This window comes from Dryobates pubescens, chromosome 17, assembly GCF_014839835.1.
Source record: "Dryobates pubescens isolate bDryPub1 chromosome 17, bDryPub1.pri, whole genome shotgun sequence".
NCBI lineage: Eukaryota > Metazoa > Chordata > Aves > Piciformes > Picidae > Dryobates > Dryobates pubescens.
Genome location: NC_071628.1, coordinates 18,651,598 through 18,789,409, shown reverse-complemented (window position 1 = coordinate 18,789,409; position 137,812 = coordinate 18,651,598). Strand labels below are relative to the sequence as shown.

Genomic DNA, 137,812 nt, shown 5'->3' with positions numbered 1-137,812 from the left:
AGCTCATTTTCAGTCACACTAATGCAAATACCAAGCCAGTCACATGCAGCAATTTAATTAAGCCTGAATAGGAGGAGAAACTTGATAACTACAACCTAAAAAAACCCCAACCCTAATCATCCCTCTTTGAGTGGTCATTGCTGGAATAAAAAAAAAACCTGCAGCATTTCTGGGAAAAACCTTAGCAAAGCTCATTCAGGAGCTTGCAGAAAAAATTCTTGTGATTTGTTTTTGACTAGCTTTAACAGATTTTACATAAGAATAAAAGGAACAACTAGATCTCCCATTACATAAAATCTGTTGCCTTTAATTTCAGTGAATATACTGTAATAAATATGAACTTTACAATTATTACTCCAGCACTCTAGAAAAGTATTCTGTGAAAAAAAACAAACCAAACCAAACCCAACAACAACAAAACCCCCAAAACCCCCAACCAAGCAACCTCCAAAAAAGCCACCTCACCCTGAAATCCAAACCCACCCTTTCAGAAAGCCAGTGAAATTGCCTGGCTGTGGAAGATTTACTCTCTAAATAGCTATAGTTATCATGTCATTTGACACAGAGCTGCCGGAAGGAAGTCTTAGGCCCAAAGGGATGAACAGACTGAATGTTTTTTCAGTCAGGTGTAACTACAGCAACCACCAGGCACAGCTATTAGCTCTCTACAGAAAGAGAGAAGTAAAGCTAAGTCGTGCTCCAGCTTGATTAAATATTTGTGAAGCTGATTTAACATCCTTGCACTAAGCAAATGTATAATGCTCCAAACAGCTGTGTAAAAATAACCTAGGAAAACAGATGCTTTTTATAACTTTTCTTACAAAATGGCTCCAGAGCAGAGGTGCCCAAACCAGTAGGCAGCTGGTTAGAGTTGTAGTTTATAACACTTGTTTTCAGAGTTGTATCTCGGTCATTTGTGGATTTGTCAAATTATAAGTGTTTCGTCTTGTTTTCTAGCCTGAATGGTAACTTTCCCTAAGGATAGAGTTTAGGAGCAAGGTCTTGTTTTTTAATTCTTGCCTCCAAAGGCTTGGAAAAACTATTCAAATACAGCATTGGTGTGGCTCTTGAGCAGGGATAGACCTCTTCATGACCTCATGCAAGCTTGAAAGCTTTGATGAATTGTATTTTGCACGAGCTTCATGCAGACTTATATCTCAGTAGGTAAAACCTCAGAAAGTCTTATCTGTTTTGTGCATGCTTGATAAAATTAATTTTTTTTTTGTTTCTATTCAAGCTCTATGTGCATGAGCTCTAAAGAGTAATTGAGACTGACTCAGCCCATGCGTGTAATTAGAGTCAGATCTTCCCCATCAAAGCTGCTCTGGCCCCAGCACAGAGCTTGTCTTTTTTATGCTTTCATTGATCCTCCTGCTAGAACTTAATGGATGTATGAGGAGTGAAGGCCAAAGGGGAGGTAGGTGTGTCACCTCAGGGAGCTGGCAGGACATGGTAGGCCTCTGCAGGAGAGTAGTCAGGCTAGGACAAGAGGCAAAGCAATGGAATATGGGAGGCACTGTAGCTGCACTGGTCAAGGTAAGGAAACAAACCATAGCAGCAGTTTCTCAAGCAGCAAAACCAGTTTATTGGTTTTGCAGAAAAAATATCTGAGATCAATAAACTTTATTTACTTATTTAATGCATTTTTATTTACTTATTTAATGTATTTTCTGAAAGTTAGGTTCTAAACCAAGCTGTCCTGAAAGAATAATATTAAACATAGCATAACTGCTATCATATCAGGAAGCACTCATATCTTTCCCAGAGCAGAAGTTTCCCAAATTATTTCTGAAGGATACTGGGAGAGGGAAACAGTTGGTCAAAATGCTGTGAGTGGGTGGGCAAAGCAGCCTAGGCATCTTAGAGTCCGAGATAACCTGATGAACACTGCTTGTTACCCATGAATGCCTGCAAGTGACATGCATTCATTTAAGAAATTCTCAGAACAAAATTATGGAAGAAAGTGAAGGAAAAATGATTGCATTCTCACTGCCAGTATTGCTCGAATTTTACCCTCTACTATGTTAAACAAATGATGCATTTTTGTTGGTGCCTTGTTTTCAGCTTTCTCATTTTAAAGTTATGGGCATTTCCTCATGCCATGAAAAGGGAAAATTAATTTACTAAGAGATTATAGAGTAGACAGTTTCTGTTGGCTTAGGCAATGATTCAGATTTTTTTCTGATATTAAAGACCAAGCTCTACCTCCTTTTGGCTTGTGGATGAACGTTTTTTGTGTGACAAACTTGCCACAGCCACACAAGTAAACGGAGGAGCCTTACATATAAAAGAAGCAAGTAGGAGTGCTAACCTTTAAAAGATTGTGTCATGCTTCTAAACAGCAGGTATCAGTCTAACCCTATGACTGCTGAGTGTTGGTAGGATTCCTGTGCTGTGCTTCTGTGTCCTGTGCTGCCAGATATAAAGATAAGGTGTCTTCCTGGCAGTGGCCTTAATAAACTGGTACATCATAAAGCTTTATAGTCAGATAGAAATAGATGTTAATGTTGATCAGATGCTTGTTTGGGTTTGTGTTGGTGGGTGGGTTGTTTTTTTTTGATTGTGGTTTTGTTCTTTTGTTTTACCCCTCAACATTTGGTGCAAGTGAACAGATTTTGCTTTTTCCATCTAGTGGCGGTCTGTCTGCACACAATAAAGCAACAGCAGCTTTTTGCCTTGCTCTTTATGTAGAGTATGAACCATCATTCAGAGAAAGACATCTCATTAAGCAGCTTCCCCATGATGTTTTTGGCATACTGAAGACAACCTCTTTCTTCTCTATGTCCTTTGGCTTTGGCAGCTCAGTGCTGCAAGCAGGATATACACACCTTCAAGGTACAAGCAATTATTTGTTGCCTTATGCACACAGCTGATAGGTAGGACTAACAAGTTCCCAGCCTAAGGAGAGCTGGCAGGGGCCTGGCAGTGAGAGGAGGGATGACCATGCATTTATCTTATGCATTACATCATGTTGCTATGCACTTGAACAGTTCAGGAAATATTCCCTTTCTTTTATGAAAGCCTTTGATCTGCCTCCTGGGAAAAGAAAGAGTTTTTAATCTTTCCTGTTTACAGAGCAAGACTTCATTGATTTGTAATTCAAGTTAATAAAAAAGCATGGAAATTTACCTGGTATTTCCAGGAAAATTTGTGTCTGTAAAAACTGGAAATCAGATTACTGGGTGCACAACACAGACACAATTAATAGAGGAAAAATACATTGCTGAAAAGAAACTTCTTCAGAAGAAATGTAAAACTTTGGAACTGTGTTGTTGAACACTCTCATTTTTGCAGTTTCTAGGTTGTCCTGTTAGACAGTGTGTTCAGATCCTCACTCTCTGGATGAGTATGCTCCATATCTTCAGCGGGGGTCAATCTCTGCAGCACTGGCCTCACTAGCTCTTCTCCCACTGTAACTTTTGTGACAGCTATGAAGAAAAGCTATATCCCTGTCATCCCTCAGTTTGCTAGGCTAACCAATCCAAGCCCTACTCTTCTTCTGTAAAATATGCATGCTAGTGGACCCATTTTAATTAATATTTCTTGACAAGAAGTGACCTACTTTAATAAGAGCTTTTGTTTTTAAAAGCTTTAACTTTTATTGCACGAGAGATGCACAAAGGGCTATTAAATATGAAAACATAATATGCTGCATGCTTTTTCTTATTATTTTAAATGAGAAAGGTCAATATTAACATCACATAAGATCACTTACTGTAAACTTAAAATGAACAATTTTATAGTCAACCCAAAATGACAGTTGAGATTAGACCATGTGTTACTGATGCTATTGGCTTAGTTCACCAGTTTATGAAGTCATAAAGGTAGTGCAGTGTGTAATAAAAGTGTGTGCCCAACAAAGAAGAATCGTTATTTGTTAATTTTGCATCAGGTGATTAAAAGAGGAGTTGTTTCCTTTTGGTAAAGGCCTACCTGTAATACAGGACTTCAGCAATCTGGGGAATGCCAGTGCCAGGGTTTAATCAACAAAGGACGTTGCCTGGAAGAGAAGATAAAGACTGTGTAGTTAGTCTTAAGGAAATGCAGTGATCTAAGCAGGCCGTTTGCAGTTTTCTGCTTCAGCTCTTCCTCCTGAGAATTTCATTGCAGTAGAGTAGTTATTACTTGCCTTTATCCGTATCAGCATAAACTTTGTCAAGGATTTTCCAATAAGGTTAGTTTCTGAACCAGTTTTAGGATTAACAACAGTAGGCCAAAGTGTGTTTTTGATTACAATATAACTAACAGGGTTATGAGCTGGAGTTAGCTTTTCAGCTGATTATGGAGCTTGTCTACAAAACCAGTACTACCCGATCTTCCGTGCTGGTGTACAGGTTAGTTGTGAGCTTTGGACACCAGGGGTGTGGCCCAGACCTCTTCAAGTGGGAAATCTTTAAACTTAAGTCCTGCTCAGAGCTGATCTTTATCACTCTATGCTACTGAAGAAAATCTCAGAAAGGATCCATCTATCTTTTTTTAGGTTAGGTACTGACAATTGTACAGCTGGAAACATGCTATGCTTTTTTTTTTTTTTAATTTTTAATCTGATAACCTAAACCAAGGTAATTCTTCTGTGTCTACTGCAGCTTCCCAATTTCAGACCATCTGACCACTCATTTTCTTTAATAAACTAATAATTCTAAAAATAAATCCTACGATGTTGGAAGTGCATCTTTCCAAGTTGCCATCTCTCTCCTTTACAGCAGGTAGATGGGTTGTACTTTGGAGTTTGATCTATTTTTAGACCCTGGTCTAATATTGCATGGTTATATATTATTAGTGCTTCTTGAATATTCAGTAAAAAGTGTTTTCTAAAACACTTTGTAAGTTAAAAAAGGTCTTAGTGCTTAACAGCACGAACTACAAAACATAAAAATTGGAAAAATATTATTTTTCCAGTCATTGCATGAAAAACTGATTTTATGATTGATGTTACTGATGGCATTATTAATTACAATATGCTTTTATCCTTTCCTGACTACACTAATTCCCAGAAATACTGTAAGTGGTGCTTCTGCACACAGTTTAACTCCCAAGTAAACATATCCATCTGCTCAGTGTTTTCCTTCCTGCATAACTTTTACCTCAGTGGTAAAAGCAGCTGACTGAGGGCATTAGGCAAGAAATACATCTGTTCCTACAGACTGTCTTGCAATAATGAAATAGGAAATCAGGTGATGTTACTTTTATCACACAATACCTATGTTGACAAGTGCCAGCTAGATTTCAGGGATCTGGGTGACGGGAAGCTGCAGTGCCTACTGCCTGAAGTACCTAAGTGCCAAGAAACATGTTTGTTTACTTGTGGATAGCTCTGCTTCGCAAGGTGTTTCAGTTTCAAACAGTTTTTATATGTTCTCAAAGTAGGCAATATTTGATCTGGTTATGGGCCAAATTGTCATTAAGCTGTTATGATTCCACTGGTAGGAAATAATTTTTGTGTTCTCAGAAGTACTATCATCTTCAAATGTGACCATTTTAATGGTAGAGATATAGCTAGAGTGTTCATATGAAGTTTAGGATAGTAAATGGACCTTTCCAAACTCTGTCAGAGCTTGGATGTAGGTTCCCTTTCATACTGGTGACAAGTTTCAGAAATAGGATGTTAGCAAAATTCAGTTCATCTAACCTGTGTTTATGCACAAGCTCAGTACAACAAAATCTCAACCTGGCAGTTTTACACCTGAGAATTTTCTCAAAGCAACTATCAGTCTTACAAGTGCCACAGCCTCTACAGGGAAGAAATCTCATTGCAGATCAGGCAGTTTCAACACCACGGTCATGGTTTGTGTGTTATACTGAAATACTGAATGCAGAACCTGGGATGCTAGTTTCTGTAATGGCAAGTATTTGTTAGGTTCATATCAGATTTCTTCTCATAAAGTGAAAACAGACAAGCTACAGAGAATGTGTGTTATGTGGGCAGTTGTACCCTACTTACATGTGCTCAGCTGACTTGGTCTTCACTGGAGAACACTCTCACCAGCGTTAGCCAGCTCCCAATTAGAATTTTGTTTGGAGGCTGTATGTCTCCTTGCCAACTACAGCTTCTCACACAGAGACAAGAGATTTTTCTTCAGTTCAGAGTAGCAGGAGATACAGTTAAAAGTGAGGACTGACTTTTCTAATGTTGCTAAATCCTTCCCATTTAATGGGGAATCTGCTTTCGAAACAAATGAGTGTTTAATTTAAACCCAGGGGAAAACTTCTCCTGTGCATTCTAGAGGAGACAGAAAAAACCCCACACCCCACCACGAAACTAACCAAATGCATAAAAAACCCAATGAACAAAAACCCCCAAAGAACAACCCTCCCCCCCAAAAAAAAGGAAAAAAGAAAAAAGACAAGGACTGCCTCCTTCTCAGAGTCGCAGGAGAAAGATTAATGTTGGAATGTTGGGACAGGCCACTTAGGTAGGTATCTAACCAGCACAGAATTTGTTATTTCATAAAGGTGAATGAGTTAAATGAGGGCAGCATGGGCAGGAGGCAGGCTACAAGATGCACTGGAGATTACCATTTGGAGACTTCATAGAATCACAGAATTGTCAGGGTTGGAAGGGACCCCAAGGATCATCTACTTCCAATGCTCCTGCAATGGCCAGGGACACCCTCCATTAGATCAGGTTGCCCAAAGTCACATCCAGCCTGGCCTTAAAAACATCCAGGGATGGGGCTTCCACCACTTCGATGGGCAACCTGTTCCAGTGTCTCACCACCCTTATGGTGAAAAGCTTCTTCCTAACATCTAATCTAAGTGCCCTCCTCTAGCTTGGATCTGTTACCCCTGGTCCTATAACTACATGATACCCTAAAAAAGTCGTCCCTCACCAGCTTTCTTGTAGGCCCCCTTCAGAAATTGGAAGGCCACAATAAGGTCTCCTTGGAGCCTTCTCTTCTCCAAACTGAACAACCCCAACTCTTTAAATCTCTCAGACTCTCCTCATAGGAGAGGTGCTCCAGCCTTCTGATCATTCTTGTGGCCCTTCTCTGGACATGTTCCAGCACATCCATATCTTTCTTGTAATAGTGGTTCTAGAACTGGACATAGTACGTTTAGTTTAATATTTTAACCTGTTTTTAAACCAAAATAAGATAAAGAAATGTCTGAACAGTAGTGGGTTTTGACCAAGCAGCAGAATTCAGATGGATCTGTGTGCCCATGCAGTTAACACATAGTTATCATTGGGTTTTGGTATCATGTGTAAGGTTACGTGGTTCTTGATGTGTTTGTAGCTCAGGACTGCTACTTTGAATTCTTAAAATGCATAAACCAAGAGTTTTGTCATTCAAATAGCCTGATTTGCACAGATTCCTACAGCACAGCATGTAAGTGCTCAATTTGTGTCCGTGTTTAATATTTAACAGGGTGCTGCTTTGCTATAGTAACAACAGGAAAAAAGTACATATGGTTCACTGCTGTCAAAAAAGACGTAGAAGTGTGGTAAGCAGAGGCTCTTAATTTCTTTCTCATCTGCCAGATATAACCTTTCACCTAAAAAACCCAATCACCTGTAAAAGGTAGTTGCTATGCTATTATTTTTATTAGGTATTATTAAATAGCTTTTACTTCCTTCTGATAAGGGACAGCTTACAAGGTATACAACAGCTTAAAATACAATTTGTATCCATAAGCTTCAACCTTCCAAGTCACATATGCTGACTGCTCAGGAGGTTAATATTTCATGAGAAAAAAGCGCTTATGAAATGAGGCAAAATCTAGAAATAGTTTTATTATTGAATTCTGGTGTTTAGGGTTGTGGAATATGCTGAAAATGAAGGCTTTGTGTCTCCCAGTATTTTCTACAACTAATTAACTAATTGTGTAGTCTAGGCCAGATTGCCTTTACTGCATCCTAAGCATGATGCAAGAGGCTGTGGGCACAGTTCTTTTTTTTAACCTAGAGGTCAGGAAAACTTGCTGCTTTAGCTACCCTACCATTACTCTCCTGCACATCCTTACCTTTTAAGAAAACTGCAGTGAAACTTTCCTTTGGAGTTTAGCCTATATTAACACTGCCCAATGTTCTCCCTACATCTGGTTGTCCACTTTGCCAGCCCATGTCCTATTTGTAAATCATGTCAGCTCTTGAAATTTTTAGCTACTGCAGTTAGTGCCTGACAATTCTTGCACAGCAAAGTGTTTTCGATGTTGGTGCCACGGCAAGGAAACAGTGTTTCTGTATTAGCTACATTGCAATGGCCTGTCAAGCTTGGTCATGCTGCAGCTACAGTTTCCTAGGTGTGATCATCATTCTGCGGAAGGTATTCGATGTGTGCAGCATACTCCACAAGCTTTTGGGGAGCAAATGACAAAGAAAAGCTAGTTTGTTTTATCTGGCATATGCCAACTACATGTCCTGGAAATGAAGTTGTTTTTCTCTTCTTGACCTTTCCTGACTTTTTATAAGCAGGACTGTCTCACAAAGGCTGTGGACTTGGATCTGTCTTCAAATTCTTGGAGCTGTTTACAATTTTCATATTCTGTCAACACCTACAAATTTGCTGACCATATAGCCCCAGCAGTCAGAAAAAAAATTAATAAAATAATCTAGGTTTATTTGGCTTCAGTTGCATGTCTTCAGATGCCAAAAAGAGGCCAGAGCTTCAGTATGTGTTAGCTCAGTACTTTCCAAAGATAGCAAGCATTCAAAAGCATTTTACGAATTTTCCTGTGGAATTCAATGATGTTACTGATATGTGCACCTGCAGGACAAAATTACATCATATCCCTGTCACAACAGAACCACAGAATTTTTAGGGTTGGAAGGGACCTCAAAGATCATCTAGTTCCAACCCCCTTACCATGGGCAGGTACACCTCACACTAGATCAGGTTGCTCACAGCCACATCCAGCCTGGCCTTAAAAACCCCCAGGGCTTCTACCACCTCCTTGGGCAACCTGTTCCAGAGTCTCACCGCCCTCATGGTTAAGAATTTCTTCCTAACATCAAATCCGAATCTACCCATTTCATAATTAGAGGTAAAGGAGAAAAAGAAGAAGAAGATATTTGTATTAAGAAGTATGGATTTGCAATAACAGAAGAAAACACAGAAATAAGCCTGTAACATACACTTTTGGTAGGAATAGTATTGTTATTTATTATAAGATTCCTCCTGTGTTGCACCTGTGCCTCAACTTGTGGAAATGGCTGATGTAACAAGTTGCTGAAATTTATATTGAAGTTGGCAATTTCTGTAGCCTTCTAACTGTATCTTTCTTGCTTTTTACAGTCAAATGATTTTTCCTTCAATGTAAATCTTTTTTCCCCCCTCTACTCTGACCCTTCTCTCTTACTTGCCTGTTGTTCCTTCCCTCTTGTTAGAACTAGATCATCATGCAGAAGTATGGGAGATCAACTCATATCCTTCCCCTTTCTGTGTAGAATGACCTAAATGAAAATGTATTGTGCTGTGTAACTAGCATTGATTTTGAGTATGTGTGTGTGTAATTTTGTTGCTGATGACTTCTATTTGTGGGCTTTTGAAGATATATTGATGAAATTGTGCCCCTTTATAGAATGAGAAATATCAAATGCCGAGACTTCTTGGTATGTCTAAATTCCCTCTGTCTCCAAGAACAGAGAAGTTTTCTGGTAAATATTCCCCTTTTAAAAGTGTGGCAATGTCTAGGCTTAGTATATTTTCATCAACAAGTCATCATGGGCTATATTTTCTAATTTTGGGGAAACTTACAACAAACACATACCTGAGCCTAAATTTCTATTTGATTATTTAACATAATTAACTAATAGGGTTAAATAAATTAACTGCCTTGTGGTAAATGGGAATACAATCAATGTATTAAGTCCAAAATCCTCCAGTAATCTGTTTCATTTAACAGTCTAGGAGTCTAACACTCTAGCAGTCTGACTATCAACCCATATTATCACATCTGACTTTTTATTATTGCTTTAAATGTTTAATACCTGTTCTTTCTTTATGGTAACTATAATGTTAGGTACTTATATATCATTGCTCTATTCCAGCAGGGAAAAGAGCTGCCTTTAGCAAATTCACCTTGCTAGGACTGTACAGATATCATGTCAGCACACTCCTATGATGAAGGGAGAAAAAGCCTGGGACAGAGGGAAATTACCTGTTACCATACCTAATTATGAGTAATGACTAAAGGTGCAGAAGGAAGTGGAGGTCAGCACTGCATAACTGAGACATAGAATGTTAGGGTTGGAAGGGACCTCTGGAGATTTTTAAGTCCAACCTCCCTGCCAGAGCAGAACCATATAATCTAGCACAGGTCACACAGGAATGCATCCAGATGGGTCTTGAGAGTCTCCAGAAAACGAGACTCCACAACCTCAACTCCATGTTTGAGACTTACAGTTAGTAAATTTTAACAGGATAGTAAATAAATAAAATCTCAACTTACACAGTATCTAACTAGTGAAATTAATGATGGATGGAATGGAGTGAAGTTTCAAGAGGACACAAGAAGAACTTTAGCAGTGAGGGTGGCACTACGCAGTCTCTGACCTTGGAGATTTTTGAAACTGAACTCAACAGGGTCTTAAGAAACCGTATTTCACTTCAAAGTCTTTGAAGATGGTATGGGACTGAGCAGGAAGTAAGACTAGATGTCTCCAGAGATTCTTTCCAACCTATTCTGTGTTTGGTTTTGTCCTGACTCATCGATCACAATAGATGTGTTTGTTTATCCTGCAGGTTTTGGCAAACATCAGGAGGCCTGAGCCACAAATTGCCGAGAAGATACCGTGACACACAAAATGCTGGGAATAACTTTTAACACATGCTGACTTCTTATATTGTACCTATATTGATGCTAACAGAGCTACTACAGTTTTAAACTTAGAAAAGAGACAGAAGAATCATGCATGATGTTTGTTTTGTTATGTAATATATTTTAATTGCCATGAAAGATAAATATTGCCAAGAAGAAACATTTGAAGACAACAACTCTTTGGAATAATACTGGCTGTGTAAGACTTGGTTTTGGAAGCAGTTAAGCCCATCTTTATTCAGAGATTTTTTTTTTTTTTTTTAGAGTTTTTTCCTGTGACTTAAGCAGTGCTAGGTGTCCTCTTGGCTGACTGTGCAGTTGCTGCAATGCATTAGCAAATAGCTTAACCTATATTAATGTATTCAGGCTCTACTAAATGTTGTAGGGCATCTTATAAATAACTACTGTAAAAAGTAAGTGACCACAAGTGTTTGGTATTTCCTGATCCGTAAAATTATTTTTCTTCTGTTGGAAAAGAAAAACAACCAACAACAAAACCCAAAACTCTTACATTTAATTTTTCTGAGTTCATGTTAAGTGGGACACTTTGAATTTTTCTTCACTGTATTATTTAAAGACTGGGAATTCACTTCCACATCTGGGAATTTTCTAACTCTGTAAGTAAACAGAAACTGTGCAACATCCTATGTGTCCTTCTCTGGACACATTCAAGTATCTCAATGTCCTTCTTAAATTGAGGATCTCAGAACTAGATACAGTACTCAAGGTGTGGTCTAACCAGTGCTGGCCACACTATTTCTGATACAGACCAGGATGCCATTTGCCTTCTTGGTCACCTGGGCACACTACTGGCTCTTGTTGAGCTGCTGTCAACCAGCACCCCCAGGTCCCTCTGTGCCTGGCTGCTCTCCAGCCACTCTGACCCCAGCCTGTAGCACTGCATGGGGTTGTTGTGGCCAAAGTGCAGAACCCCGTCAGTACTTTTCCAGAAAAGACACTAAAAAAATTTATCCCAAACAATTCTATCATTTATAACTCAGTGGATTTCGCTGGAGGACTGTTCCAATGTCCAAGTTAATGTGCAGATGACTGAAATTTTTTAGCAAGTGAAAGATCTGGGCTTTGCATTAGTAGATATTTACATGTGCTTTTGCAATGAAAAAGTTCAAGTTCTTCAAATGAATAAAATTACACTTACAATTTAAAAGCAAATATGTTTGGTCCAGACTAGACTATTATTGCTTCTACCCCCACTCAAAGGTAACATATTCATTAAAACAAGTGCATTTTATTTCAATCAATTTTCTTATATAGCTACTGGCTTTTTCATCTTCATAGCACATTAGTGAAGAAAACAGTTGTGATTCTCAGCTCTTATGGAAAATGAAGTTACATTCTTCTTATGATATTACTTATCTGTCTCAGGATAAAATATAGTAATGTAATTTATATTTCAAATCTCAGCTTATGTGCATGGGATCAATACTGATCAAATAGACTAAGTCTCTTGGCTTAGAAATTTCGTGCAGAAATGCCAATTCTAATTACTAAGTCTCTTACGTGCAGATAAAGGAAATGATTCTTCAAAGCCCCTTGAAAACCACCTGTCATAGTCAGATATCTATGGAGCTAACTTTATTTGGTGATATGGCATTCTTTCTTACCAAGTGGCGTCTGCGCTATGCTGTTCTTGGTTTTTGAATACACACAAGCTATGAAAAGCTTTGAGTCTTGGCTTTTAATAAAGAACAGTCAGTGGGAATGCCATTTTTCATCTAGATTTCTCTGAAAACTTGTTCACAGTAGCCAGTGAAGATATATTCTATTGGAGAAGCGTGAAAAAGGGTGCATATTTCTTTCTTTGGAAACAGAGGTGGCATATTTATATAGAGGAAAAAAATAATCATGATTGAATTTAGATAACATACCTAAATTAAAATTACCCTAAGAAACAAAACTGGGGGTTCTCTAGATGATTGAAGTTATTTTTCACAAATACAAATCAACTTTGTCCCCTTGTCAGAAATGCCTGTGCCCTGGTGTTACTAGCTGAAGTTAACACTGGCTTCATATACCCACGTGCTTCCATTTTTGTTTTAAAAACATTGCAGAAATTTTTAGGAGTGATCTTATTATTGAGCAGCTCTCTACCTACTAAGTAATAGCAGTTATTCTAACAATTTTGCTGTTCTAGTTCTTGTAATTTGGGTGTTTATTTTAGTATTCGACATAATCACTTTATTTTCCCTTATCTTCTGCAAATGCACTCAGCATTAATGAAATCTCCGGTGCACTACTATAAAGAAGTTGAAAAACAATGCAAAATGAATTTACCCTACAAATTTAAAATCAAGCAAGTAAATAAAACCAATAGAAAATGCTATTATTTCTGCAGAGTATTTCTGTCCTTTAGAAAAGGCAATATGGCAAAACCATTAATACTGCCCCCTCCCTCTGTTAAGTACAAAAATATGTGCCTTAAACATGTAGTTCCTCCTGAGACTGAAACAACCAAAAATTGCGCCAAGGGAAATTCTCAATAGCTAAAGCAAAAACCTCCCCCCTCATAATCAGAGTGGATAAGGAACCTGTTGCTCAGAGAAGCTGTGGCATAACCAGTTTTCAAAACTTGTCCAAAGGTGGCTCTTGGCAACCTGAGCTAACTCATCACAAAGTCCCCTCCTCTCTGTAGGCTTTGTACTGAGAATTGAAGCCACATTATCTGGCTGATTTCCCAACTGCTAATAGGCATACACTCTGTTTGGTGAGGTACAGTGGATAAAATTTGCCATCTGTTCACTTGCCAACAGTCAGATGGCAGGAGTTGGATATTTTGTAATATTAATGCAATAAAACAGGAGAAGAAAGCTTGGTTATTGAGCTATCAATCCACGTACCCCCCTCAGATTAGCATTAGAATTGCTATAACTATTATTTATTTATGCATGCAAGACTGTGTAACAGGCAACACTAAACAAGTATTTGTTGTTCCAATGTGTATATCTGTTCATAAACCTGAAGCTTTAACTGATACTTTCAATGCACACTTCCTGGGTTTTCTAGGCTTAATTTTTTTTGTAAGGGCTTCCCTAAAAGGTTTGAGCAAATCTTGACGCATAAATACCAAACCCAAAAAGTTAAGTGTAACAGTGTTGTATTTATATTTCCTTTTTAGTAATTATGAAGTGATGGAATCATCAAATCCTCCTCTTCATTGAAGTGCTACAATAATACACAAGGAGCCTCTATACATCAACCAGATGATGTTGTTTTTCATGAATTTCAGCAAGTGAAGCTGTCAGTTCCATTAATATTTATCAAACCATGTCTATTCAATGATGGTATTCAGAAAAAAAGGGGCAGAATGCATGGTCTTTTCCCTGAAGCAAATGAACATTATCTGTGTATTCAATGAAAGGTAAACAAATACCAACATTTTTGTTTGTCCTTTCTCTGTTCTAGCTACAGAACTCACATGTCATTTAACCATATTTGAGGTTTAGTTGTTTGGCTCCCCCCCCATTTTGGGCTGTTCACCTTTTTCACTGTGCACACACAAGGAATGGGACCTACCAACAGACAGAGCTGCAGTGTAATTTTTGAGTGGCATCTTACTGCCAACGGAAGCTCAGGAAGACTAACAGGATTGTTTGGTAACAGAGGTGCAAAAAAGGATATCTTTGTTTTTCAGTAGTGTATCAATACTTCAAGTAATCACACACAGGGTTGATAAAATTTCTGTTAAAACTGCTGCCTTCGTGGTTTTTACATTCTTATTTCCCTTCAATGTCCTATTATTTTTCAAAATCTCTGCAGGTTTTGATGACACAGGATATATAACACAGATGTGGCTTGCTGGGATTCTTTCCAGGTAAAATCACATTACCTCAGGAGCAATTTTTTGATCTGCTAAGTCACATATTGATGTTTGTCAGCAAAGCATGTTTGTAAGCAGCAGTAGAAATTTAATTTACTCAAATATATGTTGTAACAAGGTGATTTTAAAGTTCAGAGTGCTTCAGATTCTTTAAGTAAACACTTTGGTCAGTTAGAAAATTATTTAACCATATACAAACTATCTTGGTTTTGAACACCCTTTATAGTAACAATTAATTTCTCTTGTTTGTTTGTTCATTATGATTATTATGATAAGCAAAGCAGAAAACATTGTCTTGGGCATATTGTGTAATTGTTACAGAGAACTTTTTAACAACATTGATTTGCACAATTGTTCTTATATTTACATACACTAAGAACATGAGCTGCCACTGTTTAGCCAGGACTTTTGATCAAGCCTTAGTTATTCAGTTGTGGTTTGTATGTACAAAAGCAGAGTAAGTTAAAGCATGTTAAAACTTTATCCAAAAAAAGTCACAAATGAAAATTTGTTACCTAACAGAGCAGCAGCAGTTGACAATTTTCTGTTTTCTTGCATCTTCCCCATGACAGCAATGGCTTTGAAGAGCCAACACTGCATAAAATAAGTAAAAATAATAATAATTTTTTAAAAAATCATAAATGGCAATTTTCTGTATTTTTGATCGTTTACCTAATCAGCAATTTGTCTTCCTATCTGAAGCTAAACAGGTCATAAAGTGAGAATTCAGTAATTATTGACTAAAATTCTCTCCTCTTCTTCAAGCACTAGCATATGCAGAAATCAGGTGGTGAAGATCTTTTAAGGCATTATGGAAGCTGTATTCACATTCCACCTAAGGTTAAAAAACCATAAGGAATTTGACTTTGAAAACCAAAACTAAACAAGGCATGAAATCAATCAAATTAATGCTATGCTGTATAAGTCTTGCAGGAAATGCTTTAGTCAGTGTTGCTTTATTCTGCGGTCAGTGCAGCCTCTTCTTGTAATGGAAAAGAAACAAACCTTCCAACATTATTGCTAAGTCACTGCCTAGAATATGCTAAGGCTACAGCTAGATACATAGAGAGCTTAGCGACCTCTGCAGTCACGGAGAGGTCGTGTGTGTTGCTATTCCACAAGTGGTTAGAGTCTCTTATCATGGGGAAAAAAGCGCTAGATAATAAATCATTTGTTGCATGGATGCTCTGGGTGGACTCTGTGTTCTACCACATATTTAGCAAGTTGCAAATGTGTCTGACATCATTAGTTGCAAGAGGTCTTATGTGTGTGTTCACTATTCAACAGATCTGAGCAGAGCTCTTTGCATTTACCTCAGTGACAGCAATATAGGCTGTAATAGAGGGGCAACAGTCACTGATGGACTTTTCCTTGCTTAATTAAACTATTTGTGGTTTTGTAACGTTCTCTAGGCTGCAACAGAATCAGAGGGGTAACAGTTGCTGATGGACCTTTCCTTAATTTTATTTTCCTTAAACTGTTTGTGATTTTGTAACATTGTCTTGCACCGAGTTCTGCAATGTATTTGTATGATGCTTAAAGCAGTATGTCTCACCCTGTTCAGCCTGATCATCTTCACTGGTAATATTTCCTTTCTCTGTTACGCATTTTTAGACTGAATGTGTAATTTTGAGCTCCAAGGTGCTGGTTTTCCATGAAGAACGTTATGAGATAGTCCTCTGGAGATTTAGAACTTGTGTTAACATTGCTACCTGCAGTTTCACTGCTCTTGCAGTACTAGTAACTCTAAATAATCTTAATTTTACCATCGATATTCTTGTGTTCCTTTCCTCTTTCAGTTTTCATGTCACTCGAATAGGTAGATTAAGATAAATGAGTTTTCTTATGAACGTTAAACACAAGCCAACTTCCGTCTAATCCCAGCTGAAGCGGCGCAGGTGTCCACCCTGGAGGCGACATTCGTCATGCGCACGTATGCTAGCTGACCAGGGCCGCCGGCACTGCCGCAGCGAGGCCCAGCGCCTGCACACAAGGCGCTAGGCCGTGCCTCAGGCGCTTCCCGCCGAAAGCTGCACGGGGCACTGGGGTACCACGGAACTACACTGCCACACCGCCAGGGAGCGCCGCCTGCCTAAGCGCCTTTCCCTTCCCGCCGCCGCCACGCGCGCGTTCACCACCGCGGCTGTGAGGCGCCTCCAGCTCGCCCAGCCCGGGCTTTCCTAGCCCAGCTCCCCTGCCTGGGCTCTGGCCTCGGGAAACGCGCCCATGGGGCAGTTGATGCTTGGGGTATACACCACAGACTCCTCAAACCCTCAGCGAACGCGCCAACACCTCCCTTCCCCGCCGCCTCGCCAGCCTGGCAGGCGCTGGGCCGCGCCACGCCCCCACCCCCGTCACCTGACTGCTGGAGCCGCTCCCGGCGCTGGTTTACGCCGCGCCCCGCCGCCCCTTGCTCTGCTCCGTACTCCCCTCCCTTGCTGGTGGGCCGCGGCGGGCGTGCGGTGGGGTACGCCTCCGCCATGGTGCTGGAGTCGGTCGTGGCGGATCTGCTGAACCGCTTCCTGGGCGACTATGTGGAGAACCTGAACAAGTCTCAGCTCAAGCTGGGCATTTGGGGGGGTAAGGAGCCCCTTCCCTATTTCGCCGCAGCGCTACGGGGCTGTCGCCGGGCGCTTCCTCGTATCGTGTCGGGGAGTCTCTCTGTCTGTGGTTCTCCCGTGAGGGATTGGTGGGCTGTGAAGCCGCGGTCTCCTCTGAGGGGCGGTCGGTCTGTGGGTTTGAGGTTCTCTGTGAGGAGAGGACGAGCTGCGGAGCTGTGGCCCTCCGTGACATACCGTCGGTCAGTCTGTGGTCGCGGCCCTACCTCCTCTTCCCCTTTCCCACCGTGAGGAGCCGTCGGTCCCTTGAGAGAGACGGTTGGTCACTCTGTGGCCGTGACTCCCCGTGACGGACTGTCGGTCGCTGTGCCCGTGGCCCATGGCCCCTCTCCCCCTGTTCCTCCCTTCTTCCCTCCCTCCTAGGGAGGGTCGGGCAGTCGGGTCGGTCTGTGAGTCTGCGGCTCCCCGAGGTGGCGGCCGGAGGCTTGGGCTGTGAGCGGCTGTGAGGGTCGGGGTCATCCTGTGGAGAAGGTGGGTGAGAGTCATATGCAGTTACAGGACACCGAGTTGCGTGGGGAGAAAGCAACGTTAGGGACTCCGTCTGGGCTTGGGTACTTGAGTAGCTTCCCAGCTGGGGCAGCTGTGCCAAGAGGCTGAGGTACAGCGTGAGCACACGTCCCTCGCCTCTGAGTGCTCTGAGGCAGGCAACCATCGGCAAGCAGAAAACCACACCATTTTCTTTCTTCTCTTTCTTGGGAATATACTGTGTGGAAGCGTGAATGTGCTCTTGGGTCTGTCAGCCGCACACTGGAGTGTGGGGTGGCTCATGCATGGCGGCCCCAGGAAGAGAGGAGGGAGCTCACCTTCACCCTTTCACTTGCTCTCAGTGAATAGAATCAAACATGCAGTTAGGCATGCAAAACACCCATCTGAAGTATTATCTAGAGAAGGCTGGCCTTTTTAGGTGCCCTCCATATATATGAAATGAGGCTTTTCTCATCATCTTACTTTCCTTCCAGCCATGGTAGTATTTTAAAATCTATGAATTATTAAAAAGAGCATATAGCTCTGAGAATTCTAGCATTAAATCATAAAGAGGTATCTTACTTGTGCTTTTCTCAGGTGTAATTCTGTGTGCCAGTGTTCCTTCTGGAAATCTTATGTTGCTTGTGTCAGGAAAAATTAATGCACTTGTGAAGACAAGCATGCATTTTTGTGGCTCTGTGGTTCATGATTTTTCTGCTATGTAAAACTCATCAAAACAAGGTACAATTTGCCTAGTCTACCCTACTTTGAAAGAGGTGTAATTATCATTCATAACAAATAATAAGAAAGATTTCTTCTTACTGTAAGTACATTTAGGAGAGTAGAAACATGCAGACATCTAAATTGGTGATATTTCTGTCATTTCTTCCACCATGAATTTTTGAATAACCAATATTTAATGACTCTTAAAAACAACCCCACATTTATTATACTATTCTGTAACTGGAGTAAGGTTTTCAGATTTTAACCGTGTGTGCTTGGGAGGGTTGTAGGAGTGTTCCTTGTTCTCATTTACATAATAGTTCAAGTCCCTTATTCTGTACTTCCTTTTCTTCTGAATAGGTAATGTGGCACTTGACAATTTGCAGATAAAGGAGAATGCATTAGTGAGTATTCTAATAGTTTTGAACTTGTTATGTATCTAAAAATTGTCATAGGATAATGTATTACTGTAGTCTCACGTTGCACAGTAAATCACCTCGATTGGTTATCAGAAACAAATCCTTGGTTAACTGCTTCTGATTCTGCTTGTGTTATGGGAACAGGGTAAAAAAAAAAGAGTCTGTTGTTGGAAAGGTAAGTGTGTTCCTTCAGAAGGGAAAAATAATGTCCAAGTTGTCAACAGAGATTTTAAAGTAAATTTCCCAGTGTTTTATTCATGCATACCTATAGGGCTGTTCTGGTATTTGAAGCTCGAAATGATAAAACTTTAGACAAGTTATTTCTGTGTTTCTGTTACGATTTTGGCCATCCAGTAGAACATAAAGGATTTAATTTCTACTGTGAGTGCTACTGTATAATCATAATTCTATTAAGTTGTGGAATTTTTTCTTTACTTGTATATCCACTCACATGTTTGTATGTTTCTGAATGGTTTAGTAGATCTAATAGGTTTGCATAGGCTTGTGTGTTCCACCACCCCACCCCCACCCCCAGCTTTGATTGAATAGGTGGATTTTCAAGGCCTGAGTTCTGCAGATTGATTGATCTAATTGAAGTCTTATGAAAGACACTGGTTCCTTTCTCAGTTTCTGGTGTGGGGATGAAGGGAGAAAAGTTCATGCTTCTACATTAACTGATAAGATTGAAGCTTTCTATGTAAATTGATGCTTATTAAAATTGTCAGACATTAAGATGTGTACACCCAGAAAGTAAATATAGTTATCCAAATGATCCAATCTGCTCCTTCTAAAATACTAATGACAGAGTGAATGAAACCCAAGAAAGTACCCATATTCTTGTCTGGAAAAGAGTCTCGAACTCTCTTCTGTGAGTTGAAAACATGCTTGATTTTTATGGCTGGTTTATCTTCATTATTCTGAAGTTTCATATTTACCCGTCCGTTCCATTCATTCCTGATAACTCTACTTTAAAACTCTTGATACAGGTATCTTTTTAATCTAGTAGTTACAAAGGAAGGAAGAAGGTCTTATCTGTTTTTTCAAAGTCATGTCTTTCATGATGACAGCAAGGTTGACTACATTTCTAGCAGTTCAGACTTAAAAAAATCCACAGTCACATATGTGGCTGACAGAGCTGACAGAGGGAGATAAGACAAATTCAAGGGTGCTTCTGCCTACTTTACAGTTCCAATATTTAACTATTTGCTTACTGAGAACATTTTATTTTTTCTTGCTCACAGTAAAAGAGCATTTCATTACAATGGAAGTTTTTTTAGACCTCAGCTAAAACTTAGGCTTCATCATGTGCAAGGTCAACTTCAGAAGACTAATGTAAGATTTCTAAAGTAAAATTAGCTCATAATTATTTGCAAAGTAATTCTTTGTCTCCCTGAGAAAATAAACATTTTTTCCTCCCAAAATATATTAGAGACCAATACATGCTTTCACCTTTTGAGATTTTGTTTTGTGTGACTTCAGCTATAAAAATATGGGATTACAATGGGGCAGTTCCTATTAATGAGCCTTTATTACTTTGTTAAAAACTTGTATTAAAAAAATTCTAATTAATTTATTGAGGGATTTCTCTTTTATTCTGGATTCTCTTTGTCAATCATAATAAAAAAATAATTGTGACTAATTGGCCTAAGATTTTTAGCAACTTGTAATGTTTCTCATATTACCAGTTGTTGCCATCAAAAGGCTTGCACTCTGAGCTTCTTGCTAAGAGTTGTGACCAACTGGATACAAATTGACATCTTCAAACCTAGTACTGCCTGTTTCTTCTAAGTTAGAATCTGGAAGTGTTTTAAGTAAACAATTTTCACTTTAATATCAAACTGCAGTACTCTCATGGCTTTTAATTTGTGTTAATCTGTTGTCTTTATTCAACATCTTTAAAACATTTCTAGTGTCTCCTTCTCCTGAAAACTAAATTTTCAAGCTCAGACTCATGGTTTTGTCCTTTCAGCAGGCCACACAGAGCTAGTCCACTGCAGAATTCAGTTGGGGGTCATAAATGCAGCATTAAATGAGGCGTGTTTAGTTGCTGGTATTCTACATGACTGCTCTTAGCAGACACTTCTGCTCTTCATGGAGCCAAAAACTGAAATAAACATACTACTGAAACTATGAAACATAAAAACAGAAGAGAGAAGTGGTTAATATCCATCTCATTTGGGAAGATTGATTTGCTTTTTGTAATCTTTGAGAGTAAGACTTCAGGTCTTTGAATTCTGCTTAAATTATTTGAAAAGAATACTGAAATGGAGCAGTTTTGGAATCTTGCTGTTTTAACTTATTTTTTAACTTCTCCTCTTAATTTTTTCCTTCTCCTCTTTACTTATATAAACATGGACTATCTTTAGTATTCCTGTGGTTATATTCCTGGGTTTGCTGTACATTATCTAGGAGAGATACTCTGTGAAGTTTTAGTTGATGGTAATAATTGTTCCCTTGTAACTTGTTACTCATCTTTATGAATCTTGTTCTTGATGTTTGTCAGGCATTTTGCAGAGAATTTTTCAGCATCATTAGTGAGACTTTTTGTATGTTTGTAAATACTTATTGTTATTATCAAAAAGAAAGGATCTATGTAGCAAATGAATAAAAATGTAAAATTAATTCTTGTATAAAGTATTATGTTTTAGTAACCATTGGAGTGAGGCATTTTTCTACTTAAAGGGGAGAATTGCCAAAGGTATGCAAATACTTTGTTTTAAGGCTTTCTACAAGCCTAACTGTATTTATGGATTCCTGAGTTTGTGTGAATATTGTGAATTAATGAAACCTCTGTCATATGAAGAACTATTTCTGTTCTAGAAGTTCAGTTTTGGAAAAAGAGTTTTAACATAAGTCAAGATAATAATTTTGCTCTATACCACAGCTTATCTTTAAAATACATGGATCTGTTTAATACTTTTTTTCTTTACAGAGTGAACTGGATGTACCTTTTAGGATAAAAGTTGGTCAGATAGGTAAGGTGTTTTGTGTGTGGCATGTGTTTTTGCTGGTTTTGTGTCACTGTGAGTGTTAAAATCCCTTAAGGCCAGTCATGCATTTGAATTTCTTTTATCAAGCTTTCTAAAATGATCCCCTATGATTGCATTTGCTGTTGAGACTGCCACAGAAGTCTAATGTGACTGCAGTGGATAAATCATAAAATGTTTTCTGGCAAGTCCTGTTTGTGTAACTTCACAGGCTGCTATGAAGAACGTGTCTGAGAGGTTCTTCCCAGATACATGCATGATCAAGGGAGCTGTTTGATATAGGCAGAATATGCATGGCTCTCTAAAGGATAGATAGAGATACAAAGAATTTAAATAGGACTCCTGAAACTGACAAAGATGCCAAGGGTTCAGCAACTATGTACCTTTTTTTTTTTTTAAGAATTCCTTTCCTTAGTGGCCAGCATTGCTTTTTTTCACATGAAACAATTGTTGGAGACAAGTGTGTTTTCTTCTTCTCTGCTTCCCAGAGAAAATCATGTTCATCCCAGTGAGCTGAACTACACTCCTGATCTCAGGTTTTGATCTGAAGCCTTCTGACTCAAACTGCATCTTCTTCCTTAAATATATTTTCTCTGCATGTATTTTATCATTTCAAGGGCTTTGTAAAATGTTAGTCTCATATGCTTTATCCTTACCTTCTAAGGTGTTTAGACATCAAGGTTTAGGGCTAATACTCTGATGCTGGAGATGTTTGAAGTAAGCACAGTGTAGACTTTTGTCTTAATCTGCTTTGTCTAGATAAACTCACTCTGAAGATTCCTTGGAAGAATCTCTATGGAGAGGCAGTTGTTGCAACTCTGGAAGGCTTGTATCTTCTAATAGTTCCTGGAGCAAGTATGTAAACTTATCAACAACTCAGTTAAATATGGGAAAAGAAGAATGTCTAAGGGTACCATGTAAATGAAGAGCTAATAGCAAGTAGTAAGCTGCCATTTTTACATTTTGTCCCTCAGGGAAATTTCTGGACAAATGCTACCAAGTTAGTGGAAGAATGGTAGGAGAAAACCACACCTGTTGGTTTTATGGAAATCTTTGGCTCTGTCCATTTCAAGTTCAACTCAACAGTCAGATTTCCTCTGAAGTGTTCTTATCCTGAGTCTGCTTTTCTGGCATGGTTTAGATCTTTTAGCAGCTGCATGGTGCAGTTCATCTGTTTTTAACTTGTGTCAATCAAAAGTAGTAATTCCATTGGAACTGTGGTTTCCCCCTTTCAGAAATCAGAACCTCTGATACAGTAAGAAAACTTGGAAGTTTCTAGAGTGTCAAATATATGTGCAGCTTAGAACTCTGCATTATACCACACAGACCGTGCTTAATGGTCCAAATGGAAAGATTCTTCTGTCAAGTAATACCTAAATGTTGGAATGGTCCTTCTGTGTCTTACTGTGTAAAAATAGCCATTTCAGAGGCTGGTTGCAGCTTTCAGCAATTAAACCTGGAACAACCTTTATGTCAAGCAAGGTGTTTTGCAGCATAATGCTTAATATGGTGTGCATTGCTTGATTATACATATATGCAACTTGACATTCAGGATTAAAACTGTCCCAACTTGGTTTACAGGCATTAAATATGATGCAGAGAAGGAAGAAAAATACTTGCAGGATAATAAACAAAAGGAACTGGCAAGAATTGAGGAAGCCTTGCAGAAAGCAGCAGAAAAAGGTACTGAATTAATATTATACCTCCACTGGAATTTGAGAGTTTGACTGTGCTATGAAAAAACAAGTCAGTCACAAAATAGGGCCTAATGCATTTTGGCGGGTTTTTTTTAAGTGTCTGACTGACTGTACTGGAGTATTTTCCTCTAAAGCTTGAAAGATATGTTGCTTGTTTTGTTTAGCATTTGATTATCCATTCAGGTTCAACTGGAAATGAGAATTTGATAATCTGGTATGTCTTTGTCTTTTTTGGTTTTTATTTTTCCTCTTAAAGCTTTAGGGTAACAGGACCAAAGGAAAATGGTGTTGCACGAGGCAAATGTTACCTTGCTTTAGAGCTTCAGTAATAGATATTCAACAGTGGTTTAGAGGTGTGCATGACAGGTAGTCCTTTGATTAAAGGAAGCTTTAAGGAGAGTGGTAAGGTTTGTAAACTTTAACTTCAATACTAGTGGTTCCTTCTCAGTTTCTGCTGTCCTTTCATGATGTACTGCGTTTTTACTGGTTTGAGAAATGAAACTCTCCTGATCAGGAAATAATGCATGACACAAGGAAGCAATTGAACTTGAGCATAGGAGACTTTATTTATGCTTTTGATCATTGAAAGTGTTTAAGCTTTTGATTCAAGGTTAAAATAATTGGTCATTTCAGTCCAGTTAACTTGATTTAGGCTTTGTGGGTTTTTGTTCGGTATTTTTATTCCCCATAAAAAATACTTTCAGTAAAACTATGCTATAGATTAGGCTTGTTTGTGCAGAAGTCAAGTTCAGAACCAAGTGTCCATGGTAGGGAAAAAAGCTATTAACTGAAGTTTTTGACTGAAGTGAGACCTGTTTGTTGAGTGGTATAATGGTGAAGATGCTTCTCTAGGACACCTGTAAATGCTGCATGTCATTTACCTTGGAAAAGTTACTGAAAATGAAATGATGCTTAGGCTTGGAAAAAGGTGCTTTTATTGTAGACTCGTTGCTTGCTTAACTGTCCCCATAGAGAACTCTCTACTGCCTTGTTGCTATTTTGCTTGTTTCAGATGTACTCTTGCCATTTCCTTGAAATGGCAATCAGGCAATCCATTTCCTAGAATCATAGAATCCACCAGGCTGGAAGAGACCTCCAAGATCATCCAGTCTGACCTATCACCCAGCCCTATCCACTCAACTGGACCATGGCACTAAGTGCCTCATCCAGTCTTTTCTTGAAGATCTCCAGGGACGGCGACTCCACCATCTCCCTGCGCAGCCCATTCCAATGGCAGATCACTCTCTCTGTGAAGAACTTCTAATATCCAGCCTGGACCTCCCCTGGCACAGCTTGAGACTGTGTCCCCTTTTTCCATTGCTGGTTGCCTGGGAGAACAGACCGACCCCCACCTGGCTACAACCACCCTTCAGGTAGTTGTAGAGAGCAATAATGTCTCCCCTGAGCCTCCTCTTCTCCAGGCTAAACCACCCCAGCTCCCTCAGCCTCTCCTCATAGGGCTTGTATTCCAGGCCCCTCACCAGTTTCATCACCCTTCTCTGGACATGTTCCAGTACCTCAGCATCTCTCTTGAATTGAGGGGTCCAGAACCGGACATAGTACTCAAGGTGTGGCCTGACAAATGCTGAGTACAGGGGAAGAATAACCTCCCTTGTCCTCCTGGCCACACTATTCCTGATACAGGTCAGGATGGCATTGGCTCTCCTGGCCTCCTGGGCACACTGCTGGCTCATGTTCAGCCTACTATCTACCAGCACCCTCTACTCTTTCTGCCTGGCTGCTCTCCAGCCACTCTGTCCCCAGCCTATATCACTACTTGGGGTTGTTGTGGCCAAGGTGTAGAACCCAGCATTTAGCCTTGTTAAATCTCATCCCATTGGTCTCTGCCCACCTGTCCAGCCTGTCAAGGTCCTTCTGCCCTCCTGCCCTCCAACAGATTGACTCCTGCTCCTAACTTGGTGTCATCTGCAAACTTACTGATGATGGACTCAATCCCCTCATCCAAATCATCAATAAAGATATTGAACAGGATCATAATGGCCCATAACTAATTCCCTGAGGTTCACCACTAGTGCCTGGCTGCCAACTGGATGTGGCACCATTCACCACCACTCTCTGGGCTCGGCCCTCCAGCCGGTTCTTGACCCATTTCAGAGTGAATCTGTCCAAGCCATGAGCTGCCAGCCTTGCCGAGTTTGTTGTGGCAGACAGTGTCAAAGACCTTGGTGACATCCAGGTAGACTACATCCACAGCCTTCCCACCATTCACCAGGTGGGTCACCTGATCACAGAAGGAGATCAGGTTGGTCAGGCAGAACCTGCCCTCCTAAATCCACGCTGGCTGTGCCTGATCTCTTGGCCATCCTGTAAGTGCTGTGCGATTGCACTGAAGATGACCTGTTCCATAACCTTGCCTGGCACTGAGGTCAGGCTGACAGGTCTGTAATTTCCTGGTTCCTTCTTCCAGCCTTTCTTGTGGATGAGCATCACATTGGCCAGCTTCTAGTCATCAGGGACCTCTCCAGTGAGCCAGGACTGTTGATAAATGATGGAGAGTGGCTTGGCGAGCTTATCTGCCAGCTCTCTCAGCACCCTAGGATGGATCCCATCTGGTCTCATGGACTTGTGGGGTGCAAGTGTCTCAGCAGGTCCCTTCCTGCTTCCTCCTGGATTACAAGGCAACTATAGTGGTCCCTGGCTCCATCTGCCAGTTCAGGAAGCCACTTTTTGTGAAGACAACCTGTCCCACTATTGAAGATTGAGACAAAGAAGGTGTTAAGTACCTTTGCCTTTTCCTCATCTTTTGTTACTGTATTCCCCCCTACATCCAATAAAGAGTGGAGATTGTCCTTGCCTCTTCTTTTGCCATTAATATATATATAGAAACATTTTTTATTCTCCTTTACAGCAGTGGCCAGTGTAAGCTCTAAATAGGCTTTTGCCTCTCTAATTTTTTTCTGCATGACCTAGTAACATCCTTAAACTCTTCCTGGGATATCTCCCCTTTTTTCCAAAGGTGAAGGAAGAAGCCTCGCTTCATTTCTTGCCTTCAGTATGCCAAAAACTGTTACAAGAACTAAGACAACCAATGTGAATGAATTTTATGGCCATTAATAAATACTGGGGCAAAGGAATATTCTTAGAGGTTTAAGTACAAAGGTTATGTAGGGCTTGGTTGTAAACCAGCAGTATTTGAGGCTTTGTTCTTTGTACCACTAGCAGTGGGATGAAGTGATATTATACCAAGAAGAATTTAATGTGATGGACACTGCTTGAGAAATTTCAGTTCTGGAACTTCATAGAATTAAGAGTGAGTCTGCACACCTGAGACAGCTGTGGGGTGGTTGGTTGGTGGTTTGTGTGTTTGTTTTTTTTTCCTCCAAAGAAACTTACTGCATCTCCAGCATTTGTAAGGCTTTTGGAAAGAAAAAAAGAAAAAGCATATAAATATGTGGCTCAATGTCTTGTATGAAGAACTACAATAACTAGAATGATATGTATGTTACGCAGTTTTAAACTCTCAGACTTGTTAAGGGAAAGCTAGAGGAACATTCAAAATGGATTGTTTTAAACTTTATCTTGTCAGTCATACTGCACCGTGGTCCTTCTGGATGTTTCCCAACTTGACATACTGTGATTCTGTGATCATAGCTCAGTGGTAGTTATTTGTGTTTCTGATCTTGTACTAGAGTATCATACTTGGGAGGACCTGTATCATTCTTGTACAAAGAGATTTCTGTTTTTTTTTCTGGGTACATAAGTCTTAGGGCCTATGGTGCTTTACTGCACCATAAACTTCTATGGAATTCTGTTCTTTCTGTAGGCTTTTAAGAGCACAAGTGACCTGGTAAAAATCTAGGCAGTATATTGAATAGAAAGTTAACAGGGTTCCAGAATTCTCAGTCATATTTACTTTTAATACCTCTCTTGATTTCATACGTTCTTTTAAGAGTCTTTTAGCATAAGCTGTTCTAGCAATATTTTGTTTTAGACATCATATTCTAATATTGAGCAAAATAGTGATGTCACTGTGTGGTTAGCATAGAGTGATGTGCAAGTAATGACAAGCTGAAAAAACAAGTCCTTTTAGTGATAAGACTAAGGGATAATAATTTTAAACTAAAAGAGAGTAGATTCAGACTAGATACAAGGGAAAAGTGTTTTACAATGAGGGTGGTGAAATGCTGGCACAGGTTGCCTGGATAGATGATAGATAATGGAAACATTTAAGGTCAGGTTGAATGAGGCTTGGAGCAAGCTGATCCAATTAAAGATGTCCCTGCTAGCTGCAGGGTGGGCTTGGACTGGGTAAACTTTAAAGGTTCTTTTAAACCCCAGATATTCCACAATTCTGTTTCTTTTCTGTTTTCTAAACTATTAAAATCTGTCAGTATGTGGAGACCAAAGTTTGCAGCTCTCTTATTTTGCTGGTTGTAAGTAAATCAAAGTTGCATAATTTCCCTAGATCACTCTGGCTGTCAGATATTTAATGGGAATAGTATTGTCATATGAGTTTTCTACACTTGAAATTAAATCAGGAGCTGATTTTCTTCTTCTAAACAAAATGTATTATTTTTGGTTATTTGCTGCCATGTGGACCAAGGCACTCATTCACAGGATTCCTTGTATGGGTTGGAGAGTCTGATTTACAAGGACCCCAAGCCTGGTGGGTATGCATGGTTAGTTCCATTTTGCATGTGTTTGATGGGCATGCAGCTTACATTTTAAAAAACACTTCCCACAGCTGCCAAATGATGAACAACACTTGTTTGGTAAGCATCCACGTATTGGTGGTTCTAGAAATATTATTTGAATGATTCAAGTGGAAACTTGAAATGACTAGGCCTTTTCTTAATTGAATAGCTGTTCAGCCCATTTGGAAAGGTTTCCCTCAGCCATGTTGAGCTCAAATGTTACAAAATGCTGATAACGTTCTTCTGTAGTTTTAACACATCGTCTTTTGGTGTCTTTATTTGGACTGCTGTCAGGTTAGGCAAGGACACAGTTTCCACTGAAGGTCAAAGGAACTGTTACTATGTTGTACTTGCTGTACTTTTTTCTCTCTATAAACCAGATTGTCAGAAATTTCGTCCTTAGCCAAAATTACTTAGTGGGCATTTATCTGAGTGCAGGTTTAAAATGAGCTTAAAGTTATACATTTAGTCTCTCCATAGTAAAGCATGTGGGTAATCTAAAGGAAAATCATATTGCCATAGTTATGTCATACATGGGAGTGGAAGCCTGGGAATTGCAAACTCAATACTAAGTAAAGGAAGCAGTCTTTTAAAAATCTTTTATAGAAGGTGACTTCTACTGTTAAAAGGAATTATAAAAAAGGAAGCTTTGTTAGCATAGTTTTGCCTTTTTGTTATTTGATGGTGGGGTGATCACCTTACCTGCAAGACAGGTTGAAATCCTGGCAGGTCCTTTCTCTGCCTTTGTTTGAACAGGCCCGCAAGTTACATAAAAATAAAGTTGTTCCCCATAGTTAAGCACACTGTTGCATTTCTCTCCTCCTTGCTGTAATGAGGTAGACCCCTCTTATGCTACAACCTCTTAAACTTATGTACAGGCAACCCTACTGCTAAGTTCTTTTACTCTGTCTGTCCAGAGAACGGAAAGAAACAATGCAACTCAGCAAATTGGTGTTCCTGAGAAATGTGGAATTTTAATTCATGAAATGGTTGTGATTGTGTGGGTCATAATTTGTGTGTAGATAGTAGAACTTAATGTCATACGAAGCTTTTAAAGAGTCATGGTTTTTGTATGCCCCTTCTGCAGATACTTCTATTGATCTTTCACATCACCTTCTTACCGTACTGTTGATTAGCACAAGAATCTTATTTCAAAGTGCTTTTGGGGGTTTCCATGTACACCTCAAAGATCTTAACCTGCAAGTTACGACCTTGTATGATAGAAGCTTCTTCTGGATTTAAACATCTATGGGTTTTTTTATTTCTTCCCCCTGCCACCCCCATACGTATATTAACTGTTCGGTTGTGGCAATTACGTCTTTGAAGTAACTAACTAAAAACAAAAAAAACAATCAAACAACAACAACAAAAAAAACAAACAGGAAAAAACCCAAACACCTGGATTACAGAAAAAAATTGCTTACCACAGTTTCTGATAAGCAGTTGTGGCTCTGTTTTTAGCTCTCTTGTGTATCACTGATCTGGAATTAGGTTATGCAGTGCACTCATGAAGACATCTGAGTATATGCTTGCTGAGAAACCTGGTGATTATTTGCAATTCCTCAAATTCTAGAGATGTTACATAAGAAATATATTGAACTGAAGGTAGTTGTAGTATATGCCTTAACCTAACAGTTGGTGGGACAATTAATCCCACAGAAATTTGGATACTTTGTCAAATGTTTTACTGTCTGCTTAGTCTACTTGGGCCTTGAGCTTCAATGACATCTGAAAAAACCAAACCCTTCAAGCCCACCAAAACAAAAAAACCCACAATGAAAAAGAGGCAAGGCTTCAGTTGCTTCATTGAAAGTGAGTTTAGATATATGTAAATTATGAAAAATAAGATTCTGTGCTATGAGAAGTAGCTGCTTCCTTAACAGATCTGAAATACTTTAAAAGCTTTTAGTGAGATCTTACTAATCTGTTCTGCTTTAAAACCAACTAAACTTTCTGCTGTCTTCTATGTCTTCTTCTGCTTTCTAACATTTCTGCTTTGCTAACAGGAATTTTATCCTTTTCCCCAAAAAAAGCTTTCACTGAAAAAGGACGTAAGCGTAAAAAGTATAAAAAGCATTTTAAGAGACCCTTTAAAAGTCATGATCACTCAAAAGGTGGGTAAAAGAGATAGCTTTTAACTTCTATAAATACTTGTTTTGGTTTATGTTTCAGTTAGTTTTTCTTAGTCTTAGATGGGCATCCACAGATACTTTTTTTTCTTACATCCCCTCTTTCCAACAGGAGGAAAGTTTCAGGAGGCTCTTTTGTTATATATTCATTCTCTGAAGAGAGTTCTTATTTCTCTCTATTTAGGTAGTGCAAGTTGAAGAAACAAGCAGTTATCTGTAGCATTTCCAACCAAAACGTATACATTCGGTAGGCTGATGAGTGGCACCTAACTGTGGCTGTTGGAAAAACTGCATGGGGAAGAGATGTCTGTTTGTCTAATTTATATAATGTTCCAGTAACAGCCATGTAAAGTAAATCTGATACTGTACAGATGATATAGCAGTGAACAGTCTTTTTAAGCATGTTTTAGCTTCTGTTCTAAATAACTGGCATAGTGTTTTGACTGATACTTTAAAGCAATGATATAGATGTTTTTCCCCAGGAGGATAATCTTTGTCCATAAGTACTAAACTGTGCAGGACTTTGGTATGAGCATGTGATTAAGAACAGGTTGCCAGATCCCATGTAGTTGTATTGTTGCATGTTTGATCTTGGCAGCCCAGACATAGAGTAAAAACTTTGTGGGGACCCTAGATAAGCTTTGTTAGAATAGAATAAAATAAACCAGGTTGGAAGAGACCTTCAAGATCATCGTGTCCAACCTATCATCCACCACCACCTAATCAACTAAACCATGCAACCAAGCACCCTACTTCTATGGCTGCTGCTAGCTGCATCTGGCTGGAAAAATGTTAAGGAGTTGTCTGTGTGTTCTTGAAGGTCATGAAACTTTGATAAGCACTTCTGCCTTTTTTATTTTCTTTTTTTTTTTTAATCAGTATTTTGTTGGTTTCTGTTAACGGGGAGTGGGAGTTGTGAGAAAATGATTAATAGGAGGAAATGTGAGTTACATGTAAAGTGGTATAATGGTTTTGTTATGAGTTTCTAACTCTCTGCTTGAAATCAAATGCTAAAATAGTGTTACATCACGTTTAGTACCAAAGTCCTTTCATTTTTAAGGAGTTGCCTGAGTCTCTCTTAGAGCTTAAAAAAAACCTAAGAATTCCTTATCTTTATAGCAAGATGTACAAAGTTGTATCTGTGATGTTCAGCACGCACTGCATATAGAAAAAGTTACAAATGGTTAAAGTAAGCTGAGAAGTCAAACTTGGAGTGCAACTCTAAGTTCAGTCAAAACCTGTAGCCCTTATTTCTATTTGGATAGCCATGACTGTTTCTTCAGTGTGAGCCGTCTGTAGAATTTCCAATGAAAACGTAGGAGCTTGGTAGGCTGATTAGTGGCGTACACTGGGATAGCCACTCTGTAAGGTGGATGCTGGGCAAAACAAGGTAGCCTGTATTGAGAGAGCTACAGGTCAAGCATCTCATCTAGCCATATTTCAGTCTGAGATAATATTTTTAGAGTTATGTCATTGAAGAATGAGGGATTGTAAATATTACACTTGTACATTCATCTTGTGTGGGATGCTGAAATTCTCTAGATATGCAGCTTCTACTACTCTATCTTGTTCAGCCTAAGTTCATGAATCACTACATGGCATAGCAAAGTGTCCAATACTGACCTAGCTTTAGTAGTCACAGTGTAAATCTGGTATAGAAGAAATGGAGTATTTCAGAGTAACTATTTGTTTTCACTGATGGTGTGACTGCTTTTTAACTTTCTCAGGGAGTGTTGTATGAAAGGCTGTAATGGACTGGTCTCTTCCTGTGCAAGCATCATGTTCACCTGGTTCTTGAAGAGTATTTGGTGCTAAATTACACAGTCCTATCAATTTGCGTGTTGAAACCCCTAGTTAATTCTCTCTTGAAGAGAGAAGCTTTTATCTTGGGATGAGAGGGGAGAAGTATATTAATCAAGAACTTGCTGTAAGCTAGGCTGTTTTGACTGAAACTTAGCCATACGTTTTCTCATGGTGTGTTGTGCGCATATAGCTGAGTCATGAATATAAAGAAAAGGGAGAAATGCACATTTGTAATCTAAATAATGGAACACTTAAGTATTAAATGTTAGAGCAAACAATAAATGTATGTTGGTATAGGTGAAGATGCTTCCACTGAATGCTGACTTATTAAAATTATCGTTTTAGACAAACCGAAGGAAGAGAAGAAAGATACTTTCTTAGAAAAGCTTGCGACTCAAGTTATAAAAAATGTGCAAGTCAAAATCACAGGGATTCATATTAAATATGAAGATGATGTAAGTATCTGGAACATACTGTCTTCATTTTAGATTGAACTCCACTGTTGTTGTGACTGTCTAGTCCATAGAAAGAAACCATTACTTGTCACCTTGAAAAGGTTGCTGTCATTTCTTCTGCATCTCTTCAAACAAAATATCTCAGCTAGGACTGAAAACCCGAAATATTTTGCTCACTGAATGTGAGTGGTGGCAGTTTGTCATATATTAGTGTGTGCAGTTGATGTACAGAGTTTTTCAGTGTCCTGGATACACTCCGCTGATGGAGTTATGAATGAATTGGAAAGCAGATAGTTGAAAACACTGAACTGCTAAATGAGAAGGTTTATGTGAATGAAACTAGTATTACTCTAGCCTGTTTCCATCTTCCTTTAGGGAAACGATAAATTTATAAATAATAATAATTAGGTATAATGGAATGTAAAAGGAAAACATTGGATATAGAGAGAGTATTTCTCAAACCTATTTTGGGACTATTTTCAGAGACATTGTATTAAAAAAGGTGGGAGGAATGAAAGCTATAAAATGATACAGTTTACTGAGGTGTACTGTCATTCTTAACTTCTGAAGTCTCCACACAGGAAAGAATTAAAAAGGAAGTTTTCAGCTCAGGTCCCAGGTCTTTACACTACAGACATATTAGTTAGTCCCAACTTGGGAGGTTCCAAGAATGCTTCAGCTAGAATGATTCATCAGAGAGAGATCCTCAAAACAAGTCAGGATTTCAGTCAACTTCAATTCAATAATACACCTCTTGTTTGCAGCAAGAGCAGTACATAGCTGTTATTTTTCTGTTTTTGTAGATCACAGATCCACAGTGCCCGATTTCCTTGGGAATGACATTGGGAGAGCTCAGTTTACTGGTAATGTCTGTGTGCATATGTGTTCCTAAGTTTTTGATTTACCATTCTTTGATTTATTGTTCTTTGGAGTAGAGATAATGAAATCATGCATACAGCTGAAAGCAAATTCATGCAAATTCTATTTGAAGTTTGTGCAAGCAGAAGGGGAGGTGATTGAGCAACTTTACAACTGAGTATGTTTACTTCCATAGGGCAGGTTATTTCCAGGTGTCAGAAATAAATTAGGACTAACATCCTGATGATAAAGAATGTGATATATTGAGAAAAGGGGGAAGAAAATTTGGCTAAACCCTGTTTTCCTTACATAAGGATTTTATGGGTAGGACACGCATTGAAAATCAAAACAAACTGACAGATTTTGTGTGGAGTTTTGACTTTGGTATATGCAGTCTAGAGACTTGTGCTACTGTAATCAAGTAGCACAAGTATAGGATAAAACTAGAAATGTGTTCAATAGGATACACAGAATGACTTCTATAATTTTGAATTTTTAGACCACAAATGAAAACTGGAAACCTTCTATTCTGAATGAAGCTGCAAAAATAATATATAAGGTAATGTGCTGCTTGTTTGTGGGTGTGGTTTTCTTTTTTCTTTGTGGTTTTTTTTTTTTTTTTTTTTTTTTTCCAGCCCGAGTCAAGAGAACAACTGATCTTGGAGAGAAGTTATCTGGGTTTTTAAACAAAATTTGCAAAAAATAGTTTGCATTGCAAATTTTCCATGTTCTCCTGAATTTTGCAGTGTGTTGAAACAGAAATAGAGCACAAATAATGGTCTTTATCTAAGGCATAACTTTCAGCTCTGTGGTTTAAAGAATTTCTCTTAACTGTAGACTCTGATGCCTTCATTAAATGCTTTACACAGCAAGTCTGCCTGGTAACCATAATTTCAAATAGAGTGTCAATTTTCTGTTTCCTACTCTAGCTTCTATACCAAATGTAAATAGATTTCTGGTACCTAAACAGTCTCTTCTCTCTGCCCTCCAACCCCATGCTGAAAGGATTATCTGAAGATCCTACAAATAACCATATAAGGAGGGTTTATTAGGCTGGCTTCTTTATTAGGCCAAATGTTGGATTTTATGCACCCTTGCCCCTGCAATCCAGAGTCATGTTTAACAGATGTGCATGATCTGTGCTTTAACTCTTTTGAGCAACTTAGTTTTCACTTCAAAAATAGTATTGTAAGATTAAATACAGCTCAGTGATAATGGTGGGCTTGCTATCTAGCAAATGGAAATTCAAGCTCATAGAATGAGTTGAGTAATGACTTAGGAATCTGTTCAATGTTTTCTTTCCTGTGCAGCTTTTGTGCCTGGACAGCCTCAGTGCTTACTGGAACATACACAGCAAAATGTATTATCATGGCTTCCGTGAGCAAATACTGGTAATGTAGAAGAAACTGTATGTAACAATACTATATTCTGTAGCTGTTGTTATACTCAAAACTGCACTATACTGATTTCCACCCCACTTCTCACTTTCTGTCAGCAGTATTCATATAGCAGTGTTGTGTGTTAATTGATTTGCACCATTGATAGCCAGTATGTCTTTGTTAACTTCATATGTTATCAGCTCCTGTAAATTTTAGAAACTGGTAGAAACTGTTAAATCATGTTGGCATATTCATCTTCACTTGGTGCTGTTTACCCAGTACTGTTTACTTAAGTATCTGAGCTATAACATAGCTAGTGTAATGAATAAGGCAATATTGAGCTAATAAACAAACATAGAATTTAAACAAATAAATAAATCACAGAGCAGGAAGCAACATCTTATTATCCAGGTTCTCTAAGCTGACATGAGCCAATACAGTGAAAAGAGAGAAAAGAAGGAGGTGTTTAAAAGGAATTTTTTTTTGCTTCCTAATAAACAAAAACTTAGGTATGTACGTGTCCATTGCGAGAGATAAACAAAGAAAGTGTTGCTTTAAGGTAGCAACACTTATTATGGAAAGCAGTTTAGGCAAAATTTTCAAGAGCTTTGGTGGAATAAGTTATATGGACGAGAGAATGAATATGCTATGCTTGACAGGCAGAAGATAGTTACAGCTTTGTATGTGGGATACATAGTAGGACTGGATAATGTCTTAGAATTACCTGTTTTCCTTGTATCTCAGTCTGAAATGAAATGTAAACACAACCCAGTACACAATTTGAACTGACTGCAGCAAAAACCTTGGTGCTTCAAATGGGTCATTCCAGTATTATTAGATCCTTTGTGAATCAGTCCTTGACATGCTTGTGGACTGGTGGCTTTATGGGCTTACCTGACACTGTCTGGCAGCTTAGATCTCAGTCCTTTTCAAGAATTCAAGTTATTAACTATGCTGTAAGTGAAGGTGCTGAATTTAAGTTCTATGTATCAGGAAGTACCACTTTGTGTTCCATTGTCAAGCAAGTTTTTAATGTGTACTTCCTGAAAGAATTCTACAGCTTTCATGACTGTAAAATGGGAGTTGCCTTTTCCAAAGCCCTGTGGTATGTCCTGCATGTGAACTTTCCTTTGAGTGCTGGGGGAAAGCAATTCTTAAATCTCATTTCATGACTGTGCCTCTTAAAATTATCATAGCATTCAATTGGTCTGTGCTATGTTAAGAACAAACAGGGAATTCTGTAGCTACTTTCTTACAGTAGTCTTCACACTTCAGTAATATGTGTATATGGCTGGTTGTGAGATTAGCTGGTCTATATTTTATGTCATTTAAAGTTAGCGTTTATTCCTACATATCAGACAAAGTAGATTGAAATACAAATACTTTTAATGACAGTATACCTCATAAAATGCATACCAGATTTGAAATGAAGTGACTAAAGGATTAGGTTGAAGAAATTAGTAGTTACAAACTATTTTCTTTGTAAAACTGGCTGTTAATATGGACTGGCTTTATGAAATAGGATGGGAACATTTGCCTTCATGTAGGTGCATCTTCCTAAAAGCAGGGCTCCTGCTTTAACTGATTGTGTTACTGTAATTCTGCAACCAGATAGAATGTTTGGGCATGAACATTGCATTCTCGATAAATTGCCAAAGAATTGTAACGTGGGACAGATCTCATTTGGAATTAAGACTTTGTTCCAGCACACTATTTCTTAGGCCTCTTGGATTGTCCTGTGTTTTCCTGATTTCTTTCTTATCTTTAATTCTTCTCATACCTGCAGAATACCAGAAGGTTCACGTGGCCTTTTGACATGCTAAAAATTGAGAAAGGGTGGAATATAAATAGATACCTTTGCTACCTTCAAGAAGTTTAAAAACAAATGCTTCGTCTGTTGTGTTTACATATTTGAGTGTACACATGAGCTATATGTTTCTAAATTAACCCACTTTAGTTGTTACTGCAAGATTTAGATGAAAGTTTAATAAAAACTGTACTAACCTTCCACTTGAGAAACTTAATTTTAACCTCATGTGCTGAAACCCTTCACTCTTAAGTATTTGTGCTTATTAGCTTTTCTCATTGGGAAGGCCTTTGCAAATAACACGTGAACTTCAGCTGTTCTATTCAAAGGTTAGAGAAGTAAGCAAGTAATGCTCTTCAGTGATTGATAGATGGCATCATATTCCTTTACAGGATCAGCTGAAAAGTGGAATTCCACGTAGTGATTATCAGCCTCAAGACTACCAGTATAGTAAGTAAGCTGGGAATGGGTTCATATAAACTATACTGATCATGTTAGCGTACAACAGCCTAACCTTATCATGCAAGCATGCCCATACTAAATTTATTTTATGAATACCTAAATGTAATAGAGCTTATCAGAATTTATATGCTTTTTGACTGCTGCTGGGCTATCTTAATTTTTGCTAAGAACTGCATCCTGATTCTGAGGATCTTGAGCATATGTGGTATTGGTACTAAGTGCTTGATATGTCAGGTAGTGTAAGTAAGAACTTGAAGATCTCTTTCCATACTGTAGTTAAAAACATAAAATTAATCTCAATTTTTTTTATATCTTTTAAGTTTTTAGACCCGTGTCAGCCTCTGCAAAACTGTTTCTCAACCCACACGCAGAAGCAGAATTAAAAACTCCCAAGCTTGATTGTAGTGTAGAAGTACAGAGAATTGCCATTGAATTCACTAAGCCACAGGTAAGCTGATGTGATATCTCTTATCAGCTGTTGAAGTGTGGGATTCTTTTGGTTAGAAAACATTCTTTGGGAATTTTTTGCTTCTGTGCAAGTTTAGCAGTCACTAGGAAAAGTGTGGGATCATGTTCCCTTTGTGTAACAGTCACTTCCTGGTGCTGGACCCTAGTGCTCTGGCCCTGTTATTTGTGGGCCCTCTGTGGACCAATTGTATTCAGCCTTTACAATAGTGTTCCTTTCATGCAGAGAATGGAATAATTCCTATGAGTAGCCCTTTTTCTATAAAACTACAAGTTAATGTTGTAGCTGTAGATGTGCCAAGATACAAGCAGGAATGGGAATGAATGGTGTATACTGGTTTTGGCCAACAAAGGCAGCTGAAGATAGCTCCCTTAGCAATTTTAATGTCTTCATTTATTCAGTGAAAATTTGAAGCTAGCTTGCTAGAGAGCTTTTTAAATGTCATGCCGTTGGGCTCTGCCCACCTGTCCAGCCTGTCAAGGTCCTTCTGCCCTCCTACCCTCCAACAGATTGACTCCTGCTCCTAACTTGGTGTCATCTGCAAACTTACTGATGATGGACTCAATCCCCTCATCGAAATCATCAATAAAGATATTGAACAGGATCATAATGGCCCATAACTGATTCCCTGGGGTTCATCACAAGTGCCTGGCTGCCAACTGGATGTGGCACCATTCACCACCACTCTCTGGGCTTGGCCCTCCAGCCGGTTCTTGACCCATTTCAGAGTGAATCTGTCCAAGCCATGAGCTGCCAGCTTTGTTAGGAGTTTGTTGTGGCAGACAGTGTCAAAGACCTTGGTGACATCCAGGTAGACTACATCCACAGCCTTCCCACCATTCACCAGGTGGGTCACCTGATCACAGAAGGAGATCAGGTTGGTCAGGCAGAACCTGCCCTCCTAAATCCACGCTGGCTGTGCCTGATCTCTTGGCCATCCTGTAAGTGCTGTGTGATTGCACTGAAGATGACCTGTTCCATAACCTTGCCTGGCACTGAGGTCAGGCTGACAGGTCTGTAATTTCCTGGTTCCTTCTTCCAGCCTTTCTTGTGGATGAGCATCACATTGGTCAGCTTCTAGTCATCAGGGACCTCTCCAGTGAGCCAGGACTGTTGAAAAATGATGGAGAGTGGCTTGGCGAGCCATCTACCAGCGAGCTCATCTACCAGCTCTCTCAGCACCCTAGGATGGATCCTATCTGGTCCCATGGACTTGTGGGGTGCAAGTGTCTCAGCAGGTCCCTTCCTGCTTCCTCCTGGATTACAGGGGAACTATACTGCTCCCTGACACCGTCTGCTAGCTCAGGAGGCCAGTTGTCCAGAAGACAACATATCTTGCTATTAAAAATTGAGACAAAGAAGGTGTTAAGTACCTCTGCCATTTCCTCATCTTTAGTTACAACATGCCCCTCCATGTCCACTGAGGATTGGAGGTTGTACTTGCCCCTCCTCTTGCCATTAATAGATTTGTAAAAGGATATTTTGTTGTCCTTCACGACAGTGGCCAGTCTAAGCTCTAAATAGGCTTTTGCCACTCTTGTATTTTTCCTCCATGGCTTAGCAACATCCTTAAACATTTCATGGTTAACCTCTCCTTCCTTCCAAAGATGATACGCCCTCTTTTTTCCCCTTAATTCGCTCAGAAGTTCATTGCCCATATGGGCTCGCCGTCTACCCCAGCCTGAGGCTTTGTGCTGAGCAGGCCAACAGAAACACAAATTGTTTTAGTTCGGCAAGAAAAGCGGACATTTATACAGTAGTATCCTTTGAGAGCAGTGAGTATTGTTGGTCCACTTTCACATACTAATAAAAATGAATAGGCTTACATTTTTTTATGTGGTTTGGGGAATACTGAAGACCATGGTATATGTATACATTAGGAACCATGTGCACTAAAATGTAAATGTCTACTAAGAAACTTGTTTTTCTTTGTTTAGTATCTCAGCATGATAGACCTTCTGGAGTCCATAGATTGTATGGTTCGCAATGCACCATACAGAAGATTTAGGCCAAATGTATGTCTCCATAAAAATGCAAGACAATGGTAAGATATGTATGCTTGTGCATTCTTAGAGATGCTGGAGTTATTTCAGGTCTCTTCATTCTCCATTGTGTTTAAATGTAGTTTTAAAAGTAGATAGCATATACCCCTATGATTTCCATACAGCTTTACTTAGCTAAGTAGAAGAGGCTTGCAGAAGAGAAAACGTGAAAGAACCAAGTGACTTGCAAAGCTGGCTAACCCCTTATCCCCCAGTCTCTGAACAAAACTTTGATGTTTTCTCTAGAAGTGAAAATACAATTTCAGAAAGACCAAAGGAAAAAATTAGCAAACCTCTTACGAGGGAGACATGTATGTTAACTGTTTTTTGTAGGTGGAAGTATGCAGGCAACAGTGTTCTTGAAGTTCACATCAGAAGATACACACAAATGTGGTCATGGAGCAACATAAAACAACATAGGCAGCTTCTGAAGAGTTACAAAAACTTGTACAAGAACAAGCTGACGCAGAGTAAACTGTCAGAAGAAACACAGAGGCAAATTCAGGTATGTGGGTTTTCTTTTTGGAGGATGTATGATTTGGTCCCTTTGTTAAATCCATAAATATATGTGTCAGCAATCCAGGTTATTGGTTTCACAAGAGCATGAGAGTTCTGTGGAAATAGCATCTTAATCCGAATTTCAGTGTAACTTGTTGTGGAAATAAAGAAAATAAACAAACCCTTTTTGATTGAACTTGGATGCATTTAATGAAGTACAAGATTTGCCTTTTTAAAAAAAAGAAAAAGAAAAAGGACTGCCTAACACTGGGTTGGACCTTTTAGAGACCTTCTTGGGTTGTACCCTTGAGAATAAGGAGCAGATCTAGAAAGAAAATGGAGTGTTAATATGAAGGAGCTGGTAGAGAATTTGTAGTGGTGAACCTTTCCTAAGTGTGATTGAGAGGTAAATGATTCCATCATGCATTTCCACAGGACCTGGAAAGAAAGCTTGACGTCTTCAATATAATCTTAGCAAGACAACAAGCGCAAGTTGAGGTAAGAAATAATTTTTGTTCAGTAGTATTGTTGAACTTCAAATAAAGTGGATTTGTCACGATAGTATCTTACAAAAAAAATCAGTGCTGATGAGTATGATAGGATAGGGAGGCAAGAAAGCAAATTTCCTGTCCTTCCAGGAAAAGAGCAGATGGATTTCCAAACTGGAAACAAGTTCCAAAAAGCTACCATTGTGTGTGCACATGGTTACTGTGCCCCACTCTGCACCATTCAGTTAGTTGTTGAAGTGAGACGATGTAATGATTCTTTTTTTTCCCATTGGCTTCTGTTATTTCAAGATAAGTTCTGCAGCTATTCAGGGTCAAATATGTACAGCTTTTCCTATCCTACTTATGCCTTCAGATACTCTCATTTTAGGGGCAGCCAATCTAATTAAAAAGCAATTCTGAGAGAATTTCCTAAATGTCAATGTCTTTCACTAGTTTTTATTTTTTAAAAATAATTGGTGACACTCAACAAGGAACTTTGTGTTACACCATAAAGAAAAGTGTTGACTACAGTTAAGTTGCCCTGAGCATGCTAGAAGTTTTTTATCTTCAGAGTAGTTCTCTTGGAGCTTGCTACTGGTAGATGTTTTCCTAACATAAAAATGAACCCTTGTAGTCGCATCATATAGTTTCTATTGATGTCAGTATAGCCTCAGTGTTGGTCTGCACATCCAGAAAGCATGTAGAAAGAAGATGAAAAAATAATTGTGGTGGGTTTTATTTTTGAGTTGTTTATGTTTAGACCTTGGGTTTTTTTAAAATGCCAAGTAAAAGCCAGAGTACAAATTACACATATTTAAAGCCTTTAATGGTACAGGATCGGTCATTGGAATTGTTACTGCTGGTCTGAAGGAATGTAGTTGCTTTCTCCCTTTTTCTTTGTAGTATAAATGCTAGCATTTAATGTGCAGAAAAAGGCCAACCAAAGCTAAAGTAACAGATGCTTGTTTCCACACACACAAACATACAAGTGTTCCTCCATTCAGATCTTCTTTTTGCTTGTCTGTTGAGTCAAAGTGCTCTTCATCCCCTGCAGGCTGCTGTTGCTGTCCATCAGTTAAATGTCTGTTCAACATGCATACACACACTATTTACAGAAAACAAAATATGGTAATTCTGTTAACTCTGTATTTTAATGTCTGGTTTGTAGACAATAAGGTCAGGACAAAAACTACTGAAGAAGAAAACCACTGAAGCAGAAAAAAAGAGCGGATGGTTTGGTGGTTTCTGGGCTAAAAGAGAATCTAGAAAAAAGGAGGATGAGGAATCACTTGTTCCTGAAAGTAGGTGTAGACTGCAATGTGCTGATCTTCTGTGGAGACTTCACATTTTTATACACTTTATTCTTAAAGTTACAGTATGTTTTACTGCCTACTATACAGAAGTAGAGAATATGACATAAATAGTGCAATGCAATATTGATCCATTTTATAGCATTAGTTACTGTTAATGAATGCTGAGCTGGCAAATAATGCATACCTAAGAAATGGCCATAAGCATTAGAGTTTAGAGCTCTAATGTAGTAGGTGGCAAATGGAATATTGTCTTCTTGTGACTTGCTGTCTGGACTGCAGTTTTGTTCTAATAGTGCTCCATCCTTGGGAATTATGGCTTCTCTTGTAATACAGGTAATACTGGTTTCTGTGCAGTTTATGTAATGCCACGTACAAAGACTAGTTTTGTATAAATTTTCATGGATTTTTGGTTTCTAGCTATTGATGAATTAATGACACCAGAAGAGAAAGCTCAACTTTTTACTGCTATTGGATATAGCGACAGCTCCCATCACCTTTCCTTACCAAAGCAGGTAAGCTACTTAAAGAAAAAAATGCAGTCAGTTGGATTCTGGTAACTGAATAGTTGCTTATATAAAGGTGAACGTTATCACACGATTATTTCATGTTGGACCCAATATTTATAACTTTCAGGAAGGCTTTTGTTAGGAGGATCATGTTATATTTCTATTAAAAATTTGGTCCTAATGATTAATATTAGGCAATTTCAGTTGCAGTATTTTTTTTCTGCTATACTGAGGAAAGCATAAAATAATAGACACAAACCCACAGTTGTGTGACTTTTTTTGCTTTTTAAGAAAAGCAATAGAAGACAAAATGTTGCAGGTATAGTATTCTTAAGGGCTTAAAGAAAGAAAGGTAGAAGGCAAACAACTGAGAAAATGAGGTGGTAAGATTTCTCTCATAATAGTTACTTTCTATGAGCACTATTACAGTATTTCAAATCTTGACATGACTGGTGGTTCTGCTTAAAGTGGTTCATCACTTACAGAAGCACTTTTTACAGCAAGATTGTTTCCTTCAAGGAAGATGTTGTCTTTTCTCCCAGAAAGCCTCTCCTCTGAACAACCAAACACTTTTTAACTTTTCAACCTTATATATTATTGTTAAATTATAATAATTTTATATATTCCTTACACTGAGAAGGTCAGAATTAAATGGTAGCATGGAGACTATTGTATGAATTTCTGCTCCTGTCAAATTGAAAAGAGCAAAGAAGCTTTACCAACAAGGAGAGAAACAGCTCAGTACTGGTGCTTTCCTTTTTAATTTGTCTATTATGCTTTCCTTACTTACACATGTTGAAAAAAACCTTGCATTTTATATTTGGACAAATGATAAGTAAAGGTGCTTTCATCCCTCTAAGTACCCTGTAGAAGAATGTAGGCTTCAAATTCAGATGGGAAGTATTATCTGATTCTTATTAAGTTGCTGGTTAACACAGTAATAAAATGGTATATGTGTCAATTCAAAATCTTCTCTTGACAAGGTCAAGACATGACATTCAGTAGCAAGGACAACCAAAGGCATATGTGCAGTGTCTTCTAAAAATCTAGTTAATTGATGGAATTATGATGATTTTGCTTGTCTTGCTAGTGCCCTACTGAGCATAGTTTAGCTATGCTTGCTTTTAAGGTTGAAAAAGCCCCCTTCCCTGAATCCTGAGAAGAGATACAGACTATATCTGCTCTGTGTTTGTTGGAATATGCTCTTTTGTTAAAGAAATGACTGATAAGGGTTGAAAGAAAAGTAAAAACTCTGTACTTTGCTTCCGATGTAGAGATGTGTTTCTGATCTTAGTCAACTGGAATAACAAAATACCACATTTTTTTTTCACTTGTTGTACTAGGATTTATGAAAAATTATTAATACCAAGGTGACTAATGTCAGTTTTCTCTGTCCTTCTCACTAGTATGTTGCCCATGTTGTGACACTGAAGCTGTTAAGCACTTCTCTTACAATTAAAGAAGACAAGAATGTGGCAGAAACTCTTAAAGTACAGATAATTGATCTGAGTACCAAAATATCACAGCGTCCAGGAGCACAAGCTATTAAGTAAATGGATTGTTTTGTTCTTTTTGTAGAAACCTCATCTTCCTCTCCCCCATGGCTTTTAAAATCTTTTCTTGATTAGTGTATTATGTTGCATATTGACTTCTGAATTTATGGACATTCTTCACTTGCACTGTGGTGAAAGGTTACAGTCACTTTATTTGGTGAATAACATGGAATGGAATGAGGAAAGGAATACTATTTCATAGATTCACAGAGTGCTTTAGTTTGAAAGGGACCTTAAAGATCATTTAGTTTCAACACCCCCATCATGGACAGGGACACCTCCCATTAGGCCAGGTTGCTCAAGGCTTCATGCAACCTGGCCTTGAACACCTTCATGGAGGGGGTACCTGTGACCTCCCTGTGCAACATGGAACCAGTGTATCATCACCCTCTTGTGCTATTACTACAAGCCTTTGTAAAAAGGCCCTTCTTGTGCTTTCAGAAAGGGCACACTAGAAATAATGAACATAAATTATTGGAAGGTATGATAAGAAGAATTTTAGTGTCTGGAAAATGTCAGTGCACTTTTCATGCTTTCATTTGCAGTTCCTTCCTGTTTTGACTTAATGCATAGGCTCATCTCAGCTACTGACTCTTTTGCTAAAAGACATTTTTGCAAATACTAAAGGTGCACTCTGAATGTTGCACAAAAATAAAAAGAGTTTTGAGAATGTTACATAAATGCATGCCATATAATTTAGTTGACAGAAACAGCAGAACAGATAATCTTTTGTATTTTAAGTTTCTGGAAAAAATGTACTTTGGTTATCACAGTGGAGCCAGGCTTATGATATTGATGCTTAAACTGCATTGCATGCTGAAGTCAGGGATTCCAATGGTGGAGACCCAGGACATGAAACCATTTTCATATCTAGTGGATACTTCTAAGCACGAGTGAAGTTAGTGTGGTTTGATGCATTCTTTCAGAGACATTTTTATATTGATTCCACTTAATGCTGTTGTCAAAGAAGCTATTAGCAAAGAACATCTGTTTGCACCAAAACAAATCTATAGCTCATACATGACATTAATATGTCATAATGAATATTACTGCTCCGTTTCACCTGTAGTATAATATTCTGCCTTTCTTTTTTCTTGCAACTGTTTCTCTTAAACATGAGACAAAATTTATATTCAGTCCATCTTGCAGATAACAGAAGGTAAACAGAATCTATCCCCTCTGTTGCTGCAAACAGCTTACCTCCTGTTTTATTTCTCCAGTTAATGTAACAATTTCTTAACAATCTAGTATGTTAGTCCTGTGAAGCTCATCATGTTTGGCTTTATCAAAGACTTTATCTTTCTTACCTCTCCTATATGAACAACTGTGTTCTGTATTTTAATTAGCTATGTTTAATTATTCATCATCCTTAGGGTCGAAGCCAAGCTTGAAAACTGGTATGTCACAGGCCTGAGACAAGAAAACATCGTACCGTCTCTTGTGGCTTCCATAGGAGATAGCAAGTCTTCCCTACTTAGGATAGAGTTTAATGTTAACCCAGAGAATAGTACTGCTGACCAGAGTCTTACTATTGAATCACAGCCTGTGGAAATAAAATATGATGCGGTGAGTAGTAACCCAAACTCTTTATCCTATTTTCCAATTCTTTCCTCTGTCCTTATTCTCTTTGTCGAGATCTGTTTTTGAGTTTTTACTGAGTGACTTCCAGGTACATTGATCATTCTTGTCTGTCTGTTTGGATTTTTTTTTTTTTTTTTTTTAAAGAGAACAGTAAATGCAATGGTAGAATTCTTTCAAACAAGTAAGGGTATGGATCTTGAAAGACTAACATCAGCCACTTTAATGAAGCTGGAAGAAATCAAGGAGAGAACTGCTACAGGTAAGATAATAACAAATCTCACTTAAAATGAATGCTTGGGTGGCTTGAATGCTTGGTAGGATCTCCTAAACACTTTGTTTGCTGGCTGAAGAGTAGGGTTGTTTTTTTCCCTTGAGTTTTTGACTTGGAGGATTTGTGGATGTTTTGTGGGAAGGAGCATTGAGTTTAGTGAGATACCAGTAGTGTGTTAGAAAGATTGTCTTCTTTTAAGATGCATTATCTTTAGATAGCATCTGTTTTGTATGTTGACTGGCAGAAGTATTTCAAGCATTTCAATCTCATATCCCTTCCTTTTTATTAAAGGATTAATTCATATTATTGAAATGCGGAAAGTCCTTGACTTGAAGATTAACCTGAAACCTTCCTACCTTGTGGTTCCACAGACTGGTTTCTATCATGAAAAATCAGATTTGCTGATTTTGGACTTTGGTACATTTCAGGTATATGAATGATGTCTCTTCAAAGATGAAAATTCTCATTTATCTTAATGCAGTTGTTATCTGAAACAATCTTGTTTTCAGTAGATAAAGGTGATCATCTATGTGAATGTGTTTTAGCTTACTGTATTTCTTAACAAATTTGGATCAGTGACTTGACCAGTATTCAGAGCTGTTGTCTTTGACATACTCGTGCTAGTTAATCTCCTCAGGGAAACATTTTTATTTTGTAGTCATGATTGTGAAAAGAATTTCCCTTCTTCAGCAAAACACATGATGTTTTGTTCCCTTTTTTGTGAAATGATAGCCTTTTATTAACAAAAGACTTCATAAATTGATTGTCTTATTTCAAAAAAATTCAATATTATGATAACTAAACTTGATTTTTAGTTTCCCAATAAAATACTTCTTATAGTGGTACTCCATCAGTAAATCAATAAGAAAACCATTTTGTGCATAACTTGCATTTGAGTGGATTGTCATGTGATATGGAGAGCCCAAAGGTCAGCCATAAACTACGAATCACCTTCTTCATGCTCACTACAATTAACAGCATATGTTTGTATGTTTTAGACTTAACTCTAATCTTGTCCATTGTGTTTAGCTGAACAGCATAAATCAAGGCAGTAGTCAAGCTTCTAGCTTTTCATCTTTAGAGGAGATTATGGACAAAGCTTATGACAAGTTTGATGTGGAAATAAAAAACGTGCAACTTCTTTTTGGAAAAGCAGGTAACGGAACAACTTAGCTGCTGTTTACTTAAGAAGTTGATGAAGGTTACCTACCTGTAATAAACATGCTTTTAAAGAAAAAAGGCAAACAAAAACCAGTAGTTAACTAAAAGACCATTATAATACATGTCTTGTATTAAATGGAAAAAAGTATTAATTAGTTTCTCTTCAAACAACTGCTTGCTTTTGTGTTTGGACTTCCGTATCACCTCTTTACTTTGATGCCAGAAAGCAACATAAATGCATAGAATTTCCATCAGGTGCAGCAGAATAAAGCCAAAGTTGTCATTAGTACTTCATTTGGACTTAAATTTATGAGTCAACAGGATGCTGGGTTGCTATTTTCTATTTATCTATACCTTTATTAAACCAATTAGCAAGTGATGTCTTTCCATCTAAATGTACTAAACTTCTGCAGGTGAAGACTGGAAGAAGGCTCGTTTTCAACATCCCTCGACTTTGCACATATTACAGCCTATGGATATTCATGTACAGTTGGCAAAATCGATGGTGGAAAGAGATACCAGGATGGCAAAGTAATATAATTATGTTGAAAAGATTTCTTTTTAGTTAGTGTGTACTGAAAGAAAACTGTGTTTTCCTCAAAGATTTGAAGGAATTAAGAAATAAAAAGTACTGTATTACTTTTTACAAAATGTGTTTTGGCTAATAGTTCCCTGGTCATGGTCACTGGTTACTGGTTTAAACTAAGACTTGGTCTGTTTTCAAGGCAGAGTCACTCACTTTGCTGTGATGTGATCTTTATGTAGGAGTATAGATATTGAAAGAATTAAATCAGGAATTGGTATGTAGTTTTTTATTGTGGAATTTCATTGATTGGATTTGTTTTGTTTAACTAAAAAAAGGTTTAAAGTGTCAGGAGGCCTTCCTTTGGTGCACGTCCGACTCTCTGACCAGAAAATCAAGGCAATTTTTGATCTGATTGATAGCATTCCGTTGCCTCAGAAATCATCTGTGTCAGTTCCAGGCACAAAGGTAAGCTAACTGGGGGTAAGAAGACCGCATTATTTAAAACAACAACAACACAACAACAAAAAAACCCCAAACCACCATCTCTAGAAGGAATTCACTCTTAAAATGATCATTGTAATATCTGTGGTTGTCTTCCTCCCCCTGCCTGCGCCCCCCACCTTGGAATAAGTGTCTTCATTATGACTTAAATCAGAATCTGCTGAGCTTTCTTATACATGGTTAGCTTAGCCTTTGTCCTTGTCCTATTGGTTCAGTAATAGGTATTGGCAAAACTGACTCAAGTAGTGTGGGCCAGGCAGGGTGAAGCATGAATCATCAGAGCAAAATGTGACTGAACATAAGAAGTTATACAAACTTCAAAGCAGTAATTATCTTCCTCCCCACCTTTTTTTGTTTTTTCTCTTTTTCTCTTTCCAGGTACCAGCTATTCCCAAAATTCCTGCTGTTAGTAAAGTGTTGTGTAATACACCTCAGTTTTTAGCAGAAATTGTGTCAGGTAAGAAGTAAGAGATACACCTTTGTAAAAGTGAAAGGCCATAAATTATGTAACAGCTAATGCTTGCAGGCTGCTATTGATCTTAAAGCATGTTGTAAGGACAACAGAGATAAGAATAACTGATCATCTTTAATGTCAATTGCCCAAGAATGTTAATTTAGGATGCTAATGCTACCTCAGAAGAATAAATTTGATTAAAAAAAAACACAACCCCTTCTTTAGGGTTTCATTGATTTTCTTAGCAGACAGTATTGGGGAACCTGTTGTTTCCAAATTGATTCAAATCCAAAAATGGATTCAGCCAAATATTAAACCTGTGGCTGTTGCCACTTTGGGATGCATACTTGGGGGTAGGGAAGTAGAAAAGGTGAGTAGTATGCCTAGAAGTTGTGTGCGCTTGTGTAATCAGACAACATATGGCAAAAATAGTGAGTTACAGGCTTCATATTTGTGTTGTTTTGAGTGGTTTGCATTTTTGCATTAGAAAAGCTATTTTCATTCTGAAAACAAAGAACTAGAATAACAAATATCAAATTACTGTACTGACCCTGTGAATTGGAACATGTACTTCAGTGGCTGTTCTGGTGGAACCTGGGAAACTTGTTTCCTGGAGGTTACTTTAGAACTGGTTTTCCTTACGTGTGTTCTTGAATGTGTACAGCTACACTAGTGCTTTCCTTAATACAGCTTTGCTTTTCTTCACTTTTTGTCCAAAGGGTAAGAAAGCAGAATATATCTAAGAAATAAATTTTGTCAGATTAGGTTTAGACTGTTCATACAGTTTAAAATCTCATTGGAATGGGAAAGAGTGGGTGGGATATTTACTCCTGTTTCTGAAGAATGTTCACTAAGGAGGAGTTGACCTCTCTATCTGTAGAGTCGGAAGAAGAAGGTTTTGATTTTGAGGGAAGTTCTGAACCAACTGATAGATCACTAATGAAAGGAGAAGAACTAGAAAATCAAGAGCTTGACAAAGAGGAACTGACAGACCTTCAGCTGAAGTTTGAAATTAAAGAGGTATATCTCTCTTTAATACCATTTTTGTCTAATACATAAGGAATAATTTAAAAAAAAAATCTCATATTTTATTACCAGTGTTCTCCAGATTTAGCAGAGGCAATAATATAGCCACAAACCAAAAAAACCATGTGTATGTGTACATATTTGCATGTGTGAGTTATATATGCATGTAAATAAAATAAATACATACTTCCTGTACATGCTTGTATTAAAAGAATCAGCAAAAAAGATCCTTACTGGAGTATTTTGGTAGAAAAGATAGCGAGCAAGTCATTTAGGGACAGGAGTAGGAGATTGGCACTCTAAGAATTGAGTAACTATCCAGGCAAGTGACTTGGAAAGATCAAATCCACAAATGTTTCTGTAATATTCCTAATCTCTCACCATTAATCAGTCAATTACTTTTCTGTTTTCACACTTCAACTTTGTAGTAAAAGTAATACTTCCAGTAAAGGAAACAAAACATTTCTTTGGTGCTGTTTTCATTATTGGTTTGAACACTGAGAACAGTACATGTCAGAAGATGGTGTAACTGTCTATTTCTTGCTCATCCAGGTTTTAGTAGAACTCACCAGGCAAAAGAAAACTGAGGAAACAGTGCTTGTATTTGATGTAATGCATCTTGGGACAGAAGCTACTGTCAAAACATTTAATTTAGCAGCTGTATCTTATTTAAAGAAAATAAGTTTGGATTACCATGAAACTGGAGGTAATAAGCAGTGGGAAAGAACTATACTAGTCTGTGTGTGTGTGTATATATACCAGTTAGTCTGAAGCTCTGGCTCTCCTGTCTCTTGTGCTCCCTGTAGACCAAATGTTCTGTTTGTTTTGGCAGTGTTTGTCCCATTGGTAGAGTCAATAAGCTATGGACTCCCACCACAATGCTTCCTACATTAATAAATAGCTTAGTGCTCCGTCTTTGGATGGAGAAGGGGTACAGACTTGCTATTTTGGACTTAATGAAGAGAAACCCATGATTTGTATTTGGTAGTGCAATGTATTTTAATGGTATCGAAAGTTAATTATGATGTTCAAGGCACAAATTCTTTGGTTCCCTGAAAGAAATTACCTTAAGTACTGTATATTTTGTGATATGTTGCAGGTAAAAAAGCACCCATTCATCTAATCAGCTCCTCAGATAAACCTGGCTTAGACCTTCTGAAGGTGGAATATATCAAGGTATAGATAAAACTTCTGCAATTTATTTTTGCAGCACTTGAAAAAAAAGTCTTAAACCTCCTATTCAGTTCTAGTGGATTGTTTTGTATCTTATGAAGAACACAGTGAGTGGTTGGGATGAATATTAACCTTCATGCAAATCACTGTTTTCAGGCTGACAGGAATGGGCCACACTTCCAGACAACTTTTGACAACACTGAACAGATGATTCAAGTGAGTGCTTGCAGATCTTATTGCCTAGTTTCTTTTGCTTGTTTGCTTAGTAGGGAGGAATCAATAAAGATACTTTCCATTTTCCACTTTCCTCCTTCCTTGCCTCAGCCTTGCAGCAGGGAGTTCATTTAATATAAGAGCAGTGTGATGGCTTATTTCTAAATGATGACAAAACCAGTCTTGCTAGTTCATCTGGATAAAATTTAATGTAAGAATGCATATTCCCATGCATAGGAGAGCATGAAGTTACAATGCTGAGAATGGGAAATGTAGTGAGGTCTAGAAATTGTTAGCTAAATTTAAGAAGTCCATTTATGAGCAATTAAATTAATCTTTGGTAAGATGAGGGCACAAGGGAACATGTTCTAATTCTTCACTCTGAAATATGACTCAGGAGCTTCTTTCTGTACTGCATTTTCCTATCACTTTTGTCATAGACTAGAATGAGAATTTGATTTCATAATAAGTATTGCAAGATAGGGAAACCGTTTTAGACAGCATGTACCTAACTTCTCAACTTGTGACTGTTATATGACTCAAAAAAAATCCATCATTAGTATATGTGATAACTTTATGGCATTATTTTGTGTGAAGACTGAACTATTTCACTTGCCATCTAATAGTTTTATAATCCTTTTGCTGAGGAAAGGTTCCTGAAGCTGCAGCAGGGCATATCAGTTCCACTACTACAGTGCTACTGAGGCACATATATGTGTACTGAGTTGACTAACTTCATGCTGTGGGACAATGCTGATGATGAGAGAGCTAAATTTGTATACATAATTAAGTATTGCCTTGCAACTCTTCAATGGAACTTCTCTGTCTGGAGGAATTGAATTTGGTCTTTTCCAATGTAATGGGTTGGGGCAGATCCCCTCCCCACCACAGGCAGAAATAACGACTCAGACAAACGGATTGCAAAAGTCATGAAAGTTCAAATAGAAAGCAGTGAATGTTACAGAAAACCCAAAACGCAGTGACAAAGAAAGATCCCATCCCCACCTGAGGGTGCATCCAAAACCCCCAGGGCTCCTTCTTCCCCCTCCCTCTGCTGGGCTAGTCTCAGCTGGCCAGGCCTGAGACTGCCCATCCCCCTGTGGCCTTGGGCCCAATCAGGCCCATGGCCGGGAGATCTCTCCCCCAGTTACCAAGTCTCGGAGAGGGAAGGAAAGAGGAAGTGCCAGACCCCACCGCAAAATTTATAGTGGTGCAAGGGATTATGGTAGAAATACCTAATTTCCTGAGTCCACCCACTGGGATGGACTTCTGGACACAGGAAACACCCCTGTAGCAGAGGGCACCCAGCCCAAACTACGACATCCAACTTCAAGCCTATTCGAACAGATAATTGTTATCAAGCTACACAGCAGGCCCATGCTCACCTTTTGGACTCCCTTAGTGGATTTGTTGAGAACTACCTTTATACTGCCACTTACTTGTTCATGTAGTATTGTGTTATTGAAGAGCATTCAAGAGGGAGTCTGGGACAAAGCATATTGCTTGAGAAGACCGAATCCTAATTTAGGTTAGACTACCTTGCTCCAGGTGTATCTCCTAGTCATCCATGTTTTCCAATCATTTAATGTAGTATTTCATAATGAGTTTTTCACTCAATGCTTTTAAATTAGTTTTATATCACTTTGTTTTTATACTGAGATCATAGGTTAACTGTTAGAACTCCTGAGTAGTTGTTAGGTTTTCTTGTTCTCTAAGCTTGCCACTTTTCTGCTTTATGACAAGCTTTTTTTCCCTTAGTGATGTGATGCTGGTATCACATGCAGCTTTTCTGGTTCTAAGAAACTGTCAGATCCCATTGGGTGTTTTTGCACATCAGTCCAACTCTTTACATATTTAAGTTTGTTTCTTGGTGGGTTTTTTGTTGTTGTTATGGTTATTTTTATTTTGCTTTCTGTGTCTTACGGCGTCTCATGTTTTCAACAGGTAACTTTTTCATCATTGAACCTTCTACTGCATACAGAGGCTCTTATGTCTACAGTCAGTTTTCTAACGGTTGTTAGACCGTCAGGCAGTAAAAGTAGTGGACACATACCAGCCAAAGAAGAAAAGCAAGATGAAACTATATTAAAGAAAGGTACATTTGGTTTTGTCAAAATGATTGTTCTTAAAAAAACCAAACAAACCAAAATACACAAAATCCAACAAAGCAATTAGATCCAAAGAAATCTCATTAGCTTTGTAGTATGGGTTGAAAGATCAAAGCTGATGTGATTGTGGCTCACCAGGCTGGAGGACTGATATTCAAAAAAGCAGTAAATGAAACAAGGACTGTGGTCATAAGTGGTGTCTTCAGCCTAATGAAAATGTTGCTTTTCCTGTAGCACTGAAACAAAAGATGAATTTCTATCAAAATAGGCTCAGAGGGAGGCAGCTGCACTGGCTTTAAATACTAATTGTGAAACTCAAGCATCAAGTGAGGTGTCTAGTGAAGAATGTTCTGAATGACTTAATTTAAAATACCCTGGGTTGGAATCTGCACACTGAAAAAGGGGCTACTGCTGTAGACGGTTAGTAGAACTCACAAATACCTGATTTAACACTTTGCTACTCTTGGGTAGTGAAGATGCAGACCATGAGTGAGGTCTGATGGCTTCTAGTCTTCTGCTGTAGGCAGTGTGTTATCACTTGTGTGTGACTTCACCCTACTTTTCCCAGCCTTAACACTTGCTTTCTTGATACCTGGGTGTTGACTGCCTGTAATAGGCTTCCAGGGTTTGACATTTCTTATAAACTTGATGCTTAAGAGAAAACTTGGTACATCAGGATCTTGGAATAGGAAATACTGAATAAGCTGAAACCCCCCACTACTGTGAACCTATTCAGTTATTGACTTAGTTTTAAAACTAAGTATACTGTACAGTTTGTTTCCTCTTGAGCCAGCAGTTGCCCATAATTTAAAAAAAGGTAGAACTGTTCCAATGAAAAGTCATCACTAGTTAGGTGTAATATCAGACACAGAAAACAAACAAATTCTGGTATGTTTTGCCCTTTATCAATAGACCTGTCTTCAGAGAGAGAAGTATGTTGCTCTAAGATGGGAGTTGACAGACTTAATTATGGTAGTGTTGATGAAACAAATCATGGGAAGTAAAACTAAGTCATCTGAATGTCAAAGAAAAACCCCAAACGCTCTCAGGAGTTGAAGTAAAACTATGAATTACATGTACCTTTTAAAATATCCCCCTCTCTTATTCTAGTAGCTAGACCTTCCAAGGATAAGGATGTTTTTGACTTCAAGCTTTTTGCCAAGCTGGATGCCTTCTGTCTAAATATTTGTGATGAGAAGAAGAATATTGCGGAGATCAAGATACAAGGTACTAAATTCTTTGTTAGTATTGACTGATCTAGTACTTTAATTACTGCTTTGAAAGTCTCTGTTTCCAGAACTTAGAAACTTTATTTTGGTGACGTTATATGGTATTTGAAGAATTGCTTCTATTTATTTTGTTTTGGATATGGGAAGACAAATTCCTTGGATCAAATAGAGCTCTGTTACTTACAGTCCCTTCAGCAAGGAATGTGCTATGACTTCCTGTATTTTGGAAACAGAGGAGAGAATCCACTGCTTAAGTATTATTTAAGAATTTATTATAAACCTGCAGTGTGCCCAGGTGGCCAGGGGCGCCAATGGCATCCTGGCCTGCATCAGGAACAGTGTGGCCAGCAGGAGCAGGGAGGTCATTCTGCCCCTGTACACTGCACTGGTTAGGCCGCACCTCGAGTACTGTGTCCAGTTCTGGGCCCCTCAGATTAGGAAGGATGTTGACTTGCTGGAGCGTGTCCAGAGAAGGGCAACAAAGTTGGTGAGGGGTTTGGAACACAGCCCTGTGAGGAGAGAATGAGGGAGCTGGGGTTGCTTACCCTGGAGAAGAGGAGACTCAGGGGTGACCTTATTACTCTCTACAACTACCTGAAGGGAGGTTGTAAACAGGCGGATGTTGGTCTCTTCTCCCAGGCAACCAGCACCAGAACAAGAGGACACAGTCTCAAGCTGCACCAGGGGAGGTTTAGGCTGGAGGTTAGGAAGAAGTTCTACACAGAGTGATTGGCCATTGGAATGGGCTGCCCAGGGAGGTGGTGGAGTCACCATCATTGGAGGTGTTCAGGAGGAGACTTGATAGGGTGCTTGGTTACATGGTTTAGCTGATTAGGTGGTGTTGGATGATAGATTGGACACCATGATCTTGAAGGTATCTTCCAACCTGGTCTGATCTGGTCTGATCTATTCTATTTGTGGATCTCTTAAAATCTTTGAGGAATTTAGCAAACTATTAAGACAAAAATGGGTGTCTTGTCTCCCTACTCTAAGTGTTTGCTAATGTTGTGCAATACTACACTTTCTCTCTTTATGTTTTACAGGTCTAGACTCATCTCTTCTCCTTCAGCCAAATCGCAGTGTATTCTTTGCCCGACTTAAAGACATAGTTGTTACAGATGTTGATTCAAGGACCCTTCATAAAAAAGTACTGAACCACAAGATTTTAAGTTTTATTTGGTTCTTGGTTGGTTTGGTGTGTATACAAGTGGAATGTAATACATATTTCATCTTGTACAACGTGTTTGGTTTGTCACAAATACCTCTTTTCAAACACAATACATGGTAAAGCATAATTTTAATTTGAGAATGGATGTCTAAAAAGCTTTTCTTTAGTTAGGGTTATTTTTTGTTTATGTCTCTGTTTTTTCTAAGAAATACAACTTGAGTGTCAGGCTGATAATACATGTAGTTCTCTGTGTTAAGGGCCTTTTAAATATGCTCCTGATGGCTGCTATGTACTGTTTATCTTTCTAGGCTGTGTCTATTGTAGGAGATGAAGTTTTCAGTTTCAATCTGTCATTAGATCCATATGCTACTGAGGGAGAAGCCTACACTGACATGTCAAAAGTGGATGGTACTGTGTCTCTGAAAGTAGGCTGTATTCAAATAGTGTACCTGCACAAATTTCTCATGTCTCTTCTGGTAAGTCGTCTTTTCCTTTGTGTGTTTCTGCTGTGTTCTCTTCCTTCTTTGTGTCCTCAGTGTTAGTGGTAACAACATTCTGAAAGGTAAATTTAATTTTTCTTATGTTTTATTAACAAGCTTTGATAAAACTACTGCCCTCTTCATTTTGGCAAAAAGCTGAATTCATTGCAAATATCTTCAATATTAGAGGCAAAATTTTCTGCAAGGCTAGATGCCATGAGGACTGCAAATGGATTAGTATAAATTCCTTCATGAAGTATCCTAGTGTTGACTTTTCCAATAAATAATGGGCTTTCTGTCATTCGGTACTGGCTTTATCAGGAATTAGTGTTCACTGGGGTCAAAGAGGAACTTTTAAAATGTGTCTCTAAAAGCTAGTGAGGTAAAAGAATCTTATAGCTAATGAAGAAAGAAAAAGTAGACAGATTTAAAATGAGTGGATTGTACTGGTTGGTATGACATGAGCCTCTGTTGGGGAGATCATGACAGAAGTCACTCAGTTGTCTTTCTCCAGGGAAAACTTAACACAGTAGGCAGCAAAATTGGTGGTTGGTGTTGGTTGTGGTTGATGTTGTAAAATGACAGAGCAATTTATATTTAAAAAACTCTTTACAAGCATTTCTCTTTTCAACTGTTTGTTCTAGACCTTCCTGAACAACTTTCAGACAGCTAAGGAGACACTGAGTGCTGCTACAGTCCAAGCTGCAGAAAAGGCTGCTACCAGTGTGAAAGACTTGGCTCAAAGGAGTTTTAGACTTGCGATGGACATTCACTTGAAAGCACCAGTCATAGTCATTCCACAGTCCTCAGTTTCCCCCAATGCTATAGTAATAGATCTTGGCTTGATTAAGGTTCAGAACCAGTTTTGCTTGGTGTCTCCAGAAGGCAGTTCACTTCCTCCAGTCATTGACAAAATGGATGTGCAGCTGACGAAGCTGAAACTGTCCAGGTAAAGTATACTTCACTAAGTTATATCTTGGCTAATTTGTAATATTAACACTACTGTGTTAATCCAGTGTTCCTTAGAAACCATGGTTGCTGTCAGTGTCAAGTACTTAGTTAAAATGTAAACTTATTACCTTAAGGGCAAGTAAATCAGTAGTAAAACGGGATACTGTTCTGGTCAGGAAGTTGTTGAAGCCTAAAGATATAAAACATTGGAGATTTAAAGATGTTACTTTGAAAATGTAATCCAAGACTTGAATTTCTAACTTCCTCACCGTGAGCTGTGCTTTTTTTCCTGTCTTCCTTTAAGGACCACTATAGAGACAGATTTGCTACATCCAGATATTCAGATACTTCACCCTATTAATTTAAGCCTTTCTGTGAAACGAAATCTGTCTGCAGCTTGGTTTCACAAACTACCCGTTTTGGAGATCACAGGGTATCTGGATACAATGAATGTAAGTCTTGTGAACAAGTGGTGTGAAGCTTGTGATAGTACTTAATGTAAGACTAAGCTGTATGTATTTTTGGACATAAATGTGCAACAAGCTGCAAAGATGAAGTAATTGTAGAGTGATTTTTTTCAGGGGTGCCAGCAGGGTTTAACCTACCTGTGTGAATGTAGATACTTGAAAGTATGATATAAACCACCTGTACTACTGGGTACATATTTTAAACTGAGAAAAAGGAAAGAGAAGACTGAAAGGGATGTCAAGGAGTCTTGTTTACTCCTTGCTATAAGGCAGGACCAACTTAAATGTTTTTGTGATGAGTTCTGAGTGAGTTTTCCTCATTTTAAAAACAAAAGCCTGAATCTTCTTGAGAGAAATTTAAATTTATGCAACTATCTGCCATAGTAACTCCAGCTTCATAACTTTCCATCTCCCTTGAATAACCTCAACATGTTTTGTGGGTTTTTTTGTTGTGTATATACGAATTTACATAGATGTGTTTATATACATTTAGATATATAAGTTCATATAATTGTTGGTACCTCTTGGATGAAAATGGAATTTGTGTCACAAAGCAGCACGTTATTTGTAGGAAAGTATTAAAAACATAGACTGTAAGGCTGCCATATATAGTGACACAGCTTTAGAAGTCATGACCACCTTGAATTTCTTTATCTTTTTAATAGTAAGTGGTTAAAAGAATTTCATTGCATTGTTTAAGGAATTCTGGTGAGTAAGCCTCTTCTTGCCAAAAAAGATTGTTATGCACTGCTAGCTAGTTTAATGAACCACGTGTTTCTTCTTGAGAACTGTGATCTCCAATTCTATAGGTTGTGTTAAGTCAAGAGGATTTGAATGTCTTTCTGAAAGTGTTGATGGAAAACCTTGGTGAAGCAGAAGAAAAACAGATGCATGCAAAATCAGTACTGCAAAAGGAAGGTCAGAGATAGAATTTGTTTGTCATGAATATTAAGTGTATTAGCTTTCAGTACTAATTACAGCATTTATTATCTGGAAAGCAAGCTTAGATTTGAGAGTGTGATGTGTGACTGATTAAACATGTCTTAATTGTCAAGGACAGCGTTCATACTTTAACACTTCAGAAAAGCAGAGATGTTAAAAGATCTGGTAATTTTGTTGGTGAAATTGTCAGGGAACTAGCATGGCATTGGAGATGTCAGAGTCATCTTTTTGCCAGAACTTGCTTTTATTTCTGTCTTTGAGGTAAAAGGATCTGCTTGTGGAAATGCTGATAGTCTATCTGAGGTGTACATAAGCCATTCAAAACAAATGATAGAATTGGATCTGTTTCTTGAGCTAAGCAAATGGTGCCAATTTTTGAAGTTAACCAATTTATTGAATACTTCAGGTAAACCCAAAGAAATGGAGAAACTGCTTCTGACACAGGAGAAAGGTGTTCCAGAAGAAGCACTGTCTGAAAAAAAGCCACAAACATTAAATGAAGATGTAATCAATATGCTACTTAATTTTGAAATCAAAGAGGTATGTTTCCATCTCTTGAATATCTAATCAGTGTAATGCTTAAAATCTTCTATAAATGAAGAACTGTAATGCTGAAACATTTGTGCCCTTGTTATTTGCATAGCTTGAAAGAATCAAAGGTGCATTTATGTTGCTTTCTGTTCTCTGCTGCCCTTCCTTCCAGACCAGTGTGATTTGTATTGTTTTTTCCATAATCAAACTCTGGATGGTATTTTTTTTTCATAATCAAACTCTGTATGTAGCACTGTGTGGGGTCTGATTACGGAACTAAAGCATAGCTTGACAAGGTAAAGAAACTGCTAGGCTAACAAAAATAAGTTCTAGCCAAATTAGGTGCTGAGGAAGAGACTGGATGGGGTGCTTGGTGCCATGGTTTAGTTGATTAAACAGTGTTGGATGATAGGTTGGACTCAATCTCAAAGGTCTCTTCCAACCTGGTTAATTCTATTCTATAAATACTGCTTTCGAACCTTAGCTGAGGAGATAGAATGCAGTTACACCTGTTCATGATAATACAATAGAATCAATCAGGGTTGGAAGGGACCACAAGGATCATCTAGTTCCAACCCCCCTGCCATGGGCAGGGACACCCCACACTAGATCAGGCAGGCCAGAGCCTCATCCAGCCTGGTCTTAAACACCTCCAGGGATGGGGCCTCTACCACCTCCCTGGACAACCCATTCCAGGGCTTCACCACTCTCATGGTGAAGAACTTCCTCCTCACATCCAGTCTGAATCTCCCCACCTCCAGCTTCATTCCATTCCCCTTAGGATATCAGGTAGTGATAGGACTAGGAAGTCCCTCCCCAGCCTTCTTGTAGGCCCCCTTCAGATACTGGAAGGCCCCAATAAGGTCTCCTCAGAGACGCCTTTTCTCCAGACTGAACAGCCCCAACTCTTTCAGTCTGTCCTCATAGGAGAGGTGCTCCAGCCCTCTGATCATCCTTGTGGTCCTTCTCTGGACACATTCCAGCACGTCTTGTAATAGGGGCTTCAGAACTGGATGAAGTACTCCAGGTGGGGTCTCACCAGAGCTGAGTAGAGGGGGAGAATCATCTCCCTCAACCTGCTGGCCACACTTCTCTTGATGCAGCCCAGGATCTGATTGGCTTTCTGGGCTGCAAGTGCACATTCAGAGCTCATTTTGAGCTTCTCGTCCACCAGCACCCCCAAGTCCCTCTCCTCAGGGCTGCTTTCCAGCCAGTCACTGCCCAGCCTGTATTTGTGCCTGGGATCGCCTGGACAGCTTATTTCCCTTTTTGTATTCCAGGTTGTAATAACTTTGATGAAGCAGGTTCAGGAGGAGAGACATCCATTACATGTTCTAACTGTGCTACAGCTTGGAACTGAAACCAAAATTAGAAATCATGAACTAGCTGCAGCAGCTTATCTGAAAAAAATTATGATGAGATGCATTGAAATAAATGGTAAGTCTTCTAGAAAACTGATGTGCTATCAGTGCAGTGTGTGCAGTCAACTTTTGTAGCAGCAGGATAGCCTGGTAAAAATTAATAGGGGGCACAAAGGGGCAGAAGGTTGCTATCCTCTGAAATTTAGTTTCTGTTAGTATGTTTCACCTCAAAGCAGGGCTTCTGTTTCTAGAGTTTGCTGGAGTTAATTTGTCTGCTTTGAGTAGGAAAGGCCATTCCCAAAAAGTATTCTGTCTGTTCAGAGCATTTTGATGACCTGCTGAGTCTGTTTTATGACAAGTTCTGGCCACCTTTGAAGTCTAGTGTGCTTTCTTGACTGGTCAAGTAACAATTGATATTGAAGTAATTGAAATGGCCATACATGGATTCAAAGTAGAAAAGTATGGTTTAGAATATAAAAACTTAGATAGGAATGCCAAATGAATTGTAGGAATGCAAATAACATCCATTTATTAATTTCTTTTTAAGATAAGAATAAGTTGATTTTGGCTAGTTTAATTTTTAAAAAGTCAATACAGCTACTGCATGATCAGCAGCTTCTTAGTTTAAAGAAATGTATATACAATTCAGCAAGAATAGTGTATAACTAGTATGTGATTAAGAGGTAGCTTTAGGTGGAACAAAGCTTGTGAGGGGAAATACTTCAGTTTTACTTCTTTATTTACAGACTCAAAAGGAGATCCTCTTTGCATCATTAATTCTTCAAGTGAGACTGATGAGCATCTTCTGAAAATGGAATACATTAAGGTTTCAATATCTTTTAACTAAGATTATATGGGGAGTAAAATATGGTTTCCATACTTAGCCTGTGTTAGAAAACTTACGGACCTCTTGTTGCAAAGACCTGTTTTGCAAATTACCATTTCATTTCACTTCTCTTTCCACTGTTTCCTTATACTGCTTGCTTCCGAATTCAACGCAGTTACCACAATCCCACATAATTTGTATTCATTATTCTCCATGAAAAACAGAGATTAGCACCTTTGTGAAACTTCAGAGGTGACATTGCCTTTCCCTTCATAAGAGATAGGTGGCTCTCTACAGGTGAGGAGTGATGTGTTGCTAGGTAGAGCTCTTGAGCTTTCGGTTAAAAAAAAACCAGTGCCCTTCAAAAACTGCATAACTTAACTAATTGGTTACTCACTCATTCATCTTGTAATGCTATATTTTTTTGTAGAGAAAAACAAGTTAGTTTGTTCTGACAAAGTGGTAAGCATAAATTCATCTAGTTTATATAGATCTTATGTAAGAGAAAATTTTGTAACTGACCAGCTGAACTTCGAGAAAATACATGCTGTGAAATGTCATTGAGTAGAGCCTTGTGAATAGTTCATTCTCATTGCATCAGTTGTGTACTTCATTTGGAGAACTTGTTTCCTCAGGCTTCATCACTTCACTTTGTTTTCTGTTGCAATGGGAATAATCCCTATGTGTGGTAAAGTAAATTAATTCATTTAATGAATTCAGTTAATTCAACAGAGACTGACTGTGTGCTTGGGCCTTTTTTGTATTTTTCTATTAGGCTGATGCTGATGGCCCAGATTTTGTAACTACCTACAAAAGCACAAAGCAAAACATCAATGTAAGTACTGCAAGTAGTTAATTTTTAAGCTTTTCAAATAGTAATAGCTGTGTAAACTTGTTCATTGCCTACTTTTAATCTTCTCATGAAAAACTAAAAAAACAACCAAAAGCTCCCAACCAAACAAAACAGAAAAACCCCAACCAAACTTCAAAATACAGCCCCAAAAATAAACCCCTGGCTTTCATCATTAACACTTACTGCTCTGTAGTCAACGACTTCAAAGAGAAATTCAGGAGGATAAAAGGTGATCTGTCTTTTTTATACAAGTATTTAGGTGTGGGGTGGAACTTGCTTCTTGACAGCCATATGTGGCATTTGAGGTGGCTGAACTACTTTAGAGTCAGGAAAGCTGACATATCTTAATTAATCAGTAAACTCAGCGCTTAACCAAGAGTTGCTTTGGGCTAGGAAGAGTTGGCCAGCTGATGCTAGGTTTCACTAAGTAATATTGGCTATAGTAGTTGCTACTTGTATACCATCTGGCTGCAAATTTTACATCTTTTGTAGCATTGTGCAGAACAAAACATCCATGCACATGGTTCAGAAGATGCCACCATTTCAGGTGAAAGCATCACAGTCTATTTGGTGGAAAAACAAGGCATGCATAACTGTATGTGGGGAGAAAAAAATCTTGATTTAAAAAAAGATACATCTTGTTCAATTTCACAAGTATCTCTCTCTTCCCTTCCATAGTGTTAAGTTGAAGGAGATGGAAGAGTGAGATGTTTGTGAGATTGAACAAGATGCCATTTTTCTCACATGACGGTTCCTCTGAGATGTTGTGCAATACACTGCTACTAAATAACAAGGTTACTTTGTATTCTTGCCCTCATTTTAGGTCGTCTTTTCATGTTTGGATATAGTACTTCATACAGAGGCTTTGTTATCCATTATGAGCTTTCTCACGTTCAGTGTCCCATTGGGTGGTCTTCCCAGCACTGATAAAGCATCAGATCACAAGCCTCAAATAAAAGAACAAGAAAAGGGAAGTACTCTTGTACCAGGTACTACAAAGTCTGTAGTTCTGTTGCTTCACACCATCTAACTTTTGGTTTCAAAAGATACCATTTCAGGGGAAAGCATCACAAGGAGAAAAAAAATCTTGATTAAAGAAAGATACATATTGATGAGAAGCAAAAACATCATCTTGATTGCTGTTCACTTGTGTTAGTTGGTGACTGTTCTTGTGCCAGAAGAAAGCTGTGTGTAAAAATGTTTCACGTCTTTGCTAATAATTACCAGTGATTTCTAGGGAATAACTGCAGGTTGTTTTCTGAATGCTTCATATACACAGAAAAGAAATCTAACATTTAAAAAAATTTACTTATGAAGTTATGTCTCTTGTGTTTCCTATCCAGTGTCTAGTGATGCAGCCCATGATGATGTCTGTGAATTAAAACTTTCTGCAAAGCTAAATACATTCAGCATTGCGGTGTGTGATCAGACCTGTGGAATTGCAGACATTAGAATACAAGGTAAGGGGTTTTTGTTTAAATATTAGGATATATGGTTGTAGCAAGAAATATGTGAATCCTCTCCAGCCTTTCACTTTTGAAAGGCTAGTGTGTACACTATAGATGTCGCTGTAAAATATAGTCAAGTATATTAAGAGTCAAAATACTTGTGAGCAAAGATGATGTTTGACTTGGAAAAAGAAGGCAATTGTTTTCTATGTGGAGTAAAATTAGAAGAAACGAAGGCTTTATGTCATAAATAACAAAAAAGCCCATTTTTTCATAGCTATATTCTGGACACTGTTGGGAATATTTACTCTGGACAAGACCAATTCATGTTGGCATGTTTATCATGTGTAGTAAGGTGATAGCTTCTGTGTTGTACTTAGCATAGCTTTTTGTGTAGTGGAATGCTGGATTCATAGTTACTCTTTGTATTCAGTAATAAGTAATGCTTCTTTTCTAAAAAGTGTGTTTACTTAATAAATGCCCTTCAACTTCCTGTCTTTTTTATCTCAAATCAGGAATGGATGCATCTGTAGCCATGAAACCTAGAGAAATTAAAGTGTTCTCCAGACTTGAGGACATTATCATTACAAATGTTGATCCAAAGACAATCCATAAAAAGGTGATGTGTTTTGCAGATGAACGAACAGAAGTACCTAGTTCTTTATCTAATGGCAGCATTGTGGTTAATTTCCTCTGTTGTATAAGGCTCAGTACAATGTAATGTGCCAAATAGTAAGAAAAATTTCATTGGTTAATTTTGTTTATTTCAGGAAAGCAAGACCTGCTTTCATCCAATACTTAGTTAGTTTTAATCTTATTAGCATCAATGTGTTAAAGTCTGAGTTACATGATTTAGATATGAAATGGGCTATAGATAACCAAGTGAGAAGAGGTATACTGTAAAGTAACTGTTTTGGTTTCCTTTTGTGCCTAGCTTATGTGTGTGCAAGTATTGCTGATAAGTTGCAGTTGATTTGTTTGTGGTAATATTTCTTGCTAAAAGTCTTAAGCTGTAATTCTATCACAGATAACTGCCTGAGAGTATTAACTATGTGAACTTAATCTTCTAGGCTGTCTCCATAATGGGAGATGAAGTGTTTAGATTTCACATGTCACTTTATCCAGATGCTACTTCAGGAGAAGCCTATGCTGATATGTCAAGAGTGGATGGTAAAATGTCTCTGAAAGTAGGCTGCATCCAAATAATTTACCTGCACAAGTTCTTTATGTCTCTTTTGGTAAGACATTAGTTTTAGTGCTTTTCTTGACGTTCAGTATTGGGGAGTTTTTGTTTGTATGGGTGGGGTTGGTTGGTTGGTTGGTTTGTATTTGTGTGTGTGTGGTTTGTTTGTTGCTTTTTCTTTAGTCATCTGTTTCTGACCTGTACTGGTGAGCTGATGTAAAAGCATGTAGAAATATTTTGCTGAAGTGGTGTCACATCAGGTATGTTGATAGCAATGAACACAACGGGCAATGTCATAGCTTGTGCATAATTTCAACCTTTTTCTCTTCTGAAATTTGAGTAGTTGAATTACTAGCTTCACATTCGTGCCACAGCTGTACTATTTGTCTAAAATTTTGTCTGAGCTCACCTATTTTGCAAGGCTTAATTGCTTTTATACAATGCTTACTTTTTTTCACTTTTTGAAACAGAACTTCCTGAACAACTTTCAAAGGGCGCAAGAAGCCCTGACCACAGTCACTGTCCAGGCAGCAGAAATGGCTGCTTCCAGCATGAAAGACTTTGCGAAAAAGAGCTTCCGGCTCTTAATGGATGTCAACTTGAAAGCTCCAGTTATAGTTATTCCTGAATCTTCAACTTCATGTAATGCTTTGGTAGCTGATCTTGGCTTAATCAGAGTTCAGAATGAATTCAAGCTGGTGTCTTCAGATGAATCTCTTCTTCCTCCAGTCATTGACAACATGCTTGTGCAGCTAACGCGTTTGAAATTGTCAAGGTACACATGGAATTTTCTTCTGACTTGAAAAGTATTTATAACAAAAATGGATTGATGTTCCATGTGCAGCATTGTTCCATTATTTAAAGATGACAGGCAGTGAAAACATACTAAAACCAACCTCAAAATAAATGTTGGAGTACTTTTAGATAGGGATGGGTCCCTATCTAAACGTCTTAGAACAAAAAGAATTGATAGGATACAAACGGAGTTCATCTTAAGTGCGTAACTGGGTGTGTGTGCATGTAAGCACACATCATTATAAATGTCATAATACGTATAACCAGAATTCAGATACATTTTGTTTGATTTGGGATGTTTTTGGTGATTCTGCAACTACTAAATATTTTCCTTCTGCTTCCACTATCTTTTGGTAGGTGCATTGTATCCACAGATTCTCAACGAGATTCTGAAATTCTGTGTCCTGTGAGTTTGACTTTACTGGTCCAGAGAAATTTAGCAGCAGCTTGGTATCATAAGACCCCAACAATTGGTATTAAAGGAGATCTAAAGCCGATGCAGGTAATATCGTGGCAAATCAAAGCAACGTGAAAAATGACTTATGTTCTCAGAATAGCATGAAGCCTAGTTAGGGAGCTTTGAAAGTGGTTGCAATTTGTATTCTTCACAGAATGTTAAGACTTTCAGGGTGACTGTTGACTTTATATATCTCTTAGAGTTTGGGTATTATTTAATAGATTTGATGCAGCTGCATCTAAATGGATTAAAACCTATTTTTGTTTTTCTGGGTGTCTGTTGGAGCTATCCTTTGACTCAACAGCTGGTAGAGTCATTGAGGTTGAACTGATTTAAAATCTAGATTTCAGATTTTAAATTGCTTACTCTGTGGTCTCATTGAGTATTGAAGAGATTTATTAAAAATTAAAAGGTTAAATCTGGATCTCTAATATAGAACAGTTTCAAATTATGGTTGATACAGTTGCAGAGGTAGGGATTTGCTTTCTTCTACATGGGATTTAAGGTGACAAAAACAGGCTGGGGAACCTGTAGTTGTGCAGGACTTCTATTTTGTTCTTATCTGTGCTGTGGCCAGATGTAGCACTGATAAAGCAGAGAGAAATAAGATATAGAAGCAGTGAAAAAAGCTAAGTGCAGAAAAATTATTCTAACACGATGTATTGTGGGCCAAGTGTCACTTAGTACTGATTACAGTTTCCATGATCATGTCATGTCACAATTGAAGTCAGATTCATTAAAGGCCTACTGAATAACAGTTGCTTTAGCCCATACAATGTGAGTCTTTGCTTATTTGGTTATGTTTCTGGATTACTGTATTGTTAAGAATTGGCTTATCATCATTATTATATTTAGCAAGCAGAGAGCCTTTGAAGGGCCAGGAAGTGTTTAACATGAGTGTTAGTTCTTTTTGTAACTTCTGTTCATAACAAATAACAAATGATATTTTAGGGTGTCTTGGCCAGGATCATTTTGACTAGACAGCTTGTTTATGGTGGAAGTGACATGTTGTTTCTTCTCAACATTAGAGTACGGTGTTGGAAAGAAATATTGCCACCAAAACTCAAGTTGTGGGTTTATCACTTTACAGATTGCACTCAGTGAAGATGATCTAACTGTTGTCATGAAGATTTTACTTGAAAACCTTGGAGGGGCTTCTTCCCAGCCAAATACTGTGCCAGAGAACGTTGGAGATAAGCAGATAATTAGAAAAGGGAAAGTTCCAAATGAATCTGATGTCTGCGAGGGTACGTTAATTCAAAAACTGAATATGTTTAGGGAGAGGACTGTCTGCAAATTCAAGCACTGTATTTATCTGAAGTGCTTAAAACGTGGAAATAAATTATTTCTCACATGTTCCACATGTGTATTTTGTCCATGGAAAGTTATGGATAAGAATGAAGATGCATACACTTGGTCTAGTCATGAGGTCTGTGGTGACAGGTTGGACTCGATGATCTTTGAGGTCTTTTCCAACCTTAGTGATACTGTGATACTGTTGATGATCAAAAGCTTTGGTAGTCTGTTTTTTTGTGATTTAGCTTTCATAGTATGATGTTCTTCAGCCTGTATCAATGACTCTTATCAGTTACAGGTGGTTTAAAGAAGATAAAAGCCAAACTAACTATACCATAATGTTAATGCACAATTACAAAAAAAATCAAGGATGTTATTGGTATTGAAGGAATGTGTGAATGTAAACAGTGTATATCTGTAGATGAGAAAGTCATTATGACTTCACCAAAATCTTTTTTGTCAAGACCCTAATATTCTGAATGCAGAAAAATGACAATTCAATCATCAAATGACTATACTATGAGAAGAAACTGGAAGGAAGAGTAGTTCAAACTCTTTGAGCAGTCTTGGTACTTTCTGTAGCTCTTAGTGCAGTTACTCATTTGCTGTAATTAAGATAATGACTGCCGTTTTTTTGAGGTTCTTAAATCACTCTGTGCAGTGAATAGAGTACACTGATACTGAATAAATATATGAGATTTTCCAAGTAGTCTTCCAGGTATAGAGGTTTTATTCTTTTTGTGACTTTCTGATTTTAATTTCATACAAACCAAAACTACCAAACAACCACCACCACCAAAAAAAAAAGCCAAAACCTGAACAACCGAAAACCCCCTTCAAACACAGTGTTCCAAAGAAATGTGACAATATTTTCTTTTCCTTGACAGGTCCTCTTGCTCTTGGAGAAAAACCCATTTCTGCAGTTCAATCTTCTGAAGAATGTTATGCAACACTTAAATTTGACTTTAATTTTGAGTCACTTTCAGTAACTCTCTACAATAGTGATAAAAGTCAGGTTCGTGACAGAGCTTTTACCGTACATATGGGGGTGGGGAACTTGTGCTTCTCACATGGACAGAATTCAGGGTAGTAAAAAAAAAAGTTTTGCTGGTTGTGTTTGCTTTGTGATGCTTGTCTTATGGAGCTAATGTAACTTATCTCAGAACTTTGTGGTGTTATGAACAGAGAATGTTCTTGATTTGAAGGATTTAAGTTCATTTCTAGAAATCACACTTAAATTAATAAACTGAAAAACCAAAACCATCCACTGTTATGATGGGAGTGGAGCAATCTGGTAGGAGGTTCAGATGGATTCTTCTTTGGTCACATGTTCTGAGGAGCTGCTAGAAATGTGGTGAAGAAACAATTTTACTGCAACTCAGTTTAGTCTTTTTGTTTTCTCAGTGGGTTTCTTGGTCTAGTTTGTTTGATTGGAGGACTGAGGACAGCAACAGGCTAATCAGATCCTTCAGTTAATGGATCAAAATGAACATGGATGGCAGCAATGGAAATGTGCTTATTAGTTTGTTCTGTGGTAACTAGTCCTACTATTTCTCACCATGTAGAAGTCTCTGCTTTCGCTGCATAGTGACAAATTACGCCTCGGTGAACTCCGTCTGCATCTTATGGCATCGTCGGGAAGGATATTTTCAGATGGCTCAATGGATATTCATGTTGAACTCAAGGCATGTACCCTGGATGATCTCAGAGAAGGCATTCAGAATGTGACTGCAAGGTAAATTTGAGTGCATCAGAAGTGAGGAAACTTCATTGTGTGACTTTATTGCTCTCTACAGCTACCTTAAGGGAGGTTGTAGACAGGCAGAGGTTGGTCTCTTCTCCCAGGCAACCAGTACCAGAACAAGAGGACACAGTCTCAGGCTGCACCAGGGGAGGTTTAGGCTGGTGGTTAGGAAGAAGTTTTACACGGAGAGAGTGTTTGGCCATTGGAGTGGGCTGCCTGAGGAGGTGGTGGAGTCACCATCACTGGAGGTGTTCAGGAGGAGACTTGATAGGGTGCTTGGTTGCATTGCTTAGTTGATTAGGTGGTGTTGGATGATAGGTTGGACATGATGATTTTGAAGGTATCTTCCAACCTGATTTATTCTATTCTATTCATGCAACTTGAGAAAGACTCTCTTGTTCTTTAATTGACTTTCTGTAGGATTGGTAAAACTTAGCAAAGCTGTCAGTTGTTGCCTTTAATGCAATGTGCTGAAGCAATAAACAAGATAATTTTAATAGTGATAAGCCAGCTGCTTATTGATTTATTAGATTATCTGAAACAGAAGGCATACCTGGGAGGCTTCAGTATTGCAGGAAACTGTGTAGAGTGGGTAAGTAGAGAGCAACCAGCCTCAGCTAGAGGTCTATGTACTGACACTGATTTTTACTTGCTGTAGACTTAGTTCCAAAGCTGTAGCACACAAATTTCAAATGGAAATTTGATGGTTTCTGAAAAGTCTATACCCTCTTACTTATGCAGGAAACACTGATTCCTGATGTTGTAATTTTTCTTCATGAATGGCATGGGGAGGAAAACCAGTACTACTTACTCATCCTTGTTTTTCTAGATCTGTGTGTCATGATGTTTGAAATATTTCTTTTTAAACTTGTTTTCCAGAATGATAGACAAGAAAGATGACACAAATGACAGTTCTATGATAGATATAAGCTACAAGCAGGATAAAAATGGAACTGAAGTTGTTGCTGTCCTTGACAAGCTGTACATATGTGCCAGTATGGAGTTCTTGTTGGCAGTAGCAGATTTTTTCATTAACTCAATGCCAGCATCCTCAACTGAAAGATCTGCACAGATGCAATTAAAGCATATTGCTGCTGGGAAATCCAAGCCAGAAACAGGTCTGTAAAACTGATTTGCAGCTCCTCACCCCCTCTCCTAATTTACAGACTTCACACTGAAAATAAATAATATGGACGTTTTTAAGATGCTGTTTTGCTGTCAAATGTAATAAATTAGTTTATTCCTTGCCATGTGTAAAATGGCCACAGCCTTCCCATTCTTTTGGGGAACTGGGCAGAGTGGTAGGAACAAACCTGAGGTTTTATGAATTAACTTACTAATACCAGCAGTTCCCTTCCTCTTCTGTTGTTGGAGATACTTACATGTCCTGTGATGAGGGAAGGAAACACATTCCAGGGAAAAGGCATTTGTAAGGGGTTGCTCAGTGCTACCCAAATGTGTTGCAGGGTGCAACTCACAATGCCTAGCTTTCTTTACTTTCCTTGTAGTGCACCAGGCTGCAGCCTGATGCCTGTTCTGTTGCAGAGGTGTGATATTCCGATAAATCCAGCAAGTGTTAGGTGTAAGTCACTTAACGAGTCCCAGTTTGTAGGAGGGGCACACCCCACTATGCTGCCTGTCTTTGAGAACCAAAATGACTTGCATAAAGTAAGTCAGAAAATCTTTCTTTTAACTGAGATAAATATAAATCAATTCTCTTGTCCTATTTGGAGATTGAGTGGATTTTCAAACAAGAACTTAGTTTGGTTTCCAGTAGTAAATCTGCACCCTGAAGAAGTTAGTTACTTCAGCTATGGAGTCAGAAGGTAACTATTTTCAACCTGGCTTTGTAGAGTTAGTTCTTAAGTGTATAGAGCTAACAATGTCTGTATTTTTAGTGTTGAAACAAACAAGAAATTGGGTAAGAATAGAGTAAAAAATGATACATTGTGTTCAATTTCGATGGATAACGAAATCCTTAGGTAACGTGTATATAATAACACATGTAAATCTTTAATATTGATGAAGTTTTAAAATTTATCTTCACAGAAATGTCTGTGCGGCCAAATATGACAGTAAAAGCTGTGATCATGGATCCAGAAATTGTGTTTGTTGCTAATTTGACCAATGCTGATGCCCCTGCCTTAAAAGTTTCCTTCCAATGTGACTTTTCTCTGACATCTGGGAAGGTTGCACAAAGGATGACTGCTCAAGTGAAGGCCTTCAAAGTGTTAGCCTGTGCCTTTCTCAAAGATAAGCAGGACAAGAATGTTACTACGGTAAGAAAGCTTGTTTTCATAAAGAAAAACCTAACTAGAACTGTTAGCAGGTGTGTCCTTCAGTTGGCATATCCACAGCATTCAGAAAATTCAGTTTCTGTATCGCTGATTATTAGTGAAGATAGGAGGTCTGGGGTATGCCAATTAATGGTTCATGAGTAGGTGCTAGACTTCATCAAACAGGTCAGTTTAAAACCTGTGTAGTGCATTTGTAACTAAAACATTTCTTAGTGAAGAAATTATTTGAGGGGTTTGAAGACTGCAACCTTTCTTACTGCCCGTCCATTGACTTCTTGCAGTAGAGTGCTGATCAGCATGTTGTTTGCAACTTCATCTGCTTATTCTTGGCATGGAGCATTGAGCCACAAATCTGGCTTGTGTGGTTCATCTCTTCTGCATTTAGTTCTATTAAGGATTCTGGGTTCTTTTGGCTATGTGTCAGTCTGCTGTGTGGGGGGTTTTTTGTTCTGTGTTTTATAACTTATGCCAAAAGCTTTTATTTCAATAATATTGAACCTTCCAGTATGGAATGGCTCTTGTGCAAATTTGAGTGCTGGAATGTAGCACATTAACTCTATGGAAAGAATGCTGTTACTTAGAAATATGTTGGTTTTGTAGCCTTTAGGATTGAAAAAATCAGGGCCATTTGAAAGGAGTAGACTACAGAAGTTAACTTAATTTTTTTTTTGCTCAGGTGTTGCGGCCGTGTTCTTTGGTCATGGAAAATATGATGCATGTCTCAGGGTTACAAACTGTGGTAGTAACAATAGAAGAACTTACTATAAAGGTAAGATTGTTAGTAAGACTGCCTTTGGAAGAAGAGGTGTGTTTCTCAAGCTGTAGCTTGAGGGCTTTTTAAGTTTATACATTGGTATTTCAAATTGTTTCCATTAGTTTAATTCCAGAACTAGGCATTTATTCTTTTTAGAGCTGCTCTGTTTTGGGAAAAAGGAATTACACAGTTCTTGTTTTGGCAATCTCTTAGCAAAGGACTAATAAAAATACTTCAGATACTAGGATTTCTTTCACCAATTTCCTGCAGATTTTTGAAGCAACCCATGTTCTTGCAGACACCACTGCTATCTTTTCTCTTCAGAAATGTTATAAGCAGGAACACACATACACAAATGCATGTGAACTTCAGTCTGTTAAAAAGATTTCCGGAATCATGCCCAATGTGGAATACTTTGTTCTTAATAGGTAAATTAATCATTCTGTCTGTAGAAGAAGTTTGAGTGTAATTTGTTCATTACTACCTAACAAAGTTCAAAAATTTGTATTTATGATCTGAAAATGTGCTCTTAAACCATAAGCAATAGTACATTTTTCATATAGTATAAGGCTTTTGGCAGATATTCTGTACTGCTCATTGAGGTGGTGGTGTATGTAACTCTGCAAGCATGCTGGTTTGAACACCTCAACGATCTTAATGAATTCACATTTTGCGGTGCAGTAGGGAAAAGGTGGACATTGACTGCAGTTATGGGGGTACCAACATATCACTAAGGCTGGAATCCTTAGTTTCACTCATGACCTTGAGAGATTTTGAGGGAGGAATTAGGACATTTTCTAGGAAAGGATAGGAAAAGGATATCCATGAATAGATTCTGTTTTGTTATCTTGGAGTTTAAGTTTAAGTCTGCCCCTGTACACTGCACTGGTTAGGCCGCACCTTGAGTACTGTGTCTAGTTCTGGGCCCCTCAGTTTAGGAAGGATGTTGACTTGCTGGAGCGTGTCCAGAAAAGGGCAACAAGGTTGGTGAGGGGCTTGGAGCACAAGCCCTATGAGGAGAGATTGAGGGAGCTGGGGTTGCTTAGTCTGGAGAAGAGGAGACTCAGGGGTGACCTTATTGCTCTCTACAACTACCTGAAGGGGGGTTGTAGACAGGCAGAGGTTGGTCTCTTCTGCCAGGCAACCAGTACCAGAACAAGAGGACACAGTCTCAGGCTGCGTCAGGGGAGGTTTAGGCTGGAGGTTAGGAGGAAGTTTTACACAGAGAGAGTGATTGCCCATTGGAATGGGCTGCCTGAGGAGGTGGTGGGGTCGCCGACGCTGGGGGTGTTCAGGGCGAGGCTTGACAGGATGCTTGGTTGTATGGTTTAGTTGATTAGGTGGTGTCGGATGATAGGTTGGACACGATGATCTCGAAGGTCTCTTCCAACCTGGTTAATTCTATTCTATTCTATCTCATACAAGGGCCTTTAATGTTGTGTACCTATATGAAGAACCCAACAGTTATTTGCAATTTCCATGTGTTATATATTTTGAATGTTGATCAGTTTTAAAATGTTTTGGAGCTCTAAAGAATTTTTTTTTTTCTTGATTCAAGATCTCACCCATAATTCTGAACACTGTGATGACCATCATGGCTGCCATAAAACCCAAAACAACAGAGGAGGGTTCTAAAGGAACAACTGAAGTTTCTGACAATTTGTGGCAAGTGAAGCCTCTAGATCAGTGCAATGCTTGGTTTCTTGGTGTTGATATAGCCACAGAAGCAACAGAAACTTTTAAGGACTGTGAACATGTTCTGAAACAAGAGAAGTTTGACATTGTGGTGAAATCAGTTCAGATCACCTTGGAATGTGGTCTGGGACATCGGACTGTCCCTCTGTTGTTAGTAGAATCTGTGTTTTCAGGTGTTCTTAAAAACTGGTCCTCACTGATGGAGGTCACTGCTGATATGTCATTAGAGGTATGTAGAATTAAACTCTTAGCAGTTTAAATCGCTTCTGTATGTTTCTTTATGTCCAAGGAACTTTTTAGGTTTAAACTACTACTTCTAGGTCTTCAGTAGTCAGGCAGATAGGACTAAGCATAGTGTGGTTTTTACAGAAACTTTGCAATGAAGTCTAGTCCTGCAATGATGAAGTCTAGTCCTTGAAGTTTCTCTTTGTTTTATGCATATACTCTTTTTATTGTACAAACAATGAGTTTACCTTATATATGCAGATTACCATTTTCTTTTTCTCTAGCATTGTGTTTATTTGTAAGATAGAATTTAGACTCTTAACTCAATCCTTCCTGCATCTCTGTAATCACACCATGTTTGTTTTGCCAACTATTGCAACTCTTCCTCAAGATGTGGTCATTTTCAAGATGATCTAAGTCTCTTTCTGAGGCAGCATGTTAATCTCATACAACTAGATGTGCAGCTGCTCTGTGCAGTAGGTTAACTACATCTTAGTTCTATTTTGTCAGTTTACCAAACATACCTCATAGGCCATGCTGGACTGGATATACAAGCAGCCTTCTTTAATTACATAATGAGTTTGGCAGGTATATGCTTAATCAGGTGCAACTGGAAGAAGTCACTGTGTTTCCAGAAGAGGGTGTGGGATGAAGAAGATAGCTGAAATGGAGTGTCCAGAACTATTTGGCACTCACCTTCCCTTCAACCACTGAAAATCTGAATAGAAGTAAAGATGTAGTTTAGGCTATGAGTTAGATAAATGACTCCAGGGGACCAGATTCAGACTGATGTTTGCTCAGACAAATTATTTCATAGTGCAATGAAATAATTATGACATTGAAGTTGCTGATCCCAACATCATTCTCTCAGATGGTGTGGGAGAGGATGGAGGTAGGAGAGAGATGCTAAGTTATGGCATTAAAAAGATAAGTTACTGGACTGTCTGGTTGCTCTAAAAGCAAGCTGGGTAGTCAGCTCTTCAGAAGTGATGTCACTGACAGAAAATCTATGATATATTACAGTTCTGCGTGTTCAGTGTTTTGAAGCCATTAGAAGTTGATGTTAGACTGCCAAAATGTGACATGAAGAGTGATTGTTTTCGTACTGGTATTTTTCATGGTAAATGCTATTGGAAAGAACTCAGTCCTTTGTCTTCTTAGATGCATTATTTGATTTTGATTCTTTCTTTAGATGCATTATTACAATGAATCCTATGCAGTGTGGGAGCCGCTTATTGAACGAATCGAAGGAGGAAAGAAGCAGTGGAGTTTAAAACTGGAAGTATGTAAACATACTTGAAACTATGTGGAAGAGTTTGCATAATTTGCTTTCTCTTAAAACTTTTGTGTGTCCTTTTGAATGCTGTTGCTTTGAGCAAGCTATGCAATTTCACATGGGAAAAAACCCAACAGTATTAGGATATCTTAATTTTTTTCTGAGTAATGTTAATTGTCCAGTGCATGGGAAAAATGTGTAAGCACACAAACTGAGAGGAAAGAAAAGAACTTACTGACCTTCAATGCAAGTTTTGTATTGTGTAGGGTGTCTGAGGTTGCTTACCAAGGAAAGTAGGTTTTCTTTTGCTTGCTGAAATCGTGAAGTGGAGGTCAAGTTTTTACCTGTTGTGATGTGTAAGAGAGAAATCTGTGTTCATAACTGCCTAATGAAATTTTTGTTTTAGATGAAGACTAACCCTGTCCAAGAGAGAAGTTTGATGCCTGGAGATGATTTCATTGTTCTTCCTGAGCCACAAACTGCAGTTCATATCTCTTCGAAGGATACAATGAATATAACAATATCCAAATGTTGTCTTGCTGTTTTCACTAATTTAGCCAAGGTAGTCCTAACGAGCAGAAGGTGCTACATTATGATTTGTTTTGTTTGTGTGTGTGTAGGAAGTCCTAATACTTGTAAAGAAAAAGAACTTTCTGTTCTGCCAGTGACAAATTTTATGTAGCAGACTGAGGAGTTTTGCTCTGATTAGTATTTTAGGGTTAACAAAGTAGTGCTAGCTTTCAAAAAAGCAATTTCTGCTCTGAAATGGAAATTTACTTCCCTTCCGTTTTTTCTCAGCTGAATACTGAGACAGGTGTGTAGTTTAGGATTGATCTTCCAACTGTGGAAGCATAATGTCCAGTGTGTTTAAAATACTTCCCCCCCTATTTTTCTTGTGATAGTAGGTGTTCTTGTGAACGGCCTGTGCTTTTCCCCACTTTTTTTTTTAGAGGGGAAAGACATTTTTGGTTACTAAGCCAAACTGATTTTTCTCACAATGTGATTCATGCCTAATCCTAAACAAGCAACAATTTTCTAAATTAGTACTTGCTTACAGTGTATGCCTGTATTGGCAGTCTGTTACTGTGGCTTTTTGTAATCAAATAAATGTTTGTAAGTATAAGCTAACATCAAATACGAAGTATGTTACATGGTGAATATGCTTGGGATTTCTGTGTTCCAGATCTCATTTTTCTATTAAAGCCCAACAACTGTTAAAAATTCCCTATGGAGTATGAAGTTTTACTGTAGCATCAACATCTGCTGCATATCACAGAACAATAACGAAGATTTCTGAAAGTAGTTTTTACTTCCCTGAAATACTACTGTATGAAGCGTAGATATTGCTGCATATATTGCACTTCATTCCCTCCCCCACCCATCCCCTTTAAAAGACACCTTGGACCTGGTTTTAAAGCCTTTATATAAATGTTGTTTTGGCTATGTATGTGTGACACACATTATGTTGATAATTACAGGCATTTTCAGAAGGCACTGCATCCACGTTTGACTATTCCTTTAAAGAGACAGCACCATACATAGTGAAAAATGCCCTAGGTGTTCCACTGAAAGTGCTTCCAAGTGCCAGTTTTCGGATAGCTGGTTCAGCTGAAAAAGAAAGCATGAACACTATAGAAATTGGTCAGAGCATGGAACTGGAATACTCTTTTTATGAAGCACCTCAACGAGGAAAGTTGTCTACATTGCACCGACAAGAAAGTTCACTCTTCTCTTTAACTTTAGGTATTATACTTTCTATTGTGACATGTTGAGAATGGGAAGATGGGGGAGCTGACTTGGTTAAATTCAGTGTGATCTATATTCAGTTGAAGTTTATTGTGTTGATACTGCTTCTGAATACTGATAGTAATTAAACAAATTCAGCCAGCTAGTGGACTTGTTAAAAGGATCTGAAGTTCCTTCTCTCCAGTTTCTCAGAGTGAAAAGTAGAGTATTTTTTTCCTAGCCCTTTGGAAGAAATGGAGGGCACTGTAGTGGAGCCATTGATAGAACATCTTACAGCCTCATGGGACACAGGCTTGTTGGTCCCAACTCCTGCTCAACAGAATCTTCATTTGTTATATCTCTACTACCATTTGGCTTTCTGTAGTTACTCAGCTGAGAGTAGTTAAGATTTTTCTATGTTTTTAGCTTTGCTGGAGAACAATCTTAGGGGAATAGGATAGCATAACTAACTACTAATACATAATCTGGTGTTTATTTTATTTTTCCATCCTATCTGATGTGATGGTACTAGGCCATGATGCATTTTCAGTGTTGCCTTTTAACTAACCAAACAAATACCTTCATTTACTATTTGCTATATTTAACATGCTATGTTTAAATCTTAATCATGGTCTTGAAGAATGTTCTGACCTTGAAGCTTTCCTTCAGTGGTGCTCAAATACTGTTTTGAGATACTTTGGCCAGAGAGTGCTTTGGACCTAGTTGTTGCTGGGTTTAGAGAAGCTGAAGTGTTATTCAGATGGGAAATGATGATGTGATTTGCCTAATTAAGACTTCTGTATATTTTTCTATATTAGAACTTCAGGCATATAAAGAAGTGGTAAACGTACCCGTAGCCAAACCAGGTCGACGATTGTACAATGTAAGAACCAACCTTGCTGATCGTTCAGACTCGATCATTGTACAGATAGATGCTGCAGAAGGAAATAAGGTTGTTACTGTACGATCTCCTCTGCAGGTAAAAATACAACCAAAGCTACTGAAAGCCTGAAAGCATTGATCTGATCTTCTCTGAGTGACTTCACTTTTCTTTCTTAATGCATTTTTTTGAGGTTGTGCTTTTCCAAAAAGTTACTTAAAGGCAAATTAAGTTTTTTACTTAATTTGTGAAATATTTTTTTCTTTCTTTATTCTCTGTGTGTGTACTACTTCTGTGAAATAGCGTTTTAAGCATGTTTTTCAATTAATGGAATTGAAAGTAGCAGCATTTTCTCATATATGCTTGCCTATTGCTTCTGAATTGTTTGTTACTATGGCACACAGAAGTCCATTTTCCAGAGGAGTTTGTTTAACTCTAGTAATGTTGGCATGTGGCCCTGAGCAGACTGATGTAACTGGAGGTGTCCCTACTCACTGGTGTTGGACAAGATGACCTTGGAGGGTTCCTTCCAACCCAATGCAATCTGTGAATCTGTTTTCCCTATTGCCGTTCATACTTCTGCCTATAGAAATTTGTCCCACGGAAATGTAATGAAAATGATGCATTTTGATCCTAGATCAAGAACCATTTCTCGATTCCATTTATGATCTATAAGCTGGCTGTGGACTCCAAGTCACTGGAGCCAATTGGCATATCCAAGCCAGAAGAGGAATTTCATGTTCCTTTACATTCATACAGGTACACTTTCTGTTCTCTGTGGGGCTAATCTTTGAGAGATGGATACTCCGCACAAATACAGCATTACTGTGGAAGCTTAAATTTGCATTTGGAACTTTTCCTGACTGGGCTAAAACTCCAAAATACTACCTTTATGCAATTAGCATGCTGCAGAAGTCCTTCAGAATGTTAGCAATTAGTTGAAAATGGGTGTAATTCACTGTTTTGGTCAAGCTGTTGTGTAGCATTACCTTTCTTCCTCCCATAGGTGTCGTCTGTATGTTCGACCAACAGGAATGGTAGAGGGTCAGTTTCGGGAGTCCACAACTTACATTGCCTGGAGGGAAGAGCTGCACAGGAGCAATGAAGTGAAGTGCTTATTACAGTGCCCAGCCACTGTGGCAAATTTCTTGCCTCTAATAGTCAGCTCAACGGCTGTACCTGATGAACTAAATTTTATTTCACCTTCTGGAGAGGAATGGGATCCTGCCTACATTATCCACCTTCACCCTACACTGACTGTGAGGAATCTTTTACCATATGCCTTGAGATATTTACTTGAGGTAGGTGATTTTATGGTTTTCTTTGTAAATCCTTTACTTGATTTTCTGTAAGGCTATATTTTCTTAGAAGTGGAGGTGAATATAGTATAGAAGGTACTGAATGTTGGCATTTGTATTTTCTATTGTAAATGAAGGAGTCAGTTGATGGATGAATTCTGAGAGTTTTGGCGATTAAGTGGTTTTGATTTTGGTGTACCTGGCCAGTTCCACCTTGCTCCTTGAAATATGAATCCTGGACCAGATTGGTCTTTCTCTTTTATGTTCTTCAGAGATCCAGTTTGTATTTTGCAAGGTATCTTTTGTTTCACAGGGGGAGTGAAGCATGTGAAATTTCTGGAGCTTTCTTCTCTGTGGAAAACATACCTCTTGATTCTGACACTAATTCTTTACTGAGGACTATTGTGAGAACTCCCTTGCACAAACTGGAAGATTTCTTTGGGGGATGCTCTGCAGACATTGTTGATTTCTTTCAGTGTTTTTAATACCTAGTATTCCCTCATGAAAACAGAGTGGTTTTAGTAAGTAGAAAAGATGTGAAGATTGAGAACTATCATCCTAGTTCATTCTCTTTTGTCCTACTTGTATAACTGGCTGTGGCGTTCATTTAACTCTGTTTTACTTCTGTCCAGTGTCCTAATGGCACTATTTACAGTTTTCCTTACTTTCATTGGTACTTCAGTATTCAGATTCACAGAATGTAGGACAGAGTGCTAATGCCTTGACTGAAGAGCTTGAAACTAGTAATTCAAACCTGTTTCTGAAGTTGCTGTACCTCTAGATAGGTATATGTTGATTATTTTCATATCCTTCAACTATAATCAAGCCTGACCACTGTAGAATATGGTAAAATTTACTGTTTCTTAGTAAAAATTAGGGAAGGTGTTGTTGAGGAAAGCTGTGCTACTAAACCTTGCAACACAACTACTGGATTTCTGCTTTGGGAGTTCTTTAATGTGAAAAGTCTTGACTGTGCATGTGCAGCACAGCCCAATTCAATATCTTGTCCAGTATTGGAAGTATATTGATGAGAACTCGCTACTAAAATACATTGGAGATCATGGAGGTGAGAGGGAGGGAACAGAGGCAAGGGATACATTAGGACTAGTTTGTCTTCCTGAAATGCAGAGCATAGCAGTCTACACTGTCCTGCAAGCCAATTGCAACTGATCATGATCCCAAATTATCCACAGGATCAGGCTCAAATAAAAGTGAGTGGAGACTGAATGTGTAGGACTGAGATCTGAAAAGCATGCATCTTGCAACAGGAGAATAAAATATTGGGTTTTGAACACATAAATTTTATTTATTAGAGTCTTAATTTGCCCCTTTAAATTTTGCTGCAGGGAACAGCAGAAGCTCGTGAACTGATGGAAGGGAGTGCTGCAGATGTTTTTCATTCAAGGATCAATGGAGAAATAATGGAACTTGTGTTGATAAAATATCAAGGCAAAGACTGGAATGGGCATCTTAAAATTTATGATGGAATGCCTGAGTTTTTTCCTGTGTGCTTCACATCCAATTCTGCGACAGCGATGACAGTGGATATTTACATACACACTAGGCGAATTGGAAGCCGTATGATCTTGTCTGTGTTCAGTCCTTACTGGATAATCAACAAGACTTCTCGTGTTCTCCAGTATCAAGCTGAAGACATTCATGTGAAGCATCCAGCAGACTACAGAGATACTGTTTTGTTCTCCTTTAAAAAGAAAAATATGTTTAGTAAAAATAAGGTATGTGTATTTTAAGCCGTCGTGGTGGTGTTTTTAAAGTCCTGCTCTGAGGGAGAAAACACACACATACACACAGACACGCTCATGCATGCAAACATAATCACTCATTTTGTCTAAGGAAGTTTTTGGGAAGTATTTAAATGTATAGGTTTTCATTTGGCTGCTGCTTTCTTTGTGTTATTTATACTTCTTGGACTAAGAAGGGAAGGCAGATAGACAAAAAGTCTAGTGCAACTTTTTCCTGATCTTGTACTGCAGCCCATTAGCCAACTGGAAGTTGACTGATGGTATAGTGTGGCTGGGTCCTGAAAACTCACTGGCTACCCTACCAGAAAACTTTTCTCTGAGGGCAGGACTTGAACGTTGATATATAAAGTGAGAATATGGACTCCATTTTATAATCAAAAGGAAGGCTGCTCTGAATGCTTCCTGTGGAGGCATTTTCCACTGAGAAATCACAGGCCTGCATTTTACTCTGCTAAATACTCTGACATTTGAAATGCATGATGTACATATTCTGTTCTATGTTTAACATTTTGGTTTAATGTGACATTTGCAAGGTCAAATGGTGAGTTCTGTAGCAGAAACTTTTTCTGAAGCAGCCCTTCTTTCCTTTTAAGTAACTGTTGTTTATCTAACAATGTTTGAAGAAATGGTTGAAGAAACAGTTTTGACAAGTTAGTCTCTTATTTCCTTCCCATCCTCAAGTTTGTGAAGCACCACAAAGTTTCAGCTATTTTTCCCCATCTATGTGTACACTGTCATGAACATTAGTCAGTGAGGGATCCTCTGTTTTGCTATGTTTTGCTGTAACATCTCAGACACAGAATAAGAATATCATGAGTGATACTACATGCTGCAGCTTAACTTGCAGAAGATTTTTAAAGCACTTGTGTCATCTTTATACCACTACATGTGATATAATTGCAATCCGTAATGCATGAACTATAAAATTGAAAAGCAATTCAACAAGTTCATTTTGTGTTGTTCTTTTTGTGTGTGTGTAGATCCAGTTATGTATTTCAACTAGTACCTGGTCCAGTAGCTTTTCTCTCGATACTGTAGGAAGCTATGGATGTGTCAAGTGTTCAGCTAATAACATGGACTATCTGGTAAGATAGATTTCTGTTTTGAGGAGCTCTCTTGGGGTTCTTTTGGCTTGGTTACTTTTTTTCCTTAGGCCTTGATTTTACTACTTTGGCTGCTTTTAACTAATGGAAACATTTAACATCTGAAGTAACAATTTTTATGACCCAGCTATCCAGGTCTGCACCTGGTGACAAGTAAGTTTCACCAGCAGACATTTCAGTGTATTTATAAGCATGTGGTATATATAAAAAATGAGAACACTGGGCCATTTGAAAACGTAGTGGTGAACTCCTAGTGGAGATAGAGTTGACATTCAGAATTGTTAGCAAGTATTTGTATTTTCATTCATCGGCCTTGTCTAAGATTACATTTCCACATCTAAGCACAATAAAAAATACACTCAATAATATGCAGAGATGTGAGGACTTGTTTCCATGTACTTTTTGACTGGTGTCTGATGATATGATTCTTCTAGGTTGTCTTTATTTACTGTGGAGGAATTCCTGTTGATTTTCCTCACGAGTGCTGCAGCTAAAAAATGTGACAGCTAGAACTGTCTCTTTGCCGTTGTTTTAGTTGGGGTGCATAGTTCACTGATTTTACCGTGTCCCATGTGGTGGTGTTTTTTTTCAGAACAGGAGTGTTGTGATTTGTAATTTCAGTCACATTGTCTTTTCTTTATTTCAATCCTGATTTTTTCTCTTTAAGTTTTCTGTTGATTGTTTGCCCAAATTATCCTTGTTCAACAGGTTGGAGTTAGCATCAAAATGAGCAGTTTTAACCTTACCAGGATAGTTACCTTCACTCCATTCTACACAATAGCAAACAAATCTTCTCTGGAGTTAGAAGTTGGAGAAATTGGTCCTAATGGTTCTCTTCCAACTAATAGATGGAATTATGTCTCAGCTTCAGAGGTAATGTTTCAGCATGTTTTCCTTTGGCTGTTTTTGTAGACAAACAAATGGTATCTAACAATCACTTAGGGAAAAAACAATTTTCTTTTAAATGCTCTGCTACTTCTGGTGGCCTGACACTGATACTTCACACCTCAAGCTAACTTGCACAGCACTGGCTGCATATGTTGGTAAAGGAATAAAGTTCGATTTAGATAACTTCTAAATGCAATTCTCCTCGTGCCAGTATTTGCTGATGAACAATATCTAAGGATCAGTTGACGTCATGGATATTCTTTGTTTCACAGTGTCTTCCATTTTGGCCTGAAAACTCATCTGGTGAACTTTGTGTGAGAGTAGTTGGTTATGAAAGCTCATCCAAACCATTCCTGTTTAAAACCCAGGATAACGGTACTCTGCTGAAGCTGGAAGAATTGGTGAGACTGTGTTTGTGTGGTCCATTCTTGGTAGTGCATTGTAGCCTTGTGGTGTTGAACTTGGGAAACCTTGGCTCTCCAGGATCATCAAGATTGAAAACTTGTACTTTAAGATGCCTTCAGCAAAACTTTTCTTCTCAGTGATCAGTTTGTGAACATGCTATTGCTAGATCTGTCACAACCTGGAAAACATTAGTACGCTCATCTAGAGTAGCCAAGCAGATTTTTAAAGAGTATGCAGGAAATAGCAGTTTTAAAATACAACTTTCAGTTTTGTAATACAAAATGAAGACAGTGCTTGGCTACACTTCTCACTAAAGTTAGCCAAAAGGAGTTCTTTAAAATGTTATAGTTGAAATGCAATTTTTCAATTAAGTTAAATCAACAAGTAGTTTCTAGATGCTACTGATATTTGTCTTAAGTCAGTGACCAATGTGTTTGAGCTTACTGTTACTATGTAAGGTATGCTTCCATTTTCTAGTTGTAAGTGGCTGGGGAAGGACTAAACTAAAAACAACAGTTTAGTCTGTTCTGACTTGAATTTTTGCCTAGAACAAATACTGAACTATCTGTCCAACTTTTTTTCCAGAATGGTGGCTTACTGGTAGATGTAAATGTTTCTGAGCATTCTACTGTCATCAGCTTCTCAGATTACCATGAGGGAGCTGCTCCAGCTCTTATTGTTAACCATACTTCATGGGACTCTCTCAGATACAAACAGAGGTAAATGAAAGAAACAGTTCAGCATTGGTTGATTAAGCTAGGGGTCTCTTTTGTGAAGAGAGTAGTTCTTTTGGTACCTTTAAAAACAGAAGAAACTTATCATTATTGTGTTCATTAAATGAAGTAATTTGTCTGCTTTTAAATGGACTTAATGGTTTGAGAAAGTAGAATACAGATATTAGTTCCCCAAGAGCCTAGCTACAGCTGGACTTATTTGGTGTGGATAGCTTAGCCCCTTCAAGCCTTACCCTGGGAGGCTGGAGGGGTGAAGTATATAGCACTGTGATCTGCTTGCACCATTTTTATAAGCGGTTTTAACCCGTCAGTGCTGCTGTTATTTCACTCCTTTTTATCTGCAGTGGATTACAAGAGGAAATGGAGTTGAAACCAAAGCAAGTATGCCTGTTTGCGTGGACAGATCCAACTAAACCAAGAAAACTGACTTGGGGTTACTCCCAAAATTTTGGTGAACATGACCTGCTTAAGGTAAATTTCAGGAGAGCAGTGTATTGGTTTAAGCTAGATTGTTTATCCGACACCATTCTTAGCAGTGCTTGCTCCATGATAGGAGTTGGGATTGCCGGGATTTGTGAGACTTGTGGTGTGTTCTGTAGTTTGTACAGTTTCTTGTTCTAGAGCTGGGTGTTGTGTTGCTTCCTGTTTTGATGTCGTGTGGTGGCTCGTGTTTTGTGTGGCAGTGTGAGGGGGAGGGATGTAGTGGTTTGGCTTGCTGGCTTTTGCTTGCTGCTGCATTCTGCTGTGCTTTTTCTGCAAACAGGCTAAGGTAGTTGTGCATTATGTTACTTCATTTATATTAAACTCTTTTTATCTCTTTATCTCAACCTGGAGTTTTTGTGTGTTACTTTTACCTCACATTTGTGTTGAGGAGAAACAAGGAGGTTAACCCATTCACGGTGCTTTAACCTGTTACAAGCAGTAAGTGCTAAACCAATCTAGGATTTGAACAAGATTAAAAATTATCTTCAGTAACTCTGCATTTGACTTGTCCTGTTAGACACTTTTTAACCTATGCTTAAGTAGCAAGATTTTAGGTGAATTATAACTGGAGGATTGTGCACAAATTCCAGCCTGCATTTTCTCCATGTTTTTCTTGGATATGAAAGAAGGATCAAATGTGTGAGCTGTGGCTGTATCTTGCTAGTACAGAGGTTGAATAAAGCACCAGTTTTCCAGTGGTGCTGCATTCAGCTGAAGTATCTTCTCTGAAGAGGGAGAAAACCTCTGACTGTTGTGAGTCTTGCTTCCTGTAGGAAATATGTGCATGAAGCAGAAAATTCTGAGTTACTCTTTGATTACATTTGCCTTCTGCAAAAAAGGGTTTCAACTGTATCAGAGATCTTAATTATGTCTGCTTTTACTGTTGTGTGGTATGTGATTTAATGCCTTCTTCCCCAATCTTCTACGATTCAAAGTCCTTCCATTTCCTGTGAAGGCCTTTGTTTCCTAGTAATTTCCAATACTTTTCTGATTCACAAATATTGCTGGAATGCCTGCTTTTAGAAGAAAAACAAAAAAGAGTCACAACCCCAAACAATCCCACAAAATCAGTGTGATGTGGCCAAGTGAATAGCCAAGAAAAATACTGAGTTCTGATTTGTATGTGTGCCAGTAGACTTCATTGCTTATGCATCATCTCATAAATTTACTCTGGTATTGTGCTTACTTTTTTCCCCCTCCCTTAATACAGGATGAATGTGGCCAATTCCCTTACAACTCAAATACTCAGATACACTGGGTATCTTTCTTGGATGGACGCCAGCGAGTGCTGCTTTTCACAGATGATGTTGCGTTGGTTTCTAAAGCACGGCAAGCAGAGGAGCTGGAACAACCTGACCAAGAAATAAACTTATCCATCCATAGCCTTGGACTTTCCCTTGTTAACAATGAAAATAAAAAAGAAATCTCTTACATAGGAATTACTAGGTACTGCACGTGGAAGCCTAAACATTCCTTTAATCAATCAAAGTTTGGCAGCATATTATGATTTTAGCAATACAATTGAGTCCAATGGGCCATCTTCCAAATGAAATTAATATAAGTGGAACCTTTCCAAGTGAAACTAAGCTTTGCCTTAATTCCAATTGATAAATTTGAAAAAGAGTAGGATTTAGCTGTGTCCTTTCTTGTATTAAAAATGTGAACAATGGTTTGGGTGCTTCTTTGAGCCTGGAAAATTAGAATAGTTCTTTTCACATGATTTGAATGCATAAGAAAGGTTTAAGTACTTCTAAATAGTTAACCTTGTTATTTGTCTTGCAGTTCTGGTGTTGTTTGGGAACTGAAACCGAGGCATAAGTGGAAGCCATTTAATCAAAAGCAAATAAATGTGTTGGAACAAGCCTATCAAAAGTATCTTTCTAAAAGTGCTTTTCAAACTCCAGGTTGGCATAAACTAGACAGCAATACTGAGGTATGTTTTGAGGTTACAGTGTTTCAACGATTGTAGAATGTGAAACAGAATACTCTCTTGCTAAGCAGGGATAGGTGCTAAGAGACAAAAGGCAAACTTGTTCTGGACTAATTTGACATTTTATACAGGGAAGATTGTTTTTTTTACATTGAGGTAATACTGAGACTGTTCTCCAAACTTCTTATATTTTCCAGGCTTGTTTTGTAAACTAATAATCTCAAAGACAGTGGTAGAACAGGCTGCTTGGTACCTATGTATTAGTTATGAACTGTTATTATCATTCATGTAACTTAAATTCTGGGCAGAAATCTGTCTTGGCTTCTTATTAAGCTGTAGTTCCTATGTCTTGATATGATAAAGGTGCCTGTAGAATTCAACTCTTGGGATAAACTCACCTGAGCTTTTTCAGACATCAGTTATAGAATACTTGTATTCCATGCATACATTTAATGGTATTGTAATCGGGCTTGGTTTTTATCATACCTTTCCCTCTGAAAAACATATAGAGCCTCAGCTGTGCGAATCCATATGCTTTGTACACCATGGTACTGCATTTAAAGTACATGGTGTCAAAACCTTGTATCCATAAGTCATTACATTTGGCTGGATGAAGAAAAGATTTTCCTTTTGCTTCTTGTAAACCAAATACTTGAGAATCAGCATCAGCTGCGAAAGTAGTCAGCTGCATATGAGTATCTTTGGTTATGCCAGTGTAACACACAACTCATGAAGAAATACCTACAAAGATGACAGAGAGGTTGCCACTTGGGGTAACTGAAGTTGCAGTGTAATGCCCTTACCAGATGAACTTGGGGTTTTCATTACTTTCCAAGCAGGTAATTGGATTGAGTAATTCAGTAGCCATATCATCATGAAATAAGAAAAAATATGGGGTTTATTTGCTGGTCTCTTTACTAGTTTGATTATTTCTCTAATTAAACTGTATGTTACCTCAGCTTTCTTATCTTGCCAGGTGAATTTTAGTAAGTTTCCAATGGAGATGCGTCTCCCAGTGAGGTGCAGCATCCGACGCAACTTCCTGTCAGGAATTCAGGTGGAGTTCAAACAGTCGCCTCATCAAAGAAGCTTACGGGCTCAGTTGTATTGGCTGCAGGTACCATCTTTAATCTTGTTTGGTAAACTAGACAGACCATTAAAGGCTTATTTTATTCATTTATATGAAGCAGAATCTTTGGGTCTTGCCTGTGTGGTGTTCTGTTCACTGTTTCAGTGGCAGAAGTGCTGAGAGTGCTCCATTGGTGGGTATATACTGCAGAACTGCCGTTCCAGGGTTTTGCAAGTAATACGGAAAGTTTTCATAAAGCTGTGGGTTATGTAAAGCAGAGTGCTATGATGGAAAGGTTATTTCTACAGAAGTGTTCTGGTGTTTTAAAACAAACAAAAACCTCATCCTTTTTCTAAATTTCTTTGCCACAAATTTTATAGTTACTTAACATATTATTCATAGATTCATAGAATGGTTTGGGTCGGAAGGGACTTTGAAGGTCATCTAATTCCAATCCCCCAAGGATGTCTTCCACTAGACTAGGTTGCTCAAGGCCCCATCCAGCCTGGCCTTAAATACCTCCAGAGAGGGGGCATCCATTGGCCTCCAGAGAATGTATCTAGAGATTCAGAGGTGGTTAGTATGAAAACTACTTCTCCAGTGAAAAACAGATAATGTAAATGTAAAAACTAAAAAATCAGTATGCAATGATGTATCTGCATGTAAGCTTCACAGTGAATTATTGTGCCACAGTTGCTGCTGCTTGGCATACTCCAGTCTGTACCAAGTCTTACTAAATAAATCGATAGAGGGCTTGAACAGGTACTAGTGAGAAGTATTTAGTATTAGAGGAAAACAATGTTGGGAATAGAACAGAATTAACTAGGTTGGAAAAAGACCTTCGAGATCGAGTCCAACCTACCACCCAACACTAATCAACTAAACCATGACACCAAGCACCCCATCCAGTCTCTTCTTAAACACCTCCAGTGATGGGGACTCCACCACCTCCCAAGGAGCAGCCAAGACAGCCAGGGAAATCATAACCATCATTGCCATCTTCATTTACTGCCCTTTGGCATCCACCAGGGGAGGGCACTAAGAACCCTTTTTCCCTGATGGGGACGAGTTTCCTTTTTTTCCTTTTAAGTCCTATTTTTGCCTGAAGGTAGTTTTCGTTACTATAGTCAATGTAAGCCAGCACCTGGACACTCTCTAAATAAACCTGAGTGTGAAGCTGTGCAAGCATCCCTTGTGCAACAATTCCAGCCATCTGACTTTTTGTGTCTAAATGGGTGATGTTACAAAATACTAGATTTTGGAAATACATTCTTCCTCTTTTCTTCTTTCTCCAAAACAAGACTGTTTGTTCTTTTTGAACACAACCTATGGAGTTTCTTAATAAGTTTCTCAAGCCTTGTATTTGTCAAGATATTCCTGTAATTATGCAATATTTTTTTAGGTTGATAATCAATTACCAGGATCTATGTTTTCTGTTGTGTTTCATCCTGTAGCCCCTCCCAAGTCTGTTGCTTTGGATTCAGGTAAGAAAAAACCTTTAGTAATGCCAGATTTATTCAGCCTTGAAAGTAGTAACTTGTCAATTTTTTTTTTTTACATACATTTTTCTTTCTATTTAGAACCAAAACCCTTCATTGACATCAGTATCATCACTAGATTCAACGAATACAGCAAAGTACTGCAATTCAAGTGAGTTTAACAGTGTGAGGTAATATAGTTGTAGAGGTTGAACACATTGTAGAGGTGAATCTTGGTTTAAAGTTCACGTTCTATCCAAACACCTCTTGATTTTTGGATTGAATTTTTCTGTGACTCCAATGAAAAAGCATCATTCCCAAAGAAATTTACTGTTGGGAAGTAAGAACTGACCACATGACCATGTGCAAATTCTCCAGTAAGCAGAATTATTTCCCTCTTGTACTACAATCACAGGTGCATGTCTGCCTGTTCGCTGTGCACGGCTGGCTTTATTTGGTGCTCTAACAGGCAGCTTATACAGTCACTACTGTAGCCTGTTACAGTGTGTTCTATTGTGAAATATGTTCTTTAGGTAATATGTCTGTCTTGAGCTGTTGTACCTATAAAACAGGACAAAAACATTATACTGATTGTTTTGAATGCAAGTATCTGTACCCAACTTGTATGACTGTAATATTTGAGGGTGGTGGATTTTAATAAAATAAATATTCACTAATATGACTTCCTGAGAGAGGCAGCTAGATAAGAGGAATAAGTACTTTGTTTAGGTGGAGCACCTGGAATCATCATGTATGAATATGAGAAATATTTGGTTAATATTTTTAGGTAAATTTTGAAAGTGTTAAGATATGAATAACTACAGTAATGTATAGCTTTGTGAGACTAGGAAGCCCTCCTAAATGTAAATAGTTGATATTGTAGATCCTAAGTCTTAATATGCAGCACTGCACAGGAGAACTTGAGTTACATAGGATATGCATGTGATATCTAAATTCAGCTTTTACAAGTATACACTGTTTTTCCCATTTTAGATACTTCATGGTTCTTATTCAGGAAATGGCACTGAAAATTGATCAAGGGTTTTTAGGAGCACTTAGTGAACTTTTCACTCCATCTACAGACCCAGAAGCTGAAAGACAAAGGGTAATATATAAGAGAACCTGATTGTTGACAAAACAGGGCCTTTACGGCTACAGTGTTGTGATTTTATTTATATTTTAGTTTAAATGAGTGAATATTACATTTTAAAACAGTGAATAAAGGGACATGGTAAGATAATTTTCAGTGAAACATTGGTGTTTCTGTTAAACATTGACTTTTGAGCATTACTAATGAATAAGGTGAAGTAAGTGATACTTGGGTATGGGTAACTGTTTTCCATTCTTTTAATTGATGACATAATTGTTTCAGCTGCTGCTACAAGTTGTTACAAAGTGGTAGATGAAGTAAGTTTAGGTCTTGCAGAGTGGACTTGTAACTGTCTGATGGTCTACAGTGTCCTTTGTCTTTATAGAGTGGAAGGAACAGATGTTCATGGCTCTATAAAGATTTTATGAAGAAATACAAACCCAAAAAGAGCCTAAGAAAATTAGTTATTTTACTAATATTTCTTAATTCAGAATTGATACCTTAGATGATTGACAAATTGAAGGGAATATCAATATAGCATAAAATGGAAAAGTCACCCAGAAATTGCTGTGTTGGAAGATATTGGGGTTTTGTGTTAGCCTGGTTTAATGAAATGCATTAGTACAAGTATCTGGTATACGAAAAGAATAGTTCTATTTCCAGTTTTGGCGGAGTTGACTATTTAACTAGTTACTCAACCATTTTATTACATTTAACTATGATTATTTCTGCTCTATGTGTTTTTGTATATATGTTGTTGTATATCTTGCAAATATAATCTTTTTTTTTTCTTCTTTAAATCAGTCTAAATTAATTGAGAAAGATGTGGATGCACTTAACACTGAACTAATGGAGTCTTCCCTAACAGACCTGTCAATGCCCAGCTTCTTTGAGCATTTTCATATCTCTCCAATTAAGGTATGCAATGGAGATACTTGTCAATAAAGTGTGTCACATCAGTGGGCTAGGTTAGCAATTGGACTTTATGATCTTCAAGGTCTTTTCCAGCCTAAGCATTTCTGTCTCTTTCTTAATAGTAAATACATCCTCATATCAACCTGAGTAATGGAAACTTTCATGCTCCTTTTAATGGGGATTTTTCTTATGTTCTTTAGAACTTAATACTTTGGAAGTATATGCAGGCTAGTTATCTGAATCAGTTTAAAATTTAACTCATACTGGGAATTAAGCTCCACCTATTTAACATGTTATTTCTTCCATTGTTTACACAGAAGCTCAGAGGTGTAGAAAGTTAATCTTCTAGGGCAATTTGAGCCTTTCTCTGTATGGAAATATAAATATTTATGCTATCAAAGTAATATCATTGTGAATTTAGACATGTTTGTTGAAATTATATATTTCCTCAAAGTGATTAAAAATACACTTATCACTCTTTCATCCCCGCTTCTTCACCTGTTCACCCACAACTTGTCTGATGTATGCCCCTCTCTTATTAATTTACCAATTCTGTCTTGAAAGCTGCATTTGAGTCTGTCTCTGGCTTCTGGTGGAGAAGCATCAGATAAGGGGGAAGAGATGATTGCCATTCATTCTCTGAATTTGCTTTTGAAAAGTATTGGAGCTACTCTAACAGACATGGATGATCTTATTTTCAAGTAAGCTAATTTTTTTTTTTCTTTTTCTCAGTAGTACTTGGAATACAGGTACTATGCATTCGTGGTAAATTTTGTCAATTGACTAGTATAAATGCATACAGCCTTTGGGGAAAGGGAGGAATGGAGGGAACATGAGGTTTGAGCTTCTTTTTAAGAAAGTAAGGCTTCAGGATTATCTGAAAGGAGAAAAAAAACCAACTATTTAGAAGGAGGAAGGGCATCTAGAACTAACACATGATTACTTGTCTTTCAGACTTGCTTTCTTTGAAATAAAATATCAATTCTACAAGAGAGACCAACTGATGAAGAGAGTTGTTAGACATTATAGTGAACAAGTAAGCTTATTTAGTGTTTGTGCAAGTGATTGCTTCTGTTCTTTTATTAATATTTTTTCACCAAAGTTTTCCAGTAGCTATCAATACAGCATCTTTTGCCTAAGACCTCTTCATTCTAATAGGAATGCTTAGTTGAGTGCTCTAATGCCTTACTTAAGTAGTAAATGACTTACCAGCGTTGGGTTCTAATGTGGACTTGTGTAATACAGCAGCTAGTAACACTGCCTATGGTTTTGCTTTTTTTCCCCCCTCACCATTTAGCTCCTGAAACAGATGTATGTTCTTGTCCTTGGGTTAGATGTTCTTGGAAATCCATTTGGCTTAATCAGAGGTTTGTCTGAGGGAGTTGAAGCTTTCTTCTATGAGCCATTCCAGGTATGATTTCCTGTGTATGACTAGTAGGCTGCTTGAATGTACTGGCAGGGTTGTAGCTTTGTTGTTACAGTACTCAAAATTATGAACTGTTGAGATAACAGTAATTTTTTTTAACGTTAAGTTCAAAGAAATTACATGTTCAATTTAATCATTGGTGTAAAGCAGTTGCTATCTTTTCTTGAATGAGATGCATAAATGTATATTTTCTGCTATTCATAATAAGCTTCATTTTTTTAGGGTGCTGTTCAAGGGCCTGAAGAATTTGCTGAGGGCTTTGTAATTGGTGTTAGAAGTCTTCTTGGGCACACAGTGGGTATGTAACATTGGTGGTTTAATACATTAAGTTAGCTTATTGATTGTTTCCAGATGTTCTTTTTTTCCTATTTTGAAGAGAAAGTTGTATTTTTAAAATGTCTATATGACAATTTTTTGATGAGTATTTAAATTTGTCAGGTGATCTAGCTAGTATGTGTGGTACAAATCATACCTAACATACCTGAGAACATCTAAGTGTCTGTTTTGTAGACTGAGCAAGAAAACTGAGACACATTGTATGTGTAACTGAATTTGTAACTTGTAAATTAATAAGGAAAATAATTTGAATGGTTCTAAAATGTCTGGAGAAGGCTGATAAATGTTCTTAGGAATAGCCTAGATTTAGATTTTTAGCTTAGATTTTTATGTAGTTGTGTTACACTAATTAGAGAAAATATGATTCCATCCAGTATGCTACATAGTGTGTCCTGAAGCAATTTAAGAGTTATCATTCCAACCCTAATAATGATAAGATTCTATGATTTGCAGTCCTTATGGATCTCAAGGCAGATTCCAGAGTCTTCTCATGGGCAATGTTTGGTAGTCACTCTGTAAATTTGTAATAGTGAAACTTAATATGAAGGGAAATCACTTGAGCTTGTGGCTTCTTGTGTGTTGTCCACTGTTAAATTGTGGCAGAGTAACTTTTACTTTCTGCCCTGTTCCATCAGGTGGTGCAGCAGGGATGGTGTCCAGAATCACTGGTTCTGTTGGAAAAGGCTTGGCTGCTATTACTATGGATAAAGAATTTCAGCAGAAACGGAGAGAGGAAATGGGTCGGCAGCCAAAAGACTTTGGAGACAGCCTGGCCAAAGGAGGAAAAGGCTTGTTACGGGTATGAATTGGATGTTGAGAGCGTGACACACTGACTCTTAATCCATGCTTGAAAACTATAGGCAAATAAATTTGATGTCATCTATGAGTTCCTGAACTGTACAGAAGATAAACAAGCAGTTAGTTTATAGGAGACAGAAGCTTTATTGTTTGAGGTTGTGGTTTTAGGCAACATGAGGAATTGAAGAATAGGTCTCAGATAACAGAAGTGTAGCATGGATGTCCTGTGAATTATATAAGAACCCATAGTTACTCATGTTCCACAAATTTGTTATCTAATTAACTAAGTAGTTGGACCCTTATGTTACCTTGCAGTCAATTCTGTCAGTTGACTGTGAATTATGGGCTCTGGACACGTGCTGTATAGTAGAAATGGCTTTCTATATGCTGAGGTCTTACTTACGTATGTATGTATGTATTCTATATGCTGAGGTCTGTCTTACGTGCTAGGTTTTCTTATCTTAAAAAAATGTGAATGTAAACTAAGTAGAAAGTGTATTAGTACATTAAGTTGGAGACTAAGATTACATCTAATAAATTCTATCAATTTCCACTAAAAAATGGTCATGTATTTTGAAATAATTAAGTAATAAACAGTGTGGAGTTGTTTCTGATAGTGTTAGATAAAAATGTGGAAGTTCCCTTAGTTACTGATTTTTAATGATTTGAAGACAAAAGAATAAACTACTTGATGTTTAATTCATCTTGACTACATAGTGTTGGTCATACATGACTGGGAATTCTGGCAGCTTCCTGTTAGTAGTACAAGTCAAGTAGTGACTTAGTTATTACAAGGCTGATTACTGTACAAAAGATTTGTTAATCTTTCTTGCCAGCCTACATGATTCTCCAACCATTGCATGTTTTCTCCTCTTCTTTCCTTCAGTTAAAATTTTTTTGGAAGGAAATTTACAGTTAAAAAAGAACCAAACAAATGAAAAACAATCTAGCCAATGCTGAACTTGTTGCCCAGATGGATTATAGCATTCCTATTTCTAAGTAGAAACTTAATTATGTTCTTCCTTTTAGGGTGTTGTTGGAGGTGTGACTGGCATAATCACTAAACCTGTGGAAGGTAAGCACTACAGTTGCACTGCCTAAATGCTTTCCCAAGAATTTACAGTTTATTTTCTGATTTTGAGAACTGTCAATGTAAGTGTGGTAATGCTAAATTGCAGCAAGGTTATTTTTATATTTCTAGTGTAAATGTGACTTTACACAACGATTTACTCAAATACAGTTGCTACTAGCTTACCACCATTTCAGCCTTTGCATGAATTAAGGAACGGTTGTCTGTGTAATGTATTTTGCAGTATCCAGTTTATTATTAAAGCCAAAGGTTGGAGGAAATGTAAAAAGTAAATTTTGGTTTATGCCTTAAGGTTAGTGTTTGGGTTTTGTGAAGACAATCAGTATGATAGATGATGGGAAAAGCCTAAGAGGAAATGCCTTTTATTGAGACTCTTGTCAAATTGATTTAGCTATTGGAAGTTAATTATACTTGTGCATCTTAGAGTCTCAGATTATTTTGTTATTACTATCAATCTATAAAAACTGATGTTTTGACCTACAGTCTATAATGGAAGTGTGAGAAGGAGAATCTAGTTAACATTTCAGTTATGCTGGCTTTGAAGGCTGGTAAGGTGTGAATTGAACAGCAAGGATGTATGAACGCACAGGGAAGCAATGGGTGAATTTTTGTAAGTGGATTGTATGTAATCAATTGCTGTGGTCTTTTTCCACTATAAAACAGTTTTAGTGGAGCTTGGAGCAATAATAGTTTAGCTCTGTGGTTAATGTCTTCAAGTCATTTAAACTATTTTTTCTTTTAAAGGGGCTAAAAAAGAGGGTGCAGCTGGATTCTTTAAAGGAATTGGAAAGGGGCTTGTTGGAGTGGTAGCCCGCCCGACAGGTGGCATTGTAGATATGGCAAGCAGTACCTTCCAGGGAATCCAAAGGTAAAGTGTCAAGAGGAAAATTTGAAGTATTTTCCATATGTTGGATAGCAGGTGGTGAAGAGACATACAATTATTTCTGTTAAACACAATATGCAGTAGAGCATATATGGGGTTGGGAGATGTCCAGTAGCCTGAAATCAATGTATTTCATGATGATCTTGGGATTGCTGCTTCAGAATACATTTTGCTTCAGAATACATTTGTTGTAGTTCAGGTAGATTATAACTAGTTTATATTTTCTCCTTTCACTCCCTCCCTTGATCAGGGATTAATTACAGGATCTTGTATAAAATTTACTTTTGAGGTAGGCTGGTATACTGCTGAACGCAGATATCTTAACATCATTTGACCTTACTGTAAAAAATAGACTGGAAATTTTTGAAGAACAACTTGCCAGTTTGAGATTTGGTTAGCAGTACATGTTAGGAGCTTCTTTTGTTTTAAGGAGACCTTTGCAAACAATATTAATAAAGATAAGAACCCTCAGTAAATTATCTACCATGGTGATTAAACATCTCCAGGTTGCTCTGTAGCTGTTGAATTGGCTAAGGTTACTTTGGATTTTTCACTAGCAGTGTGCCCTTGCTATTCACATCTGTAGGGTACCTAGGAAGTTAAGTGGAATATGTGGCATGAGAAAGGGTAACTGAAAGAAATATTTATTGGTGAAACTCAGAAGTGTAGTAAGCTTACCAGAATACTCTTCCACTCTCTGTGGCAGGGTGGCAGAATCAACTGAAGAAGTATCTAATCTCCGTCCTCCACGTTTCATTCATGAAGACGGCATCATCCGGCCATATGATAGGGTGGAAGCTGAGGGTTATGATTTATTTGAGGTATGGTTTCCATTATAAATACAACTAAAATTATCTGACCTAGAGGGATTGGATAAAGGATTGTGTTACAAAAAAGCTGCTGGGCAAACCTGTGTAGTAGAGAAGACCCTGTGCTTGTAGTAAACTGAATGCAGCAAGGAAACTGCAGCATTGCTCTTAAATGATCTTCTGCAAGTTATGTTCTGTAGTTGCTGATGTAATGCCATTGGAAAGAGGTGTAGGATTAAGTATTAGTAGGATTAAGGTTTGAATATGTGAAAATGAATGTTGTAATATTTCTAATGTTTTGCTTAATAACAAAGCTGAGACTGGTTTACAAAGTAAGCAACTTTGGAAAATTCCCTGGGTTTTGAGTGATATGAGCAGTTGAAAAAAATGAATGAATTCTCAAAATATCACCTTTTGGTATTTCCTGATGTTGTTTTTAATAAGAGTATGTTGTAGCTACAGGCATTGTGTGGACTTGTAGCCTGTCTCCACATCGGGATATGGCTGACATGGAGGATCACTAACAGTTGTTTTCAAGCCTTAGATAATTGAGACACAGCTAATTTGTATTTCAGCCCACAATGTTCTTAAAACATAGCTTGAAATTCTTGGGTTTGTTGCTAAAATAGCTGTCTACATTAATATAAAAGACAAAAACTTGTGTATTTGCTACTTCTGACTAGATGTTTTTTTAATCTTTATTTCTTATTCTGTTTCTAATGTTTTTCTCCTTTTTCTTTCTCATGGCATACACAGGAGGAATTGGAATAACAGAGTAAACATTTTCCATATTTCTTCTCTATTTCTGTCACAGTCTTTTATCTGCTTTAAGTATTTAGATTAAGGGCAAGATTGCATTTAACATGTCCTTTCTCTTGCATTGCTATCTTCTCTGTGTGGCAATTGAATAAAACAGTGTTTCATGTTGTCCAGGCTAAGAAAACAAACTTGAATAACAATCTTCAGATGGTTATTCAGATTAGATGAGTAATATTGAAGAGACAGGGAGGGTTTTCTTCCTGTATATTTATTTTTCTAAGCAGGCTTAACTCTTTATGAAGAGCAACAATAGAAAGCATTTGAAAAAAATCATGGCATGATAGATGCTGAATTGGTTTGTTTATTGGCATTCTCTTGGAGCTGTGGGTGAAGGGAGAAAGCAACATTTTGATACTTGTGTGAAATTTTAAGTAGTCATATTTAATGAAATTTTATTCTGTTAAAATGCTGGAAATTTCATGATACAGAAATATTGTTTCCATACAAACTCTAGGATTACTTTGTGGGTTCTGTAATATGCCATAGGCCTGTTATATATACATCTGATGAACCACTAACACTTCAAGTTACTACTACTACATCTTTATGAAGTGTCATTAGTTAAAAAACACAGCCAGCTCAGTTTAATTCACAGAATCTTCTGTAGCTTTGCTGTTCAACGTACTTAAATGTAAACTTTCAGCTGTTAACATGAGTTTACACACACACACACAAATAAAAATACAGACTTCTAAATTAAGTGATGCCATGAATTTCATTCCTTATACCACATCTCATAAATGAGCAAGCTAAGTTTAAGCTATTCTCAGAGCTAATTGTTTGCCTGTCATACAGTGAAAAGAAAAACTAAGCAGCGACATCTCTCTGTGGCTAATGCCTCTTGAGAATTTAGTGGTCAGTAATCAGGTTTTTTTCTTGTTTTTTTTTTTTCCTTAATAATTTTAAATTAGAACATTTAGTGATTTTTTTTTTATCTTAACTGATAAACTGAAATTATAGTGGGATTTAAAAAATTTTACTTTTTGCACTGTATGTTTTCCATCTATTGGGAAAAGGCAGCATTCTGAAAACTGGACATAATGCATTTCCTGTGCATCTAATTATTTGTATTTATTGTAGATCTAAATGATGTGGATTGGAATTGTATACTGACTGAGAGTGAATCCTCTGTTTAGTTCACTTGATACAGATTCTTCTTTCTGGAAGTTACTTGAATACAAATTTGGTTTGGTTTTTGTTTGGGGTTTTGTTTGTTTTGTATGCATTAGGTTTGGTGGGGGTTTTTGTTTTGTTTAGGTTGTTTGGGGGTTTTTTTGGTGTGGTTTTTGCTGTTTGGGTTTTGGGGGGGGGGGAGGGAGTGTGGTTATTGGTTTTGGTATCTCTTTTTTCTTAACTGACTGATTTTGGATCTTGTGCTAGACGTTGATGTTTTTGAATCCAGTTATAACCCAGATTGTAAGTAGTTTAACCAGAGTCCTCACCCTATTATGTCTTTTAACTAACTTCAATGCATCTTTCCCTCAGAAAATAAATACACAGTTATGAGGCTCCAAACTTGCAAGGCTGCCTTCAGGAATGGGTGTCTCAATACTATCCAGTGGTTGGACAAAACAATGCTTCTCTTGAGTACTTCTTGTATATGTTAGGCATTGAAGCTTGACTTAGGAGGAGAATATGCATGTGTCTTAGAAGACAAGTTACTTTAGTCCACTCAGAAGAGGGTTTTGGTGGTGCAGAATGAGGTCAGTAGCCAGACGGAGATCAATTCAGTTGTGTATATTTATGCAACGTGTTTTCCCAGAGGTGCTGGATCTAATGTACTTGGGCTGTATGGGGTTCTACGCAGTCAGTTCAAAACCTTGAAAGTCAGACTTGATGCCTTGCAGGCCATGTCTCTAGCTCGTGCAGCAAAGCTTAGTGCACAGGACGCATTTTGATAAACAATGCACAGCACATATAGCTGGAGAAATCAAACAACAAATAGGGCAAGACCAGGAGAATTGTTTTCCAAGGAATAAGTTCTTGGGAGTTTTAGTCTTTGGATGAGGATTGTTTGCAGCTGATGAGATTTGCAGGAACAAGTAGTTGGTGCCTTTCCTTTTTTTTTTTTTTTTTTTTTTTAACCTCTTAATATGCAGGTATTGCCTGCTCAGTCTTCTAACCCCAGCACTTAGGGTCTGACATGATGCAATTCATACATTATTCACTGTCAGTGGTGTTACTTTGTTTCATTTCCCAGTTAAAGCATGGAGCTTTATAAAGAATGCAGAGCACTGCATGAATAATTGAGGCATGGTGGTGAGACAGTGTTGTGTGGCAGAGAGAATACTATGCCGGGTTTTAAGAAACTGCAGATTCTATTTCTGGTTGAGTCACTGTTCTGCTGTGTAGATTTGCACTGGTTCTTTCATTTCCATATAAAATAAGAATGAGTTGAACTTCTTTAAAGTGCTCTAGTAGTCTCATAAAAATAAAAGCTTTTGATAAAGATGCCTGAAGATCATGGAGTAATTTGCATCAAGCACAGCCCTCTTTTTACATAACGCCACCAGCATTGTGCTGATGTCTATCAGGTGTATTGCGAATAGCTCTGAGAAATACTGCATCTTTTTAGGCCCCCAGAGCTCAGTAGGAACTATGGCTCTAATAAGATATTGCATGTAAAATCTAAAAATACTATCAGGATTGTTTCTGAAGTTACGAGAAGCAGGCTTTCTCTCCTAAGCTTTGAGTTTAAATAAAGGAACATTCTTATGAATAAATCTCTTTAAATACGTGGCATGTCTCGTTTCTGCATACGCAGCGAAAGGGTTCAGAGTAAGGATTGCAGCCTTTGAATTGCAGTCTTACATGGCAGTGGGGTTTGTATTTCTACTGTTTTTGCTTGTGTCTAAAATAGCTGTAGTTCAGGTATAAAATGTGAGTTTGTATTTGGATTTTAGTCATACACTGCCATCTTTTTTCTGATGTTTTGAAGAGAGTCAGGTAAGCAGTCTTTCTGGCAGTTTTGTTCCTTTCATGTATGTTTTACAGTTTCAGAAATTCCTAAGATGGTCAGAAAGTGATATTTTTTTACAGATGATGTGGGCTCTATATGTTTGCTGGAAAATGCTGAATTAAAATGTCTTTCACATCACTAGGGAGCAAATCCAGGAAAACACTGGTGTTGATTAAACTCTTGAATATTCATTCATTTCTGACCTTAAAGGATTCTTCATGTCAGTTGCAATGTATGATTATATTTTCAGACATTTGTTGAGCTTTTAAATATAAGAAAATAAAATGCAGAAAAATAAATATTGAAGCTTCTTTGATTCCGACGTAAGCCGAGCTGACAAAAGATCCTTCCATTTTGGTTACTTTGACTGTATAGAGTTCTTACCCTGTGTTGTTAATCATAGGTAGATAAATGGGAGTCAAGTTTAGCTTCTGTTGTCATTTTATCATTTTTATAGATTCAGTGATGGAAATACAAAAGGAAATAGACCTTACAAAAATAATTAAGCATACTAAGTTTGTCATCATCCCTCACTATTTTTGTTTTCTCAGTAGTTTGTCAGAAACAACTTCAAAAATGTACTGTTACACAGAGGCTGAATTCCACAGTCCCAGCTGTAAAATGAACTGAATGGCATCTTACATTGTTATGAACAATATTAACAATATTAACTGATATGTCAGATTGTTATCATCATTATTCTCATCTTGCATCCAAAACACAGTACTGTATCAGCTGCTTGGAAAAAAAAATAACTGAGGCAAACCCTCTGTATTCATAGTTTGTCACCAAAGCTGCAGCTGTTGAACAGAAACACAAGTAGTTGGATCTACACTTTCCTATACCTTTTTATTTTGGGTGTTGTGTAAGAATGTCTGCTCAATGCTTTGAAAAGCTCATCCTGAGTTGTGTTCAGTATTTGCAGCTCTAGTTTTTCAGGGTTTGGGTCCTGTGCTGTTGCCTTTTAAAGGTATTGTTGCAGCGTTTTCACTCATGAATCAAGTCTGCAGTGTGGGATGTAGCAGAATGAACATTACTAGACAATTATTAGCACAGAAAGGAGATCGAAGCTGAAGGAATAGTCTAATACTGCAATGTGAGTGATCCACCTTTTGAGTGGAACTGATAAGACTTTTCAGTGACTCAGCTTCAGGAGTGAGAATGCTGTCACAGCCTATCTTTTAATAACCAGTTCAGTGAGGTAACTTTTTCAAAGTCTTTTGAATTGAAAACAATGCTTTGAGTTTTCTTTTTACAGCCCCAAAATTTTCTATTTCTGTTTCAGAAATTGCACATCAGAAAGCTGGAAAAGGAGAGCTATCGGTACCACTGTGCACTTCCAAGAGGCAGAAGAGCAAACATTATTGTTACCAATAGGTATGAAGTTTTGAAGGCTTTCTAAGGGCTTGTCTTGGTTTCAAGTGGAGATTAGACATCTAGCTAAGTTTAAACTGTTTGCTATGCTCTACAAATGTACTATTTTAATACATTTTTCTTCATTTTTTTAATAATGAATTTTGTTTCCTTTATGGAAACTCCACTCAGAACTCCCCTGCTTTTGTATTAGTGTGCAAGTTGACATTGGCGCTTTGAAGTACTCAAAGGACCAGCTAGCTAGCAAGCATGAGCAGAAGGAACTGTTAGTAGGTCTAGTAGTAACTGTGTCGCTATGTATCTAGTATATAGCTATTTGACTAACTTCATCTGTTAGAAACTGGCTTTGAGGAACTGAATTGCGTTAACTGTGATGATCCTCTAGTATCCCATTCAAGCCAAGTGTTTGGATTTGGAGGGATGGATTAGGGTTTTGAGTAAGTTGGCCTGTGCATACTGTACAATATCATAGGCCATGTCTGAGTTTTAATGACAAAGTGATTATCTCAGAGTATATATTAAGGAAATAAGGTTCCACTTTGACTAAGTGGATACTTTTAACCCATATAGAAAAACGCTTATGAAACAAATTCTTAATTATCTTTTGTGTTTTTTTGCTGGCAAAGTTTAGTCCCAGGGAGAAATGGAGTATTAACTGTTGTTTTTTCTTCTGATCAGGAGAGTGATATATGTAAAAGAAGTGGAAATCTTAGGCCATTTAACAACAGAGTGGAATTACTTATTTGAAGACTTTACACGCCATCCCTTCTGTGAAGCAAATGTTCTAAAAATAACTGTTTTGGTAAGAAAAACATGTAAGCTGTCTTTTGATTTAACATTGTTTAGAGGTTCAAACATGCTCTTAACTTACTTGTGGTTCTAGCTGCTAACTATGGGACTATGAGAATTACTGAAGATTTCTTGGAAGTATTAGTTGGGTTGTACAGAGGCCACGCTGAAATCTTAACCTGAAGTTGACATTCAAGTCAGATTTTGCATTCTTGTTTTGTGAGTCATATATTTTTGTTCCACTCTGCAACAGGATCAAAGCATGTTTCAGAGGAAGGACGGTCTGGGTCATGAATGTGTAAAGACAGTTCAATTTCAGGATGAAATGACAGCACAGGTATGGTCTTCTTTCTTCTCTTCCATCTTTTTTCCTTATTGTTATCAGCTGTTGAATCTCAGCACATAAAAAGATAGTAATGTCCAGTGACCCATTATAGAATAGGCTGATGTACCTAAGGACCATTTACCATATTTCCATTTTGAAAATTGTGTTTAACCAGGAGAATGATGAGATAAGTTAGTCTAAAGCATTCAAGAGATTATATGCAATAATAATACAAGATTGAAGTTGCATTGTCATATGGTTTGTGTATTAGAACTCATCAGAGGAAAATAATTCAAATGCGTAATGTACTAGGTTGTGTTGACTGTAGTCTCTAGGATTCAATATAGCTCTGAATTCTGATACTGTCATTACTTCCAAATCGTTGAACTAACCCAATAAGTGTACCTTGTGTGAGAAAGGCATACTTAGCTTCCTCCCTGCTGCAGTCCCCCACCCTCCCCATACCTAGGTTTTCTACCATTTACCTCTTAAATGTTTGCTCATGTTGATGCTGGAGGGGCTGACTGATTCTGAGGAAGGTTTATCTAGTTAAGTGTGACTAACAGTGATGTTGCTACTTGAAACATCGGAGCAGATTGGCAACAGAAGCTTTTTCTAGGTTGCATGTTAACTGTGTGAATCAGAAGCTGTGTATCTAACTTTTAACTCACCACTGCCCATGTAGGTTTTAATGTCTGTTGAATTAGCTATTTCAAGTAGCATGTTATGGAAGAATAAAACTGATTATATGCCTTAATTTTCTTTTAATGTGTTGCTTTCAGAGGATTTGTTGTGCCATTCGGGAAGCCCAGGCAACAAGAAAGCAACAAAAGTTGGTGAAGCAGGCATCACTGCAGTTGAGGAAACCACAGACATTATCTTGATAATGGCAGGATTTGCTGACTTTGACCTTTGGGTTGAAATTTTTCCACTAAAACTGATTAGAAGCAACGTGGAAACATTGTGCAGAATGTAAAGATAAAATATCTGAGGTCTTCCTTCAAGGGTAACAGCCATGAGCACTTTATTTTAAGAAGGTATGTCTTGTTCTGAAACTATGGATTTCATTATTCAAAAGTATGCAGTTAAGTTTAAAAATTACAGCTTCTGCTAAAATGTTTCCCCACTCTGAAGTTTTCTGCATTGTTTTGTCTCAGGAGTTCTTGTAAATGGGTTCTAAAATAAAGCGATTGTGATTTGCACTTGAAGCTTGTGGTTTACAGACAGGTTGTGGTTGTAGTGTTTGCACAGCGTACTTACGGTACCAATTGCATCTAATTAAAAATTCCTATCTCGTGCAGAAAAAAAGTGTACACAACTTAGCTACTACAATTTCATCCCTGTCTCTTTAGTATTAGAGAATACTGCACTAGGGCAAGGTAAGAATGAATATGAAAGAAGTAGGCTATTCTTGTCTGGAAATGCTTACTGTGGAATGTTGTTGCTTACCCTGTGAATGAAAATCTGCACTTAAAAATTGGAAAATATTATGCACCTGACATATGCATCTATATGGTTTTGGTTGTATCACTGTAGCTTCTCCAGGAGGAACAGCATGCTAGTTTTAGACAGCATTGTATGTCAAAAGCTTAAATCAAAGTAATTAGCTTTCCATAGTTCAGTGTATAGTTAACTCCACTGGAAGAGTGCCATCTCATTAAGCTAAAAGTCACTTTTGATACAATATTTTTGTTGCATTTTCTCTTCCTGAAGACTGCTAGCATTCAATTTAGCAAGATACTTAAGCACATTTGAAGTGCATGCCTAGTCCTTAATGGTATGTATAATCCCAGGAACTTCATTTGGCAAGTTCCACTCTTAACACTGAGCACGTACATAAGTGTGTGTCTGGGTCAAGGGCTACATGAGCAAACAGATTTGAGTTCAGTGATCAGTGAACTGAGAGCTCTTGCTGTCAGCCTTCAGCTCTTGAGTAAGATGTAGTCCTTGCATACATACTCATGAAATTTACTCTTTACAGCTTACCTCACTTGGAAAGGATTATTTCTGTTGGGGTGTGTGTTTGTTTGTTTTTCTTTTGGGGTAGTGGTTAATAACTGTAGATATGAAGTCAATGAATAAAAATGGCAGTATTTTTGCATAGATTTATTCAGGAAGTGGAACAATTGTGAGAACTCTATCTGGGTTTTTAAACTTTTCTTACTAATGGTCGATTCTGTTAATATACTCTAAACCTGTACCAATGATCTCACCAAAACTAGAAAGCTTTAAGGTATTTCAAAGTCAGCTGGCAAACAGAAATTTTAGCAAGCATCTGCAGACCTGATTTTATTGCTAATACATGCACAATGCTCTTAATCCAGTTTGTACCACTTTTTTTCCATCATAGCAACCTTTAATTCTGTGTCCACTGTTTTCTAGGAAGCTATGCTCAAACATTAACTACAACTGTATGTATTTCAAGCCTCTATTAAAAAAAAAACAACAAACAATCAAAGCAACCAAATCAAATAAATTTTTATATGCAATTATTTGTTGTATGATTTTAAATGTTGTTGTTTCCAAAACATGTTATGTGCTTTTTTTTTTGCCACCTGGCACTGGCACTACATTAGAAAAAGATATTGGAGTATTAGTATATGTCACAATCCAGTGCCCGGTGTCCTGAGTCAACCCAGGGCAGCAAGGAGGTTCCTTGGTGTAAATTGAAGTGAACCAGTACGAAACCGCTGATGAGTTGGGTTTATTAGAGTCACTGAGAACTCCAGTGACATTTTCACAGCAATAGTCCAAATTCTTGGTGGTGGGTGTGTATCCCAAAAGGTTCTTCTGTGGTAAATGCAGGCCTCCCCAAATCAGGGAGGTGTGCACCACTAATCAAGGTACCAATATTCTTATGTTACTGCTGGCAGTAAATATGCTTTTATTGCAATAGGGTAACATAGTGATTACTCTAGGTATATTGTAATCTTGGTCTTTGGTCGACAGCAAAGATTGTTTTTATAAGGGGCTCTTGGGTTACTCAGAGTATTTAGAAATAAAATGGTTTTAATTTTAAAGTGAAAGCTGACTAGTGAAACCTTTTGGAACTATCTAGCCTCTGTTTGACAAAAATATTATTTCAACAGCTCATAAAGTCGCGTTTAGTCAAATCCGAGCATGAAGACTTAATTTGGAATAGATGCCAGTGGACTGACCAAGAGAAATCTTTATGTAAGAAACAAGTGGAGGGATTTGAGAATCAACATGTACAACTTCACATTCCACTGAAGAAATTAAAGCTTTAGTCTCTTTAAAATTTCCTGGACAAAGGTATGCTTGTGAGGGAGAGGGCAGTTACCAGTTAAACATACCATGCCACATAGCATATCAAGGGTAGACTGAAGATTTAAAACAAAAATTAAAAATATTAGACATCTAGATATAAAATCAAATTTATTCCAAGTACATGAATGTTCACTAATGATCCTAATGCAATTCCCTTCCTTGGCTTATGGATTTCATTTGCATAATCACTAAGTAACAATGATGCAAATGCACGTCTCCAGACTTCAGCGTTTATTATCTCTGTGCTGCATTTTCCTCCCGTTTTAGAGTTTTCTAGATGTTTGGTATCAAATGAGTTCATAGCTTAGTCTAGCCACCTGACTTGTCTGCAGGAGAAAAGCCTAAATATGAAGGAAACAACTCCTGAAAGGAAAGAGTTGATGTATCAAAAGGACCATGCGCATTTAAAACTTGATACAGTTCATTGTATACTCGCCCTTCCTACATGCCAGCAAGTGAACTTCTACTTTGTTAATTCTTTGTTAATTATTTTTAAAGAAAGAATGTTCAGTCTATACTGATTTGGTCTTCAGATTACATTGGAACAGGGGCAGAGAGAGGTGGGAGGAACCCCATAGTAAGTAGGGAGTGAAGGAAAATGCAAGCAGGATTGTGATAGATCTGTGAAACAGCAAATTCCTTCAAGGTAAAGAATTGCTAAAAACACTAAGTTGAGATATTGGAATCCTGCTACAACTTCTGTTTACATTAATAACTGGGAAAATACCTTGTCTGGTTATGAAGACTAACTGTGCTACATGAAAACAAGTGTTGAATTTTAACGAGGAAAATAAATTTTTGTTTGCATTTTGTGGGGGGTGAGGTGATGGTGGTTGTGCTGTTCCCAGGCACTTTACTGGAGTCAGCAGGTGGAACACTGAAAATTCTCCTTATTGGTAATAGGACAACGCTCCAATTCCAGCATTCATCTTGTGTGTGTGCACACTGCTGTGTATCAAAGGTAAGCACAGTAAGAATGTGTAATTCTGAAAACAATGACTTGACAAACAAGAAAGCTGCTTACACACTGTGTAATGTAGTATACTTCCAGGGGTTGAAACATTTCCCATCAGGTATGACATAAATTCCTTTCATATTTAATCAAAGCTTTATAACTAAATCACTGAGCTGTGCAGGTCTTAGTCTCAGCTCTGATAGATGTGGCCCTGAATCTGCCCTTGACTTGGTTGATGTATGAGGACTGTATTGTGCTTATAAAGCTTCCTCTTTATTGTCATCTTTGCCTCTGGCTGTGCTTTCTATTTCCCTGCTGAAAAAAAAAAAAGCTGTTGACTTTTAAAGAGCTATGACATTGGGCTAAGATGCTCCTAAGGAGTCGAGAAAGATTCCTACAACTGATCCCGTAGGATTGCTGCAGGTTAATATTCAATGAAAACAGCACAGGAAGTATCTTTAAGTCAGTAACTTACATTTAAGCAACCCAGCTGTAGACCTTGTCCTGTCTTAAAGGTGTATAATCAAATAATGAGAAAAAGAAAAGTTTAGCATAATGACATCTGACAAACATCCGTATGATTTTTCTGTTCTATTCTTCTTGATTTGCAAGAGTATCAGTAGACTTGTCATGGAGACATTCCTGGAGAAACTTTTCTTTTGCATTTTAACCCCAGTTAATTAACTTTCCTTTTTCTTTACAGTGTTAAGACATTCTTCACACTTGAGCAGAGCACACCAACCTTGAGTAATTGATTACTAATGCTGATAAGCATCAAGAGAGTAGGCATTCTCTGAGGTTTTGTGGAATTAAAAAAACAACAACCAAAATCAGAGCATATTCCTTAAATCAACTGAAGTTAATTGCAAAGATTTTTTTTTTTATTGTAACTTAGTGTGGTATAGCAAAAATCTGTGAAAAATTGCATAGATGAATGTGTCTAGGTTGCAAATGAGCTGCTGCTGTAAATTGTTGTTTCAGTAGTTACCCACAAGGTGGGGGAATGAATCTTTGTATTTTACTACTGCTGTCTTCACAGCTTTCCTGCCCAGCCTCCTACTGCCTGGATACCATAATGCTAAAATCATGTAGTTGATATGGCCAGTGCAGAGCATGGAGCTATAAATCAGAGGCTGCCAGAAGCTTTACACACTGTAGATCCAAGCTTGGAATTTTGGAAGTGTTGAAAAAAATGCACTACAGTAATCGTTTACATGTTACGTGTTTCTTCTACATAACGTGATAGGAACTGATGCAGGCTTTCATGTGCATGAATTTCTGTAGTGGGTATTTTTGAGTAAAAGCCTTTCCATGTGGCTTTTGCTCCAGTGCTCATTCTGTTAATGCTACTGTCGAGTTGCAAGAATTGATCTGAAGGTGGCTGTGTAACACGCAGTGTCATTTAAACTATGTCCAGTTTTTCCTGTGTGTAGCTAATGAGTTCAGATACATCTAAGGCAGCCGAAGAAGCCACCACAGACCTGCTTTAACAGGATTGCATACTTGTTCTGTGTACTGTTTAGCTCAAGTTAATAAAAATATAATTTTTAGAGATTTTTAAGAGAGATTACTTCATGATAGCTATTACACCTATTTCACCAAAAAAAAAAAAAAGGAAACCAGCAATACTATTCTGTATTTCAGTGATGACTGCCACTTCCTACTTTTGAGACTGCCACTGCAAGCTGCTGCTAAAGAGAACTGTCTTCACTCAACTGCTGTAGTTCAGTCGTAGGAGCGCCTCTTGCCAATTCTATGAAAGAAATACCTAAAACAGGAACTAGGTAAAGCTATCAAAATGTTTAAAAATAATAATTTGGCCATATCTTTTTACTGGCAAAAATGAGAGAAAATCTTGCTGGGAGGACATATGGGAGAAAAGAATTTTCATTGTAGGGGAATTGAACATTTTAAACCAGATTATTTCTGGTATTACCAGGCATAGAGTGCTCTGTGCTAGCTTTCAAGGGCTGCTCAGTTCCACCTGCCATCCCTCACAATTTCCTAACCCTGTAGCATTTAGGGCTTGCAGGCAGGGGTTCAGAACTAAGGAAAAGAAAGGAAAAAGGGAGAAAAAGCACTTGCAACAAGATTGTTGCATTACTCCTTTTCTTATCCCTGCCTAGCTACTCATTCTATCCAGAAGACAAGACCTTGTGACTTTGTGTCTCATCTAGCATATCCTGGGTAGACAGGAAGTAATGCATGGATTGACTTGTTTTGGTGGTTTTTGTTTGTTGTTTTTCTAGTTTCATTTTGCCTTTTTATTCTTGAAATTTTGTTAGGCATTATGTCCTGGTTTAATACCTATGCTTTTTCAGGGGGAGCTTCATGGTTTCCATTGCCACAAAGGGCAAAATATGCTGGCTAGGATGGCACTGAGACATTTTACATGTGCTGAGTAACAAATTGTGTATGGCTTCTCATCTCTTTCTAGTAATTTCTGGGGAACCTGTTTGACTAAGCTAGAGGTATTTGATGAATTTAGGAGCTTAGAATGAAGGGAGAATGGCAAATAAAAACTGGATTGGAGAAACCTGGCCTGATTCTAGTACTTGCTCCCTGTTATCTGTAGTCACAGTGTTTAAAACCCTACTACAACTTAGCTGTCACAACAATTTACTCCTAAGAAAATCCTTAGAAGTTTCCATATACTGAGATAATGCTAATTTTTGTTGTAGGTAAGAGAGCATGGAAGATTTCTTCAAGTTTTTTCTGTAGATGTCTCATAGTATGTTCTGTCTCCAATAGTTGTTTGTTTTCTATTTTTGTATTTGCCATTTTGAATGTAAATTATTACCTGTATATGGGGCATGCATTCTTGATGCTGCAGGATGTTTCAAGTCTTGAGGTTTCTATGCATGTGACTTAGAAAGTAGATGCAACTTACAGTAATATGTTTAACTACTCACAAGATAACTGACAAAGTTGGGAGTTGTTTTTTTTTTTGTGAGGACGGAACTTCATTTCCAAAGCTAACCATCTATGCTTCTGTATGCCCTCCTGCATAGAGGCATATAGAATCATAGAATTGTCAGTGTTGGAAGGGACCTCAAGGATCATCTACTTCCAACCTCCCTGCCATGGGAGGGAGGGACACCTCACATTAAATCAGGTTGCTCAGAGCCCCATCCATCCTGGCCTTGAAAACTTCCAGGGATGGGACTTCTACCACCTCCTTGGGCAACCTGTTCCAGCACTCCCTTATATAAGGACTTGGACAAGCTTGTGATTCTGTGACCTGGGAAATTTAGCTGAAGGTGCATTTAGGGCCATGTTTATAAATAATAAGCATTAAACAGTATGGCTTAAGTGATGTTAAAGCCAGTTAGGCTGGCAGTCTTACCCGTGGGCTGTGGCACATGGAAAAGGCCATTGTGTGACAATATGAAGCATTTAGCAACAGTATTGATTTGTGGAGTTCAAAGGCAGTCAAAGCCACTTATTCCTGTCTCTGTGCCATGCTCTCAGTTGAATAAATCCAACTGTCTGTTGAACCAGATTCTAAATCAGAGCAGGAAACTCATGTGGCGTAACATCAGTGAAACATGACAGTGGTGGGACCGAGCAGTCAGAAAAAGCAGTGAGATTGCCACCAAATGATTTGTAGTGTCAAATCACAGACTTAGCTCTTGTGCTGTGCTTATTCCTCTAACATGCCATTCTTATGTACATCAGAATGAGAACTTGGAGGTTTTAAAAGATTGTTTCTGTTCTGAAGTACAAGATACAAAATGTTTACCTATTCTATTCTTTCGGGGAATTTACCCCCTAATCCATACACTGGGGGGGGTTAGTTACTGCAGTGCAGTAGTTAGCTCAGCAAAGCCTTGACAGCTTTCTTCCCCATCTTGATAGTTCACAGCAATCAAAGCCCCAAATGATTGGTTTTCTCTGTTTTGGTTCAGCAAAACAGAAGGTGGGCTTGAGTTTCTCACAGTGGCAACAGTTGCCCCAAAATTCAGCTCTTACTACCTAGTGGATACGTATAGTGTATACTGTTGGGTGGTTACAATCCAGAAGAAGTTAATGTGCTTGACAAAGTGTGTTTGATTAATCAGAGGACACAGCTTTAGCTGTTCTTCAGCTTCTTACATTATGTAGAGTATAGAGATGTCTGCTCAAATATGGACTCCTTGTACATTCAAATAAGTGGCATGATTTGATGATGGGAAGAATCTAAAATGGTACCAAATGTCTTAACTTTGAGATAAACAATGGGAGGGTGAGAAACAGGCATGTTAAATATGACTCTTTCTGTATATATTAAGTACTGTGATACCAACACCTAAATTCAATCACCAAAATTATAATGAGTTGATTCACTTGGTAAAGGCATATTTCACTTTTAGTGTGATGGATTATCTTTCTGCCAGATTATCAATCAACTGAGTACCTAGAGAGGGGAAGGGAAAGAAGGGAAGTAAATGTTCCCTTTGGATGATGGCAAGCTGTTAGCTTGGCTCAGCTTCATCCCAAAAGTTAGCAGTGCTGAAGAATTAGTTGAAATTAGAAGATGTGGTGTTTCAATTGAACTAAGCTTTTCATTGGAAAATGACAACTTTCCAGTGATTCCTTTTTTGTAGTTGTTGACAAGTTAAGTACTAGGACAAAAAAAATAATAATTTTGTTTTGTTTTTTAAAATATATTTTTGGAAGTGTTACAGTTTTGTCTGATAGGAGCTATTGTTCATGTGGCTTCATTGCCTCTGTTCCTTTCTGTGTGCTGAGGTCTGTCACCTGTTTCTGGGGCAGATGAATAATGCTTACATTGGCAGAGTGGAGTCAACAAAATGCCCCCAAACCAGAGGCAAGAAGCAAAGAAGGGAATGTGAAACTCTAGCAGAGTGACTGATTAATCTACCAACAGACACATGAGCGTGTGACATTCTGGAGGCCTATGCCAGAGGAGCAACAAGTAGGCAGTTAAACCTCCAAATCTTTCCAATGATATTAGTCAAACAGATGCCAGTGTGCAATAAATAGGGCATGATTTAGGATCCAGTCACCAGTGTACCTAGTGAAGATAAATTGGAATAAAAGCCTTGCAGGAAGAAGTCCATCAAAGATGTGAGCGTACCTACACATTTGGGATCAGGGCAGCTATCCACTTGCCATGAGATTATAGTGCTTTCCAAGGAGTTTTGGGAAGAAAGACCTCTTAGCATTTCAAGTTTATAAATACACAAGGAAAATGGTGTGATAGCACAGCATGTGTCTGAACTGGGGCCACCTGAATTTCTAGCAGTTCAGTCAAGAGACTTATTGTGCATTTTCAGTGGAACCTGAAATAGATTCAGTTCACGAGATAAAAAGCAGTACAGGGCAGAATAATAGCATTGCCTTTTCAACACAGAGGAGTGTTTCTACTATCGGTTTTTCTTAAGAAAACATGCTTCTTTTTAGGCATCCAGGTGGAGATCATAGCACAAGTGAATGCATGCATAATATATTGTTGAACTGTTCCATCAGGCCTATTCTATTACAGGTGATAAGAGCCTAGAAATAAAGTCTTCAGGGGGAATGCATTTCCATTTGGGAAAAACCTTTATGATTAAGACAATTACAAACCCTGCTTTCAGCATTCACTCCAGACTGGAAGTAGGGTGGGGTAGGGAGGAGAAAGAAAAGCCCAAGTCTTGCATTTCTTCAGTAAAGTTACAATAACTCTTATAAGAGTGAGTCACAGGGGAAATTGTCTTTGTGCTGGAACTTTTAAATGTTGAAAATCAGGAGGTGCCATATCTAGTGAGTGCTTTGTATGGTCTGCATTAGAATAGAGTGATAGTGTTAGAATATGAAATTAAGAGTTTTGTCTTTTACTATCTTATCAGCTTGTACAAGCTAAGCGACATACAAGATGAATTAGCTGAGATCTCCAAAGAATGCTGACAAGAATAGTCTATTATGAGCTAGAAACCACTTTCTGCTTGGAACATGGGAATGCTGTGAGAGTAGCAGCTGTGTGCAACAAAACACATGGAAGAGATGCCCATTCAAAGGTATATTAGCCACTTGATAGGTAATACTGTAGCCAATGATTAAAATGATTTAAAGTTTTCTTTCACAGCTGGTTCATAGAGGCATTTGCTCTTCACTGGGAAAGAATGAGTTGGAAACTGCAATGCTAGTTTGGGATTGTTGTGCAGTTACGTCTTCATCCCAGACTTCTAGCAGCAGAGTTGTCACGGGCTCCTCAAAGCCTCCCCCTTAAACATTTATGCTTCCCATCTGGCAAATAGGATTGCAGAGCTTTTGTAAGTGACTGGTAGTTGTTGTTTAAATTTGTCAAGTAATCAAATGCAATGCTTTATAAAAATAAGAACACAGTCATTTCAGGTCATGTTTGTAAGCAAAGCACACCAAATAAACTGCATCTCTTTGTACACCTTGCCCTGCACTCCAGTAACAATTACTTGGAGAGGTCCTGTGGGGTACTTGAAAATACAATAATAGTTGCTGTACAATATTTTAAACAAAATGCCTCAATTCAATGAAATCTTAAAAATTCCTGGGATAAATCAAACTTGTCTTAATTTTTAGTTTGGTGTTTTGGTTGTTTGGTTGGGTTTTTTTTTTTCCAAGAAATGGGTTTAAAGATGGACTGATCCTTTGGTATCCAGACATCCTACTCAGTTTGATCAGACCTAGTTCCCTACTCCAGTAGCACATAGCACTTGGAAATGTTTTTTTGAAATGTGAGTGGTTTTAGTCCCAGTGCAAACAAAAGTTTGAAATGTAAGATTTCTTGCAAAATGGAATGAATGCATTGACACAAAACTCTGAGAGCACACACAGATTAAACTGGTTTGTTAGCCTTATGAATAATGTTATGCAAAAAATATTGGGAAAGAGTTATTGTTAAATTGTAATAAATGGAATGTTTTAATGGCAGGGGAGACAGATTAATTAAAAGCATAAATGCATTGACACATACTGACTTGAAGGCAAATTGCTCAGATTCAGTTAAAAACTGAAACCAAACTGAGCCTTTTTTAATCCCACTTCTTCCCTCAACTAAGAATAGTAACATGGTAGTTAGAGCACCTGTCTCCCACATTCCAGGTAACCATACGCTGATTAAACTTGTTTTCTTTCATTGATTTTTATCATGAAACCTTTAAAAGATGGTTTTTAAATTTAACTTGGTCCTGGTGTGTCATTCCATCAAGCCTTAGAAAACATTTGGCTGCTGAGTACATCAGTCTTCTCATGATACTGTGGAATGGATAACTCAAGGCAATCCTGACTTCTCAAGACACCAGTGTTCTAGAGAGGCTGGAGCTGTATTTCTGTTGTGTGGATGTCTGAATTGGACATGTGTAGGGACAGTGAACTGCTTAAACATTTTCTTCTTATTTGTGAGATATTTCTGTAACAGTCTGAAAGTTAAACCAGAGGTCTAATCTGCAGAAGAAATTCAGATGGCTAGCCATTCCTTTTTACAAAAGACATAATGCTAATCTGGAGAATTTTCTTAAGAACTTTAGAAGGATTGTAAATAAAAGCAGTGAATATTTTTAGACTGTATTTAAATTGAGAGGTATTTACCTAGTGCATTCTGAAGTCTGCATTGAGTTAGTTACTATTGTAGAGCTACCATTTTGAGAAAATGCCTCAAAGTTTTTCCAAAAGGTTTGGAAAAAACCCTTAAACTTTGAAAAACAAAAGTCAGACACTCTGTGTGCTTTGTTTGTTTTGAACTTTCAGCAGTACTGTCAGTGCTGAACTAGTGAGCTCTGGTTATATTACCTCTAATCTGTCTCCTGGCTGAAATTCACTAAGGCGTTTATTTCATATACAGCGTCAGGAAATTGGCTTTTGCTCTGATTAGGCATAGATTCCCCACGACTCCTATTTCTAGTTCACAGTGAAGCTTATAGCATTTGTCTTGTGCAGAGTTTCTCCAGATGCGTGCTCATTAGTGAGTTGTCACCATGCTTAAGAGCTCAATGGCTTGCATAGCACTGGCTGTCTTTAAGTTCCAAAGATTTTGTGAAAGACCCTCAATTACCAAGCTTTCTGCTTTTGACAGTTGAGTATCTATCTCAATTTTCTCTTTCTTTCCAAAGAGACAATGATTTAAGATTCACTCTAAACATAACGTAAATGATCGATGGTAGCTGACAGTTGCCATTGTTTGTTTGCCCAAACAGGATCTGTGCACGAGAGTCTGAACAATTAGTCCTGGGTTCAGCTCTGCTTTGGGCTGAAGCTAATTTTGTAGGCAGTGTTTATTTTTGTTGTTGCCCACTTAGGTGCTTTTCAGTGATGGAGAATCCAGTAAGTATCAGCGCTGGCAGTTCTAATGAAGAAGCCACAATATGAAGTTGTAACTATCTTGCAAGAAACGAAAACTTTCTTTCCCAAAACAACCCTATGGAGGGAATGATACCATTAATGATACTTGATTATGAATACTTGGTATTCTAGGCTAGACCATGGTGTCTTGGCAGTGGCTCATTTAAGGAAATCCAAAAACATTGAGAAAGCAAACAGTTGTCTTTCCTTCTGGTCTATCTTTTTTAAAATTGAAGTCCCATAGAGAAGCAACTGCTGAGTAGTTATTTTTGCCGTAACGGTTTTGATGAGAAGATTCTTTAGAATGTAAATTCTGTGTATTTGAAGGAAGCAACTAGGCAGAGGAACAGCCACATAAGTAGTTTTACGTCGCTATTTGAGATCAGGTGTTCTCTAAGATTTCTAACGTCCAGGTTTCTGCATCTGTAGAACTAAATAAGAGGTCTATGCCAATACCTGGAAGCTTTTATTTCTCCTCTGAAAGGATTTTCACTGCTTGTTTCTTAAACCCTCAATTTATGTGTCTTTTTTAATTATATGTGGTTTTGGCCTTGTAATTTTTAATTTCATTTCACTTTTTATCCTTCTCCTACCTAGTAATTAAATCAAAATAATTGTTACCATTATAATATGGCCCATACATACACACATGCCCTTCCCCCCACAACCCCAACTAGAAAACCTCCACCAACTGCCTAGCCTAAAGCAGTAAGAGATGGATAATGAGTAGGCTTAACATACAGCTGTTTCTTTTTGTAGAAAACATTGTTTACAGACTGTAATGAAAAACTGAGAGTATTCCATAAGGTTGTTAGCAGTGACCTCATTTTAGCTGCTTTTCTTTCATTCCTCTCTTGTTTATCTGCCATTACATGAACTCTGCTAGTGGACCTTCTGGAAATAGATGAAGTAGAACTTCTATGGGCATTGTTATGAAAATGCCTACAGACTTTGGGTCTATTCTCTGATCTATTCTCTAAGTATTTAGTTGAAATCCTTAATGTTTCTGTGGCTATGAGAGGAAGCTAACACCCAGTTGTGTAACTGCATAATTCTGGACTGCAAATCAAAGTGAGTATTTTGAAAATTTAAGATCCTCTTCTCCATGGGTGATTGACCAGTTGCTTTAACATGGTGGCTCAAGTCACACACTGGGTAAATCCAGTGAACAGTTTTAGTGTGCAGGAAGTCAGTGTCAACAGAGAAGAGATTGCATGCTGCAGTTTCAAAGCTCCATGACACACACTCGTATCAAGTACAGACCTGTTAGTGATAGGATTCATACAAAAATGGTTGACTCTGTGTAGTTTTAAAGAGCTGCCAGGGTAAATGCAATGGCATAGTCATGGAAGATGGAGATTAGAAGGCTGAGAGAGGACTTTTTCCATGCCTACAAATACCTGAAGGGTGGTGGTCAGAGGGATGAAGCCAGTCTCTTTTCAGTGATACCCAGTGGTAGGACGAGGGGCAATGGATCATAGAATCAAAAACATTGGAAAAGACTTCAGGTATCATCCAGTCCGACCTATCACCCAGCACCTCATGACTAACTAAACCATATTCCACCTCAACATGAGAATTTTTTTTTTTCTATTGAGGGTGATGGAGCACTGGAACAGGCTGCCCAGAGAGGTTGTAGAATCTCCTTTTCTAGAGGTCTTCTAAATGTGCAAGGACATGTTCCTGTGTGACCTACCCTAAGTGGTTGGACTTGATGATTTCTGGAGGTCTATGATTAGGAAGAGCTAGAATGTGTGAGAAACCAGGCTAGAAGCATTGGCATTGTTTGGAGGGCAAATCTTGCATTCTGCTGTCAGGGCCTGAATGCTGCAGGAAGCTCTAGGCAGCAGTGCTGCACTGGCTACTCACTTTGCCTCGCTTTGTACCTGTTTGATGGTGGGTGCTTTGGGGCTGGAACAGAGCATTGCTCTCTGGTGCTTAGGAAATTTCAAGTGTGTGGGTGAGCACACTTTATATCAGTGAATGGTCATGGAACACCTGACAGAGGTCCAACAAAAGGTTTTTGTGTCCCTATGCCTGCAATGTTTCTGTGTCCGTGTGGATCTAATAAAAGCAAAAATGCTCAGTTTGATCATCGAGTCCTCATAGTCTCTGACCTTTTCTAAAGAACACCTATTTCATCACAAGTACTTCAAAATGAACAAAACCTTTTCCTGTTGGAACTTCTTTCCTAGTGAGAATTGAAATAAGGGCATTTAAATAAACAATGGATCTATAACTGTATGGCCCATGTTCTGCTTAGGTAGGTTCACAGATTGTGTGGGGCTGGAAGGGACCCTTAAAGGTCATCTTGTTCAATCCCCCTGAAGTGAGCAGGGACACCTCCAACTAGATCAGGCTGCCTAGGGCCACATGGAGTTTGATCTTGAATGTCTCCAGGGACCGGGCCTCAACCTCATCCTTGGGCAGCCTGTTCCAGTATTTTACTGGTCTCATTGTAAAGAACTTCCTCCTTCTGTCTGACCTAAATCTACCCTCCTTGCTAATACTAATTTTCTCAGTACTACCTGTCAGTGACACTGCCACCTGCTGTGTTTTTAAATGAAGATACAGTAAACACTTTCTTCATTCTGGAGGATTAATTCCTGGGACCTCTTTAGAACTACTCTATTATTGGCATACTCTCTTAATACTTATGTAGCCATTCCACATTTCTTTTCCTGGCAATTATGAGGTAAACCATATATAAATATCCATGTGTTTTACTCTGAAGCCTATTTTGCTGCTGCTTATTAGCCCAGGAAATAATTTCTGCAGTTTGTTGTCCAGTAGTAATGTCAGAGAGAGGGATGCTGAAGAACACAACTAAAGTTACACAAGTGTAACTTCATTACAGAGACACTGATGGGGTTTTTTGATTCTTTTTAAGTCAAACACTGCTTTTTTCCCCACCTCTTTATCCATTCTTGAATTTATAGCAAAATTTTCTAGAAAAGGTATTTTAACTTGGCTGTTCTGGAGTTTGTCTGGAAATGATGGCTAATAGAGCATCTTATTCAATTTTCAGCTTACTTAGTTCATCCTTCATTGTGCTAGGGTGGAAACAATAGCATTCATGCAAACTTGCTGATATTTTTGAGGTGCTGTATGCTTTACATGGACCTTTTGAGGAGAGCAGCTTGTTTTGAGTTTGCTATGGTAAAATTCCTTAGCTTCTATTATTCTATGAAGAGGATGCAGCTAGCTGGCACTCTGAATTTAGGCAAAGCACTCCATAGCTGATTTAAGAAATACTTGTGGTCATTTGATGTCAAGTGATATGAAATACTCTGTTATTTGTAAAGGTCTGCATTTGGGTTGACTATAAGTAGCAACAGCGCAAGCTGTCTTAGGGAGACAATGTTCTACGGGGAACAATCTGTTTGTAGATAATATCTTCCAGGCTGAATCCTGCCTTAGCTGCAGGAGAGGAGTTGGCAGTGAGGTGCCATTTACAGGGATGAAGGAATGACATTTTTGGTTTGTGGTATGGTTTTTGTTGTTGTTTTTTTTTTGTTTGTGTGTTTTGGGAGGGTTGTGTCTTCTTTTTTTTCCTTCATGTTAACGTGTATTTCACAAAGCCCAGTTAGTAGATGGTAACAATTTGAATCTCAATGAAATGAAAAGTTAATTTTAAAGCAAATCTGTGAAAGCAGGACTGTATACTGACAAAGCATATAGGAATATGGGCTTTAGAAAGCCCATAAAGAATTTCCCTGTTCCATGAGAATAGCTTACAAACCATGCTTTGGTACAGTTGTGGCAGCTGAATTGTGTGTAATAGGACACTGCAGTAGTTTGGAGCTTCCATTACTTAAAATTACTTTTCTTTTGAACAATTGCTCTCTTTCTGGTAGCCAAGATATTCTGACAGTTAAAAGAGAAATCTTTCTAGGAAGATGGCAAGTCCTGCATGTACACCAAGCACATCAGAGCATGATACTCCACTAGGTTAGGTATGAGTAGATATTCATTGCTATGCAAGTCTTTACAAGTTAACTCAGAAACATGACTGGAGTGTTAAGCTAAATAGTACCACTTAAATGTCATAAAACTTTTGCGTATTAGCTGATGCAGCATCTGTTTCAGGAAGAACTTTGGAGTTTTCTGCTATATTGCAGCAGAAAAAAGCACGGTCAGAATTTTCATCCATTTTGAGTACCTCCAAACTACTCACATGGGAGATATTGCAATGGCCAGGTTCCATGTCTCTGACATGTTTGGCGTACACCCTATCTGTTTATGATTTGATATGAATTTATGGCTTGGGTTTGGATAAAGGTGAAAAGGGGTGCTATACCTTCAATGCAGTTTTCAGAATCATCTCCTTAATTCTGAAGGGTTCTGTAGCTCTGTGCTCAATGGCTAGATAAGGCTGACTGCCTCCTAGTGCTGCTGAAGGTTGTGCAACTAAATGCAAACCCCTTTTTTCCCCTCCCACTATACTGTCCCCTGGCATTTGAGCTATCATAAGCTGATTCAAGTCTGAGACCTGAAACTGTACTACCAGTGTTGTTTTCACAGTAGAGAGGAAGAACAGAACTCAGGCATAATGTTTATATTGTAACATTGTTATAGTTGAGGCCTTCCAGAACCCAAACTTCAAAATCTGCAGCAGCTTCAGTGTCAGTAGCAGTGGGTCACTATGAGTTGGATCACTCTGTGCTTTGTACCTTATAGAATTGTGAAGAATCATCTTTCCCTGGTCCTTGCAGGCTGCTTTTGCTGCACAGTTCTGCTTTATATTACAGTTTTTGCCACTCCTCTACTTCTTACTATGCCCCTTGAACACTACTTCATTTTTGGCTTCACCAGTATTCATCTGGTAGCTGTCAGAAGCAGCAGCACACTAAAAAAACTAGCAACACTGCAGCAAAGTTTGAATTGATAGCAGCTACCTGGCAGTTACCAAATGTGCCAGTTGCTGCTATGTGAAGGGCCCCATGAGTAAACGCTCTTGAGTGTTTTCAATAAGTAATCATCTTGCTGCTGATGCTGCCTGAATGGTTTCCCACCTTATTTCTTTGGTTATGGCAGCACCACTGCTTATGCAACTTTGCCTGTGAACAAAGCAAGTAAATGTTAAAAAGCAAAAAGTACTTTTTAACCTGGGTCAGTTTTTTCCCTTGGTTCACAGCCTGGGCTTGCAGACAGTTGTATCAGCACAACCACATGGGCAGCCTGAGGGCAGGAGCAAGCAGCCAGTTGGAACCCCTTAAGTCAGTGTGATTGTGGAAATGGTATCTGGAAGCATAGCCTAAGCAAGGCCTGTTCAACTATGTTTTGTGAGCAAAAATATTTTTTGGTATGTGATGAGCTGTTTTCCTAATCTGCCATGATTAGGAACACAGGAACTGTGTATATTCTTTGTAAGCAATGCTATATGTCAGAGAAATACCAGATTTGTTTCTTGTTCTATTAGAGGGAGCATACTGCAAGACCCCCAAAATTAATTACATAAAGAAGCCAGAAGATATGTCTGGAAATTCAAGGATCTAGCCAATGAACTGGAAGTATTTTAGTAGATAGACACACCAGGCAAGCCGAACCATGATGATACCACCCACAAAAATATATTACATTTTGCAGTGTGAAAATTTGCAATATGGCATACCTTTTTGTGGCAAAGAAATGCAGATCTGGTCCTTTCAAATGGATGCATTCCTGTGCAAAATGAGATGAATATGCATTAATGTAAGGAATGAGATAGGCAGAACTTGCTGTGAATTTTTTTTCCTTGAGTATACCAGAAATAATTTTCAATGGTATTGACAATTCCAACAAGACTAAACAAATCTGAAGAGCACCAGTGCTGAATGTCTTCTAACTGGTCTGTGAAGTAAGACAAAACACAACAGAATAGCTGACTGGATGGAGGAACATCAGGTGGCAGTAGCATGATGACTAATTGCCTGTGGTCACAGCACACAAACTGCCTGTCCAGCACAGTTTCTTTATGGAAACTTGCCATAGATGATTTTTGGGAGTGGTTGCATGATCTGATGTGGGAACTGGCAAGGGACAAGTTTGATCTCTGATTAAAATAAAATACATATTTAAAAATTGAATTAGGTTGCTATGGTGGCAGAGGTCAATAACTTGGGAATGTATTTGTAGTAATCTTTTATTTAACTCATATTCCAGATTCTTGAGAAGCTGTTTGTGTGTATGCAGAACTGATACATGTATTGAAGGTATTATGCAGTGGTATGACCCCAGTGACTTTTAGCCTTGCTGACTTGCAGCGTGCTCATATCTGTGCCATAATTCATGTTTGACTATCTACTGAAAAAGCGAGACTGATCATTTTGTTTCTGTTCAGCTGCAATCAAACTCAGAAAGCTGTAGCAGTTACTGTCATCAGTCGTCCTCTCTGCTCCTTTTCTTCTTGTCACCACACATACCAAAAAAGGCTAGTGAAGACGTGTACACAGTATTCTACTTTCTCTGTTCAAAACTATTTTATTAATAGGGTTTTATAGTCATGTGTCAGATGCTAATTACCTGTTAGGCTGACTCAGGCTCTTTTCAGCTGTCCAGATTGTGTGTGTAGTTTCTGGTGGGAAAACAAGCAAACTGACAGTTTGTTTTCAGAGTCCAGCAGGGAAATGTTGGTAAGCACTACTTTACCAAATGAGAATTGATTTTGTCACTGTTGTTGAAACTTGTGGTTAAGCTACTGTTCAGTCACCACACCTTAATCCATCCCTGGTGGAAGTTGTTCCCCCTTAGGGATACTGAATGATAGGAATTTGTCACTATGACTAGAGACAGTTGCAAACAAGAACAAGGAACAACCATTCCATACCAAAAGGTACTGAAGCGATTGACTTATTTCACAGCTAATCCCCTTGTACGTTAGGTGATGGAAAGCTTTGTGCAAAGCTCTTTGGACTGTAAGGTGGCTATTAACAATGTGAGACCAAATATGTTATTGTGGGTTAGAGTTGGTAATCTATTTATGGTCTTACTGGGAACAAATGCTACTATTTTATGCAGCAGACAACACCAAATTAAACCTTAACTAGCCAGGCAGTGGTTTAGTATCTTGTCTGCATGCACTCTCAATTACTTCTAATAGGAGTTACATGAAAAAGCAAGAAAGGCTGGAGCAAATAGTTGTTCTGATGTCTCAGTGCTCAGACAAACGAATCTTTCAAACCTAGTTTGGAGCCTAAACTCAATTCTATTTCTCTGCATGTATATGAAAGAAGCACACTTGAATCTAGAGAGGTCAGTTGGAAGGAATAGACGTGCCCTTGCATTCACACTCCATTGTAGCTTTACAGAATGTTCCCTTTTCTGAAAAGAAATGGGCATAGAACACAAGGGGAAGTCTGCTTTGTGCAGATCTGAGGCATGCGTCTTGATGCTTTCCCTTCTTTCTCTCCCTAGATGGAGATTTAAGGAAAATGCAGAGTCTCTTTTTTTTTTTCTTCTTTCTTTCTTCTATTTCCAATGAGCAAGACAAATTAGCAATGCTGTCAGACATTGCTTTGATATGGCCTTGCTTGTTTACAAATAATTTATATGATCCTACTGCCTTGAGCAAAGGAATCCAGTTCAGTAAGGACTGCATGCACTATCAACAGGTACAAATAGTTGGCGCTGTGCCCCTCTGTATTCTTTTATATCACATTATGTGGTACAAAATTATAAATTTTTATTATTAAATTTTAATGTGTCTCATCATTATTATGATGAGCCTGATAATGTTTGCTGTAAATGAAGTATTTAGTGTTGGCTGTGTAATACAGTGTCCTTCCAAACACAAACATGAAGACCTCTCTTCAGTTGCACAACTGGAGGGAGAAAGATGGTTTCTGGAAGTGGATGAGGGAAGAGAATTCTGTGTCTTAGAGCCTGAATTTTCTCCTAGTTGTGCCAGATTGAAAAGCTAAGTAGCAAAGTTTCTGAGGAGCTGCACTGGCCTGATAAGGACATTGAAGTGGACTTGAGCTATGTTACAATTAATACACAGATGAACCAGTGATTCAATTAAACTAAGAAGCAAAGTATAAGGTGATACTACTTGCTGCATTTGCATGCACATTAGAATTAACCCACATAGCAGAATCACATTCCAGAAATAGAGAGAACGATATGAAATTCTTATCCTTTCCTGTTTTGAATTTAGAGAGAACACTTTTTTTCTAACCTGTTAGAGTTGCTCTTTACTATTTTCTGTCTTATGGCAGGCAGCTGCAGTAGTACGACTGGTCAAGGTGTTACCAGAAGATCTGGGGAGGGTTCTCTTTTTTTCCTGCAGACAGAAACACTGTCCCAAGTTCAAGTTACACTTGTATCATGGAAGCACACTGAGGGGCTGTAGTTGTCTGATACACTGAAGAAACAAAACCCAGGAGATGGCCTGAGCTTATGAGCTCGGAAGTATTTGTAAAGTATGTCAAATGTTGTCACTGGTGTAGTTGCAAAAGGTATGAATGAGAATTAACCAAGAAAGTAATTATTAAGAAGTCCTTCAGGGAAAGTCACTGGTCCAGAATGGTAATTCAGAGCTGGGATGAATCATCTTCCAATATAGTTACTTCTTTCTTTTATGATTAGTTTAAATAAAACTTGCTGATTAATTTAAATAAAATTTCTTCAGGGTAGCTGTGGCACAAAGAATGTATGCTTTTAAAGTTAAACAATAACTTAAAATGCATCTTTTCATTGCAGTTAAGTGCAAGGCATGACATATTGGTCACATACCTGCAAGGTGCCAGAACTATGATTCTTGCAAGAATATCAGACCAAGATCTAAAAATCAGTCTTAGTACAGGAATATTGTTACCATCTATCAGTGTATTATCTGGAGTTCTGAGGTGTTCATTAAACTAACTGTCATTTATTTAAACTATGTTTTTATTTTAAAAGTGATTGATAACATGATCAGATACCAAAATTGAAGAAGTTGCAGTCCTCAGTTAACTTATTCTATTTATAATTTGAATAATTAGTCTGTAAAAGAAAAGCCTTAATTTGGCTCAGATTCAAACTGGATTCATATCTGAAATGCCATTCTTTAACGTGAGGGTCCAATGGTGGAAAAATGGAGTAAAATGGAAAAAATGTTTATTGACTCTGTGGCTTGGAATTTTTAACTTGGGAGTAGCCAAGATTTCTGAGCAAGAGCTCTGTCAGTGGCTTGACTTCACAAATATTGCTCACAAGTGGGAATACACAGCATATACAATTTGTTTAAAAACTTCTAATTTTGTATCTTGCCAGTTATCTCTTTATGTCACATACTCAGAAGCTTTTTTTCTCTGCTGTGTGATGGTAATACATTAAATTTTATGGAAACAGGAAACATCTAACCCAAACTTTATGCTTCATAATTAAGAATCTTAGGTCAAAATACTCTTTGTGACTTCAGTCACTATTTTGTAATCATTACCATACAGTTTTCTCCCAGATATGTTCTGAATTTTCAGACATGATAAATTAAACATCTGCTATGGTCTGGCTTTAAGAAAAGCTGTAAAATTGTATTAAATAATGCCCACTGCAAATCTGTTTGCCTTTGGCTTAGCCTCTAGCTTGAACACTGTCCAAAATTTGATGTTACTCAAGGAGAGCATCATTTTCAAGGGTTTTGCCATGTTAATGCTAAAGCATTTGTATGCAATGTGTTTGGGCTGATCATAACTTCAATTGTTCATGACTCTCACAAACAGCCAATTTTCCTAGTGACACTGAAATGGATTTCCCAGTCAGTGAGGCTGCACACTTACTGTGGTGATGCACAGCCTGACTGGTGTGTCTTTGCATAGTTACTTTTGACTTAAGATATTTTATCTGCCTCTGTGTCAACTGACAGGCACAGATCATCTGAGGGAGAATTTCCTATCTGGAAAGCTCAATTAGCAGGTGTTGTCCAGTGCTATTAACCTCAAAACCCCCAAATCCAACTCCAACTCCACCTGAAAAGCCAGAACCAACACTGGTTTCCTAACCTGGGCCATTGTGTTGGATTCTATGTTGAGTCAGCTGACATCCCCCTTTTAATCACAATAACTGAGGAATTTTCCCTTTGAGCTCTGTTTAGCACTATTTTAGTGGTGGTTGCTTAAGTGAGACACTGAGGTGACATTTTACCTTAACTTTGACATATTATGATTATATCATAAATCTCTCTTCCCCCCCCACCATTTCATTGGTTTGTCTGAAATTTGGCTTACTTACACAAATGGACATAATGATAGTCATTAGTATTGGTGAGATTCAGCAGCTGCAGGTATCCTCAGAACAAAGCACCTACTAATGCTGCCTATTTTTCCAATAGTATTATCTTCATCAATGCAAGGTCATTGCCATTTCCTTCTTTCCTTTCTTCCTGTCCCACTGCATCCCTCAGCAGGTCAACTCAAACAAATAAACTACATTAAGTAAATGATCTTTCTTTTTCAGCTGCACATAATGTGCCATGATGCTACGTAATTTTGTGTCATTTCTAAGTGATGGCTGCAAACAGCTGGGGATCTGAATATAAGGTCATCTCTGCCTACATTTCTTTAAAAAGCTGCTATCCTGGAGTCTGTTCTCTTAAGGCATACCAGCCAAAGGCTTCTTTCCAGTGAAGCTGCAGAATGGCTGTGCATGCTGCAACATAGTCTGCTGGCTAACAAAAATGGTTTCCATTGAGCTAATGCAGAGATATTCATGGAGGTATTGACAAAGGCTTTTTCGGCTCAAGAAGCTGTCTCTTTAGGTTTCCTTTATAGCTGATTAAGAGATCCAGCCGATACTAATGCAAAGAAGGAAAGCAGCTGTTCCTCAAGGATGCATTGCCCTTCAGCTCACCTTGGGCTGGACCTGTGGCATCCTTGCAGGAAGGTTTTGGAACTGGAGCATGCTCTGTGCCTGGGGAGGTAGGACTGCCTAGTGACCCACAGCCTAGCAGTGGGCTCAGGGCAGAAGGGGCAGCTATTAAATGGACCAGACTCTCTGGGTGTAGTTTGACACATAGTGAAGAACTAGATACGATTTCAGCTACTCTGTCCTGCTAAATTGGACCAACTGTATTCATTGCAATCCAGTGGCCTAAGAAGGGAAATGTACTGAATATGGAAGTGACATTATGTAGGTTAGCCACCCTTGGCTGAAGTTAAATATCCGAGATATGATTTAGATAACTTTTTGGTAGAAAATACTGGGTCACTATCTGGATCAGTTTACAGAGCTACACAAATTTCCAGAGATGGAAAGATGCATTCTCATTCTTCTCAAGACAGCAGTAAATAGTGTATGATTTGGATGGAAGCAATAAATCATCCAGGAAATCTTTTTATCTCACAGCGTGGCTTTTGAATTGCATTAAATTGATGGAGGTCAAGGAAATACCTACGTCATGGATTCCACCTGTTTCAAACTTTTTGTCAAAACCATTCAAACAATGGCCTGTTGAAAATGGAATGTTGGCATCAGAATAAGAATTGGTCTTTCTCAAGTAATGACAAAATAAATGGCTGGTACTTCTTCTGTGTTAGATGAAAAATGGTAGTGGCACTTCATATTGTGCTATATTTCTTAAGTGTTCGCAGAGCATTTGGTTAAAATCAACAACCTAGTAACAAGCACTGTTTTCACTTACTGTTGTCAGGTAAACTAGTTGAACAACTTTTGCATGAAACTTTAATGCCCTGTTCAGGCATTGTTTACTTGACAGGCTTGTAACGGCTACACTGCTTGAGCTCCTAGGAGACAATTTGTTTCATACCTTGAGGGTGCAAAGTCCCAGGGCAGCAGATGGCCCTATGATTATTATTTCCAACCTGTCTTACCTGACCATTCCTTCCCTGTATGAACAGCTGTTTCATTCACTTCAGTGCAGCCCAGCCCGATCGGCTATTTTTCTTCTGCCCTTTTCTTTGCACATAACATAAATCTTTTCTTTCCTTTGACCTGGCCTGCAGTTCCATCCACCTGTGCCTGCCTTAAGCAATGTCAAACTCTTGCCAGATCTACTTCCTTTTTCTAGATAAATTCTTCTGAAACTAAACTTTTTTTTGCAGCAGTGCTGAATGGATAGAAACAGTCTGTTCCCTTTGTAGATACCGACTTTTTGAGTGCTTGATGAAGTTGAATTTAGTCAGAGTGCTCTGTTTGGGTGTACTCAGTCCACTGATTGACTGCTGTCAGGCTATTGGTGTTAACCAGTGACTGGGTCCACATTCTGCAGCTGGCATGTTTTCAGCTGTGCAATGTGTGCAATGCACTTCATATAAACAAGTGGAGTTAATGTCTTCTCCAAATGTTCAAATTAGTAACTGTTAATTAAAATTAAGATGTTCACATGCAACTTCAGTTTGGCCTCTTTAGGTGCAAATGCACTTATGAGGTGCTTTTAAATTCTGTAATTACAAACCTTTCCTGCAGGACCTCATTTCGTTCAGTGTGCGGGACACTCAGCTCTCAAAAATGAGCAGTTCTTTGGTGTTGCATTGTATTGTTGCTGCACAGGCTATGGCTCATGTCCTATTTACTGTGCAGTACTAATACTGCTGAGTACAGAAATAGTAATTTCTGTGAGGACATTTGTCGTTCACATTTAAGAGTTTATTTTTGGAATGCCACTTGCAGACAAGGTAGAAACATTTCTTCCAGTTTATGAATGGACAGCTGGGGTAGGTGGAAGTTCAATACCCTACCTACTGAATGATGATATTTCTAGAACCTCAGTTATCAATGTTACTTTATTTTCTGGCTCCAGGGATAACTCTTCTAGTGATTAACAGTGCTGAGATTCTGCAAATCAAGTTACTTAAGCTGGACTTGCATAAAATGAAGAACAAACAGACACCACAGAATTCCTGCCTCATGTAATTTGTACAGCTTCACAGGTGCGTGGGGACAGAGTCAGCAGCAGAATCCAGTTTAGAAAGCATGAAATGAAGTCTGTTCTTTTGCTTATGATATCTTTCTTCCCAAGCTCTCCAGATTTTCTCAGAAAGAGAGACAGGGCAAGGAAACACTTTGGGCTTCAGCTTTCTTTTCCCCTGCTATTCAGTATATTTCCTGAGCACTGTCTTTCCACTCCCTTAAGTGAGACAAGGCTCCTGTGATTAAATTTAAAGACCACCAGATGATGCACACTCACAAAGTGAGCTTGCTGAAGTTGCACAGGTATTCTAATTCTTAGCATTTCTTCCTCTGAGCACTTTATTTTGTAGATCTGATGCTCTTTTGATCTTTTTTTTTTAATTTGGTTGAGGTTTCAGTCCCATGGAGTTAGGTTTTGTAGGTTTCAGTCCCTGTTACCATCTCCTTCAGTAGGCAAGGAGAATCATGCCATGGTGTAACAGAGTAACTTGTAGCACAGCAAATGTGTGTTGTGGTTGTTGTTGTGACTGTGCGTCTGTCTTTTATTGCTTGGATATGTTTTCCCCTTAATCAAATGGCTTGATTCAGAACCAAGTGTCTGGCTTTATCTTCTTTGAAACCCTGATAGCAGTTCCTTTTAGGTAACTTGAAATGCAAATAAGGATATATTTGATACAAACTAATCCCTGAAAGGACTTGATGAAGTGCTGTAAGCTTATTTTTCTGAAAGCTGAGTCAAGTCCCACTTCAACATCAAACTGTCTTCCAGCACATGTTCTACACAAAATAATGAGTAAATGATACTCTTAAAAAGCATCACCAGACACATTTTTGATTACATTCTGTGATATTTTTTTAAGTAGAAATAGTGTTTTACTAGATCTAATTGTCAGTCACAAGTAAAACTATGTATTCCCAAAATTGGAATATTGTATGACAATTTGAAGATCTAAAATATGGTAGCCTTAGAAATACAATATTTTTTTTCCCTGAAGAAGTCTCTGTAGATCAGCTACCTTAATCTATAGATAATGTATCTATAGGTATATTCTACCTGCAGAGCTGCTTCTCTTCACAGGCAGAAATACTTCTCAGGAATGTGAAACAGATGTATAAAAGGGGATATCTTAGATTTTTGAGGTAACTGTCCCTAGGCAACTACAGACAAACAACTTGTGAATTCCTTAGCATTGAGAATATTTCTTAATACTCTTCCTTAATATTTCTGAAGTTAAACATTTTAGCAGATAATAGGACTATTTACTTAGTAAAATTTGGTATCACATCTTAGGTGTGTCTAAGACTCCAGTGTATATCAACTGTGTGTTTCATCTGGAAGCTGATGGCAAAATGTGTATATCCTTTATGATATGCACACATCTGAAATGAAGTCACTTCAGATACTGAGGCTTGTTTCTCCTAGTCTTGTCTGTAAACACTGATAAAAGGAGAAAATATTCTTTAGAAGTCTCCCTTAGATATCTATTTTTGTCTTGGTGAGCAGCTCTGACTTAGTAATGTTGAACCAAAGAGGGAAAGATAATCTTTTTGCCTTTTAGCTGGCAGAAATACAGAATGTAGACAATGTGGACAGTGCATTTGTTAAGCATCCTAAAAGCTACTCTTCTTGCATATGTTGGGACTTCTCAGTCTAGGAGTTTGAAGAAATGCCCAGTCTCAGGGAATAAAGTAGATAATAGGAGCTCTTTGATAGAACAGTGAGTACCTAGATAAAGAAAGTTAGATGAAGTACAGAGCTGGTGCCTCAAAAAGAGATGAAATTATTTTTATTTATTAAATTGCTTCTACAAACAGAATATAGTGAAACACTTGACAATTCTTCAGTGGAGTTGTTATCTGGCATGAAAGGATGTCTTTGTAATGAAACAAAACATGATTTGTTGCGTCTGGTTTTGAAAAATGAGGGTTGATTAAAGCCTCTGTGATGCTCACGGTCACTTCCTAAGCTGCTGGAAGCGATGGAAGTTGTAACAAATGCAGACAAGGCTCAGAAAGACTGGGAAGGCTTGCAAGATATTTGCTTCTGGTATTTCTCTTTATTTCACACTGAAATGGGTGCGTTTCACTGTGGAGACTAGATACCGTGATTGAAATCCAACCAGGAGCAGCATTCGTCTTTGATTTTACTCTCCATGCTGTTCTATCTTACTCATATGTAGATGGGCAGAATGTTGAGTATAAGATGAAGGTTGTTAGTCTGGTTTCTCTTACTTTTTTAGCAAGAATGTGCTCCCTCTCTCACCCTTTTTAATTCCTTCTTTTAAGGTAGGGGTTTAAGGGTGTGCAGTTAAGTCGCAATATTACTTGTAAAGAAAGTGATTAGCATAGAGAGGATTTCTGGCAAGAAATTTCTACTCTAGAGAGAGTAACTAAAAGTTTAGGCATGTTAGATTCTGTCTGTGTGAATGCTGTTTGAGGTAGCGTTCCACTTCAGAGTACCATGTGTTGTGGAGATAATTCTTTCCATGAGAAAGTGTATTGGGAAATCACCTGTAACACTTTACAAAGAGGGCAGATGGATCCATATACTTTGCAAAGAGCCTGTGATGAGTTTGTCAAGAATTCTTCATGCAGCAAAAGAACTGGAATGGTTTCACAGTGTGAAAAAGTGATTATCCTAAATAAAATCAGTTTGGAATTCATTCTCATTGCTTGAAAGGTCAGACTGATGGTCAGAACTGACAAAGTTGTTTTTCTGCTCATCTGCTGAGCTAAACTGCCAGTCAGGTATTCGTGCCTCCCAGAGGAAGGAAGCCCACCCTTTTTGTTGACTTAGTCATTTAATATATCTCTATTTTGTAAATTGCATTGCTACTGGACAGCAATTAGCATAAACTCATACTTGAGATGTACACACAGAACTCTCTCTTAAGATGTTGATTTGCACCTAGGTCTAGTGAAACTAAGCTGATCTGATGCTTCTCAATCTGGAGTTTCAAGCAGTTGTCTGTTTTCTTGGGATTTTGCTAATGTATTTCAAAAGCATCATTAACTATCTAGAGTTAACACATGGTCATAACAATATATTTTAGAGTTCTGCAGTGACAAACATGGAGCCAGATTCATCTTTTGAGGGTGCAACTGAAAGACAGAAAACAGAGGACTGATCAAAATGTTTTGTTGCAGTGTGAATTTAAACCTCTTTTGTATTCCATCTATAATTGTACAAATACGCTGGCGTAAGGTCACGTGGTAAGAATAAAGAAGGCAAACTTCAGTGTTAGCAGTAACATAAGACATGAAATGATGAGTATAAATGACAATTAGAAGACATCTAATAAAAGCAGGACACCAAACTTAATATTGGGGTTGTGAATTAATAAAAATAATTGATGTTAATGGAATGATACATGTCCTCAGGTTTTAGAGAGAAAGATTTTCCATCTGAATTAAAGGTCAGAGTGTTTGCCCTTTTAAATGGCAGCTCTGGCACTGTTGTAGTGTTTCAAGCTTTCATGAAGTAGGGAAAATGTATATCAAGAAGACTTCACTTTCCCTAATTTTGTACTTTCAACAGCAAAGAAAATTAAAAGGGAAAGGTTTATTTTGCCTGTGTGAAGCTACTTCATAAACTGACACCTGGAGTCCTGCATCTAGTTTGTTACCCTGCCTATACAATCATAGGGTAGAGGTTGTAGAAAAGGACAGGGGATGAAATGCAACAATTGCTTTAAAATGGTTGTCTAAATAATGTCCAACTAATATTTGGTCTTGTGTTTGCTATTAAAACTAGAAATAAACTTGTCTTCTGCAGAAACCTCAGTGTGAGGGACTGCACATCAACTGCCTTTGGGCTTTTTTCAAAGAATACCTTAAATAACAAACCAGAAGTTTAATCCTTCCCTAAGCTTTCTTCTTAAGCTTGTTTTTCTCTTAAAAGCATTATACAGAAATTACAGATCCAAGTTCTACATGGATTCAACCTTGTGTTCTCCTGCTTGCAGCAAAACCTGTCCGTAGCTCTGTGTTGACTGTGTCTGTAGAAAAGTCATTATTTCTCTGAGAAGCTGTGCTGTTGCACATGAAATGTATGTAGCTGACAACAGTGAAGTGTTGCAAAACATATCAAATATTTCCTATCTACAATTATTCTTCTAGATCCAGTTCTCTCCAATTAGCCTGGCTTCTTTCCTTGTCTGAATATACAAGCGCACACAGAACAACAGAGGTTGATAAACTGTGGCGACAGTTGCACAGTGATTTTCATCAAGTAGTTTTTGCCACAAAAGTGTCTGTTCAGTATTGCTTTTGGGATGTTTGAGTTGCTGATCTTTTTTTTTTTTTTTTTTAAATTTTATTTTTTATTTCCCATGGATGATTCTAATTATTTGGGTTCATTTTGGAGAGGTTCTCTTTGGGCATGATGATAAATGGTTTGATACTCAAATGTGCAGATAAAATGCAATTGATTACACAGTATTTTGTGGTTCAGCTGGATGCGTATCAGTGTTGTGGCTGCAGGGCAAGACAGCTTTAAATCTCGTGGAGACTTCCTGAACTAGATTAGTCTTTTTTCTAGTTCAAAAAAATTACAGTTCTGAAGAAATTGAGGTAGCTGTAAGAGCCATGAACTGTGAGTTGAAATGTCATCCTGTTCTAGCCATATAACATGAGGATATTGTGAAACATCTAACTGTGGGTAACTGGTATCAGGCAGGTTTAACTGCATCTATGCCTTGGTTTGCGGAGCATTATCTTTTACATGAAGCCCAGTCTCATCAAACAAAACCTGCCAGATTACATTGTGATTTCCTGTTATCAGTTGTTGGCATACTGATATAGATTAGAACATGTGTAACCCAAGCTGTTAAGGATTTTAGTTGTCTCTGTGACTGTTCATAGTAAATCATTGAGGTAGCACATTCCTTTTCCTGTATTTCTTCCCATTTCTTCCCATTTTCCTTTATTAAGCCTTGGGTTTGTAATCCTGGCCTTGTGAGATCATCTCTTCAATAGCAGACCTGCGTGCAGAAGGCAGTTACAGAAGGAAGTTTGAGAAACTATTTTCCTTAGTGTTTGCACTAAGCATTGGGCTCTGGATTCTGGGGTGTGTGTTGGGGGGGATTATTTTTAATTATTATTATTTTGTTTGCTGGTGGTTTTTAAAATGATGTTTTCTCTCTCATTAAGATCAGTTCTTTCCTGCTTTAAATACATAGGAAGTCAGCTTAGCTGCCAGCAGCCATCTAGCATCTTGTATTTTGGAAATTGTAACAATTTCTGTGGGCTGTACACTAAAGTTTCTGCCAGCTTCTGGAAGTCTTCCCTGATGAACAATGCTGCTTCCTTTTACAGTCTCATTTCTGTGTATCAACTTGATATTACAGAAACTTTCATGTTGACAGACATCATGAAGATGATTGCACTGCCAAAACACCAAATTCTGGAAATTTTCTTGTAAATATTACTCTTTTCTTTCCAGTGCTTCTGAGAGTCATCCAAGTCATGGGTTCTGCAAGTATGAATGTCTTCCCTTTGTTGGTCTCCTTAACTACCGTATTGAGTCTACACCAAAAAGTGGGTCTTTTTGGTTAATGAATTATTAAGCTTTCTAACTGTTTATGGACATCTCTTGGGATTGTGCCAGTGGAGTAAGCAAATAAATGGTGTGTTCACATGTAGTTTGCACTGACAGCAGTTCTAGGAGCAATGGAACAATGGATTTTGTGCTGAAAATAGAAAAAAAGAGCAGCAAAGATTGGCTTACACTGCCAGGACTCTTGGAAGTTTAAGCAAAACTAGTAAGCTTATTTGCAAAGGTGATTCACCTTCCTTGACAGGAAGAAGTTATCAAGCATATTTACAGAAGTCCTGTCTTTTTCTGAAAAAAAATTACCAGGTTTTGAAATTTAATCATAAATGCTAGTGTAACTCTCATGTGCTCTTCTTCTGTTTGCCTTTTCCATTCAGATACCAACCTGGTTAGAAAAGCGAAACCTCAGTTAGAATTAAACCTAGCCAGGGAGATGAAGTGGAACAGTAAAAATTTCTATAGGTATATTAATGGTAAAAAGAAGACTAGGGGAGGTGTGGGCCCCCTCAGAAAGGAAACAGGTGAGCTGGTGACAAGTGACATGGAGAAGGCTGAGGTTCTCAATGACTTCTTTACTTCAGAATTCACTGGCAAGGGCTCCAGCCACACTCCCAGAATAATGGAAGATAATGACAGGGACTGGAAGAAGGAATTGCCCATTGTGAGTGAAGATCAGATTCGTGACCAGATCATCTGAAGAACCTGAAAGTGTTCAAGTCCATGGGACCTGATGGGATATGTCTGTGGGTGCTGAGGGAACTGGCAGATGAGGTTGCTAGGCTGCTCTTCATCACATTCCAAAAGTCATGGCAGTCCAGGGAGGTCCCCACTGACTGGAAAAGGGGAAACATAACTCCCATTTTCAAGAAGGGAAAGAGGGATGACCCAGGGAACTATAGGCCAGTCAGTCTCTGTGCCCAGTAAGATTATGGAGCAGATCCTCCTGGAGGCACTGCTGAGGCAAAAGAATAATGAAGAGGTGATTGGGCTCAATCAGCACGGCTTCACCAAGGGCAAATCCTGCCTGATAAACCTGGTGGCCTTCTATGATGAGGTCATAATATTAATAGATGGTGGCCAAGCAACTGTCATCATTGAACTGGACCTGAGCAAAACCTTGGACACTGTCCTGTACCACATCCTGGTCTCCAAGCTGGTGCAGAATGGGTTTGATGGATGGACCATTTAGTGGATAAAAAACTGGTTTGATGGCCACACCCAAAGGGTGGCTGTCAGTGGGTCCATGTCCAAGTGGAGGCCAGTGACAAGTGGAGTCCCTCGGGGATCAGTACTGGGACCAGTCTTGTTTAAGGTCTTTGTTGGTGACATGCACAGTGGCATTGAGTGCACCCTCAGGAAAGTTTGCTGACGACACCAAGCTGTGTGGTGCAGCAGACACGCTGGAGGGAAGGGAGGCCATCCAGAGGGACCTTGACAGGCTGGGGCGGTGGGCCCATGACAGCCTCATGAGCTTCAACAAGACCAAGGGCAAGGTCCTGCATCTGGGTTGGGGCAATCCCAAGCACCGACATAGGCTGGGCAGCAACTGGCTTGAGAGCAGCCCTGAAGAAAAGGACCTGGAGTGCTGGTGGACGAGAAGCTCAATATGAGCCAGCAGTGTGCACTTGCAGCCCAGAGAGCCAATCCCATCCTGGGCTGCATCAAGAGAAGCACAGCCAGCAGGTCAAGGGAGGTGATTCTCCCCCTCTACTCTGCCCTGGTGAGACCCCCAACTGGAGTACTGTGTCCAGTTCTGGAGCCGCTATTACAAGAAGGATCTGGACATGCTGGACTTGTTCAGCTAAGGGTCACAAGGATCATTAGAGGGCTTGAGCACCTCTCCTGTGAGGATAGACTGAGGGAGTTGGGGCTGTTCAGTCTGGAGAAGAGAAGGCTCCAAGGAGACCTAATTGTGGCCTTCTGGTATCTGAAAGGGGCCTACAAGAAAGCTGGGGAGGGACTTTTTAGGGTGCCAGGTAGTGATAGGACTAGGGGGAATGGAAAAAAAATAGAAATGGGTAGATTCAGATTGGATGTTAGGAAGAAGTTTTTCACCATGAGGGTGAACAGGTGGCCCAGGTAGCTGGTAGAAGCCCCATCCCTGGAGGTTTTTAAAGCCAAGCTGGATGTGGCTCTGGGCAACGTGATCTAGTGTGAGAAGGCCCTGCCCATGGCATGGGGGTTGAAGCTAGATGATCCTTAGGGACCCTTCCAACCCTGTCAATTCTATGATTCTGTGATATAGCTGTATAAACATAGTCCACATACTAACTCATCAGTCCTCCATCCTGACTCATAACTTGTAGCACTTACATGATGATATAACCTGTCATTAGCTTCATCAAGAGTGGATTGTGACCTCACTAAATTAATGACTCCAGCTAGAAGGACAGGCCAAGTAGACACTGGGTGGAAGCCAAACAGAGGTGTGTGTTTAGAAAGGATGCAGTGGACAGTTTGGAGAAAGGGGCTTGCATGTCCAAAGCTATCTCCATGCCTGCATTGGCCCATTGTCATAATCCTGACTAACATCTGCTAGGGAGAGCATAAATATACAGAGGAGATTGGTATCTTTATCTCACAGTCTTTCTAATGCTGACTAGATACTAGATTTCTGAGAAATGACTAAATGTGAGGTTTGAGCTTTACAAGTTTCTGTTGCCTTCTCCTTTTTCTTATCCACAGAAGTTAGTCTGAGCTACTGAGTTTCATATGTTGTAATTAAATGTTAAATTGTTTTGCTTTATTCTAGGTAACTGGAAATAAGGGTTCATTTTAGAATGCAGAATATACCTGGATTATGAGTTCCTCATCTGTGACAGAGCGATCACAAAGTGGTGCAAACATGTGGCTTGACAACAAGCCAGTTCATGTCACCTAGAAACCTGGCTGCTCATTCCTTGGTCCTTGCAGTATTCATGTTTTACCTTTGTGGTCTCACCACATAGTAAAATAATGGAATGTTGTTTGCATGGTACATGCTACTGTTGTATAAGGAAAAGGTTTGGGAAAGATACAGTAGGTGTGTGCTGTACTCAGACTTGTTCTTACAGATCAGTAACTGGTATCACAATACCATTGGTGTCAGCCTCTAGATCTGAGGCTGAAAATTCTGTCTTTAGCCATGTCTTACCAGGACAGCAATTTCAGTACTATGGAATCCATGTTGAACAAAAGGCTTAGCAGAACATCTAAGGAATCTCCAGAATAGATGCTTGCACTTGTGAAATAGATGCTTCTACTTTTTCCATCTGAGCAGAGTTGCATCTCTCTAAGGGATAGAGAGTTTGTGGTATCAGACATACAGTGCTCCTAAAAAAACATCGTTGGGACCATGTCAATGACCACTGAACTTGCCCATGTCTCCTGGATGAGGATACTTGAGTAAATCACGTTCTTACTGAAGAAATTCCACCTGTATCTTTTCCTTAAATTAAGGTGCAGTTCTTAAATCCCTAGCACCTACCAGTTTAACGTGAGGGCAAGGGTGTGGATTCCTCTAGGCTCAAATTAATCACACCAGATTACTTTTAGACTTAAAATACTGTGCAGATAAGGATGTGATGATATACCTCACCTCCACCACTAATCTCCCATTGACTCCCTTAGTTTCCTGCTATTTTTCTTTAAGGTAAGGGTCCCAGACTCTTCCTTCAGTTCAATCTGGTCAGATTTGTCTTGTGATTGAATAAGAGACGGGATAGCCAAAAGACTGGGCTAGTGCATCCAGAATCATTAATTCATTCAGTCAAACAAATGGGAGGCAAGAGAAAAAGAAACAGTGACCAATTGGTCACATGGCAGGGGATCTGCCCTGGAGCATGAAACACACTGAGTTCAGCCCCTGAGCTGGATGGTCACAAATGCCATAATGATTTCTTAGCATGGCCCTGGCTGTGGGTAGCTCATGCCAGCCTGCTGAGCAAGCTTGGCCGGGCTTCTTGAGATTCACAGATAAGATTTATTCCTGAAGCCTGACCTACATGAGTGTGTATCTAAATGTGTGAAAGCTGTGATTTGATGGCAAGCAATGAAAGGTCATAGAAAAAGCAGGCAATGCATTTAAATCAAAATGATGAAGCTGGGTAATTTCATTAGCAACAGTTGTATTTACTGGAAGTCACAGATGGTGCAGTTTAGCTTATGGCCAATTTGTTAAGACAAAATAAGTATAAAGAAAGAAATATTCCAAGTGAGAGGTGGTTAAAAATTAAATAGGCACCAGATGGCTCAAGATTGTCCTTCATACAAATTTGGTGAAAGAAGACATAAACAATCCAAAAGCATTTTTGAATGGGACACTTACAGGCTAGCTAGGCCTTTATCAGAGCTAGCTTTAAAAGCAATTAAATTTCTCTCATGTTGTAACATCTGACATCACAGCAAAATCTTCTACATGAACTTCCAAAATATTTTCTGTTTAAACTGAGAAGCAAGGTAAAGTAATCCGTGAAGCTTTCAGCCTTCAGCTACCATTAAGTAATCTCAGGTTTTATCTAAAACAAGGAGGAAAACTGTTCCTGTGCAGTGTACGTTTCTGCATCTAGATGTATGCATGTCAATACACAAGCTTTTATGATCAGAGAAATAGCATTATTTTGTTTCTT

General features: G+C 38.3%; 1 protein-coding gene across 1 annotated transcript; it reads left to right on the top strand.

Moving 5' to 3' along the window:
• The first annotated feature begins 17,044 nt into the window (after positions 1 to 17,044).
• VPS13C (vacuolar protein sorting 13 homolog C) lies at positions 17,045 to 103,532 on the top strand. Its single transcript, XM_054169190.1, has 85 exons — positions 17,045 to 17,176; positions 18,763 to 18,806; positions 21,754 to 21,796; positions 22,568 to 22,663; positions 23,390 to 23,491; positions 28,070 to 28,132; positions 30,194 to 30,274; positions 32,438 to 32,547; positions 33,351 to 33,410; positions 33,905 to 33,964; positions 34,716 to 34,796; positions 36,984 to 37,041; positions 37,374 to 37,501; positions 39,457 to 39,563; positions 39,895 to 40,066; positions 40,495 to 40,557; positions 41,716 to 41,848; positions 42,278 to 42,372; positions 43,773 to 43,915; positions 45,293 to 45,485; positions 45,645 to 45,759; positions 46,063 to 46,199; positions 46,801 to 46,927; positions 47,346 to 47,463; positions 47,794 to 47,923; positions 48,338 to 48,416; positions 49,294 to 49,433; positions 49,992 to 50,145; positions 50,539 to 50,615; positions 50,769 to 50,828; positions 52,770 to 52,920; positions 54,044 to 54,160; positions 55,206 to 55,309; positions 55,639 to 55,806; positions 56,454 to 56,758; positions 57,065 to 57,212; positions 58,037 to 58,145; positions 58,576 to 58,709; positions 59,981 to 60,137; positions 60,808 to 60,887; positions 61,663 to 61,722; positions 62,564 to 62,729; positions 63,084 to 63,200; positions 63,704 to 63,807; positions 64,259 to 64,426; positions 64,842 to 65,146; positions 65,524 to 65,668; positions 66,714 to 66,870; positions 67,807 to 67,934; positions 68,485 to 68,654; positions 69,543 to 69,781; positions 70,713 to 70,942; positions 71,637 to 71,729; positions 73,273 to 73,638; positions 74,827 to 74,916; positions 75,317 to 75,472; positions 76,389 to 76,653; positions 77,454 to 77,614; positions 78,153 to 78,274; positions 78,522 to 78,816; positions 80,160 to 80,549; positions 81,557 to 81,661; positions 82,388 to 82,552; positions 82,840 to 82,968; positions 83,558 to 83,691; positions 84,051 to 84,177; positions 85,400 to 85,635; positions 85,972 to 86,122; positions 87,096 to 87,236; positions 88,591 to 88,672; positions 88,769 to 88,838; positions 89,660 to 89,771; positions 90,561 to 90,674; positions 91,236 to 91,372; positions 91,626 to 91,707; positions 91,969 to 92,082; positions 92,320 to 92,395; positions 93,069 to 93,232; positions 94,261 to 94,306; positions 95,066 to 95,189; positions 95,911 to 96,025; positions 101,077 to 101,168; positions 101,844 to 101,967; positions 102,208 to 102,291; positions 103,062 to 103,532. The coding sequence occupies exons 1-85, from the start codon at positions 17,077 to 17,079 to the stop codon at positions 103,161 to 103,163; spliced, it is 11,295 nt and encodes a 3,764-aa protein (XP_054025165.1). The 5' UTR covers positions 17,045 to 17,076; the 3' UTR covers positions 103,164 to 103,532.
• The last annotated feature ends 34,280 nt before the right edge of the window (positions 103,533 to 137,812 follow it).

Bases quoted from the DNA above. Each gene is read 5' to 3' on its own strand.
- VPS13C (XM_054169190.1), top strand. From the start codon at position 17,077: ATGGTGCTGGAGTCGGTCGTGGCGGATCTGCTGAACCGCTTCCTGGGC. The intron at 46,200-46,800 runs GTATATGAATGA...CATTGTGTTTAG, and splicing joins TGGACTTTGGTACATTTCAG to CTGAACAGCATAAATCAAGG. The intron at 61,723-62,563 runs GTAAGTACTGCA...CCCTCATTTTAG, and splicing joins GCACAAAGCAAAACATCAAT to GTCGTCTTTTCATGTTTGGA.